The sequence below is a fragment of the Vicugna pacos genome, chromosome 7, assembly GCF_048564905.1.
Source record: "Vicugna pacos chromosome 7, VicPac4, whole genome shotgun sequence".
In the NCBI taxonomy this organism is placed as follows: Eukaryota; Metazoa; Chordata; class Mammalia; order Artiodactyla; family Camelidae; genus Vicugna; species Vicugna pacos.
This window is the reverse complement of record NC_132993.1, coordinates 83,366,591-83,488,486: the sequence shown is the minus strand read 5'-3', so window position 1 is coordinate 83,488,486 and position 121,896 is coordinate 83,366,591. Positions and strand designations below refer to the sequence as shown.

The window sequence follows — 121,896 nt, the reverse complement described above, 5'->3', positions numbered from 1 at the left end:
ACGCAAAAGCTGTCCCCCAGCCACAGGAGGGAAAAAAGAGGACCTTTTCTGCTGAATCTGTCTAGACACCACGCCGTCCCAGCTCAGCACAGCCCGGAGAGAAGGCTGACCGGTCCTGACCAGCCGTGGAGTCCAGCGATGCCCCTGCCCCAGCCACACCCAGCCTGACGAGGCCTGCGTGGGGAAGGGTCCCGACTGTGGCTCAGAAGAGAAGGCTCGCGGGCTTGCTGGAGAATGATGAAAAGGAGGAAGCTCTGTGATTGATCCTCCAGCCAGAAATCAGCCAGAAGCTGGATCGTATTCTCCCAGACGCCCGTAACCCTTGGTTGGGAGAAACCTGGGGATATTTCTGCCTTGGAAGCCTGTTGGGAAACGCTGAGGGGTCCCAGCTCCCACGGGCTGGCTGTGGTACAAATGCTGGATGACAGAGCCAGGATGGAGATCACCAAGAAGGAAAAGGTAACTCTTTGCCGCTTTTCGGTGTTCTAGAAGAGTTTCTTATACGTTCCCACATTCAATGGTTTGTTTAACTTGGACGAGTGTTTGCTTAGTATCTGATTGCACGCACAGGTGCTTTAGGGATGATCTGCTGGGAGTGAACTGTGGGGCACTGGCTTTGTTGAGCAGATCTGTTCCTCTCCCCGCTGCTCCAGACTCCGGCCCTGTGACTTGGAAGTCACAGGGTGCCAGGAGGCCTGGGAGGTGACCTCTGTTGGGTAGAGGGTCTGGAGAGTTTAGAGCCCCAGCTGGGGGGCTTGGGGGCCTGGGATCTTAGTGGCAGAACCTGCTGGCCAGCCACGAGGCAAGCAAGACTCAACAGACATCATGAAAGGTCTCAGGGGCCCTCCCTGCCTGGCAGGAATCTCTGTGTAAGGAGCCTGAGGGCCGTTACTCCTGCAGAGGAGCAGAGAACAGTTACCTTTTCCAAAAGAAAGGAAAATCCAGACATCCTCTGAGCCAGCCCTGTGCCCAAGCCATGAGCGAAGGAGCTGGAGCTGGTGGCAGGGCGGCGGACGGAGCCTGCCTGCTCTCCCAAGCCAGGCGGGGCGGGGGAGACGAGGGAGAGGGCCCAGATCCAGGTCCTCTGGCATGGTTTCCTCCTCACATGTCTTTTCTTCTCCTTCTTCTGTGAAATGACGAAGTCAGCATAAACACTGGGCTGGTTCTGCTCCTGGCAGAGCTAATGATGTTAGGAGAAAAACAACCACCCGGGGCAGGGCGCCGGCAGCTGCAGGCAGCAGGAAGCCGGGTGTGCCGGTCACTGGGGCCACGGCCGCGGCTCGGATGAGGAATCCTGCACAGAGGGGGCCGTGGGCGCAGCTGGGGAGCAGGGATGTGGTGTCTTTGGCACAAGCAGAGAGCCAGCGGGCGACAGAGAGCGGTGGGACCTGGGGTCTGCTGTGGGGAGCTCACCATTGCAGACTCGGACCCCCGCCTCTTCTCGTTTGTCCTGGGGACACAGTGATCCACGTGGTAAACCATTTCTGTTCCACGTGCCAGGGGGTGCTGGTCCCAGTTTGGGAGCCCAGCTGGCTCCTGAGGGCTGGAGTTGGGGTGGAGGGTGGGTCACCCACAGCCTTGTCAGGGCCAAGAGCAGAGGGAGGCATTGCTGCTTGGCATCTGCTTTAAGGAGCCACCCTAAGCATCCATCATCAAGGGAAAGAATATTTCAATGCAAATTCTAAAGAATCAAAATGAATGCAAAAAAAGTATGGTAAGCGGAATGCCAAAATTCTTTAGAAGGAGAATTGTTGGGGTATTACTGATTTATTTTCCTGTCTCAGGCCTGTGCTGGCCTCTTCCGCAGTGCCAGCCAGCCAGCCAGCCAGGTGCCAGGGCCAGACAAGGGGGGCGTGGGCTCTGACGTCCTCACCCCGCCTGCCCCGGCTGCCCTGGCTGCGCAGAGGACCCACCTCTTGTCTGGTGGGGGAGGTGGGGTGGGGGCTTCAGTTTGGTGTCAGGGCCAACGTAAGGATATGAGGTTTTGCTGCCAGGCCACCCAGATCCAGTCCCGTGTCCCCAGGAAGTGCTACCCCCACCCCAAGCCAGCATGTGACCTGAAGCAGTGAGCAGTGCCCTGTTCACACTTAACGAAAGTACCCCCAACAGGTCAGCTGCGGTGGTATCCACCGCAGGGTCCCAGGAGGAGAGCGTTCTGGGTGCTTTGGAGGGAACTGAGGTGCTGCTGGTTTTGCCCTTTCTGTTTCTCCAGTTCCTCCATCACCTGTGGTCATCTCGCTATGATCTGTGGCTTCCCCGTGTGAGTGTCAGCTTCTTGCGAGGTTTCTCTAGAGCTCCCCGGGGGCAGGCGCCCCTCCCCTCCAGCCTGCGGCTGTGGAACCCACCACCCTGATTCATTCCCTTGGCTTGGAACTCCATCCCTTGGCGGCTAGCACTTCTGGGTGGTCCTGGTTGGTCCTTCCCCCTTCCCTCATCTGTGCTGGTGGGCGGGAGGGATGGGGGCTCCACAGTGAGAAGAGTTAGCCTTGGGTGGTGGGTTTGGGGAGCACTTTTCAGGAAGAAAGCTGGGAGGGTGACATTCCGGGTGTCTTAGTCTGCCCAGCTGTCATAACAAAATACTGTGGACCGGGTGACTTCACCCACAGACGCGCTTTCTCATGGTTCTGGAGGCCAGAAGTCTGAGATCAGGGTGCCAGCATGGTCAGTGCTGGGGTGGGGCCCTCTTCCTGGCTTGCAGATAGCTGCTCTCCTGCTGTGTCCTCACATGGTGAGGGGAGAGGGAGAGAGAGAGAGACTCTAGTCTCTTCCTCTTGTGGGGTCTCCATCCTCATGATCTCATCTGACCCTAATCACATCCCAGAGGCCCCAGCGCCTAATACCACACACTGGGGGTTAGGGCTTCGACGTATGTATTTGTGGGAACCCAATTCACTTTTTAGCACTGGGGTGGGGGATGGGAGCAGCCTGGGAGGAACTGACCTCCCTCCATTCAGGCCCTCCAGCTGCCCCGGGCACTTTGCTGCTGAAGGGGAAGGGTCAGAGATGGGGTGAGATAGCGTCAGTTGGCAGTTTCCCCGACAGAACTTGTCCCAGCGGGTATGGGGACCCAACAGGAGAGATCCCCCCCCCCACCCCCTCCACCATGCTGCTGGGAGGCTGGGCTATTGCCAGATGCTCAGGATGCAAAGCTCCAGGTGGCCCCCAAGCAGCGTGCTGGGAGAGGGGCCAGTGCTGGCTTGAGCAGAGTGATGACAAGACCCTGAATTTGCGGGGGTGAGGCTCCCCGTGGCCCGCTCAGGCATGGATTCAGCAGTAGGGGGCAGGGACTGGGCCTGCCGGGGGCCCGGGCCGGGAGGCCGTGGAGCAGAGGCTGACCCAGGAGAGCTGAGCAAGCTGCCTGGGTCCCAGGCCTCCGGGTCGAGCGAGGGCCCTCAGAAAGAGCATTAAAATTCCCGGCATGTCCCTGGAGGAGGTGAGGCGGCGTCTGGGGCTGCAGAGCTGGGGGCAGACAGGCCACAGAGAGAGAGTGTCCTTGGCCTCCTTCCCGGGTCTCGGCAGAGCTGCCCTGAAGCCACCTCGAGGCAAGAGAGAGCAGAGCTGTGCTGAAGGGAGGCCCTCCGCGGAAGGGTCTGGTGCAAGGCAGGGCTGTAGCCTTTGGGGGCAGCCCAGACATGTTCCCCGTGTCCCCACATTCCTGTGACAGAAGGGCAGTCCTGGCCCGGGCCCTTCCCCCGACATTTATCTCCCTCCCCTTCTCAGGGCTGGACACTGATTCTTGCCCCAGTCTCAGAAGGCTGCAGCCCTCTGTGTCTCTGTCTCTCTGTCTCTCTCGGGCTGGGTGCATTGAGAACAGGCCCCTTTATCTCCCCCTCCAAGCCCTGCTCCACCCCACATCACCCTCTCAGGCCTGCCCAGGAACCTCCCAGAATAGAAGCCACCCCCCCCACCTCTGCCGCCACTGTGGCCCCTCCTCAGCCCCCTCCCACCCGGCTCCTGCCAGGTCCACACCCTCCTCTCCCAGTCTAGTTCCCTCCTCAGCCCTCTAGGGGCCTGAGGGTAATCTTCTTGGCATCCACCAAGGCCCCTGGTCTGATGACCACCGGCCACCTCCTCTCTTGCTCGATGTGTTCTATTCCTTCGTTTTCTAAAAGCGGAGCCGTTTACCCCCATAGCCAGTTCCCGAACAGGCCATCCAGCTGCTGAGATAAGCTGGGACTAGATTCCAACACGTCCACGTCCCTGGTGAGGATGCATTGTCCTGTCTGTTCATTTCTGCTCCAGGGAATCCCTCTGGGTACCACTCTTTTTGACACACGTCTGTGGTACCAGATCCCGCCTCACCTTCTCAGTGAGGTTTAGACCCATTGGTCAAGTTTCATAAAAAGCGCTGTGGGGGTTTTGACTCTGGGAGGGATGGACCTTCTACCTTGGAATACAGGCACTTCCCTGGATACAGTTCGTTTCTTTTGCCTTTTGGACAAGAGTTCTGGCTCTTGGACTCTCCTTTCCACAGGAGTTGAGTTCCTGGCCCAGGCTTCTCTTTGACCTCCTGAGAAAGTCAGTCTGGCTGGTCCTCTGTGGCCATCCATGCCAGAGGGTCCCGACTGCTGTCTCAAGAGTTGGGGCAGGCTAGGGAGTTCAGGCTCGGAGCCTCTCGAAGGCTCCCAGGGGTGCTGAGCTAGGCAAGGGGGTCCTACCAGCTACTTGGAACTGGCGGAAAGAGCGCCGTGCCAACAGCCCAGCCATGTGCCTACGCTTGAGGGTGTGCCCAGAGCAAGAGGTATCCTGTGGGGTAAGGGGACCAAGGGCCAGAGGTGTGGGGTTTACCCTGCCAGAGCATCCTTTCCTCCAGGTGGGCAGCCAGCTCCCCTGGGCCCCCAGCATCCTCAGGCCCCACTGCAGTCGTCCTGACCTGCTTTGAGCATCACCCTCCCCCTCTGCACGTGCTCTTCATGCGTCTCACTCAGTCCATCTCTGCTCTGCTCCCTCCGCTGCCCCACGCCAGGCCGCACCTGCCCAGCCAGGGGGGCTCCAAGTCTCCCCTCTGGTGCTGGGCCCGAGCAGGAATCCAACCGAGGGGAAGGGCGCCAGCCATGGGTCCTGGCTCCCAGGTCCCCTCTGGGTCAGATCTGCCTTCTGTTCGACCACGGGCTGTTCTCGGGGACTTTCTCAGAGGTTGTCCCTAATTTCACAGAGAAGCCGGGTGAGTGGCTGAAGTCACACGGGGTGAGTGGTGGAGACCTGGGCTCCGTGAGGGCACTCCTGAGGCAGCCGCTTTGTGAGCCCAGGGGTGGCCCCTGGGAGAGGGCAGCAGCCCAGCTCCCTTGAGGCCGGGTGAGAGCAGGATGGGCTAACAGCAGCATAGGATGGGCGTGGAGACCTTTGTGAGATGTGGCCAGAGGTGGATCAGAAGGGGACTCGGGGAGCCAGGAGCTCTTGAAACAGATGCCATCTGAGAAGCCCCAGGGCTCTGGGAAGAGGAGAGGCGGGCCCCCTCACTCCCTAACACCCCTGAGAAGGGAGGCCCTGCTCACTGCTCCAGGGTCAACACTGCCTCCTTTTCTCCCGCCCCCTAAGCCATCCTATCATCGCATGTTTGGGGAAGTGCACTCAGGACCATGGCCTTATATCCACCTGCTAACCCTCCGATAAGCCCCTGCCCCACACAGCTCGGCAGAGCCCTGAGCCCGGGGCAGTCCCCCGGGGTGCTGGCACGGGCCCTGGGCCCCCAGTGCTGGACCCACTGGGCTTGCCCACTCCTCCCGCCAAACTGGGCCCCCGGGGGCCCACTGTACTGGTCACCTTGCCCGGGCTGGCCCCCACAGGGCAGTGGTGACAGACCTGCTTGGATGTGCTTCCCGCCTGTAAGGACCCAGCAGATCCAGCCTTCACCCCCAGGGGAGGTGAGGGGTGGGAGAAGATAAGAAAACCCTTCGTTGGCACTCCCCAGAAGAGCAGAGCTGGTCTGCGCTCCCAGAGGGAAGAATGCCATGTCCACATCAAAGGGCTGCCCTCTGCTCCCAGCCAGTGTATGCGGATGTATACCTGGCTGGGCTGCCGGCTCAAACCCGCTCTTCCCTTCCCAGCAGGATGGCCTTTGGCAACTTTGAAATCCCTCCGGACCTCAGTTTCCCCTTCTGTACAGCGCGCCCCAGGGCTGCTGTGTGGATGGGAGCCCCTGAATAGTGAGGCCCTCATGCTACATACCCAAGCACAGAGCTGTCCAGAGCAGCTGCACTTCCACTGTGAGCAGAAGGGCAAAGAAGTCCTACACGTAGACAGCTGGGAGGAGGGACGCGATGCCACACACCCCTTCCAGAAGATACAGAATCCTCACCCTGTGTTAGGACATCATATACCCACAGACAGACTCACAAGAGACCCAAGTCATGTGTGTCACATGTGCTCTCTGGTTCCAGCCCATGTGGCTCCTGGACCTGGCCACCGGGTCCCCCATCCTCCAGAAGGTCCCAGAGTGGCATTGTCCCAGCTGGTGGGCTGCCAGGCCCCTTCACAAAGCACAGGAGGAGAAGCGGGTCCCACGAGTACATCAAGGCAGATGTGCCTGGGGGAACACCAGCCTACTTCCCCTGTTGCTGGCCTGTGCATCCCCCTTCACCTGCAGGCATGGTGTTTCTATGGAAAACACGAAAGTAGAAAGTTGTGAAGAAAAAGTCAGTGAAAATGGGTGATAGATGGCTTTAAAAACAGCCCACAAGAGAACCACAAATAGATAAATGATTTCAGTTAATTACAGAGAAGTGGCGTGTGTTTCCCTGTTCATACACACACACACACACACACACACACACAAAATCTTTTAATCACTGATGAATGCATCACTTGCAAAGTACGTAGAAATTATAATAATAGTGTGAAAAAAATAGTAGCAGACAGGACTCTTGTTTTCCCATAATTGAGCCTTTGATTCTGTCCTGGGGGAATTTGTGGACACGCAGCAGCGCTGCAGGGGGTGGGTGCCAGCCCCTCCCCTCCTGCCTGTCCAGCCTCAAATGTGCAGGGGACACTCACCACTTCTGCACCTGAGAGAGGCCACCTGCCTCCCTTGGTCCCAGCCTGGAACCTGCTAGGCCAGGTCTGTCACAGGCTCACCTCTCACATCCCGTGGGGCCAACAGGGCAGCAGGCACCCCTAAGCCACCAAGAGAACCTCAGGCAGGGAAAGATGGGGGGACCCGCGTGCACAGACACCATGGGCCCCCAGTGCCCGAAGCCCAAGGACTAATGCTGTGAATGCCTCCCCAGTGAGGGGTGGCCGCCACCCTCTCCCCAAGACCCCTTGAGCGCAGTGGGGTCCATGTGCAGAATCAGGGAGCTTCGCAAACAGCCTCCAGACCCTCACAGCCTCTCCTTTCTGCTGCAGGAGGCTCAGACAAACTTGACCTTTTTTGGGAATCAAGTCTAACAGACTCCGAAATACAGTCCAGCAGTCAGGAGACTAGCATGGGATGGAAGGGATGCCCACTGCAAGGAAGATGGGTTTTCTTCTATTCTTCTTTATTCTTTGATGTATATTTTTAATTCCCACCCCTCCTCCCCAAGAGAAACGCAAACATTATCAGCCTTCCTCGGAGCCCGCAGTCACCCGGGCCTCTGCTCCTGCCCTGGGCTCCTGGGTCTCTGGGAAGTGCCGGGGTTGGGGCGGGGGGTTGCTGTGGTCCATGGTGTGTCTCCGTGGGCTGGAACAGGACCCCACGACCTGGCCAAGGCCCACACAGAGAGGGTGGCCATCGACCCATGTCCCAGGGGAGCTTTGGCTGGATGACCTGTTCCCGAACTTTCCAGTTTATCCCCTACCCGGTTTGGCCTCTTAGTCTCCACTGCCCAATTCCTGTCTCCGTTGCTGTAGGCTGCCCGATGTTCAAATCCCTAGTTACTTTGGCCCCTCCCAGTGCCTTGTACCTCCCAGGCCCTGCCAGGTGGCGCCCGCTGCCCTCTCCATCCCTGCCCCGGCCAGGTCTGTGCCTCCAGGTCATCACAGCTCCCTGCTCCCACTGGGGCAGGTGAGCCCCCAGCCTCAGAGTGGACAGACAGGCCACTGCGAGTCCAGCCATGCCCCTCAGCCTCCTTGGGCCTCGATACTTGTCACCAACTGGGAATAATAATGATGTTCGCCTCCAAGGGCCACGGGGTGGAGGAGCGCCTTCCTGCGTGAGTGGTCAGCTATGAACCTGACCCGACCCTCAGTGATCTGATGGGGAGGGGAGCGGGGCTTAGAGGGGAGAGGCTGAGACTAGAGGGAGGTGGACAGGTCAGGGTGGACTCCAGGCTGACCCTTCACAGCACCAGGGGTTGCGCTCCCTCCAGACCCCTCCCAGCGCCAGAGGTCCAGCAGGTGCCAGTACCCTCTCCCGCCCAGGAGCCGTTTGAAGTCCCGCTGGTTTTTGCTCAGAGTGCTCTGCGGGGTGGAGTGAACATCTATGCCTGTGTTTGCTGACAATGAATCAGGAGCCGACGGAGGTCATGTCCAAGGTCACATGGGTGGGAAACAAAGATGAGGATCTGGGATTCTCTGCTCTCCTGGGCTGTGACCAAGAGGGCACAGCTGTGAGGCTGATCTCCAGTAAAGACCCTGTCTTTGGCATCCAGTGTCCTCTGCAGTCTGAACACTGCATGTTCGCTCTAATGACCGGGACAATTGTTTGCCCCCAATTCACTCCCCAGTTGGAAAATGGGTATAAAGAATTAGTGTGTAGGTTGCATCTGAGTCCTGGGAGAAGTTGTAAGTGTCCTGTTTCTACTGTTCTCCCGAGAGGGTCCCATATGTCGTGTGTCTCTGCCACCAGGCCTGGTGCTGTGTGAAAGGGAAAAAGCATGTGCATCCCTTTTGGGTCAGGTTCCTGAGACAGAGAGCCTGAGATTGGGATTCTTGGGAAAGTGGCTGACTGAGCGAGTGCTCTCAGAGGAACCCACAAGGAAGGGAGAGGAACAGAATAAGAGAGGGCAAGAAACCAGGCGAAAAAGTGGGTTCAGCCTGAGCAAAGCCTCAGCCTGATCCCGTAGGGGGCTCTGAAGTGTGGAGAGCTTCACGGAGCTGCCCATCCTTGAGGAAACAGGCCAGCCTTTCGTACGCCTGTAACAGAGTCACTGCCTGAGGTCTCGGGAGAAGGATGTGCTGTGAACAGGGAGCAGCCACCACTCAGGGCAGCTGGGGGCGGGGCGTGCCAGCTCGCTGTTGGGGGGCATCTGTGGTGTTCACCACGGTCCTCCCGTTGCAGGGCTTGGATCTATCAACCTCTCTCTCCCTCCGTGCACAGCTTCTCCAGGATTCTGGGGAGATGCACAATTGGATGCTGAGTGAGGTGAACCACAGTTTCCCTTCTGCTGGTGACTACCCAGAACTGCACACGATACTCTGCACCTGCCCCTCCCATTCTAGGGCTCCTCCTCCTCGGCTGACGTTGCGGGTCCAGGTGGCTCACCTTGAGGGGCGACCTGGACACTTAGCCCTGAAGAATCTGCACCCTGCCTCCCCTTATCCAGTTGTGTTTGTTGGGCGCTGTCTGTTTACAGTCACCGCGGGGCACATGAGTACCAGAGACACCCCGGTGGATCATCTGAGTGCAAAACCTATGCTGCTCTGCTCCGTCGTGTGACAGTACTGCTGCCTCCCTGTGATGGCAAGGGTCAGCCGCTGCCTGGTCACACTGGGCTCCTGGCGCCAGTACTGTCATATCTTTCTCTACCTGCCTGGTTACCGGCACAAGGAGCATGATGTGCCTGGGTGGCAATCGCAGCTTTAAATTTAGTGGAACTCTTCCTGCATCCCCTAGTGGAAGCATCTCTCCTCTGAGAACCAGGACCTCTAGGCTCAGAGAAAGAACAAATTCCCCAAATGGGTCACTGGGAGTGACAAGGAGCCCTTGGTTCCCAGACCCGTGTGTTTTATCCTCTAGAGACACAGCGTCACCCATTGGCCATCAGGGTGGTTATGGCAGCCTGGAGGACGCTGGCCCCTTTGATCGGGGATCATCTTCTCGCTGCCAGCTCAGCTGTGCCTTCAGGAGTCTGTCCCAGCACTCTGGCAGGCTGGCAGCTTCTTGGTGGTAGGACTAGCGGATCCTGCGGGTCGTGTGCTAACTTCCAAGCCTCCTTTGCCACGAAGTGGGTCCTTTGTCTGCGGTAACATTGTGTGGGATCTCCTGTCAGTAGATCAGACATTCCATGGCTCCCCAGTTAGTGGGACTGGCTGAGACACTGAAGGTGGGAAAGGTGAATGCATGCCTGGGTCATCAGATGAACTGCTGCCCCTTCCAGGGTGGGAAAGGGTTCAGCAGAGTCACCCTGTCACCAAGTAGTGGCTGTCGGTGACCGGGAGGAGCCGTGTCATACCAGGGCTTCAGGGTCGGTCTCTGATACTGGCAGGTCATACACTGAACAGCACAAGCTCGGTCAGCCTTGCCTGTGCTATTGGGCTCAGGCACGGCTTCCATCTCTGCCCCCGTGGTTATTTGTCCCTCAGGGCTGTGTGCAGGCTGAGCCGGATGAGGAGCTGTCTGTTTTGTTGCCTTTTCTCTAGCAGATGGTTTGTCAGAGGCATTAGCCCCTCAGACCTGCCCCCAGGCGCAGGGATTTATCTGCACACCTCCTCCCCCACCGCTCCCATCCCCAGTCTGCTAACCTCGCTCCTTCCCGCGAAGCTATTCAGCCCCGTCCATGGTCTACGTGTACCTTTACCTTGAGTCCCTTCTCTCTCCTCACAAACTGAGTGGCTGGCTGCCCTGCCCCAAACTCTGCCTACTGAGAGGAGTTCTCCTCTCCGCTGTCCTGCGGGGCCGCCCCTGCGTGGGACTGCGGTGCAGCAGAGGTCCCGCTCCAGTTTGTGCCACTTGCCCTGACTGGTCCACGGTCCGAGCATGGGGGGGCTTCTGCCCTCCTCCAGCAGCTACACAGAGGGAAGGCCAGATGTGTGAGCTGAGGGAGGGCCCAGGGGCACTGATGCAGGAGTGGAAGGTGACAGGCGGGTCGAGGCCACCTGCTCCCGCAGTTGCCCTGTGCCCTCCAGACCTGCCTGAGCCGGATTGCAGACGTGCCGCCTCATCCCCTGACGGACGGCTGCGGGCCCCGCCGGGTGCCTGACTCAGCGGCTCTGACAGCACCCAGCTCTTGACAGGCTGCTCTGGCCACGTGACCACTCGATGTCCCACGGTCAGATGCTCTGTCTCTCCTGGGGCCCAGTGACATGCCAGGGACTGCCTTTCAAGTGGTGTCTGGTTCTCTGCTGCAGATCGCAGGACCCGGGGTCCAGAGCCCAGGGTCTCCTCTGTGACTCTCCTCTTGGGGTTTGTCACCCTTCACGCAGGCTGACACCTCAAGTGTGAGGGCTGCCTGGCCACATGGCCTCAGGGTCAGGGCTGACTGTGGCACCTTCCCAACCAGCTGCAGGACCCTTGCTTTCTCTGGCTCCACTTAAACTATCAGCCTCCTGTTTCATCCAATAAATAGGTTGGCATGGTATTGCCAAGAACAGAATATGCTGCTTCCACAATCTGAAGAGGCCTGTCAAGCGCTGTGTACCTTTCTTAGCGATAAGAGGAACAGGGCACAGTCATTTGTTACCCACTATAAAGCAGTTGTCCTGGCCCGCCCTGGACCACTGGGCCCAACCACCACGACGTCGCCAAGACCATGAGCCCAATAATGTTCTGTGGTCTGGGCAGACCAGATGGTTTAGGTTTGGGGGACTCTACTGTGACAGAGAGTGGGTGAATTCACATCCTTTGGAGCAAGACTGTGACTGAATACTATTGTCCATCTCAAGTGCATGCAGACTGCTTCTGCTCTTCCCTCCTGAAGGTTATTGATTTAAAAAAAAAAAAAGGAATGTCTTGGCTCAGGCTGCCATCACAAAATGCCATAGACTGGGCAGTTTGAACAATAGACTTTGCTTTCCCAGGGCTCTGGATGCTGGAAGTCTGGGATTAGGGTGCCAGCAGGATTGGGGTCTGGTGAGGGCCCTCTTCCTGGCTTGTGGATGGCCACCTTCTCGCTATGTCCTCACATGATGGAGAGAGCTGGAACTCCCATCTCTTCCTCTTCTCACGAGGACACTAATCTCATCATGGGGCCCCACCCCCATGACCTCATCTCAACCCAATTACCTCCCAAGGAAAGGCCCCCACCTCCAAACGCCCATCACGCTGGGGATTCGAGCTTTAACATACGAACTTGGGGTGGGGGACACGCTCAGTCCATGACAATAAATTTGCCAGACCAACAGCTGCCTACTACGTACCTACTATAAACTGCGTCCATCTATTCTAGGAAAGATACTCTATCCAGCACACCAGCTGTAACTGGGCCTTCTGTGTAGCTGAATTTGTGGGAGTGAGTCTGCTGCCCTCTGTCCTGATCCACTTAGTTTTCAGGTATTGGACTGGAAAATTTAACGATCATATGATGTGACCCACACTCTGCCCCCTCTGAGTCATTGAGAATGGCAATCATTTCTGCCATTTTCCCAGGATTTGATGCTTTGCTTTTCGCTGAGGGGTGTGTGTGTGTGTGTGTGTGCGCGCGCACGCGTGTGAATTCCAAGGGCTTGCACTTGGCCTTTCCTATTATAGGTACTCTCATTCTATGGGTCAAGGAAGGGCTCTTCCAATAAATCCAAGTAAATCCACTCCAGTTATGTGTTCAGGATCCAGGGATGTGGCCCTTGAGTGAACCCATGGAGCTGGCAGGCTCCATGGGCCAGAACCCGATGTATCTCCTCACCCCAGTATGTCCCTATGCTAACAGAGGGGCCAGGACGGCACGCTGGGACCCTAGCTGTCATTGTCAGTTGCCATGAAATAGCCATCAAAAGATCTGGGGATTCCTCTTACCCCGTGTATTCAGGCCAATAGCCATAGATCCTCATTACATATATTTGCTATAGTGCTACAGGGTCCTTCCTTCCTTCCTCATGGAGACTGAGTCTCTCTTTCAATCAATGGGTTCTGGACCTGAGAATGGGCTCAAGTTTGGAAACTGTAACTTTCCGTCATAATTCTCCACTGGGGTGGCTGGTCTCAGTGTTCTGCCCATCCTTTCTTGGCCCTAAGGATACAACACTCTATCAGCCTTCTCTTTAGATCCCCGTAGGCTAACCCCCAAGGTTGTTAATCTTGCTGCTCAGTGTGGTAATTGTTCCTGCTTTGCTTCTGGTCTCTGCTATTAAGGGAACTGTCATCCCCACTGCTACTTAGGCGAGAAGTCCTGAAACAGCACCACCTCCCATCGGCCCTGGTCTATAGAGGACAGACCCCCTGAACCTCTCCACTGGTGTCCCCTCACTGACATGTCCCCTACAGTCTTGGCAAGCAGAGTGTCCCTCTACCTTTCCAAGGGGTATGGAGAGCCCATGGGTTTTCCAGTCTTACAGAGCAGATCAGCGTTATTATACCCATTTATCTTATCTTTTTGATCACTGCCTCCATGGTCTGCCGTAAAAACTCAAGAATCTCTACCGCCTTTAATGTGGGTCATCGCTTTCCCCAAGCTTTGAGAGCTACCCAGCACTGTATTGGAAGCCTCTCCTGGGACCCTTGCCAGGGTGTTCAATCCTGCATCACTGGAGCTAAGTTGCCCATCTCCTTGGAGTCTACCTGCCTTGGTCCAGCACCTTCAGGTCCAGTCTCTCACTTCTGGCCAGAACATATTGGCCAGGGCCTGAAGCAGCCTTGGCATACTCCCTCCCTCAGCCAGGGGCCAGGGCTGAGGGTTGACTTCAGTGGTTGGGACCAGCAGGAGAGGCAGAGGCAGGTTCTGAGAAGGACATGTGCTGTCTCTTTGAGACATCTGCTAGTCTTCAAGGGAGTCAAGCCCTCCTTCTCACACAAGTCTGTTCTGTAAGCCCAGAGGATGCACGGGAATTTGGGAATTCAAAATTCTCAGCGCAGCTCCCACACACTCAGAAAGCCAATCATGTGCATCTCTTTCCAACTCCTCTTTCAGTGATGTTATGTTGGTGGCTGGAAATTGGCCACGGAGGAAGGATTTGCACCATGAAAATCGAGAAAGGCCTCTGCCATCCCTAAGAGCCAGTTGTCAACCGCTTGCCAGCACACCCCTGCTCACGCTCCTCCCTCACTGGGCCCCGGCATGCCCTCGCTGAAGTTTTGTTTCTGCCCTGATGATTAAGTCCTGTATCTGGTTTCTAGCTCTGTCGGCCTCTGACTGCAGGAGAAAAATACTGCCCCGCGGACCCTCCTCCTTTCACACTTGGCTTTAAATCAAGAGATGCGAGCCTGGCATTTTTTGTGACACTTACCAACAGCCACTCAGTTGCACAGTCCTTAGGGCTGATGTCTCCCCATGAGCCCTCCATGCCAGACTGCACACAGTGCCTTGTCTTCCACCAGCACCCCTGCCCCTCCAGATGGAATCCGTGAGAGGCTGCCCCCCAGGCCAGGGGCCACCAGGACTGTGTCAACCCCCAGAGAAGCTCCTCTTGCATCCCACTGCAGGCAATCCACCTCCAGAGCCCTACCTGATTTCTCAGACCAGCCTGGCCACCAACTGACTTAGGTCTCAGAAGGAAGGTCCCAGGGACAAGGCTCCTGGGGCTCACCGATTAGTGAGGGAGTGAGCTCAGGGGAGGCCTGCCCCGGGGGTAGGGGGCGGGGTAAGATGGAGTGGAGGCAGATTTGGATTCCGCAAAAGGTGAGCCCCAGTCTGATCCCACGGGGGCTCTGGATCCTGAATGGCTTCGTGAGGTGTCCTTCTTTGCGGCCAAGGCAGCCTTTGCACTCCCGTATTGGTCAGTCATTGGCTGGGAGCCCCAGTGGGAGGGTTAGGGCTGCCACATTAAGCAAATAAAAATTCAGGTTGCCCAGTTACACTTGTATTTCAAAAAAACAACAAGTAAATGTTTAATGTATGTCCCAAATATTGTATGACATTTTGTATTTTCTCTGCCAATCCTGGGGATACACAACCTTCTGGGTATTTCTGGGTCGGGTGACTTCATAGATTGAAGAGGAGTCTTAGGAGAAAGGTCCAGCTGTGAGCTGGTGGCAGCCAGCCTGGGGCAGGGGCAGCGCCCAGCAAAGGGGCTCATGGCAGGTACCAACATCACCTATAACATGACAGGTGTTGACGTGAACAGGATCATTCTCGACTCCAGACAAATACAGCCACCACTGAGTTCTTTAGGAGTTAAATAATTAGGTAGTTGGCATTTTGCATGCCTTATATTGTGCAAGAGTTGTTAATGGATTCCTATATATGAAGAGGGTTTTAGTGATACTTGGAGAAGTAGATGGAGTTTTTGGAATGCAATCATTCCTTCTTTCTCATTTGAAACAAGGAATGCAGACGCTTGCTGTTGTGAATCATTTCTGCAACATGTCTTCAACGTGGCTGCAATAGTGATAAGTCCAGCTCAGCCAGCAGGAGCCCCACATGCGGGCAGTAGACCTAACCTGACCTGCGGCAGAGTTAACCCCGGAGGAAGTGAGAGGGTAGAACAGAGCAGACACAGCCCCCAGACTGTGTCTTTCAGACACAGCCCCCATCCCGCCTGCCATCAGTGGGGCCAAAGCGATGGGGCAACAGGTGGCAGAGTCCCTGGTGATGTTGTCACACGGCCTCTGCCAGAACCATGGCTTCCAGGAGGTGGTCCAGGTGGGACAGAGGCTCAGGTCCCAGGGAGGCCCGGGGAGGGGGGCGGGGACTGAGCTGGTCTCTGATTAATTCCTCCACTCAGGTCTTCTCCCCTGGAGAGCCAGTTGTTCCCCATTTTCCAGCAGTGCTGGGTTTCCATTGCCTCGAAGGCAGTAAAGTCCAGCTCCTGCCTCACCTCCTGGGGGCTTTCCTGAGCCACCCCACTGAAGATGACAGCCGATGTGTACCCCGCCGTCCTTTCCTTCCCCTTCTCTAGGGCTTGCTCCCGTGCAGCAGAACAGAATGGCATTAGTCCCCACTGTGGCAGTCAGGGTCTTTTAGGCTGTACCAGACACCCACCTAACACTGAATCACTGATAAGGCTCATAATCTCACATAATCAATAGCCCCGAGGTGGCTCCCAGCCCAATGTGGTGACACTCTGACACTGGGCTCTGGGTCCAATCTTCTGATCGTCTTGACCTCCCCATCATGGCTGCAAGATGCAGCCATAGCACAAGCGGTACCAACAGACCAGTGATGCTCCAAGTGCAAGAGGGATGGAGCTTCTGCCACATCTTCCCCAGGTGCCTCCCTTCTGCCATCTCCAGAAGGGGGTGGGGAATTAGACCAGGCATTTCCATCCCCCTGTGCTGGGTGTGTTGCCCCCTGATCCCCAAACAAAATGCAGACCCCATGAGCAAGAAAGAAGGGGAACTGGCTATGGGTGGCAAGAAACAGTGTTTGCCCCACCCTTCACACCCTTTCCCCACCACTGAGCATGCATGCATGCCCGGGCACAGCCCAGGAGTAGGCCCACCTACCTGGCCAGTGCCAAGTCTCATGCATGACACTGGGCTGGCGAGACCAGATCTGGTTACAGGGATTCCCCCAGGCTGCGCTGGCGTCTGGATTTGGAGCAGTTGCTGAGCAGTGAGAGCCCGCGCTAGGCCAGGGGGTCCTGGTACCAGGGCTCAGGATGGATGAAGTCCTGCTCTCCGGGGCGCTACATCTTAGGGGACAAAGACAAGTAGAATGCGGGATGGCTTCTGATGGTGACGCTCTCCAAGTGACATCTGACTGCTCTCCGAAGAAGAGGAAGCCAGGCACAGACAGATGATGACATGCTGAGTGACCCTGCTTTCATGGCACTTACTCCGCGATGTGTGGACATGGACGGCTCTGGCTTTGGTAAAGCTGAACTGGGAGGAACCTGAGGTCTGGGGCACTAAACAAGGCAGGGAGCCCTGGCTCCTGGAAATAAAAGAAAATCTCATTGTATGGCGGGCTTTCTCATGTATAGAGCTGCAGCTCTGTGAGAGAGGGCATCTCACCCCTGTTTTATAGGCGCAGTTTTGCAAAAATGGATTGTCCTTGTCCCCTAAGATGCAGTGCCCCAGGGAGCAGGAATTCATCTATCTTAAGCCTTGGTACCAGGATGCCCTGGCCTAGCGTGGGCTCTCACTACTCAGCAAAAAGAAAAAAAAAAGCATTTTGCAGGAATGAATCATGTGTCTAAGGTCAGGTAGATGGCAAGGTATCACCAGCTCCCATCTTCTGCTCAAGTGCCATCAGGGAGCTGGAACAGTGACTTCCAGGGTCCTGGGTCCTCCAGGGGAGAGATCCACTACAGAGGCAGGCTTGAGGAAGACAGCGGATCTCTGCGGGGGCCCCCCTGTATCTTTCTACCCCTAATTCGGACCCCTGACTCATTTCAACATCATCTGCTACTCGTCTTTTTTAAATGAGAATATAAAATGCAGGCAAGAAAATTCACCTTTTGAAGTCTACAGTCTGATAGGTTTTATCAAATATATATAGTTATAAAACTGCCATCGCCATCAAGGTGCAGGATCTTTCCATCACCCAGCAAATTCCCTTAGTCTCGCCTCTTGGTGTCAATCACCTCTTCCACTCCCCGACCCTGGAAACCACTGGTCTATTTTCTGTCCCTTTGGTTTTGCCTTTTGGATATAAATGGGATCACTGAGAATACAGTCTATCGTGTCTGTCTTCTTTGACTTAGCATAATGCCGTGCACGTATCAGCAGTAGGTCACTCTTTCTTACCTCTCCACTGCTGAGTGGTGTTCCACTGCAGGGATGTGCTCCGGTCTTTTTGTCCATTTACTCATTCACCAGCTAATAGACATTTGGCAGGGGGCAGGAGGAGGGTTTCCAGGTTTGGCTGCAATGAATAAAGCTGCTATGAACACTCAAGTACAGGTTTTTGTGTAGACTCAGCTTTAGAAGAAATGGCCAAACTGTTTTCCAAAGTGGGCTGTGCCATGCTGCATTCCCATGAGCAATGTTTGAGGACTCTGGTTGCTATATATCCTCCCCAACACTTGGTTTTGTCCATCTTTTAACTTTAAGTCATTCTGGTGAATATATGATGGCATGTTGTTGTGGTTTTAATTTGCATGTCACTGGTTGGCTAATGATGTACATATTTCATCTTCTTATTGGGCATTCTTTGGTGAGGTATTAAAAATTGGGTTATTATCTTCTTATTGAGTTGTAAGAACTCTTTATATATTCTGGATACAAGGCATTTTATCAGATATGGTTTTGCCAAGAGGTGAGAGTAACTCTACAAGGATCCCATCAGTAACCTGGAAACATGTTTCTACGAACTGGGTTCACAGCCCTCTGCTCCCACAGCCTACCCTCAGGCAACAGCCCCCACCCATCAGCTTACCCGTGATGTTAGCCCAGCTTGTCTGCACCTTCCTCCAGCTCCTCCAGAGGCAGGGTATCTCCGTGACTAAGAGTTACTGGAGACAGAATGCCTGAGTTTAAAATTCATATTTGCAGGGTGATGGGGTGAGTAACTTACCTTTCTGTCGCTCAGTGACTGCACCTGGCACAGTGAATACACAGTTGCTATTATTATTATTGTTGTTATTATTATTTGGGGGAGGTAATTAGGTTTATTAATTGATTGATTTTTTTATTTTGGGGGAAGGTAATTAGGTTTATTTATTTATTTATTTCGTGGAGGTACCGGGGATTGAACCCAGGACCTCGTGCATGCTAAGCACATGCTGTACCACTGAGCTATACCCTCCCCCTGATTATTATTTTTTCAATGGAGGTACCAGGGATTGAACCCAGGACTTCATGCATACTAAGCACTGCACTCTACCACTGAGCTATACCCTCCCCCAATGGTTGTTGTTGTTGTTGTTGTTATTATTATTATTATTATTATTATTATTTTCCCAGCCCCATCCATCCCACCACTGTTGCTCCTTTGCCCCTGCCCCTCTGCTGTCATAAATGATACAGCCTCACTGTCTGCAGGACTCAGCTGAACACTCAGCTCCAACTTTGGATCCCACATATATGATCTCTGTCTGCCACACAAGTCTTGTCTACTTATCATCTCATTAAATAAGCATGAATTAAGGCTTGTTATGGTCCAGGACTTGCCCTGGACATTTCCACAGCCATATTCTTTTAAAAACTAGCAAGATCTGATTTTTTTTTCTTTGACTTTTTTTTCATTTCTTTTTTTCTTCTTTGTTCAATTACTGATGTGTAGTCAGTTTACAATGTTGTGTCAATTTCTGGTGTACAACATAATTGTTCAGTCATACATACACATACATATATTTGTTTTCATATTCTTTTTCATTATAGGTTACAAAATATTGAATATAGTTCCCGTGCTATGCAGTATAAACTTGTTATTTATCTATTTTATATACAGTAGTTAGCATCTGCAAATCTCAAACTCCCGAATTTATCCCTTCCCACCCACTTCCCTCCCGCTAACCATAAGTTTGTTTTCTATGTCTGTGAGTCTATTTCTATTTTGTAAATAAGTTCATTTGTCTTTTTTTAGATTCCACATATGAGTGATATCATATGGTATTTTTCTTTTCTTTCTGGCTTATTTCACTTAGAATGACAGTCTCTAGGTCCATCCATGTTGCTGCAAATGGCATTATTTTATTCTTTTTCATGGTTGAGTAGTATTCCATTGTATATGTATACCACTACTTCTTTATCCAACAAGATCTGATATTCTTGTTAGGAGAAAGTTTTTGAAGTCTATTAACATTTCTTCTACTTTTATCCCTCTGGTCAGGTTTTTCTTGTTTTCCTGAGTCAACTTCGATAATTCATATTCTTTGGAAAATCACCTATTTTCTCTAGATTTAAAAAATGTATTGACGCAAGTCTTAGACAAAACTTTCATAAAACATTTCAAGTGTCTCTTTATCTGTGATTATGTCCCTTTCTTATCCCTGGAGTTATTCATTGGTGTCTTCTCTTATCCTTGATTAGAGTATCAGCTGTTTGCTACTTCATTGGTCTCTTTTTTTTAAAGATCTGGGTTTGGGATTTGTTAATTAATATGTTTAATTTTTTTTGTTTGCATGTTTCCTGTACAATTTTTTTCTGCTTTTATCATTATTGATTCTTTTATTCTTAGGTTTATTTTATCTCCTGTGTGTTGGGTTTTTTTTTTTAAAAAAACACCTTGAGAAGAATACTTTGCTCACTGATTTTCCATTTTTTTTTGTAAGTGTATATAAAGGTGTAAATGTTCCTTGAGTATTGCTTGCTTGTTATCCATCTTTTTAATATTCAGTACGTGGATGGTTGTTCATTTATAAAGGGTCTGTACTCCAACTCAGATTCCCTTTATAGCCCACATGCCACTTACAGCAGTCTAATTTCCTGGGCATGCCCTCTGTGCGAGTTAGTTCAAGCCGTTACAAATATCTGTTTCTCCAAGCATCTCTGACTTTGTCCTCTGGCCCTTCTATCTGGAATGTCTCCTGGCCACTTCTCACCCGTGCATCAGAGGCTGCAGGAAAGAGTCTTGAGAAACCCTGTGCTTCAGAAAACCCCCATCAGTCTTCCATTTCCCCCAAAGACTCTTCCGCTCTGCCAGTATTAGTTTGTATTAGTTATTTGCTTGTCCCTTCTGCTAGATTGTAAGCTTCTTGCAAACTAAAAGCTAGTTATTTTGTAACCTCAGACTGAGACCTAGCAAATGTTCCATAAGTGAGTGATTTAATCTCCTCTCCAACTTCTATTTTTGGTCATTGATGCTATGATTCTGAGTGATAATTAGGATAGGCTTAATTGCTGTCATTAACACAAAACAGGAAGTAAGTCTACAGAGCAGAATTGTATTTCTCACTCATGTGGTAGATAGTCAGTGCAGGTGGGAGCTGGCTGGGAGGATTTACTCTCCATCTATGAATCCCACCATCTTATGCTTCATGGCTCCACTGCTTCCAAAAGCCCCCTCCTCACCTACGTGGAAGCCCACAGAAAAGTGAGAAAGAATCTGGAAGAAACACTCTGTGCTTGAAAGCCTGGACCTGGAAATGGTGGGCATCATTGCTGCTCAGATTCCATGGTACATCTCACAGCAAGGGAGGCTGAGCGTATACAGACCAGGCGGCCGGCACCTGACACCTGGCGTGGTTATCACAGTGGACAAAGAGGACATGGATTTTGGCCCACAGCTGGCAATCTCTGCCACAGTCCACGCCTCTGGCCACCACATGTCCGTGCACATCTTTCTTCTTACACATAGACTGTATGGTCACCCCTCCGCAAAGGTGATGAGCCAAGATCTCACACGGTCCCTGTATCCAAGAGGAGATGTCAGCATCTCCACCAGGTGCAAGTAATCCTCAGTGTGATCCCATGGTCTGGAAACAAAAGTTGAGTCCCCTTACCCATCCGTCTTCACTCCTGGACCAGGGGAGCATGGGCAGGGTGTCTATAGCCCAAATTCCCACTGGGAAATGGGAAGAATGGAAAACAAAGAAGTGGCATCCATGGCGATGATGAAATCTCGCCAGGCAGGCACTGCGAGACCTCGCCCTGGTGAGGACAAGTTCCTCCGCAGGACTTGGGTTCTGCCCTCAGTGGGGAGACACTGCAGCTCCAGGCCCCACCCTTTGGGAGAGTCTCTTTTGACCACCACTCTCTGTGATGGAATATCTTTTCACAACCTATTTCTTTCTGATAAAGTTTGGGGGTGCCCGAGGGTTATTTTGTGGCTTGAACAATCAAAAGCTTTTTCAGGTCAAGCTCATGGGGTTTTTGGCAATACGATTCCTCAAAAGCTTAGTAAGCATTTCATCTATTTGCTCATAGGTAAGTAGTGACAGTAGCTCCAGCAGGAGCTCTCCTAGACATGGTATACATCAACTAACTTACTTTCTTTCTTTCTTTCTTTCTTTCTTTCTTTCTTTCTTTCTTTCTTTCTTTCTTTCTTTCTTTCTTTCTTTCTTTCTTATTTCTTTCTTTCTTTCTTTCTTTCTCTCTCTCTTTCTTTCTTTCTCTCTCTTTCTTTCTCTCTCTCTTTCTTTCTTTTTTTCTTTCTTTCTCTCTCTCTTTCTTTCTTCCTTCCTTCCTTCCTTCCTTTCTTTCTTTCTCTCTTTCTTTCTTTCTTTCTTTCTTTCTTTCTTTCTTTCTTTCTTTCTTTCTTTTTCTTTCTTTCTTTCTTTCTTTCTTTCTTTCTTTCTTTCTTTCTTTCTTTCTTTCTGTCTGTCTTTCTTTCTGTCTCTCTCTCTCTCTCTCTTTCTTTCTTCCTTCCTTCCTTTCTTTCTCTTTCTTTCTTTCTTTCTTTCTTTCTTTCTTTCTTTGTTTCTTTCTTTCTCTCTTTCTCTCTTTCTCTCTCTCTCTCTTTCTCTTTCTTCCTAGCTCCTATTCCCCTCTGAAACAACAGGTCCCAGTGAGAAGACTCCACCATTAAATAAATCTTTGCCACAGGGCTGAGTCCCTTTGTTTACTGTGAGGATTGAACAGGAGAAGTCCAACACTTCTTCAGGCTTATCCCCAATCTGGGAGGAATCCAAAGTAGTTGACTTCTCTAATCCTGTTCACAGGCCATATCACATTCATATAGTGTCTAGGCACCTGCTGGTAAATATCATAGGAAGAATGAATGAATGTGTAAGTGTGATTGAGTGGTGATTCCATTGAGGGAGATTAAAAAAAAACTTGCTTTTGCTATAAAAATAGACCAACTTGTTAGTCATTTTTTGTTTCTTTTCTTATTATGGTAAAACATGTAAAACATGAGATTTGCCATTTTAACCACTTTTTAAGTGTACAGTTCAGTGGAATTAATTACATCCATAATATTGTTGCAAATTTCATCACTTTTTCCAAAACTTTTTCATCATCCTAGTCAGAAAAATCATTAATTCCCCATTCCTCCCCACCATTCCTGGTAGCCACTATTCTAATTTCTGTCTCCATGAATTTGCCTGTTTTTCTATTTTATATGAGCAGAATCATACAATATTTGTCCTTTTGTGTCTGGTTTATTTCACTTAGCATAGTGTTTTCAGGGTCCATCTATGTTGTAGTATGCCATAACTTCATTCCTTTTCATGGCTGAATAATATTCCACTGTATATAATACATTTTTTTTTTCATCCATTCATCTGTTAATGGAAAGTTAGATTGTTTCTAACTTTTGGCTATGGTGATTAATGCTGCTATGAACTGGACACAATGTGAATGTGATACGGCCTGTAAATAGGATTAGAGAAGTCAACTACTTCTGGATTCCACCCACATTGGATGTAAGCCTAAAGAAGGTTTGGAGAAAGCCTATCTGTTCATACATTGATTTTATAATTTCCTTTAGTTCTCTATCCATGTTTTTTTTTAACTCATTGAGTATATTTAATTTAATATCTTTGGTAATTCTGATGTTGATTTAATGTCTTTGACTAGTAATTCCAATGTTCAGGCTGTCTCAGAGATACTTTCTATTGAATTCTTTTTTTTCCCTATGAATGAGCTATATTTTCCTGTTTCTTTGTATACTGTATAATTTTTTGTTGAATACTATATTGTGATAACTCTTGAAGTCAGATTCTCCCCCTCTGTAAAGACTGGTTTTGTTGCTTGTTGAGGACTGTATTGTCCATTTGTATAGTTACTTTTTCAAACTTTTTTTGTGCAAAATCTGTATTTCTTATTGTGTATGATCCATGAAGTTTCCGTTCTGATGTCTCTGCAGTCAGCCTGTGACCTGACAGAGAATTCCTTAAGTGTCTGGATCTGAAAAACAAAAATGCAAAGGAAATTTTAAACTAGCATGTATGTCTCTTTAAATCTACTAAATGCCACCAGGGAGGCTGCTGCAGCATGAGGAGGCTGAAATGAAGGCAAGCTCTGTGCTGAGCCCTCAGAGGACCAACAGATCAACTGAAATGCACAGCCCAAGGTCCTGACTGCCCCAGGAACATGGGTGCTGTCTCCATGCCCATGGTTGGGGGTGGGGGTGGCAGCTGGTTTGTGCCGACTGCTCACTCACAGGCCATCAGCAAGCTCCCCTGGTTGCTATACGTGTCCCATCAGGTTTATTTTGATCATTTTTTCTCCTAGTGTAACGGGTGTTTTGGTGGAGGGAGGTGGAGTTTCCTACGCCATCATTTTCTGTGACGTCATCCCCTAGTCATTCTCTTTACAGACAATAAGTTTCATTGATTTAGTGCAGAAGTGGCATCAAAGAGGCTGTGCCACCTCTCTGTGTCCTCAGAATGCTCTGAGATAATCGGCAGGTGTGGAGGTGGGAATTTGGCTTTACACCTGCTGTAGATCTTATAGCTTTGTGTTCTAAAAGGGGCTAAAGCATCCTTTGGTGGTGCTATGAATCACTGAACAGCTTGTATCGCTAAAAGTCTTTTCTGCATTATCCCATCGAATCCTCTCAATGGCCTTGTGAGGTAGGTAAATTGTCATCTTTACTTTACTAAGGAAGCTGAGGTCCAGAAAGTTAAGGAATTTATTCAAGTCCTACAGCCAGTGAATGGCAGTCTTCAGACTCAGGCTGTTGACCTCATGCTCTGTGTTACCCTAGAGTTATCCTGCCTCCCTTGGATGAGTCCTGGATGATCCTCCAGCCTGCCTCCCCCTCCCCAGCCAATGTGTAGGATACTCCACGTTCCTCATCCACACTCTGCCCCTATCACTCCCATCACCCCAATCTTTAGCCTCACCCCTGACTCCTGGCCCCAGATTTCCAGCCCCGCCTGCTGTCGGAGGCAAACCTTGGGCAGTGCAGACCTTGGCTGCTCCTGCCACTCCCACCCCCACCAGCTGAAGCCGAGTTTTCTGAACATCTCCAGCACGGAAGCAGCTCCAACGGCTAATTTCCTGAGCCCCACCTAGCAGGTGCTCAGCCCTGAAGGAGCCCCCTTATCTGGTCAAGAAGACTAAACTGTCAGCACACCTGGAGTCAGGCTGATCTGGGGGTAAATCTTGGCTAAGTCACTTACGGCTTGGAAGCCCCTGGACCCCCGTGGGCTTCAGTTTCCCCACGTTGAAAGTGACCCCTTCAAGCTTGCAGGCCAGTTGTAAAGCATTTAGCACAGCAGCCAGCACGTGGGAGCCACTGGGCACTCACTAGCTGTCATTTTCGGGACCCCAGCCCACTATGTGGTCTCTTGGCTCATGCCCCTCTTGCCTCTGTCCCTGATAAGGCCACATTGCCTGACACCGTCTCACCACCAGGCCCCTGGCCTGCCCTTACACAAGGGCACAGCCAGTCTGCAGTCAAACCTGCTGTAAGCAAACACTTACAACACCATGCTGACCTCCGGGCCCTGCTGCAGCAGCTCAGGGAGTGCCCACGCAGTTGCCCAGCTGGCGCTGAGGGCTGCCGGCCACTGGGGGCGGGGCTGGCATGCTGGGCTCTCTGGCTCCCAGTCCCACTTTCTCCCTGACCAGGATATGGGGTCTGGTCATTTGACCCATTTAAGTATGAGTCTCCATCCTTCAGAGCCTGGACCTCAGAGCCTCTGTGCAAAAAAAGCAGATAAGGCCAACATTTTTATTTTTCAACTTGAGTTTTAAATACTGCTCCATTAATACACATTCATTGCAGAAAAACATAGGAAATATAGATAAGCAAAGAGGAAAATAAAATCATCCATATTTTTACCATCAAGATGACTACCATTACCATTTTGCTGTGTTTACTCCCATGAGTATATTATACATAATATATGTGTATGAGAAAAGTGGATTGTACTGTATTTTATAACTGTTCTTCCTCTGTATTAGACATCTCTCGCTATGTAAAAAAATTACCTCAAAGCTTAGTAGCCTGAAACAGCAAATCTTTATTATCTCACACCGTTTCTGTGGGTCAGGTATCCAGGAGTGGCTCAGCTTGGGGGGGGGGTCTGGCTCTGTCTGGCTGCAAGTCTGGGGCTGTTGGCTGGGGCTGCATCTGAAGGCTCGACTGGGGCTACTGCATCTGCTCCCAAGGTGGCTTGCTCACCTGCCTGGCAAATCGGAACTGCCCATCGGCAGGGGAGCCTCAGTTTTTTGCAGTGGACCTCCCCTTAGAACCTGAGTGTCCTCATGGCCACTAGCTCGTGGGTGCTGGCTTCCCCAGAGCGAAGAATCCAATAGAGAGAAAATAGAAGCCTCAATGTCTTTGATGGCAAGCCTCAAAAGTCAGACTCCATCATTTCTGCACTAACCCATTAGTTACATAGGCCAGACCTATTCAGCATGGGTGGGGCTCATGGGAGGTCCTCTTGGAGGGTAACCATCACATTCTCTTTAAACAGGATGTCAAGAGCATCTTTCCATACCGAAAAAGGCAGATCAATCTTTCATTTTAAATGACTACATATAGATGGAGAATAATTTATTTAACCAACTTCCTAGAGCTGAATGTGTGGATTATGTCCCATTTTTTGATCCTAGAAAGAGTAACCTGAAATATCCATCACTGGACTTGTCAGATTATTTCCTAGAGATAAAGAGAAAATTAAACCATGTCAGTCCGCTCCTTGAGCAGCCAAGGGATGAGGCTACCAAATGGGACAGAGGTTCCTCTGATCCTGCTCTCTCAAACACCCCACATCTCTCTCTTTCCATTAAATGGGGAGCCCGCTACCTGCTGGAACAACCTAGCTCATTGTTGAGCATCTCTGTTTTTTTTTTTTTTTTGAGAAAGTCGAAGCAGAAACCACATGCATCCATCCTCCTCAGGACAGACCTTGAGATATTGAAGACTCTTAGTGTGTCCTGGGCATCCCTCAGGAGCCATTGTCTCTGAGGCCCTTGCTCTCCTGGCCCCTTTTTTCTGGACAAGCTGGTCCCTTGCTACACTGATCCTTAACTCCAGCCCAGTGCTCACCCTCTGGTGTTACCCCTTTACCAAAAGAGGCAGAAGCAGCGAGACTCAGCTCCTGCGGTGGGCGCACTGGAGGGCTGGCATGAGGCAGGAGAGTCTGGCTCTGGAGGATTAACTAGTGCGGGGAAGTGGGGGTGTTGGACTCCTTCCTGCCCCGACAAGTGCTGGGAAATGCAAGGAGGTGGCCCCAGGAAAGGGCTCTCGGGATGGATGCTTGCTGGTCAAAGTGCAAGCTGGAGAGGGCACTGGAAGTCTAGCAGACCAGAAGGGGGCCCACCTGATCTCTGCCTGGTCCGCTCCCACTTCCCAGAGGACAGAGCTGGAGGATTCTGCTCCTCTTCTCAGGTGCTATGTGCTTGGGCCAGGAGAAGGGCAGCTGCTTCTGGTCTTGGCTGCTCCAAGGGGGCCCCCTTTTCCAAACCTGGGGATGAGCCCTGTCCCTTACCCCACCCTTTCGTGCAAACAGTGGCTCAGTGTCAAGGACAGTGACGGGTCACATGCAGGACCAGTGAAGCCCTTTCTGTTCTATTTTGGGAAAGATCATGTCGATCATGTCAAGGGCTTCTCAGGGATGACCACACTGGCCATTGGCAGGAAAGCCTGGCATTCCGTCAAGCCGCCGTTCCCTGACCCTGCCCACTTGGAAGCACCTGATAATTTTAGCAGGGCTTGGCAGGTGCCGGCATCTCCAGGCAGGGAGCTGGGGCGAGGAGGGAGGGAGGCCCCCAAAGTGAGCTCTGGCCTGGACTTTGCAAGCCCCAAACCCAAGAATGACCTTCCCCACCTTCTAAGGCAGGTTTTAACAATTTACAGTTGAAGATCCCTGATGAAAACAAGCATTTTTTAACTTGGGGGGCCAGCCTCAGATCCTCTGAGGACAGCCTGGATCATTTCACAGAGCACGAGGGCCTTTCCAAGGCTGTGCCCTGTGAGGACAGCCTTAGGGTAGACTGACAGGCCCTGGACCCCTGGGGTGGGGGCAGTCATCCAGGTGGTACCCCACCTCCACTCCTTCCTGGGCCCCTCCCCTTCTCTACATCCTGTCCCCTCATTTCCCCCACCCTCTCCTACCTCTGCCCCAGGCCTGGTCCTGGCTCTCATTGACCCAAATGAGATCTATACATGACCTCCACTCTCTACCTCCCACCAATCCTGCGGCTTAATTTTCAGTGGGGCTGTGAGATCACAGGAGAAGAGGGAGGTTTAGGCATCTTGGCCTTACATCTCCGCACCCTGGTGTCCCGAGGGGTCTGCCTTGTTCGGTGCCTGAGGCCAGGCCTTCCTGCCACCAGCCTACCTCTCCCCGCCCAAGTGCAACACAGGCCCCAGGTGAAAATCAGCCAGGAATCTCCCAAGACCAAGCCAAGACTCTATCCTGCACAGGGCCACCCCCTCAGTGGCCCCTATCCGTCGGCTGCCTCCTCAACGTGCTCTCCTGACCCTGGGTAGCATGGCGACTGTCCACCCTGGCCTGTCCAGGGCAAGTGGTCCCCAGGGCCACGGCTGGGGCCGGTTCTTCCTGTGCATGCAGGACAATTATTTTGGCAGAGTAGAGGCTAGGGTGGGCTGGACCCCTTGGAAGGAGGCACTCAGGTTAAGAGACAGCTGGCCTCTCCTGACACCCACTGTCCAGCCTCTCCAGGATGGTCTCCAGGGACAACGTCTTCTGGGGAACTTGCTCCCGGGTCTGACAGGGCCAGACTGTCCCCTGAGCTCTGGCCTCATATATCCAATGGCTACCTGGCACCCATCTCCCCTTGGCTAACAGACATGCCGGCATGCTGAGACCAGGCTGATTTCCCCACTCAACCCACCCCATCTCAGGGTGTGGAACCACTCCTCCTAGTGTTCAGCCATCAGTATCTGGACAGTCCTTAAGGCCACCAGCCTGGACAAGGCCATCACCTGTACAGGTTGAAAACAAAGCTGAGGTGGCCAAGTTGGTTGGGCAGGAATGACCGGGGCTGGATCTGCAGGGCTCAGCTCCGGACACCTGCCCCTTTATGCCACACTCAGGGGGACTCCACTCCCAGGGCTCAGGAAGGAAGGCAGGACACCCAGTGATGCCTCCATCTGTGAGATGAGGAGGCTTAGGGGTGGGCCTGAAGGTGCTTCCCACCCCAGCACAGCACTGGGAGGGCCCCAGAGAGCCAGGGAGTGGGGCCCGTGGGCAAACGCTGGAGGGCACTTCTCTGTGCCCTGGAGGGCTGTGTCAGCCCTGCCGTGTGTCCAGCTGCAGCCTGGCCCCTGTGCTCCCAGGCCGTTAGGTGGCTGTGTACACAGAGTGGGTGACCCTGAGCCAGTTGCCCCCATCCTCCTGGGGAAGAGGATCCACCAGCTGTCAGCCCCAGATCTACCTCGAGAATCCCAGGACAGCCAAGATGGGAGTCCCTGAGAGCCAGAGGGCACTGGGCAGTCCGGCTCTCCTCCTGCAAACCAGGGTCCTGGGGGGCCGTGGCACTGTCAGATGGTGGCAGTGGCCCTGCCTGGAGTGTGGGAGAGTTGGTCGGGCAGGAGACACCCCCCCCCCCGTTTAGGCATCGCCCTGAGCCCTGATGATGTGTCCTGTGACCTCCTGGCGAGCAGAAAAGGCTGCAGCTGTCGGGGCAGGAATGGGAGGATGGGCTCTGTGCTTTGTTTGTTCTCCTGTGACCTGGGGGACAGGTGGCTTCTTGGGGGTCCTCTGGCAACATCCTGCATTTCCTAGGCTGTTTGGCAAGACCTTTAAGCCAGCTTCCACAGACACCCAGCATGAGACTTTTGCAGCCAGGATCTGGGTTCAGGGAAGGGCTGGGCAGCCCGGTAGGGGTGGGGAGGGAAAGCAGGTTCAGAGCTGGCACCTGGGTGCAAAGCCAGCTCTGAGCCTTCTGGCTCTGTAGCTTTGAAAAGTGCACCCCTGTGCTCAGTTTCTTCTTTGTAGGAAATGGAGATAATAAAAGTCTGTGTCCAAGGGGCATTAAGTTTAAGGGAGAACCAGGGATGCCCCCGAGCAGGGCCTGGCATGAAGTGCCTGCCCCTGGGGACATTCCCAGGGGTCAGCGAGGCTGGCTTCTGCCCTTAGGACTTGAACTCCACCCACACCTGCCCAGACACACAGCCTTGGGGACTGAGGGGACCCTGCAGCTCAGAATGCCCCTCCTCGGTGTTGCAGGCTGACTAAGTGTGGCATCTGGAGGCCGAGATGCACCCGAGGAAGGGGCTTACAACCATTGCTAAAGACACTCTCCAAGGGCAGATAGGAAGTCTGCTGGTGGCCCCCTGGAGTGTCAGGCTGCAGCCATGGAACCTTCTAGCATCCTTCCCAACCTGTGCCCACATGGGGCTGGACGAAGAGGGTGAAGCCATTAAATTACAGCTCCTCATGAGTCCAGGCCAACGGCCACTGGATGGGCCTCCATGACTGAGGAAGAGGGGATGGAGCCCAGCGGGGCCTGCGGACTGGACCTTTGCATGGTCAGCATCTGTTTTGTTAAGAGCCTGTGAAGAGGTGAGGGTATAGCTCAGTGGTAGAGTGTGTGTTTAGCATGCACAAGATCCTGGGTTCGATCCCCTGTACCTCCATTTAAAAAATAAAGAAATAAAAACCTAGTTACTTCCTCCGACAAAAAAAGTTTTCTGAAATCTGTTAAATAAAAGGCAGGAGACTTTCGGTGGGGAGGGTATATCTCAGTAGTACAGCGCTTGCTCGGCATACAAGAGGTCCTGGGTTCAATCCCCAGCACCTTCAATAAAATAAATTAAATTAATGAATAGTAAATAAATAAATAAACCCAATTATTCCTCCCCACCCCAAAAAAGGGATCGTCTCAGTTTCTTTAAAAAAATTAAAAAAAAAAAAAAAGCTCATTGTGTCTTACAGTTCTGTTTTGGGAGAGATGCCAGGCAGCTTCTTGGGGACGTCAGACTGCAGCCCTCATGTGCATGGCTGTGGGTGCTGGCCCTGGGCAGTGTGCTGGCTGCACGGGCCTGCACGAGTGACTTCTATAAGCCTTTGCTCATCTCGAAGATGGGCAATTGCTGGCACCGCCCCTTAGTGCCCTGCGACGAGGATGTGAGGCAACTTGTACGGGTGCGAGCAGCTCAGGGCCTGGCACATTGGAAGGACTCAGCAAATGCTACTGGAGCCGTTCGTTCCTGAGCCATTTTATGTTAGAAAGTGTCAGAAAGATAGAGGAGGCAAGGCTGTAGGCGTGGTCCTCTGAGGACAGCCTGGATCATTTCACAGAGCATGTTTGTCAGTCCCATCCATCCTTTGTGACTTTCCCTGGGTTTAAATTTTCAGTATGGAGTCTTGGTAAGAGAAGGGGTTCCTCAATAAAGATCTGTATCCATTAGGAATGCTTTGGGCTGCAGGAAATTCAAAACCTAACTGTAGCCTTACTTGGTTAGTATTTGCTCCCAAAACCAGCACAGAGAGGTGGATGGGTCCAGGGTTGGCTCAGCACATCAGTGATGTCTTCAGGGCTGGACCCACGCTGTCTCTACTCTGCCATCAGTAGTGTGCTAACAGCTTATCACACCTTATATGGCTGTGTTCACAAAGTTTGAGGGGACTGACCTTCCCAGAAGGTGCCCCCTCCTGCTAAAATCAGGCTTCCCTTCACCTGTCACTGGCCAGAACTGCGCCACATGCCGAGCTCTAAACCAGATTACCAACCAAAGGGGATAGGATGGCTGTCCCCTGGGCCTGGGGAGGAGCTGCCTTCCTTTAATGTGATACCCCCCAACCCACCCCGCAATAAACCGTGGGCTCTAAAAACCGAGGAAGAAGGAGCAAGTAGCTGTGTTGCCTCCCGCTTGGAATTCAGAGCATCTCCACCCCCGAGCTTACATGGAAGACTGCCAGCAAGAGAGAGTGAGATTTTGGGAAGAGTGGACCCACGGCTTTTATCTGGGTATTTTTCCCTTCTTTTTTGGTCCAAATAGCTGGTGAATCAAAATGGCCTTTTCTCCATGGAGACGTGGTATTGTGCAAAGGTCAGGGCTGGGTCCCCACTTCCTGGAGATGTCATGCCACCATGGAGGGGTGAGCGGGTGGCCACTCCTCCAGAAGGTGCGGGAGGAGATCCCCACCCAGGCCATCCGTACCCACGAGAATGGTGGTATTGAAACGGAGCTTTGTGCCACCGGCCTCTCTCCTTCACTGCATAGGGACCTGTCCTCTCTCTGATGGGCTCAGCGCCTTCCAGGCTGTGGACCGCCATGCCTTAGTCAAACAGACACCTCTGACTAACTGGTTTCACCTCGAACTAGTGTGTCTTGACTATCACTTACGAACATTTGTGACACAGGCCCACTGACTCCCTTAGCATAAATTCCTAGATATAGTGTTGTTGGTGGATGCGACCGTGTTCTAGGTTCTGGTCCCGTCCCAGAAAGAATTCAGAGACAAGATGTAGTGGCTAAAAAAGTAAAGTGAGGGTTTATTAAGGGATGGATAGGACACTTGCAAGGGGAGAGCGGGCAGGCTCAGGTGAGCGGCTGCCCTGTGTTTCTTTGGCAAGTTGGTTACATAGGATATAAAAATGAATGGACAGAATATTCACTGGGGAGGGGCTGGGGTCGTATTCCCTGATTATCACCCCAACTCCACCTTCCTGAAGGGAGGAGGGATTTTTGTCCTTATTTGGTCTGGATCGGAAGTGTCACAGCGTTGGTGCCTGATGGGTGGTACTTCTAATCTGCAAGGCTAATTTTATTGAAATGAGGGCATAATGAGCAAAAGGTTACATTCAGACACTGGAAATTCCTGCCTTTTCTCATCTTTCTTTGTTGGGGTCTCCAGGCCACTCATCACCCCAAAAGGTGTGACCCCTTATCAGCCCAAAGGTTCCTGCTTTCCTTTCTCTGCCCAGGGACCCTTGGTGCTTCCATGATGTGTGGTTTCCTGCATTTGGCCTGTGCCCCTCTTTTCTGCCCAGTTCCTGCCATTTGGTCTGTGTCCCCCTTTCTCTGCTCATATCTAGCTGTCTGCCTGCTCTAACAGTAGAATGACCAGATCTTTCAGACAGTAATGCCAGCTGCACGTCACCCTCCAGACAGGCTCTTCTGGCCCGTGTCTCACCCAGTCCCCTGGTTAGTGCCTTCCGCCTCGCTCAGCAGGGATCTGAGGTTCAAAGGGAGGTGCTACAGCTGTGCTCTGACCCTCACCTATCGACACACCCCAGGCCAAGTTTGTTTAAAAGCTGGTGTTGGAAACTGCTCTCCTAATTTTTCAACTAGTTTTAACTGTGGTGGTTTGAAATGACGGGTCGTCCTGGACCCAGGATCGGGGGCAAAAGGAAACCCTTGGGGGGTGTGTGTGTGTGTGTGAAACATCCACTCTGCGGTTTCCCCCTCCCCCGCGGTGCACAGCCCCTCCCCCACCCAGCGGCTCCCCCTCCCCCTCCCTGTGCAGGCGGAACACATCCTGGCGGAGTTCCAGCTGCAGGAGGAGGACTTGAAGAAGGTGATGAGGCGGATGCAGAAGGAGATGGACCGAGGCCTGCGGCTGGAGACCCATGAGGAGGCCAGTGTGAAGATGCTGCCCACCTACGTGCGCTCCACCCCGGAAGGCTCAGGTACCGCGGTGGGATCCCCACCCAGGGAACCAGCATGGGAACCAGCAGCTCCTCATCCAGCGGTCATGTCCCCAAACCCCAGCAGGGAGAAGTGCCCCAGGCCGTTCCTAATGGCTTTGACTGTCCCCAGCAGCCTCGAGACAAGTCCCCAGTATGCTGGGCCCCGGACACTGGCCCGTTCTCACCCTCCACTCCGCTGGCCCAGCCCTCAGGCCTTCAGACCCACCCTGGCTTCAGACAAACAGCCTTGTAAAAAAATCTCACAATGAGAAAATGATTCCTCATGGTCATTTGAGAGATCCCCTCACCCAGTCCTGAGTCTGGGCCATTTCACTAGGTCTTCATCTGAGCCCTGGGCTGGGGGAGATTTCAGTCCAAGGCAAAGGATCTCTGCTGACTACCCCAGTTCACCTTTGACCCTTTCCACAGTTTACTCTGGGTTCCCCCAGCAGTTCAGCATCAGCAGCCGCTCATCCAGCTCTTCCGGTCCCCCCCACCATGCCTTCCCCTCCTCTTCTGCCTGGTCTTGGGGGTCCCTCTGGGCAGTGCCCATGAGACTGGTGTGCTTCTCCCTGTGGCTGCAGAAGTCGGGGACTTCCTCTCCCTGGACCTGGGCGGCACCAACTTCCGGGTGATGCTGGTGAAGGTGGGGGAAGGCGAGGAGGGACAGTGGAGTGTGAAAACCAAACACCAGATGTACTCCATCCCCGAGGATGCCATGACGGGCACCGCTGAGATGGTGAGTAGCTCAGGCAACCAGGACCAGAGGGGCCAGGGAGGCCAGGGGCTGGGGTCAAGACTGTCACTGAACCAAACCTGGGTCCACTCACCCCTATGCGCTAAAGCCAATCTACTGACTCTGGGTTGTGGTGAAGGAAGGTACAGCGTTTATTGCAGGGCGCCAAGCAAGGAGTCCAGGCAGCTAGTCCTTAAAAGGCCCGAACTCCCTGAAGGCTTACAGGGAAAGGATTTTAAAGACAAGATGAGGGAGGCGGGTTGAAGGATGTGTGATCAGCTCATGAATATTCTTCTCATTGGTTGGTGGTCATCAGGAGTCAACATCATCTACCTTCTGGTTCCAACTCGGCTTGGAATGTTATCTATAGCCCTTGAGGAGGAACTAAACGTCCCTGACTTTGTTTAATGGCTAAACAATTAGTATTTTGTCTTGCTTATCTCTTTTCTTTCTTTCTGCATTGTCTTACTTCTTTGATTAAATGTACTCTTTGGAACTTGGGGAAGCCTAGAAGACTAAAGTTTTTCTACAGACAAGAGGCAGGCTGAGGACATGGTAGTAGGGGAGTGGAGGGTGTCTGTTCTGGGAAGGCCCCATAGGGTCCTGCTTGGGTTACAAGACCACCCAGGATCTCAGAGCTTGGCTAGTCCCAGCAGGAAGGCCCACCTGTCCTCAGGGGGTCCTGCTGCAGGAGGAGGAGGCAGTTGAGAGGCCTAGGGGGTCGGCCACCAGGCATGGTCCCAGCAGGTCATGCCCAGGCCAGTTTCTCAGAAGGATCAGAAACTTGGCAGGGAAGCTGAGAGAACACACTGGGTTCTGCCACCTTCCCACGTGTCACCCCTCACTCTCCATCAGAATGGATACCAGATGGCATGATATCACAGCATCTGCCCAGGCAGCGAGGCACCCTGACCATGGGGAGGACTCAGGAAAGAGCACAGAAGTAGAATGAGCCCTAGGGGGAAGGCGGGCAGAGCCAGAGCCTGGGGGAGCAGGGTTTCAAGGTAGGAGGCTCATTGCAGCCAGGTCCTCACTCATGAATCAAGGCAGCAGGGGTGACCATGAGTGCCTCACTTGGCCCCAGAACCATCAGGGAGTGAGTCAATCGGCAGGGCACTCAGTAATGCCCAGTTCTGTGGACATGTCCATATGAGTGGGGTGGCAGCTGGTCCTTGCTGGGCCATGGTGTGGCAGCCAGGACACTTGGAGGCAGCAAAGAACATTCTGGGTGCTGGAGACAGAAATTGGAGTTATAGTCAGGGATGTGCCTCTGTCCAAAGCCTGAGGCCGGATGCCACTGGGTCCAGCTGGGAGGGCCAGCCTGACAGAGCACAGCTGGGCTGTGGACCAACCCCATCCTGGTATTGCCCTGTCCCGAGGGCTGCTGTCAGCAGGACTCAGGCATTAGGGGAGGCTCAGGGTCTGAGTCCTGACAAGCAGTGGTGATTAGGTGAGGGGAACTGAGGTCAGGCCCAGAAGCTGTGCTTTTACGGGGCTGAGGAGTACCTTGAGTATGAGACCTCGGGGGAGGAGTGCTGTAGCTGGCCCACCCTCTGCAGCTGACGGCCAGCTCGGTGTGCATCTTCCAGCTCTTTGACTACATCTCTGAGTGCATCTCCGACTTCCTGGACAAGCATCAGATGAAGCACAAGAAGCTGCCCTTGGGCTTCACCTTCTCCTTTCCCGTGAGGCACGAAGACATCGACAAGGTAGGGCCAGGTGGAGGGGCAGGAGGGAGAGGAGGGGGATGGATGGATGGACATGCATCCCAGAGAAAGGCCCCCCTTGAACTCTGCCCTGCGCTGCCTTCAAACTCAGCTCCTCATGCTGGGGAAGAGCCTTGGGTTCAAACTGTGGTTCTGTCACTTACCTTCCGTTAGACTTCGGGAAATAATCATAATAGTAGCTGACTCTTACTATTGGCCTTAAGCCTCCCCGCAACCTTACGAGGCATGCATATCATCACCCCCATTCCAGATTAGGAACCTGAAGTGTAGCAACTTGTCCTCGGTGGGAAGTGGCAGTGCTGGGGCTGGTGGGGGGGTGCCGGGCTCCAGCACACCTGCATGTCATCACTACGTGGTACAACCTGTGGCCAAGGCAGAACTGTGTAGGGGCTTAGGCTTCACCCCGCTTTTGAGCTGCAAGTTAGCTTGCCACGGTTACACACACACGTAAATTATACGTATATACACAGACAAATGATAGGCGCACACATATCCATGTGTAACTTACACATCTGTATGCACATAAATTACACTTGTGAATCACACACATGTAAATTATACATGCACACACGTACACCTATGTAAATTATACATATGTATACACATGTGAATTATACATACATATAACCACACAAATTGTACATGCACATTTTTTCTTTTTTTAATCTTTTTTAAAATTGAAGTACAGTCAGTTACAATGTGTCAATTTCTAGTGTACAGCATAACGTCCCAGTCATGCATATACATACATATATTCATTTCCATATTCTTTTTTTATTAAAGGTTGTTATAAGATATTGAATATAGTTCCCTGTGCTATACAGAAGAAATCTTTTAAAATCTATTTTTATATATAGTGGTTAACATTTACATGCATATTTTTATACATACATAAATTACACATGCATATATACACACAAGTTACACTGTTTTATTCTTAGATGCTCACAGTGGCTTGGCTTGTACATGGAAGAACTCAATACATATGTGCTTAATATTGGTATCGGGGGCTTTTTTTCTAAACAGTAAGCTAATAAGCACATCCAAGTCTTAGATTTTTTCACAACAGCAGCTTTTCTTCACTAATCATTTGGAGTCACATATTCGTATATATCTACACATGTCAATTATACATATAGACGCATGTACATTATACATATCAGTATACATGCATATATACATACATACTATACATGTATATTTACAAATGTCAATTTTACATGCATGCATATATGCACATGTCAGTTATACCTGCATATATATAAACGTTCACAGGTCAATGATACATGCACACCCACACACGCTGATTATCCATGCATGTGTAAATTATATATACGTTCACACATATATAAATAACATCAACAATTATACATAATTCATGAGATCTCTGGGTCAGAGAGAAAGCCAGTTCAGGACTCCCGGCAGAAGCAGCAGCGGGAGTAACATCTCCCCTTGGTTTTCCAAGCTCCAGTCCCTCCAGTGCACTGAGTGCCAGATGGAACCTTCACACACAGAGGGTGCAAATGGGAGAGGAGCCCCAGTTTTATACAGGCTGCTCCCTGCAGACTCATCCTCACTCTGGATGATGACTCTGGGCTTAACCATACAAACACTCTTAAATTGGCTGGGACCCAGCCCTGCAGAAATAGGGGATGTTGGTAGAGAATTGGCTCCAACACTTCTCAAAGTTATGTGACTGCTTTGAGCCTTAGTAGGCTCAGCTGCAAAGTGGGCGCATGTCCCTGTGATCTGAGTTAGCTCCTGTCCTGTCCCGGCATTCAGCAGCCACTGAGGCCCTCCTCTTCTCCTAGGGCATCCTTCTCAACTGGACCAAGGGCTTCAAGGCCTCTGGAGCAGAAGGGAACAACATCGTGGGGCTCCTGCGGGATGCCATCAAACGGAGAGGGGTGAGTGGTACCTGCCATCGCGACCTCCCTGGGTTCCCTTCCACCTCCCTGTAGGCTAAAATGCCAGGGAAGGGGTCTCTGCCTCCTGTGCCTGGCTGGACCAGACCAGAGCAGGCTGAGCTGAGAATCATCACCACTGCCTCTCTGCCCCTTGGCAGGACTTTGAGATGGACGTGGTGGCGATGGTGAACGACACTGTGGCCACAATGATCTCCTGCTACTATGAAGACCGCCGGTGTGAGGTTGGCATGATTGTGGGTAAGGACCTGTGCCCTGCCCTATCCAGGGGCCTCGGCCACCACAAAAGACAGGGCCGAGGCTTCCCTGTCTACAGCAGGCTGCCCAGGAGCTCTGCGCCAGGCACGGATCCCAGAGGTGCTGGAGCCTGGGGCGGCCTTGGGGAGCAGCAGGGGTGTCCTGAACGCAGGTGCTATTTATCAGTAGGAAACATTTCAACACTTGCGAGTCATTGCATCAGATGGTTCAGCAGCTGCACATCCACCTGGCCCATCAGGATTTAATGAAATCACCTTATCTGGTAAATTGACCAACCTGGACAGATCTGTCCAAGCGGAAGAGGAAAAACCAGAGTGGCGTCATCCCTTCCTGGACAGTCTTACTACACCCCAGGGCAGCCATCTGCCTCACCCGAAGCGAAGGCAGGTGCCAGGAAAGGAGGCAGCGCTGGCCCCAGTGGGCCTGTCACACTCACCGCGGGCTTTTCCCAGAAGTTCCCCAGACCTTACAATGAGTGTTTACAGAGGAGTGTTTACTGGACGTCCAGGCGTGTGGGTATTTCCCTGGACTTTCTGGGCGCTAGTTACCCAGAAAGTCAGTGTTAAAGTTTTTTTGCTTTGATGGCCCCTTCAGAACCAGCCCTGAGGGGTTCTGAGCCCTGACGGGTCCCCCACTCTCTCCCCTAGAGCTGCCTGGGGCGGTTCCCCAAGACACCTCCACCTGAGCCACTTGTCGCGGAGCAGAGATGCAAGAGTGGTGTGTGGTCACATCTGTCTTGAAACACTCGCAGTGCTTAAAAACATGTGTATGATCATTACCAAGAGCTAAATATGGACCACATCAAAGTCTGGGTTTCTGTGTTTTTTTTTCCCACAAAAACTTGGAATCCCCGATTCCAGGCAGCTCCCTGGCCAGCAGGGGAGCTGCTGTCGCCGATGGCTCGAGGGGTGTGCAGTCACCTTCAGATTGATGCCCTGCTATCAGACTTTTGAAACTCTTAATTTATGAACAAAGGACCCCATGTTTTCACTTTGCATGGCACCCTGCAAATTACAAGTTCCAGAGCCAGTCCCACCTGAAATCAGTTGCCCATGTGCTGCTCCCAAGTGCCCGTACTGTGCTCTACTCACCTCTGGGTGCCCCCTGAAAGCAAAGCCTGGGATAGAGAAGCTCAAACACGTGCTTGGAAAATGCCCAAGAACAGGTGGTGTGTAGGCAAGATAAAATCATAACATCCCCACCCATCTCCAATTGGCAAAGCACTCTGACACATGTTCTTTCCCTCACTCCTCCCAAGGACGCAGGTAATAGGAGGAGGAGGCGTTACCAACCCCTGTTGGGGAAGAGGAACAGCCCAGAGAGGTGGGCTTATCTACCTGAAGTCACACAGCAAACCCAGGTCACCTAGCCCCGCAGAGAGCCAGTTTTCCTTTGCTCCAAGAGGTGCAGGGAGACCCTTCACACGGTGATGGGGGTGGAGGGCTCAAGGAAGCCAGAGCCACACGGGCTTCCTGCAGAGGGGACGCAGCCAGGAAAGGGGACATCTCAGGAAGCACAGCTCTTGCCCTGCCCCGCCCCAGGAGCCCCTGGTGGGGCCTGACGCTGCCTCCTCCCCGGCAGGCACGGGCTGCAACGCCTGCTACATGGAGGAGATGCAGAACGTGGAGCTGGTGGAAGGGGACGAGGGCCGCATGTGTGTCAACACCGAGTGGGGCGCCTTCGGGGACTCGGGCGAGCTGGACGAGTTCCTGCTGGAGTACGACCGCGTGGTGGACGAGAACTCCCTGAACCCCGGCCAGCAGCTGTAAGGGCCGCCCCTCCCCCGGCCCCGCTCCCGCGGCAGATGGGCCGGCCCGCAGATAATGGGCTTGTTTTTAAACAGCTCTGGGGAAAAGCAAACTGACAATCCCTTCGTAAGCTGGCTCGTCTCTTCCTCCAGCTCACAAGCATGTGAACAGGGGACAGTGAGAAATGCGAAGGATTAGTCCTCAAAAACACGGTCTGTGGCTAGATAGGCCAGGACCGCCCCTCCCCCTCCTTCTGACAGATGACCGCTGGCATAGGAAGGGTCTGAGATGCCCGCAGCAACGTCTACTGGGTTTAACCCACAATTCCCCAGAACACAGATCTGAACACGTTCGCAGAATGAATGCCAGTGTTTTGTGGAATGCTGCGGGCTCCCAGACAGCTAGAGAAACAGCCCTCACGGCACTTGTCATGAGTCAGGGCTCTCCTTTATGAACCGCCTACTGCGTGCCAGGCGCGTGCTGACTCCTTCATGAGCGTCCTCTCTGGCCCTCATAGACCTCTACTAGTATTCAATGGACCACAGCATGAACATATGGAGGCTTACAGACTAGCACGAGCCATCGTGCCAGCTCCGTGGATTCCAGGAGCACAGGGCCTAGGAACCCTGGGGTAGAGGGCACCCCAGGCTGGTCACTAGCCCCTCTGAGCCTTAGTTTCCCCAACTGTCACTGGGTGATGAGAACAGCACCCATCACACGGCTGTGGGAAAACCGCAGTGGGCTCAGCGCTGGGCCCCTCACGAGCAAGGTCTCAGAGGGACTGGGCTGAGGCCCGGCAGTACAGCCAGCCGTGCTCCCACCGCCGCAAAGCCTCGCTTGATGAATGAGGGAACGGGCATAAACCCAGTTTTGCCGAGGTGTGGGTCACAGCCTCCCATATGTCCTCTTCGTGGGTGCGGTGAGGGGCGGTGGTGCCAGCTCCTGGCCTCCACCTGCGCGTGGGGAGCTCCCTGCTGGGGATGACCCCGCTGCCCCCTGTCCAGGTACGAGAAGCTCATCGGCGGCAAGTACATGGGCGAGCTGGTGCGACTCGTGCTGCTGAAGCTTGTGGACGAGGACCTGCTCTTCCACGGGGAGGCCTCGGAGCAGCTGCGCACGCGCGGCGCCTTTGAGACACGCTTCGTGTCGCAGGTGGAGAGGTGCGCGGGGCGCGCGGGGCAAGGGGTGGGTTACAGCTGTCAGTGAGCATCAGGAGGGGTCCTGGACCAGGACGCCCTGGGACGTGGGGGCGGGGTTCCAAATGTGGGCGGGACCTGGGCGGGGCTCGGGGGTCAGGGCTGAGGGCCGGGGGCCCGGACCAGGGTGAGATTCCCTGGGTAGGAGTGTGGTCCAGGGGCGCAGTGCCAGGGCCCCGGCTCAGGAGTTTACGCGGCGGGACTCAGGGGGCAGGGGTCTAGGGCGGGCGTAAGGTCCCGGGTTGGGGCGCCGGGCAGTCGATGGAGTCCGTGAGTCTCCCTAGTGGCTCCCTACTCGCTATGGACCTAGTCTCAATTCACACAACAGCTGCAAGGCGCGGCAGCGTCACCCACCTTAGGGCGGAGAACCCGGGCTTAGAGAGAGGAGTAATGACAGGTTACTGCTGGTCCCTGGCGGAGCCCGACCTGCCCCACTCCGGAGCCTGAGCCCCAAGCGCTTTGCCTGGGAGAGGCGGTCAGGGGGAGGGAAGAGGCGGCCGCTATATGGGAGTCAGGCTGGCCAGGAGCGAAGCGACCCTTCGGCGACGCCCTCCCGCCCCCGCCCCGCAGCGACTCGGGCGACCGCAAGCAGATCTACAACATTCTGAGCACGCTGGGGCTGAGGCCGTCGGCCACCGACTGCGACATCGTGCGCCGCGCCTGCGAGAGCGTGTCCACGCGCGCCGCGCGCATGTGCGCCGCGGGGCTGGCGGGCGTCATCAACCGCATGCGCGAGAGCCGCAGCGAGGACGTGATGCGCATCACCGTGGGCGTGGACGGCTCGGTGTACAAGCTGCACCCGAGGTGAGCCCGCACGGCCATCTGCCCCTCCCCGCCGCGCCCAGCTTCCGCCTCCGAATTCGCGCCGGGAGGGCAGAGCCCTGGAGTCAGTCTATATGTGCCATACACAGGCCGAAACACACACTCTCTGAGGTCCCAGGGATCCTTATCTCATCCCCATGCCCCTTGACACAGGAGAAGGGTCCCCTTGGCTTAGCCCCTGCCCTGCATTCAGCGCGTGGTGACAGCAGCCCTGCTTCCCCTCTGCTCAGCTTCAAGGAGCGGTTCCACACCAGCGTGCGCAGGCTGACGCCCAGCTGTGAAATCACCTTCATCGAGTCGGAGGAGGGCAGCGGCCGGGGCGCGGCCTTGATCTCCGCGGTGGCCTGTAAGAAGGCCTGCATGCTGGGCCAGTGAGGACAGAGGCTGCACAAGCAAGGAGGCTGTGGCCGGCCGCTGGACGTGGGCTCCAGGGAGCGCGCTCCCTGCCGGTGCTCCCAACCCGGCCCAGTCAAGAGGCTTCTCCGTGTAAGGACCCTGGACGCCTCCCATCCCCACTGTGATCCCCAGAAGTTGGGGAAAGCCCGTCGAGGGGAGTGCGTGGCTTGGAGCAGGCCTCTTCGCTCAGGGTCAGTGGACAGGACAGCCCTAGGGCTCTGACTGGGTTGGGGGCTGAGATGAGCAGGGATGGAGACCCCCCCCCAAAGTACCTCACCTTTCTTGCTGGAATCAAGGACCCAGAAGGGAGTCACTCACTCAGGATTTTGTTGCATTTGTGCACTGCTTGGAACTTTCAGCCTGGCTCAGCCAACCTTGGGCCCTGGCTCTGGGAAGGAGATGCCCCTTGGACCCTGCTATGGCCTGCCTTCCCTGGGAACTTGGCACACATAGGGAGACAGCCCTTGTCACCTGGCCAGACCTAGACCTGGGTTCCATAGGGTGATTTGAGGCGGGTGCTGCTGATCACCCAGGCCTGGCTGTTTTCTTGCTTGGGAAATGGGGGGACCAGCTCCACGGGGGAGGCTGCAGGTACCACGCACGAGGCCTGGAGATGGCAGCCTTTTCCCCCTCATACTGCCATCCGTGAGTGGTTTGTGGTTCTGGGATGGACCCTCACAGGAGGCCCAGAGGGCCCCAGGAAGAGGAGGCATCCCGCTACCCACAGGGAGTCTTAGGAGCACCTCCAGGATGGAGTCCTTGGCTCCCCCAGTGCTGGCTGGGAGAGAAACCCCAGGCAGCACTCAGCACACCCCCAAGGGACAACCCAGGCCTCCTTCTTCTCATCAGACCTCCATGCACCACGCCAACCTCTTCATGCCCAACCTGGGACCGTGTGGGGTTTTTTTTAATTAAAAGTTTTAAAAGTTTAGAACGTGACCTTGTCCACCATTCTTTGACCTGTGTGTAAGGGCTGTGGGACAACATGTATAAAGATGTGGTCACATGAACACAGACACTCTGCAGGCCTAGGCATGTCTTGGAATTTGTCATTGTCTCCGACCAGCTACGCCGGGGAGCATAGCGTAGAGTGACAGACCAGGCTGCAGAAACAGGAATGGGGTGGCATGGGGGGTCAGTGTGATCTGTGGTTCTGGACTTCTGGGGTGTGGTTCCACCTGACCCTAATCACACAGCCACTCTGAGGTTTCCAAGAGCTCCAAGGGTGTGTCCAGGAAGGAGTGGGGCTGCTCTGGGAAGGGGGCAGGCAGGGCTGGTCTCTAGGACTGGTCCTGCTGCAGGTTGTCTCAGCAGGGGGTCCCTCGGAGCCACTTGCGTTGTGGCAGTGATGGGGGGACCAGGAGTTGAAGAAGTTACTTGATTTCTGAGGTGCTTCCAGATGCTCCTGGATGAAATGCCTAGCCTGGAGCCTAAGACCATCTTCCACGTAAACCCAGTTACAAACGAACACATATTTGTAAGATTTTAACATACACTTATTTTTTAATAAGAGAAGCTATCCAGCAAATCAGGAATGACTGTGCTGTTTCGTTCAGGACTTGACCCAAAGTTGTGATTTTGCATAATCACATCCTCACTGAGATGTTCTCTCGTTTTCTGGTGTGTCTCATGTGCAATTACTTCTGATTTTTTTAGTTCTCTCGAGTCAAAATTTTGCATCAAATTATGTTTGTGCAAGCATCACTTCTTTATCAGGACGAATGTACTCATGTTTAGCGTTCACGCACAGTATAGAATCTCATTTTGTCCTGGGGTGGCAGGGGGCCCTCTCCTGTTCCAGGTTCAAGGGGGCAGCCAGTGGCCCACTCCTTCTGGTCTGGAAGGTCCCCAGCCCCGCAGCCCTTCTCTTCCCTGGGCCAGCAAGGGGCCGGTGAGGCAGCTGCTCTGGCACCACGGTGAGAGTCCGGGCCCCTCATTTTGGGGTTGAGCCCCACATGAAGGGCTAATGACCTGCTTTCACGGGGGTCCCAGTGGACTCGGGGTCCAGGCAGTGCTCCACACTCCAAAAGCATCACACTCAGGTTCTTTTGGGGGTCGCAGCCAACTCAGGGCTGCCTTCTCCCCTTGGTCAGAGGGGCCAGAGCCAAGCGTCTTCACCAAAACCTCTGGGAATCTCTGGGGGGAGTGGGGGCGACTCGGGCCAGAGACCATCCTCAGACCCGCCCAGTGCCTTCCCACGCCCAGTGGGGGCTCTGGGCCTGCCCTCCCCACGCTGTCCTCTTGGCCTGTGCAGATTCTGGGCTGGAACTGCAGGAAGGACAGTCAGGTGGGGGCAGCAGGGCCCCGCATTCAGCACTAGAAGGGGGAGAGCGGCAAGCCTGGTGCTGCCAGGATGGGTGGACACCCGGATGTGACATGTTGGGGGCCTGAAGGTCACCAGGAATGTGGCTGGAATCTGCTTGGGGCCCTGTCCTCCCCCAGCCCAGGCACAGGCTGCCAAGTTTGGGCCTGTCCTCTCCTCCTGTCCTTATTTGGCGCTCCAGGTGATAAGGCTGAGACATAAAGGGGGCTGTGGGCCCCTCACAGCGACCAGGCTGCAGCACAGAGAGGATGGTGAGTGCCCAGTGGGGGGGACTCCAGGCCAGTGGCTCCCAGCTGCTGTCCTTTGGGCTGGGGGAACAGAGCCGGTGACTTCTGTGCCTATGTTGGGCCTGGAGAGGTGGTCCCCAGAGATAGGAAGAGGACCCTGACCCCGGCTGTCCTGGGAACGCTGTGGGGGTGTCCATGGTGGGGAGTCTTTAGGGAGCTGGGGAGAGGACCCCTCTCCACCCATGGGGGTTGCAGGCCAGCAGGAAGGCGGGGACCCGGAGCAAGGCGGCAGCCACCAAGCAGGCCCAGCGAGGCTCTTCCAACGTCTTCTCCATGTTCGAGCAAGCCCAGATCCAGGAGTTCAAGGAAGTGAGTGCCCCACCGCCAACAGCCTGGGACCCATCGGGGCACCCTGTCCCGCATACACTCCCTCTTCTCTGTAGGCCAGTGGTCCTGGCCCCTGTCCCTGCTCCTCCTACCACCCAGGACTCCCCGACTTCCCACTTCCCCTAGGGTGGGGGCTGCTCCCATCTGGAGACTGTGACCCCTTGCCTCGCAGGCCTTCAGCTGCATCGACCAGAACCGTGATGGCATCATCTGCAAGTCGGACCTCCGAGAGACCTACTCCCAGCTGGGTGAGGCGAGCCCATCTCCACCCAGCCGTGCCCTGCTCGGGCCAGGGACTCAGCTCAGAGCTGCTGGGCTGGTGGGAGGGGACAGGCCTCCTGTCAGTCAGTGGCCCTGCCTGTTCTTGCTGCTCACGCCTCCCTTCCCCTCACACTGCCCCGACTGTCTCCTCACACACCCCTCATCGCGCCTTCCTTCCACTTCACCTCCCCACCCAGAGCTGCCTCTGACTCTCTACCTCTCTACCCTCCGTGGTTGGGAAGGAGGGAAGGGCAGCCTGGGCCCTACTCACAGACACTCAAGGTCTCCGTGTCCATCTCACGCCCCTCTCCGCCCCACCAGGGAAGGTGAATGTCCCGGAAGAGGAGTTGGACGCCATGCTGCAGGAAGGGAAGGGGCCCATCAACTTCACCGTATTCCTCACACTCTTTGGGGAGAAGCTCAATGGTGAGCCTGGGGCAGGTCTGGCTCCTCCCGGCAGGGCAGCAAGCCTGAACCCCACCCAGACCCCACCAGGCCCTTGCCCACCCAGAGGCTGTGGGGCACCCCCCTGCCTCCCAGACCCATGGGCACTGATTGCCTCGAGCCCCGACTTAATTTGGGAGCCTCTACTCCCAAATCCCTAATTGCAATCTCCTGCCCATCTCAGAAGACAGCTGATCTTGGCTTCTCTGACCCCAAGAGACATTTTGTATTGGAACACCCACCCACCTCTCTGGGACATGGAAGTTTCCCCTTGCACCCTGGGGTCCTCCTAAGTGGGGGCTGGAGGCTGGGGGAGTGGGTGCTCACCTGGCTCCTTTGGCCTCCCAGGGACAGACCCCGAGGAAGCCATCCTGAGTGCCTTCCGCCTGTTTGACCCCAGTGGCAAGGGCGTGGTGAACAAGGATGAGTAAGTGTGAGTGGTGGGGCGAGGGGTGAGCGGTGAGGGGCACCATTTGGGAAGCAGGGAGGGAGGTGGGTCCTACTGTGAGGGTAGCCACCTGTACTTGGGAGCCTCTGTGCTCTTGAGGGGTGGCCACCTGGGCCGTGGGAGCCTTTGTACCCGCTTCCAGTGTGACTACCCACCCAAGGCTCTCCCCACTGCTCCCCACTCCTCCAGGTTCAAGCAGCTCCTCCTGACCCAGGCAGACAAGTTCTCTCTGGCTGAGGTGAGAATCCAGGCTTCAACACCTCTCCCCAACCCCTCTGCAGGGCTGTCACCCTGTGGGGCCCTGGGGAGACCTCAGTGGCCCACTGCCCTCGTGGGGGCTCTCTGGAGGGTGAAGGATGTGGACTCAGAAAGGGATGAGGTGTGTGGGATGAGTGAGCTGGGTGTGCAAAGGCCCTGGGGCCAGAGAGCACAGTGCGCCTTGACATCTGGAAGAGATTCCGGACACACAGGGCTGCGGAGCAGAGGGGCAGCCCAGTGACCAGGGTGAGCCCTTTAACCCACAGCCCCTTTCCGGCCCCCTTCTCAGGCTGCTCAAAGTCGGACAACAGAAAAGCAGTAACTCAGAGTTTGAGGTTTGGGGCTGAAAAAGCTCAGGAGCAGTGCACAGCCCCAAGGGGCAGGATGAAGGGTCACAGCCCTCCCCCAGGTCACAGCCACCGCCCCCAGGCCTCCCTGGCTGGGCTGCCTCTCACCAGTGCCTTCCCAGGTGGAGCAGATGTTCGAGCTGACGCCCATGGACCTGGCGGGGAACATCGACTACAAGTCCCTGTGCTACATCATCACCCACGGGGACGAGAAAGAGGAGTGAGCTTGGCGCTGGTGGCTGTGACTCAGGGCCAGTCTCCGAGGATGCCCCAATAAAAGCTGTTTCTAAATCAGAACCGGAGTGGTGGCCTGTCTGTGACAGATGGGTGGGGGTGCCAAGGGGATCCGAGGGGCCTGATGCAGAGATGGCTGTGAGTGGGGGTGAGCTGTGTGACAGAGGTGACTTCTGGCCCCTCGCTCAGGACTGGCTTCCATTTCTCTGGAGAACACAGGCAGATGCGTTGAGCTGGCTGTGAAAAGGGCAAGACTTCTTGCTTTTCCATCTCCGTGATGAGCACGGGGTTCCAGCTTAGCGCTTATTCCATAACACATCTGCCTTCTTTCTCTTGACTTTGGTGGAGAGGTTCTTTTCTGGGTTGGCAGGAGATTTTGTTTTACTTATCTCCCCAGCTTGGCCTGAAGCTCCATCCCACCAGAGCCTCGGCCTCGCTAGATGGGGTGCGTGTGGGATGTGGGGTGTGGGGGCAGGTGGCCTCACTGGGTTGGCAAGGTGTGCAGCCCACGGTCAGTGAGGATCCTGGCCCCTGTTCTTTGCGTTTTCTGATTTTATCCTGAGTCCTCCGCAGTCCCCAGCCCGGGCCGCAGTCCCTGCCCTGCCCCCACCCCATCTCAGAGGCAGGGCGCACACTTTTTCTCCAGCCTTGTTAACTCCTGCTGATAAAGTTAAAGACAGGCTCTTTTATCAGCCCCGCCCTGCCAGGAGAAATCTTGGAATTGCATCCTTCCCCAGGAGGTGTGGCCTGTCCTGAGGTTTAGCGGACAAGGTCTGATGGTCTTCGCTGTCCCAGTGCCCCACCTCGCCCACCTTCTGGTCCAATCCCTCTCCCAGCAGGCAGAGAGCTCCAGTTTCCTGGTTTGGGTAGGAGGGTCTGAGAGATTGCAGTACATGTGGATTGCTGGTACACATACAATGTTAGGGCTAAGAGTCAGGCTGCCTTGGTGTGAATCCTAGCTGTTACTCACTAGGCATGTGACCTCTCTGTGCCTCAGTTTCCTCATCTTCAAAGGGTTATATGAGGATTAGTGAATTAGTATATGTCAAGCATCTAGAACAGTGTCAGGTCCATAGCAAGAGCTTTGATGTGTTATCCGTTATTATTACCTACTTGTAGTTGAGACAAGACCGGGACTTGGGAACAGACTCAGAGCGAATGAGCAGAACAGCATGTGCTAAAGGGCGCGTGAGACAGAATCCCGGGGCTGGTGGGAGTGGAGAGGAAGCTTCATGGGGAAGGGGCACTTGGGCTCGCTTAGGAAGTCTGTGGATAATGGAGATGTGGAATCCCCCACCCCCGCCCCGAAGTCGGGGACGGCAAAGGGAAAACCTTGGTAGGTAGGAAGCAGCGTGGATGATGAAGGACAGAGGACAGCAGAGACTGGGGAGTGTTGGGTGAAGACTGGCAGGGCTGTGGCCCTGTGCGGAGGGCCTTAGGCAGCCGGTCGGCTTCCTTAACCTAACCCTGACCCTAAGTCCTCCCCCGCTGTCCTGGATCCCAGTCCCTGGCCCTGTCCTCGGACCTGAGGAGGAGTAATATTTCCCCTTGGGCGGCGCAGCCATCGGCCTCAGTCCTCCCACACTGGCGTCAGCACTGGAGTCTACCTCAGAGGCACCCGGCAGGGTCCTGGGGTGGCGCGATGGGTGCCAAATCTCGGGAAAGGAAGGCTAGGGGACTTCAGGGACAGACAGGACTCAGGGGAGCGCCTGGGCTGATGCGTCCCACACGCGTGCGCACAGGTCCCTAGGCGCCAACCCCGCCTCGAGTTACCCGGGGAACCGGCGGCGTGGCTCCGCGCACGCGCAGCGCCCAGGGGCGGGGCGTGCGGCAATGAATGGGGCGGGGAGCGCGAGGATTCGTGGGAGCCCCCGCGGTGATGGACGGAGCAGGGAGCGCGGCGATTGGCGGGATGCAGCATGGGCGGGGCGGGGCGCGCGGGTCAGCGGGAGGCGGAGCGCGGCGGTAGGCGGGTCCCGCGGGGATGAGCAAGGAGGACTGCGCGGCGATTGGTGGGATGCAGCGGTGGGCGGGGCGGGGCGCGCAGAATGGCGGGAGACGGCGCGCGGCAGAGGGCGGGCGGTGGTGCGCGGAAAGGTAAGTGGGGTCTGGTGTTGCCCCAGCCGCGTGGGGCCGGAGGCTTGGGGCTTCTGGTGTCCACTCTTGGTGGCGGGTTAAGTTGTGTCTCGCGAGGACTGAGCAGCGTCTCTGCTGTACCCCCAAGACCTCCTCGGAGTGCCGGCCGGGGACTGGGGGCTGGGGCCGCGGGGTTCCTACGGAAACTGCAGCTTGGGTGCCATCCGCACTCAGCACTTTGAGGCGGAAAGTGAATTCAGATTCCGTCCCAGCCCAGAGCTGTTCGATAGGAACAGAATACAGGCCACGTAATAGCTGTGATAAAAGGGTTTAAAAAAAAAAAGGGAGAAATCGGTTTTAGTGCCACATCTTATTCAACTCATTACGTGCAAACTATTAAAAATCCCAGCACGCATGCAAAGAAATGACAGCCACTCCTCGCACTGATCTGGGAACCTGCTGTGGATTTGATGCCTGCATCACATCTCGGTGGGGCTCTTGGCTGCTTCTGGAAAGTGGGCTCAGGTGCTGATACTTCTGCTCTCCTGAAGCTTTTGTTCTAGTCAGAGGAGGCAGACAGTAAACTTGAAATGTATTGTTTGTTGGAAGGTAATTGCCATGAAAAACAATAAACATTGGAGAAGCAGAAGTGCCAGGGGAGGGCTGCAGTTGCAGAAAGTGAGATTTGAGCAGACTTGAGGGAGAGAAGCCAGTGAGCCACACGTGTATGGGGGAGGAGCTGGCCTCCTGGTGGGGAGACAGGAGGACAGGACCAGTGGGGCAGATCTCATAGGCCACAGTAGGCACTTGGGGTTTTAGTCTATGAAATGGGGAACCTTTGGAGGGTTTTGAGCAGAGAAGTGCCTGATTCAGGTTTTACTTTATTTATAACATTTAATAATAGGCTAATTATCTTATGGTAATAATAAGGCTGGCCTCATGCCCTGAGGTGGGGCAGGTCCTGGGGAGCTGGATGGAAGCAGACGAGGAATTCTTTCTGGAGTGTGTGAAACTTAAGTCCGTGATGGTTGTCGAGGTGAAGGTGTGGAGTAGGCAGTGCATGCCTGAGACAGGTTTGGAGAGCTCCAGGTGGGAGAAGCATTTCCTAGCATCCCTCATCTCCATCTTTGGATGCAAGATACAGGGTGAGACATTGGTATCCAACACAGTCGATTTCTAGGTGCCGTTCTGACCGAAGTCTGGTGGGCACTACAAGTCCTCCCAGCGCCTGGTGGGTGCAGTGGAGACACACCAGGAACTCAGCTGCCTTTGAGGTGGGCCAGGGTTGCAGGAATGTGTTTGTGTTCTCCCAGGGACCACCTCCTCCTTGGCCTGGGCACTGCGGGCCTGACACATCCAGCACGGCCATGTTTGCTGAGCAGGCCGCCCAGAGGGCGCACACTCTGCTGTCCCCACCGTCAGCCAGCAACGCCACCTTTTCCCGGGTGCCCGTGGTGACTTACACCAACTCCTCGCAGCCCTTCCGGCTGGGGGAACGCAGCTTTAGCAGGCAGTATGCCCACATCTATGCCACCCGCCTCATCCAGATGAGGCCTTTCCTGGTGAGCCGGGCCCAGCAGCGGTGGGGTAAGTGACCAGCTTGGGGACGTGCTTCCGTGTTTGTTGGGCACAAATCTCCTGTCCCTTGGGGTCTTTGTCTTTCTAATCACATGGCCTGGGCAGCGCACATCTTTTTCTTTTTTCCCCTTTTCTTCCGTGGTGATCTCTCCTGTTTGAAGTTATTCTTGGTGACCCCCATGACTTTCAACTTTTGGGTGATACTCCATTACCCCATTCTTAACTATTTGTGAGAATGGCTTGCTGTGTAGTTTTCAATTCAGCTGCGAGGTCTGTAAACTGAAATTTTGTGGGTGAGACCATGTCTTACTCATTTTTACTGCCCCCAGCACTAGGCTCACTGGGTCTCAGCCCAGGTTGTGCATCAGAACCGCTTGGAAACCTTTTGGGAAGCACCGGTGCTCAGGTCCATCCCTTCCCACCAGGTCCACTGGATGGACTCAGGTTTATTACAGGCGGCAGGAGAACACTAGCTAGGTGGTCGCATTGGAGATGTCTTCTGTTTTCTTTACTACAGGCCGGAGTGTTATTCACCTTCTCTCCATCACATAACAAGGGTCTCCTTCCTCTGGCTCCCAGTGGCCTTTTGTTCACTTTCCTTGAAACCCTCAGAGACACCAAGGTCAATGCCACCTTTTAGATTCTTGAGATTCATCTGCTCTGGTTCCACCAAAGCGTCTCAGTAACGGAAAACAGGCATTTTATTCTGTTCGCAGACTGGGATCAGGAGTTCAGACAGGGGCCCACAATGAATGGGGTCTTGGCTGGGTGACAGGCAGTGGGCAGCAGCGTTCACTGACCAGCCCAGGACACCTCCACGTCTGGCTTCTCCGTCTGGCGGGGCTTCCACATCAGAGCTCAGCCGTCTCAGAATTCGTTTCTCTTCACTCACGAGTTTCCTGAACACCTCCAGCCCTTTCTTGCCCTTGGCTTTCCCCGCACCTGGCACGCTTTTTCCCCAGGCCTCCTTCACGACCTCGACTTAAACGTCACGTGCTTCCCGAGGGGGCCTCGGCCACCAGGGCCTCCTCCATATCTCCTGCCTTGGCTCCCGTTTGTTCATGGCACTTGTCACAGCGGCAGACCCTCGGTCACTGCTGCCACCGCTCCCCCTGGACCGGAAGCCTCCGTGTTCACTCCCGGTGCTGGTGCCTGGCCTGGTGTCCACGCTCCGCCCAACGGACTGGTGTCCTGCCCTCCGCACAGGGGTGTGTGGTTCTGCCTGGTGCTCAGGCACACACTGGATCCCAGCTATGTCACCTTGGACATGTTACTTAGTCTCTCTGTGCCTCAGTTTCCTGAGCCATGTGGTCGGGTGATAATATGTGCAGTGGTGTGTTGTCGGGGGTACAGGAGTTCCGTGCGCCGGGCTCGACACAGCCACCTGGGGCCGAGTGAGAGCTCAGGAGACATCGGGGCTTTGGAATCTGTTATTTCTGTTGGTACCCGGCATTTCTGTCCAGTGCTGGTGCCCTCCTGATCTTGTTTTGAATTACTCCCCTCTACTTCCTCAGGGTTAGATCTGTGGAATGTTCTTGGTTATTCCAGGGCAGGAGGGGCTCATGCTGAGGTCAGCCGGGCTAAGGAAGGGGCTGGGCCTGAGTCCACATTATCCTTTCACCTCTGATAGCATTTTCTCCAGGCTTGGAGTCTGTACCAACAAACCCACAGGCCTTCTGGGACTTCACTCCTCCCTCCTCCCACCCGAGTGACCCCTGCATACCACGCCAGTCTTCCTTTCCCCCCTAGTGCTTCCCGCATGCTGTTCTCCGGGACCCCAGGCTGCCCAGCTCCACGGGGAGCAGGATGGGGTGGGTGGAGATATGAAGTTTGAATTTGGGGTATCTCTGTTTTCAGCAGACAAGCCGTTTGTGGGGCGGATGGAAAAATCCAAACTCTCAAAGGAATCTACTATTTTTAGGGCAGGGCTGGGTTGAGACTTGGCATACCTCTTTCTAAGAATCAGCGTTCTGATTTAGGTCTAAGTGAGGTAATCCTCTGCGTTGGTTTCCTGTGGCTGCTGTAATAAACAGCAAGCTACAAATTCGGTGACTTCAAACAACAGAAGTGTATTCTCTCTCACTCCTGGAGGCCGGAAGTCTGAGATCCCGGTGGCGAGAGGGCCGTGCTCCCTCCAGTCCTTCCCTGCCTCTTCCAGCCTCTGGCGGCTGCCCCATCATTGCTGGGCCACTGGTCACATCCCTCCAGTCTCTGCCCCGTCTTCATATGGCCTTCGCTGCACGTCTGCTTCTCTTGTGAGGATGCTTGGCATCCAGGGCCCAGCCACATCCAGAGTCCTTCTGTCCTCCTGGGACCAAGTGACCCTTTAGATCCAAGGGGTTCTTACATTTGACGTTCTCTCCCTCCTGATGGAGGCCAGGGCTCCGGGGCCACAGTGCATGCTGAAGGCTGTTCAGTGCTCCTTGCTGGGCTGGGAGGGCTGCCTGATCTCTGAACTCATGCCCCTTGTACCCCAGGCAGCGGAGTCCGAGTAAAGAAGCTGTGTGAGCTGCAGCCTGGGGAGAAGTGCTGTGTCGTGGGGACCCTCTTCAAGGCCATGCCGCTCCAGCCCTCCATCCTGCGGGAGATCAGTGAAGAGGTGAGGGTGGCCGGCTCACCAGGCCTTCCCCAGAACACTTCTCTGGGGGCACCGGTGGGGTCACCTGCCTTGGACCCAGGGAATCGGGGCTGGGCCTCTGCCCGCGGCAGGGCGGGGGCTGCAGGGCCATACTGGAGCCTTGGTGGGCTCTGGCCCTAAGACCACTCCCATCTTCGAATTCCAGCACAACCTGCTCCCCCAGCCTCCTCGGAGTAAATACATCCACCCAGACGATGAACTGATATTGGAAGATGAATTGCAACGGATCAAACTGGAGGGCACCATTGATGTGTCAAAGCTGGTCACAGGTGGGGGTGGGGGGTGGCCAAGCACCAGGGTGCTGGCACAGCTGCATTCCTGGAGTGATTTGGGTTCAGGCAGTGGGCGACATCTAGGTAGGGGGTCAGTTCCTCCCACCTCCACCCTAAGGCAGTGACCCCAGGAAGCATATGCTCTCTTGAGCATCTGGCTTTGCCGTTTGGGTGCCTGGAAGGAGGTGGTGGCCCCTCGGGCCATGCTCCCGGGCCTGACCCTGCTGCTCCCCAGGGACAGTCTTGGCCGTGCTGGGCTCTACGGGAGATGACGGGAAGTTCCTGGTGGAGGACCACTGCTTTGCCGGGCTTGCCCCTCAGAAGTCCCCGTGGCCTCTCGACACAGACAGGTGAGGAGCAGCCACCCGGGGCTGGGTCAGTGGTCCCATCTCCCCTTCTCACCCATGACGGTGATGGAGCCCCACCAGCAGCTCCCCACGCCCTCCTGGGGGCCCCTTGCTTTCCCAGCACCCAGGGGGACCCCATCTTCTCCTGCAGGTTTGTGCTGCTGGTGTCCGGTCTGGGCTTGGGTGGAGGCGGGGGTGAGAGCCTGCTGGGCACCCAGCTGCTGGTGGATGTAGTGACGGGGCAGCTTGGGGACGAAGGGGAGCAGTGCAGTGCAGCCCACGTCTCCCGGGTCATCCTCGCGGGGAACCTCCTCAGCCACAACACCCAGAACAGAGACTCCATCAACAAGGTATGTCGCCACTCGCCCACATCCAAGCCCCTCCCTCCCCAAAACGGGTCTTGCAGGTGTAACAGGAAGTGCCCTGCAGTGACCCTGGGACTGCCCGTGCTTGGGGGCCTGACCTTGTGCTCAGGCCCTGCTTTCTGAGGACAGTAGGGAGGGTCATTGCCAAGAACTCTTACTGTCCCCCTGTGGGTGGGGCTCTGCTCTGCTCTGCTCTCAGCCCTCCTGGCAGGGACTCTGGGCATCCTTTCGATCTAAGTCTCCCTTGGAGCCCGACAGCCTACGTATGGGCTTCTCCTCCCAGGCCAAGTACCTAACCAAGAAAACACAGGCAGCCAGCGTGGAGGCCGTCAAGATGCTGGATGAGATCCTTCTGCAGCTGAGTGTGAGTGAGCTGGGGGCCGGCCTGGGCTCGAGATCAGAGTCTTTGACACTGCAGTGGGAAGGCAGGTTGGGGAAGGAGGACCCCAGTAGGGTGCATGTGGAGGATGCTGGGCCCTGCTAACTCCTCTGCCCTGTGCCCTCCAGGCCTCCGTGCCCGTGGACGTGATGCCTGGCGAATTTGACCCAACCAACTACACGCTCCCCCAGCAGCCCCTGCACCCCTGCATGTTCCCACTGGCCACTGCCTACTCCACGCTCCAGCTGGTCACCAACCCCTACCAGGCCACCATCGATGGAGTCAGGTAGCCGCACACCAGCCTGACCCCTGGCCTTTTGCTTCAGTGGCACCAGGAGGGAAGGGTTGGGCCCAGGGCTGCAGGGGGGCCCACCTGGAACTGGGCTTTTTCTTGAGGTTGGCTTGAGAACCCTGCCATGAGGGCACCAGGGGAGCTCTGGGCTGGCCGCTGTGGGAGGAGCACAGATGGCGGCCCCCCAGGATGGGGTCAGCCGAGCCTTGCCTTGCAGATTCTTGGGGACATCGGGGCAGAACGTGAGTGACATTTTCCGGTACAGCAGCATGGAGGATCACTTGGAGATCCTGGAGTGGACCCTGCAAGTCCGTCACATCAGCCCCACGGCTCCTGACACCCTAGGTAATGGGACTCAGATATGTGGGGTGGGGGCAGAGGGCCAGAGAAGGCCTAAAAGGGCTCCCGTGATGCTCAGAGGGCTCCCAGCGTGGATTTGCACCCACCAGCCTTGTCGGGACCTGTCTAAGGAAAAACGCCCCAAAGCTTGATGTTCGTTTTGGGAGCTACTCTGGAATCTTATCTCTGTTTCTGGCCAAGGCCCTGCTTATGGCCGAAGGCAATGGGAGCACAGTGGGAGCTTGGGCTGGTCAGAGCACTGTCCCCTGCCCCTGGGCCCACCCAAAGGGGCGAAGGCGGCAGCAGCAGGGCGCACTGGCTCTGAGGTCATGTGGCAAAGTCTAGAGGCGTTTTCGTCATGACATCATGCTGCCAGGGTCACGCGTGCGAGATGGCGCCCCACGTCCTACATGGGACAGCCTCACCTAAACGTGCAGATGTCCCCTGTGCTGAGGCTGAGAAGTCCCCCTCTCAGCTGTGGGTCCTTCTTGTCCAGGTTGTTACCCTTTCTACAAAACGGACCCGTTCATCTTTCTGGAGTGCCCCCACGTCTACTTTTGTGGCAACACCCCCAGTTTTGGCTCCAAAGTCATCCGAGGTAAGTTTCGTCTCCTGGGGGCCCCAGGCCTGAGCTGTCATGAGATGTGCTCTCAACCGGGGCCAAGGCTCACAGAGTAAGTATCTGTTGGCGTGCCCAGGCCCCATTAGGGTGGATGCCCCCCGGCTCTGCCTGGTGGTGGCTGAGTGAGCGTGCCAGGCCTGGGCTGACATTGCCAAGCCAGAGCTCATTCTGGTCAGCGTGGCTTAAGCCTTGGACCTTTATGGTGTCCTTGGCCCTTTTCATTTCTGGTCCAAAGGAGCTTCTGGGGTCAGCGGTCCCATGATGCTGATGGGGAACTCCTGCTTAATTCTGGTGACTTCCTTTCAAGGAGGGCTCACGCAGAATCTAAGCTGGGCTCCCACGTGGCTTCCTTCCAGGCCCTGAGGACCAGACAGTGTTGTTGGTGGCTGTCCCGGACTTCAGCACCACACAGACCGCCTGCCTCGTGAATCTGCGCAGCCTGGCCTGCCAGCCCATCAGCTTCTCCGGCTTCGGGGCAGAGGAAGAGGACCTGGGAGGCCTGGGTCTGGGCCCCTGACTCTCAAAGGCTGCCTTGTCCAGGGAGGCCCCGACCATCCCTTCCCTGTGGCGTCAGCGCTGTGGCAGCTCTTGCTTTGTAAATAAAGCCTGGCTGTCTGCTGGTGTTGAGCTGTGCAGAGCTGGTGCCGGGCTGGGCACTCCTGTGGACGAAGCCTGTGGGGAATGGGAGCCTCCCTCCTCCCTCCTCCTCCTCCTCTTCCCCTCTCCCCGCTGGTCAGAATGGCAAGCGGTCAGGACACATCTGCCATGAGCTTGGTTTATTGGTGTGGCCTGGGCAGGTGGTAGAGAAGTCGGCTCCCAGGCTCGCTCAGCCTGCCCCATCCCAGCCCTGCAGTGGCCCATGCGGCCTGCAGGCGGAGCAGGCGCCTGCCGCAGACTCTGGCTCTTTCTTGGTCACATTCACGCCCACCCTGGCTGGGCCACACCAGGGGGCCCTCCATGTGCTGATGGCGGCTGAGCTGGCCGAGACGACGACGTGACTACTAGTGCAAGCTCGCGTGTTGGCAGACCTGTTCTCAGAAGTCCCCGAAGTTCACTGTGTAGGTCTCGGCCGTGGTAAAGGGGAACTCTGGGCCTGTGACCGTGTCCCCCTCATCCTCCCCCTCCTCCTCGGGCCCCAGCTCTGTCCCAAATTCCGTCCCAAATTCCGTCACCACCTCCGTGTAAGTCTCAGTCTCTGACTGCTCCCAGTCAACTGTGGTCTCGGATGGAAAGTGCCAGGGCCCCAGGGTGGAACTTGGGGCGGGGGAGGGGGCAAGGGAGGTGGTGGGGAGCAGCGTGGGGGAGGTAGGGGGCGCCGTGGGGGTGGTGGCCGGGCCTGCAGTGGCATTGAGGCGGCGGAGCCGCATCTGTTCACGCATGCGCAGCCGGTACATCAGGCGGCGGCGCTGCATACGCCGCTGCTGGGGGGTCATGGGGCGCGATGGGTCAATGTGTGGGATGGGCCGGTTCCCGTTCATGGCCATGATCTCCCGGATGCGCTTCCAGTTGGAGCGAGCCAAGATGAAGTTGCACTGGGTGGCCCCGATGTCGTAATCCACATTGCAGGTCTTAGAGCTTGGGGTGTAGCCCTCCGCGTGGGCTGTCACACGGTACTCACCCGGATTCAGGATGCGCCAGTAATCGCCACCACTTGCTGCAGAGGGAGGGTGGGTCTGGCTGCATAGGAGTCCCCCCTCCCCAGCCCCAGTCCCCCAGCCCTCCCTCTGTCAGGGGTAGACCCTCTCTGGTGGGGGTCCAGAGGAGCAGGGACATGCTGGGTAGGCCTGGCTTCCCTTGCCAAGACCATGCACAAATTTGGTCCCCCACCTTGGGAAGCGGGGTGGAGACATGCACTTGTGTACCTGTCTTCACACCGTGGTTTATGCCACTCACGGAGATGGTGGCATTGGCGATAGGGATGCCCTGCTCGTCCGTCACAACCCCCTTGATGCCGCGGTGAACCTGCAGGATAGAGGCAGGGCTGATGTCCTCATGGAGACCCCACACGGCTTGCTGCTTCCCTGTCTGGTCCCCCAACCCTTCAACCTCTCCCCCGGCGCTGCCCCACCGCTCTGCCTGGCCCCCCTGCGGCCCCCACACCTGCTCCATGAAGGTGAGCAGGGCTTCCTTGTTGTTCTCCCACTCTCGGGGCAGCTCGCTCTCGTGAGGGAACTTGTCGCAGCCCAGGTAGATGGAGAGCTCCAGGCAGTTGGTGTGCAGGTAACTGAAGTCATTGATGGCTGGGCAGGGGCAGACACAGAGCTGCAGTTACCCCCGCCCCTCGCCAAACACCCCACTGCAGACACCCACCCCCCAGGCCGACTCACTCCCAGATCGAGGTTTCCACTTGGCCCCGTTGACGATGCCCATGCCGCCAGTGTAGTCCTGTGCTTGGCACCCTCCCCGGTAGGGCTCGGTCATGGTGAGATGAGCGGAGGCGAAGGAGATGGCCAGCCAGCGGAAGATGGCATGGTCTGGAGTCTCCTGGGCCTCTGATACCTCTTCCTCGTCCTCTCCGCGGGCGGCCGCCATGGCCGCGGCCAGCAGCTGCTCCTGGCTGGGCGTGCGGGCCATGTCGTAGGGGTAGGACACGAGCCGCTCGCCGCCATTCAGGTTTGCCCCCAGCACAAAGGGGTTCTTCTCCATCCAGGTGATGATGGCCCGGACCTCTGTGGACACCTGGGGTGGCCAGTGTGTGAGGTCTGGACTGCAGCCTCCACTGCCCTCCATGCAGACCCCATACGGGTATTTGTGCCCCCTCTTCCCCTCTGAGCCCCTGCAGTCTCAGCACCTGGGCTCTGTCACCCCCAGCCCACCCCCAAGTCCAGTGGACCACAGGGTCTGGGCTGCTCGTCACCCCAGGCTCTGCTGGCCAGGCCGCGTCCTCACCGTGGCCTCCGGAGAGAGGTAACGTTCAGGGATGGGCAGGTTATTGTTGGGGACCCGGAAGGGGACCCATTTCCTCTCCTCGGCTCCCCAGAGCACTGAGTTGAGATCCGGGAAGTCCTCAAAGATGTCAAAGCCCTCCTCGGTCCACAGTCCCAGCGCCCAGTTCCCAAATTCTGAGCCCTGGGGGAGCCAGCGGGGTCAGCGTCAGCGGCCAGCCCACAGGCCTGCCCCTCCCACCCCGGCCTCGCCCCAACCCCCTTCCCTCCACCCACCATCTGCGCTGCCACTTCGTAGCCATCAGGGTTCAGCGAGGGCACCAGGTGGATGCGTGTGTCGTGCACCAGGCTGCGCACACGGGGGTTCCCGTCGCGGTACTCCCGGCACAGGTACTGCATGAGCAACAGCAGCAGCTCTCGGCCCAGCACCTCGTTGCCGTGGATCCCAGCCGTGTAGCGGAACTCGGGCTCCCCTGCAAGGGCAGCAGCCTCAGCAATCAACCAGCCTCCCGAGGCCTGAGGCTCAGGGGCTCTGAGGAGGGGCTTAAACTGGCCTTACTCCCAGGGCGCTAGGGGGTGTGGGGCTGAGGCTTGTAGAGCCCCCATAAGGCAGACTGGGACCCCCTGAAGAGCTGGAAGGCCGGGCGGGAATTGGCGAGCTGGGAACATCAACAGCGCAGGCCCAGCTGCAGTGCCAGGGCCTTGCCTCATCTGCTGGGCAGGGGGAGGGCCAGGCCTCCAGGGGGCTGTGGGGACGCTCACCCAGCTCGTGATCCCCGGGGTTGTCTGAGATCTCCATGGCGTAGATCTTGAGTCCACGCGAGCTCTTTCCCAGGCTGTATGTGCGGGTGATAGTGGGGCACTGCTCGTTCACCACCTTCATCAGCTGTGTACCGCAGGAGACACAGAGTTACACAGCCCCCCCCACCCCGGGTGACCACGCCTCTCCCACTGCCCCAGTCTTCTATGGGGAAGCTGCCCTGTTGGCCCTGAGCCCATATGCTGGATAGGACACCCCTGGCCTCAGGACCAGCACCCTACCTGGGGACAAACACCCCACCTGGGGACAAGCACCCTACCTGGCGCATGTCCTTGTAGCTGTGGTGCCGGAAGTCCAGGTCGTCGGTGGTCACCACCTCGTTCTGTGTGTAGTAGCTGTGGACAGCTGCAGAAGGTATGCAGGAGGGGCCTCAAGCTGGTCACCTGCCAGCCCAGCCGGGGTGGCCCCAGCTGCCCATCCGCGCCCTTGCCAGCCCCCGGCACTCACGGGACACGGGGCACCCCAGCACCTCCAGGCGCATGCACAGGCTGCCATTCCAGGTGAGTGGGTAGATGCGAATGAAACGGGCCACCACCGGCTCCGGGAGCTCACTCAGCACGGGCGTGTCCTTGTCCACGTTCCCGTGGAAGGTCTGGGAAGAGGCAGGCCTCAGAGCAGCCCCCAACCCTGGCCAAAAGCCCACCTGTGGCCCAGACGAGGAGGGCAGAGCCGAGCCCGGGCGCCCACCATTTCCTCGTAGCCATTGGTGTACATCGTCCACGTCTGGCTGTCGTTGCTGAAGCCCACGAAGAAGGAGGTCACAAAGTCGTCACTGTGGAGTGGATGGTGGTCAGGGCAAGATTGGTCTCCCAGCCCCAGATCCAGGCCCTCAGGTAGCCTGAGCCCCTCCTCTGGGCCCAAGAACTTAAGAGCTAGCCGGTGTGTGGTGCTCGGCCCAAGTGTCAGGAGATGCTGCCACACCCACTCTGTGGCTGTGGGTGATTGGTTTGCTTATCTGGACCCAGGAAGCTGACTGGCCATGACCTTGGAGTGGGGGTGGGGGCCCTGGAGGGTCCACTGGAAGGTCCTGAAGGAGACTCAGCCATGCCTGGAGCCACTCGCCCCCACCAAGTGCCTGTGAGCATGGCCAACGTACTGGATGCTGGAGTCACGGCCCTGGGTGATGACGCCGGTGAATTTGGTGGTCCTTCTGGTGTCCACCTCGATCCACTGGGTCTGAGAGTCATCCTCAGCACACCATGCCCCGTCAAAGTAGTCGTCCTCATTGGTACCAGCCTGTGAGGGACGGCAGGGAAGCTGAGCAGGCAAGGCGCCCCCTCCTCGGCTGGGAGATGGGTCCCTCCCGACACCTACCTGCATGTTAAGCCGGCCCCGCTGTGCGCCCAGGCCATGGCGCAGTATGGAGGAGGACCGGATCTGGTTGTCCTCGATGCGGTGCGACTCCATCCCAATGGGGGGACACTCTGGGGACATGGCATCCCAGGCTGGTGGCCCACGGGCTCCATCCCTCCCTCAGTGCCTCCCTTCCCCCAAACCCAGAACCGAGAAGCCCAGAGCCCACTTCCCTCACATCAGCAGGTGCCAGTCAGGGCAGCTCTGCCCCAGCCTGTGCTTCCCCTCCTTGGGCCTCAGCTTCCCCCTCTGGAGAATGGGCTGATGATGGCAGCCTCCAGGAGGCCATGGGGTTCACAGGACATCACAGGGGCAGCCACCCAGCCCCAGCCAGTCACAGGCATCATCAGCTTTGGGGCCATCTGCATACCTGCGTGTGCCCCGAGCTCTGTTCCCTGGGGTCAGGCCCAGGGCAGACACTCCAGGGCCTCTCCCTTTTGGGCCACAAGGCTTTAAGAGCAGGAAAGAGTTCTGGAGGCCTGGAGCGCCATCAAGAAATCCAGGTTCTGGACCCAGGTGTGGCCTTGGCTGGGTCACTTGCCTGTCACCCTTACCCTGCTCCTCTCGCATGGCCCCACAGCCCTCATATCCAGCTTACAGCACCCCCACACCACACCCCCAGCCCCACACCCCCCAGAACTCCCACATACCCCCAGCCCTCACACCACACCCCAGCTTCCACATACATCTCCAGCCATCAGACCCACCTCCCAGCCCCCGCATCCCCAGCCCCCACATCCCTGGCCCCTCACTCACTGACTTTCTCTGCTGGAGCCCACTCCTCCTCCACCTCCTCACCCTTCCGGGGCCCTGCGGGCAACAAAGGGAGGAGATGGTGCTGAGAGTCCCAGAGCATCTGGGAATCTGGCTGCTCTCCCACAGGGATCCAGGCTGTGTGCGCACAGCCCCCAGCCCCCGGCCCCCAGAGACACACCTTTGTGGTCCTTGCTCTTCTCTACAGTCCATTTGTCATCCGTTTCTTCCTCCTTGGGGCTGCTGCCTTCTTTTTTGGGTTTCTCTGAAGGGTGGAAGGTGGGAGGGACCTGTCAGCCTAGCCCCGGGCTTCAGGGGGCAGATGGGGTGGGGGTCAGGCCTGCACCAGGGGCTGGGCCGGTGGTGGGAAGTCTGTTTCCACTCACTCAGCTCCTCCTTCTCTTCATCTGTTTCCACCTCAGTGTCAGGCTTCTGGGGCCGGGGAGGCCGGAAGTAATAGTCCACTGCGGAGAGAGAGCCCTGATGAGATGCCCCAGTGCTGGTCCCAGGGCCCCAAACCAAAAGCTAGAGCGCTAGGTTCACAGAAGCCCAGGGGGCAGGACTGGGGAGCCTGGGGGTTGCAAGGCAAGAAGGTGAGATCAGGGTGGGCTTTGAAGAGGAGACAAGGAGGGAGGGTCCTCCTAGAGAGGGAGGCTGCCTGGGCACAGGTGGGGTGAGTAAGACCCCCGAGGAAGTGACCAGCCTGGCCCCCAGGAGGGCTCTGTCCAGGGAAAGGTGAGAAAAGGCTGGGCAGGGAGTGGGACATGGGCACTGGACACACCTCAAGTGACAACTGGCACCTGTGACAGAGAAGGGGGCGTCTTGAGGGCGGAGCTGGGGCCAAAGGTCAGAGGGGTTGATGGGGACCTGGGGCCAGGGAAAGGGCAAGGACCTGCCGAGGCCCCACAGCCCGGGAAGAGGGGCATGGATCGGATCCGAAGGGACTGGGAGTGGAAGGCAGCAGCTCTGAACAGGAGCTAGTCCTGAGAGGTGGAGGTGAGGGGTGGGCAGGACTGGAGCTCAGGAGGGACAGAGACTGAAGCCCAGTGGGGCTCGGACTGAAAGAGAGGGTGACAGGAGGAAGACTGCAGCCTGAGTGGGGAGAAGAGACGAGGGCGGCGAGGTGGCTGCCACCAAGCTGGACGCGCAGGCGGCCGGGACCCTGGGGTGCGGTGGGCACTCACTGTCGCCGTAGTCGGGGATCACGTAGCCGTCCCCATAGTCGGGGGGCAGCGGGGGCGGCAGCGGCTTCAGAGGCGGCTCTGTAGAGGCGGGAGGCAGGCGTGAGTCAGAGCCCCCTCGCCTGGCGCCCCTCACCCCCAGTCTGCCTCCATCCTACCGATTTTCTCCTCTGGGGTCTCGAACCCCCGGCTGGGTGGCTCGGCCTTCTCCTCGGGGCGCTTGGGCCAGAGCCTCTCCGGCCTCCTCCTGCTGGGGGGCCGCCTGTGTTGCTTCTGGCGCCGGATGTACTCAACTAGGGGAGAGGGTGGACCCTGAGCCGGGCCACCCCGGGGAGGGTGGGGCTTCTGGGTGGACCCTCATGAAACCCCTGGACCAGGGGTCGGGATCCAGACAGGGGAGGTGGAGCCGGGAGGAGCCTCCCAGGCAGCAGAGCCCTACTCACAGTCCTCATAGTCCTCCCGCTCTATCTGGTCGTTGTAGTCCAGTGTGGGCTGCTCGGCTTCCTCTTCCAGCTCTGGGGGGAGATTACTCACTGAAGGTACTCACCAGTGGCCCCCACCCAGGCCCACCCTGGAAACCCAGCAAGCCAGGGCGGATGGTCCCCTGAACCCAAGTGGCTGGTATCCACTCACCAGGCTGGTGCTCCACGCTAGTCTCCCCTCCTGGACCCTGCCACGGATTTGGGAAGGACCCGTCTGCAACACAAACCCCAGAAGTAGGAGGATGGGAGGCCTGCCCTGACCCCTGGCTACATCGCGAGCCTCCACAAGACCTGGGTCCTGCTGATGCCCCTTGAACAGCTCACTCCCAGGAGGCCTGGGCTGCTCCGGCCCTCAGCACCCTGCTGGCAATTCCAGGGCCAAAGAGCTGGATGACTTTTGGGGGAGCCCAGGCCTGGTGTTCGAGAGGATCTGTTGCAAACTGCCCCCAGCAGGAGGGCACCTTGTGGGCTCAGAGCCCAGTGACACACGGGCAGATGGTGATGGGGCGCAGGGGACAGACCCTAGGACAGTGGAGGGCAAGCCCTACTCATGAGGCTGCCAAGCACTCCCTCCCACCCAGGGGAGGCAGCAGCACTGAGGGAGCGGCAGCTGAGTTGCTGGGTTCACGACAACAACTAGGCCCCAGCGCCCATCCAGCCTGGGGGCCCCGAGGGTCTGGCCACCCAGCGGGTCAAGCCCCGCAGCCGGAGCCCGGCACACACCTCCCTCCCGGGGCAGCTCCTCGAGGCGGGGGCTGGGGAGCGGGGGCAGCGGCCACACGGGGCTTTCTGAGGGGGCTGGGGCGGGGGGCCTCTTCCCAGCCGGGGGCTTCTTGGTGGCCTTGGGCAGCTTCTCTTTGGGCTTCTTGGTGGCCTTGGGTGGCTTCTCTTTGGGCTTCTTGGTGGCCTTGGGCGGCTTTTCCTTGGGTGGCTTTTCCTTGGGTGGCTTTTCCTTGGGCTTCTTGGTGGCCTTGGGTGGCTTTTCCTTGGGCGGCTTTTCCTTGGGCGGCTTTTCCTTGGGTGGCCTGGGGGACCCCTCTGGGGGCTGCTTGGTCGCCTTGGGGCCTTTGTCCTTCTTCCCTTTCTTCGCTTTGTCTTTGGCCTTTCCTGGAGGTGCTGTCCAGGACACAGACTCAGGTCAAATCGATGCAGAGCCCGCACAATGCCCCCTGAGCCTCCCCCCTGCAAGGCACCCACAGCCTGGGCAAAGGCGCTGCTGTTAGTCCTGCATCTCCCAGATCGGGGAACTGAGAGGTTAAGTCACTTGGGATCGTGGCAGAGCTGGGACTGGAACCCAGACTTTCTGTCTGCAAGACTATGCCATCACCACCACACTGTGGCCTGGGTGGCTCAGCTTCCTGGCAGTAGACCCTCAACCTCCTACCTGCCGAAACCTTAAGAGGGGCACCTCACAATCCATTCCTTTCCCGCACAGCCGGCCGGCCACTCCTCTGTGCTGGGCATGGAAAAGCAGACAGGGGACTAAGCTGTCCAGGGCTGGGGAGCATCCAGTCTAAAGGGGGAGGCCGTCCCATCCCTGCCAACTGCCACACAAAGTAAAGGGCCCAGAGCCTCCCTGAAGCAAGAAAAGCTTCAACAAAAAGGGACACTCGTGGGCGATCTCCTATCCAGGAGTAAGAAGTCTAGGGTGGACTGGAAACCATAATCAATAGGAAGTCCTGGGGCCACACAGAGGACAGAGGGATGGGCAGGACCTGCAGCTGCTCACTGACCTCAGAGACTGGGGGAGGAAGCAGGGGCAGGGGCTGGGGGCTGCCTGTAGGAATCCTCCAGAACCCTGAGCGAGTGCTGTTGAGAATGTAATGGGGGGTTGGGGCCATAAGACAGAAACACAGTAAAATTTACAGAATGCGGACAGCCAAGAGTCACAGAGCTGCCCTAGCAGCATGTAAGAGGCCGGGACAGCAACCCCAAAATAGGGGGAGGCCGAGGTGGGTCCTAGGACCCATCCCCCAGGGGTGGGGGAGGAGCCAAGAAAGATCTAGAGTAGGACGAAGGGGAGGGGCTGCTGACCTCAGGAATGGTGGGCGGTGCTCTGGAGTCTCCTGGGAGAGAGATCAGCAAGACCCCTGCCACCCTCCAGAAAGTCACAATAAACAGCTAAGATTTATTCACCACTGATTATATAAGAGGCACTGGGCTAGATACTTTGGTGATGTATCACCTTGTTTAATTCTCACAATAACTGGGGACTACTGCCCACTGCTCCTGGAGGCCTTGGGGAGAGGAGGGTCTTCTGCAACCCCCTCCCCTGCCTCTGTGCTCCTGGAACAGGAGGCCAGGCAACAGGGGGCTAGGGGTCCTTTCCAGGAATGGCGGGAGGCTGGGACTCCGGCAGTGGTGTGGGCACGGCCAGTGTGTGCCACAGTCAGACTGAGCGGCCCCATTAGGACAACAGGGCAGTTCATAGCCCAGACCTGGGGAGGGGGCAGCAAAGTCCCCTATTAGCTCGAGCCTAGTCCCTCTGGGGGCTTGGGGGCTGTGGATGACGGACTGGGAGGACCTAAGGCACTGGGCAGCGGACCTGTTGGATGTGTCTCCAAACCCGAAGGGCTACAAGCCAGCACTGACCTCTGCCTGGCACAGTGTCCTGCCAGACATCTGGGCTCTCTGGTGCCTTACAGAGCCATTCCTCACGCTGGGCTGACTGGACATCAGCCAAACCCTACGGAGGCCCGCCATTCTCACCTGAGGTGCAGGGGTCCCTGAGGCCCCCCGTCACGCCGAGGACCACCCCTACCTGGTGCTCTTACCCTCTTTGGCCACCCCCGGACGCGCCCCCGACTTGCCCCCAGTCTGGGCTTTGCGGACGCGAAGGGTGGGTTCAGGGGGCGGTGGGGCCTCCACGTCGTCCTCCCGGGGCTCGGGCTCCAGCTCGGACAGGAAGCCCTCGAGGAACTCCTCGATCTCGTCGTCGGTCATCACCGTCTGCGGGCGCCCCCCGGGGCACAGCGCCAGCAGCGCCAGGAGACAGCCGAGCAGGGGCGCCCCGCGCACGGCCATGGCGGCCGCAGCCCGCGCTGGGGGCTCCTGGAAGAGGGTGCCGGGGAGGGGGGGGCGATCCGGGGAGGGGCGGGCTGGGGGCCCCGGGGAGGGGCGGCGGGGGATCCGGAGTCGGCAGGGGACTCCGGGGTTGGGGGCAGGGGGCTTCGGACAGGGCAGTGGCTCAGGGGTCGGTGGGGCTCGGGGGTTCCGAGGCACCCGCGGCGGCTGGGAGCTCAGGTCCCGCGTGGCGCGCTCCCGCGCGGACCGCCCTCTCCAGTGCCGGCCGGGGCGGGGGCGCCGGGGCTTCCGGAGCCGGCTCCCCCCACCCCGGGGGGAGGAGGAGGAGGAGGAGGAGCCGGGCGTGGACGGAGGGGCTGCGGGGGGGCTGAGCAGTCCCCGCGCCTCGCGCGCTTGGCACTTCCCGAAGTGGGAACCGCCGGCGGTGGCCCGGGCCGGGGGTCTGCGCCTAGGCAGGAAGGCCTGGAGGAGGGAGGGTCAGAGGGGATGCGAGGTCCTGAGGGTGCGGGTCGGAGCGCGCCGGCGCCCCAGTCCCGCTCCGTCTGCGGAACCGCCCCCAAGCCAGACGGGAACTGGAGGCAAGATGCCACAGAGCCCGCTGGAGGTGACCGGGAACCCTGAGAGCAGATCCAAACCACAGCCTCTGGCTTCAGGGACCCTCCCCATCTCGGGACCCGCAGAAGGGTCTTGAGGGCCAACCCAGGCTTCCCTTTCTCTGAGCCTTGGCCTGGCAGCTCTGCGAACTGTCACCAGCCTTCATTCAGACATCCAGCTAACCTCCCAGAACCATGAAGAGCCCAGCCCTGGGCCGGTCCCAGGGGAGGGACCACACTTTGGGAATTCACTCTGTTGAGAAAATTGCCCTCGGGGCAGGCTAACTGCTCTGCTGCGGGTAGGAGCCCCCATGTAAGGTTATCCGGCCCCTCCCAAGGTCCTGACACACGCACAGCCAAATTTGGGTCAGAGAGGGAGCAGGGAGGGAGGAGATTCCTTCAAATTTTATTAAATTGTATGTATAATTCATAGGAATGGGCTATTAGGGGTGTGGAGCGACTCAGCACTTACACAGCAATTTCCACACAACAGGGGGTTCTTGCCCTCCCCTGCACTCCCAGCATCAGAGGGAGGGATCCCAGATTAAGAACCCTCAGGACGTGGGAGGCAGCAGTTTATCGAGCTTCTCTCTAGCAGGTGGTGCAGCCGCAGGTGAAGCCAGGTCGGATCAATGGGACACTTCAGGGGCAGTGCCTGTGAGCCCAGCTCCATGTGGAAGATGTAGGGGCCACAAAGGCATAGGACAACAGTTACCACCCCTGAGGACATGGACCAGCTGGGGAGAGAGGATGTGTGCCTTCAACACATTGAAGCTGTGTTCTGGGATCTGCCTTGGGAATGGTTCATTCGCCACCTAAATAGGAGCCATAGATATTTGGGGTCAGGCTCCCTTCCCTAGAATTTCTTTTACTATTTCCCACAATGAACATGGCTTCACCTCTACGGATACGCTGCTCTCCCACCAGCTGAGATCCCAACAAGGACAAACAGCCATTCCTCTCCTTCCTCTTACCAGAATCCAGTTTTTTAAAACTGTATTTACAAAGGCTCCAGCTACCACGTGGACCCCAGGGAGATAGGGGAGTCAGAGAATTCCATGATCGATTAGTAATGTCTGTCATGGGTGCTGGCATAAGGAGTTATGATATGTGTGCCTGATATTTCCCTAAGGCTTCTTGAAGGGCAAATGTTGGCTGCCTCAAATGGGCATGACACCCAAGGCCAGAGCTCCCAGAACATTGCTCCTTGAAGGAATGAAGAAGCAAGAAAAAGCACACCTGAGCCCATGGGTCAAATTTAGCAGCCGTCAACCCTGAGACACCGTCGTCTGCAAGGATTTGGCCTGGTTGAGAAAACCCAGGAGCCCCTGGGATGCTGCACAGATGGCAGGCAGGGAGAGCTGTGGGGGCAGCTGGCTTAGCTCTGGTTGGGGGACAGGGCCCTGGGGGCCTCTGCCTCCCCTCACCTCTTCCTTTCAAAACCCTTCCTTTGCTTTTCACTGGCTCACTTGTTCATACTTAAAAAGGCAATGGGACTGTGTCAATAGCTGGTCCCCAGAGTCAAATCCCATCTCCTCCCTCCTGGCCATCCATCTGATCACAGCAAGGAACCTCATGGTTCCCCGTGCCCTCACTGTGCAGACCGAACGGGGACTGTGCACGTGCTGGGCCGAGCATGTCAGCACTCACAGCCCAGCTCCCAGCTCTTGTCACTTCCCTTAGGAGACCAAGTCCACCCACCTAGGCTTTTGGTGCATCCCCCCCATCCCCCCCTCGGTCAGGCCTCCTTGTCTCTGTGCTGTCCTCACCCTGCCATGTGTCCCCGGGGTTGGTCCTGGCAGCAGTAGGATGAAGCAAGCTCTTACCCATAAATGTCCTCGGCGGGCCTGTGAATCATTGTTCTCGAAATTTCGTCTTGGAATTTGCTCTGTTGCCCCCAGCTGAATGTGTCAAAAAGGGAGGCCCAAGGCTGGGGTGGTGATGGGGGGTGTGGTGGGCGGCTGTGGCGCGTCACTTCCCTGGGAACAGCTCCCGAGTTCAGCTGGCTCACACATGGATCAGATTTGGGTTCGACGTTCTCTGCCAGGGAAAATAGAAGCCATGAAAAAATTGAAAAGAAATAGAAAGAACCTTTTCCTCAGCCACAGTGAGTCACCAACAAGAACATGAGCAGAGGCCTTGTGGGGAGCTGGGCCCCGGGGGTGGAGTAGGCAGGGAGTGGGGGGCCCTCCCCGCCTCTCCCCCTCCCCCTGAGGGTGTGGGCAGGCGGAGCAGTGGGGTACTGCTCTCTGTGCTGGGCTAGTATCTCCCCACAGAGGGCAAGGCTGGGACTCCTCTCAGCTTTCTGATCTGCACCCAGGAAGTCCGGCAGACCTGGGCCCATCAGGGGACTCCCATGTGCTGAGGACCCCTGTCCTCTAAACCAAACTCCCCACGGGTGGCAGCCCAGGCCAGGAAGAGGCAGGCCAAAGGGTGGGAGGCTTGTGGTCTTTTGGGCTACCACTCACCCTTCCAGAGTCCAGTGTCCTCTGCCAGCCGGTGGGGCATCTGGATCCATGTCGCAGGGCTCTCCTGAGCTAGTTGGGAGTCTGCGGGACAACCTGGGGCTCCTCACCCCACCTCTAACCCCCACCTCCAGCTTCTTAAGAAAAGGCTGGGCCTTTCCGGCCCAGGCCCTCGCAGTGAGGTCTGCCCTCCAAGCCATAGCGGGACTGGGCTTGACAAGCAGAGGCAAGGCAGCATCTCACCCTGGTGGACCTACCTCCCCTCGCTGCTTCCGGAGTGGGGAAGGGGAGTTCCTGGGGGAGATGACTTGGGCTGAAGAGGGTGCATGGGGCTCTCCTGCAGCCTTGTCAGGGTCAGGCTGGTGGAGCCCACTGACGGGCGAGAAGGGGGCGTGGCATGGCGAGAAGGGGGCGTGGCATGGCGAGAAGGGGGTGTGGCCTGCACCCTGACCCCTGATTGGACTGGGGTGAGTGCTGTTTAGCTTAATGGCCAAGAGCTCATCTCTGAGGGCCGTTGAGAAAGAATCATGCCAGGAGGGCAGCCTGCCAGGGTGGGCGGTCCCCAGGAGAGAGAGCTGGAGGGGTTGCCCCCACTTGGGGACAGAAGCAGGGGTTGCAATGAGGCCCATCTGGCAGGAATAGGTGCAGTGAAGGGTGACGTGGGGGTGAGGGGACAGGTAGGCAAAGCTATCACATGGGGGCACCAAAGCCACTTTGCTCCTTCCAATAATGCCCTGGCGCAGCGGGGTGGGGGGCCAGAAGCTCCCATATTGGGACGGGGGTGAGCAGGTGGAGCAGAAATGGGAAGGAATGGAACCCACCCTCTTCCCACTGTAGAGGGGTCAGTCCCACAGGAGGGGGAGGGAAGACATTTAAAACTGTGACCTTAAATAACTTGGTTTTCTCAGGCTGTAAGTGGTGGGGGGTAGGGGGTGGCTCTAGGACTACTGGTGGCTCCCCCACCCCTGATAGGGAGCCCTCTCATTCAGCCAGTCCAGTCAGGCAAGGTTACTTTCTGTCTTTGCAAATCTGACAGTTTGGGTCTCCGGGCAACTCTGGCCAGAGCCTTGGGAGATATGAGGGTCAGTCCCATCCCTGGGTGGTCCCCAGGTGACTGTGGCCCCCTTCCCTCTCCAGACCTCAGGGTTCCGGTCCTACAAATGTAATTACCACATCTCCCCATGAGATGGAGAGACAGAGATGAACAGGCCCCATCCAAGCACTCGATCTGCACGTCCAGGGGATGCAGGGGTCCCTCGGGGAGGATGCCCCGAATCCTAGGTGGCCTCTCCTTAAATACAGCCCCGAAAGGGAAGAGCCACGCTCTGGGCTTCACAGGGAACTCATCCTTCTAAAGGTTTCAGCCAAATCTCTGCACCCAGGGGCATCACATCTCAGCTTCCCAAGTGCCTAAAAAGATGTCCCCAGCTGTCCTGCCAGGACTGCCTGCCATGTCAGCAAGAGGCTGTCTCATCCCAGGTCCCTGAGTCCCAAAAGTCCGTGATGTCATCGCTCTCCACCTCCCAGTCCCCACCCTGCCACAGCTTCAGTCCCCTCACCTCCTGGGTCCCCCTCGTGTACACACATCTGTGAGTTTGTGACTCTGCAGCTCGTTTGCTCACTGGCAGGTCTCCATGGAGCTTTCAACAAGGTCCAGGCCTTCCTGGGGTGGCCTTCCTCCGAAGACATTCAGGCCAGGGCAAACAGGAAGTTAGCAACTGGACGCCCTGGAGCAGAGGGCACAAGGGAGGGCAATGGCCTCCCACCAGGAAGTAGAGTCCTGCCCTATGGGAGAAAGGGAAAGAGGGGGTCCCAGGGGGGAGACTCTGCCCCCCCAGGCTAAGTGTCCTCATGTCAGTTGCCCTTGACTCAGGTCCCGGCATGTGGGCAGTAGGCTGGGCAGTGATGGTGATTAATGCTTGTTGAGTGCAGGCACCATCTTTCCCCATTTTCCAGGGAGGAATCTGAGGCCCAGGGAGAAGTGACATGCCCAGGTCACAGCATGTCAGTGATGGCATGTCTGTGTGGCCAGACTGAATGCTCTTCCCATCCCTGTTACACAGCCTCTGGTATCAGGCCATGGGGGCACCAGCTCCTCCTGCTGAGGCCTGGGCATTACCAGGAGCCACCCTGGTGTCTCAGCCAGCATGTCCCAGTTCTAACTGGGGCAGCCACAGAGCACTGGGACTGGAGCAGCAGAACCCGGGAGGCTTGGAAGAGACCCTCCCAGTCTCCTGGAGTCCTGAGTCTGCCTCCAGGGACCAAAGAAGAAGGACCCAGGTCCATCCCGTCCCTCCACTCCTCCTTCTCAGGAGAGGCCCTCTTCTGCCTGCAGTCTGGATGTTACCCGGGGATAAGGCTGCTCAGCTCACAAGGTGGGCGGCTCCCAGAGCCACGGGACCTGGGGTCTCCCAGACAGCGTCTAGCCATCCGCTCAACTGGCAGAATGATTTTCTTGGTTTCTGACAACTTGAAAACCACATGTGATTTTCCACAGTCCGGTGCCCCCGCCCAACTCCCCCAGGCCTGGACTGCTGAGTGAGCAGAGTTCACCCGAATTCCTTCCACTCACCGCAGGACCCAGCCCCTGGGGAGACTGAGGGGGGTGGTCACTGCAGCCACAGGGGGGCTGATGGGCTGAGGGGGCGGGAGGCGGGCTTCCAGCGTCTGAGTAATTCTGCAGCCCGCAGACAGGGATGAGGGCAAGGGTGTGTGGCAGCGTCATGTGACAATCAGCCAGTGTTAGAAGAAGGGTTGTTCGATTCCAAACAGGCTCTAGTGGAAAAGGAATGTTGAGTGTTCCTCCCACCTTCATCTAAATTGACTCCCGATGGATTAAAGATGTAGATGTTAACAGAGAAACCATCGAAATAGTAAAAGAAAACGTAGGAATAGGAATCTGTGCTTATTTGGGGGGGGTATGTAAGTAGGTTTATTTATTTGTTTTAACGGAGGTACTTAGAGATTGAACATTGTGTGCACTAGGCATGCGCGCTACCACTGAGCTATACCCACCTGAAGAATCTGGGCTTATTATCTTCATGGGGGAAGTCTTTCGGGCAGAAACTGCAGAAGGATGGAGAATTTTGGTCGCACAAAAGCTCTAGCTTTCTGTTCAAAATATCCTGAAAGTGAAATTAAAAAGCAAACAAAACACTGGAAACAGATCTGCATACCTAGGTCAGAAAGCAAACATGTTAGGAGCTGGCTGTGGCCTCAAATCCTCTCTCTGAACCTCAGTTTCTCTCCTCTGTACAATGGGTTCATAATGACACCATCACTCTCTCATGGAAAGAGTACAAGGATTTATTGAGATAAATCTAGAAAACTGTGCCTGAAAAATAGTAATTTCTCAATAAAGGGAAACTATTAAATTAAGTTCTTTACATTTTTAAAGGGCATTTGACCTTGTTTCCACTTTTTAAAGTGAGCCACGAGACATAGTCAGGCAATTCACAAAAGAAGAAATGTTAAGTGGCCAATAAACATATGCAAAAATGGTGACCTTACTAAAAATTATGCAAATGCAAATTAAAATACACTGAGTACTACTCTTCCAATATCAAATTCACGAAGATTAACCTATAATGAAAAAGCATGTGAAAACAAATATGTGTATGTACATGCATGACTGAAACATTATGCTGTACACCAGAAATTGACACACTGTAACTGACTATACTTCAGTTTAAAAAAAAAATTCTCAAAGACTAAAACCCTCCTGGTGGAGGTGGTACCAGGAATACTGTCATTAAGGATCACTTGACTACAAAGAACAGAAACCCACTGGGATAGCTAATTTTGTGAGCCCTCTAACTGGGTTAAGGGATGCCCAGATAGCTGGTGAAAAATTATTTCTGGGTGTGTCTGTGAGGGCGTTCCCAAAAGAGAATCACTGGTCTGAATCAGTGGACTGAGAAAAGCCAACGGGCCTCCCCAGGGAGGGTGACCCCAATCTCTGCTTGAGTTGGGATGTCCATCTCCCACCCTCAGACACCAGCACTCCTGGTTCTCAGGCCTTTAGGTTTGGACTGAACTGACCAACAGTTCTCCTGGGCCTCCAGCTTGCAGAAGGCAGATGGCAGGACTTCTCAGCTTCCATCATCACATGGGCCAATCCGTAATAAATCCCTCTCTATGTGGATATGTTCTGCTTTGCTGGGGAACCCTGATCAATGCAGCTGCTAAAGCAGCTGATCCCCAGGGGGCCACCCCATAGGTGCCTGGTAGGAGAGAGGGCCTCGGTGCTCCTGTGTACCCCAACCTTCGCTGTCCACCCAGACTAATACAACACGTTCCTGATTTAGGGCAGCCCTTCCCTATGTCTGCCAGAACAACCCATCCCACTCCCCTACTTTGCTTTTGACATATGGACCCATTGGGCTATACTGACGGCATTAATGGCTACAATGAAGTGGCCTTCCTGTGCCCATGCCCTTCGCCCTGTGCTCTGTGACCGTGTAAGCCCCTCCCACTCTGACTACAGGCTTGGCCATGGGATTGCTTTAGCCAGTCAGACACGGACAGGTGGGGTCCAAGGAGAGGCTTGAAATAACGCTTGCAGCATCCCCACTCCTCTTCCCCCCAGTCTTCCAGAAATGTGAGAGCACACTCGGGCTAGCCTACGGGAGGACAAGACCAGAGGAGGACAGAGCCGAGGTCAGGCAACACGGGACATCCCGGCCAGCGGCATGCACGAGGGAAACCAGCGAGCCCGGCCAAGCCAGGCTCGGATGGGCAGAGCTGTCCGACAGCTGGCAGGCGGGTGAGCTAATAAATGTGATTGTTGTAATCTGCTGAGCTGGGTGGTTGGTTACTCAGCAATCACTAACACTTATTTCAGGTGTTTATCATCTGTCTCCCCCACCAGCAATGCCTGCTTCACAAGACCAAGGATTGGGGGCTGTGATATTTACTACCACATCCCCCTTGGCACACAGAAGTCCTGAGTAAATATTGGTTAAATGGCTAAATGCAGGATAATACCTTAACAGGGTCTTGTGAGACAGACAACAGTCCGGGAACTAGTTGGAACTGAATAGAGGAAAAAGCATGGCACTAGTATTGGTGAGGAGCATGGCAGACGGTGAGCACCAAGTGGATCTCAGGAATTGAGGCTGGTCCTGCCTGTGAGCTTCAAGACGAAGACCGGCCCGGGGTCTCCTTCCTTTTATTTTGTTGCTTCTCCGTTCTCAACATCTGCCTTCCAGTTCATGATGCAAAACAGCTGCTTGAGATCCAGCCATTATTGCATCATCCCAGCTCAGTCTTTTTCTTTCTTTAAAGGCTGTTTCTAGAAGCTCACACAAATCTCCAAGTTCATTCCGTTGGCCTTGGCCGGAACTCAGTCACGGGTCACACCCAGCTGTAGGGAAGCAGAGAAGTATAGCGTTTTTCCTGACAGCCTTGCATCTGCTAAATGTCAGGAGTTCCATTACTAAAGGAGAATGAGATACTAGATACTGAGGAATAATAGTCTGCTACAGAGGATGTTATTCCCACATCTCGTAAGATCACTAAGATCTTAGGAAGGTGTGAAAACAACGAAAACCCTGGTATTGGGCAGAGGAAGGTGTGAGAGCTGACATGCCAGGGAAGTATAAGAATTAAAAACACATTGTGGTATCAGCAATTTTATAAATCAGTCCATGTGTCAGGTATTCACATTCTTGCATGTTTGTCTGCAGACCTGAGCCAGAAGCCCAGCCAGCAAAAACAGCGAGCAGTGACCAGCTCTGCAGGAGGACGGGGACCCCAGCAGGGCTGCATTCCCAGCTCCACAGCTCCTGCCTTCTGAGAGGCACGCACAGGATGTCCCCGAGGCCCCTGCGGTGCCCAGAGTTCCCAGCGCTGAAACCTGCACCTGCCCTCTCTAACCCAATCCTCCTCTTAATAGCCAAGCTTCTCCAAGTTGTTCACACTCATTTTTCCACTTTCTCAGTCCCAGGCAGCTGCTCCTTCCTGCACCTGGCACTCTCACCGGCCTCCCGGGATTTCTCAGGGTCACCACAGCCCCCTTTGTGACCTCCTGCCAGGCTGATGCCTCTTTCTTCTCTCCTAGTTCCCTGCTGGGGGCCTTTGAAATGCGTTCTCCCTTCCAGTTCATACCACGAAAGCCTTTATCCACCCTAGGGCTGGAACCCTGACCCCCTTTTAAATCACCCTCTGATAGTCCCTTGTACTAACATCATCCCAAAGAGAGAAGGGGTCAGACTCAAAGTCTAGAGCCCCAAAGACCTGGATTCTGGGAGATCGCCATCCTATGAGCATCCAAAGCTGGCCCTTAGGGTATCCTGTGGGGATGTGAGCTCGGTCGGGCCAGCCCCAGGCTGCACGGGCGCACCACGGGCATCTCTTGGGAAGAAGCCCTTGCTGATGGCAGTAACAATCAGACGCATGCATGTAGTGCCAGGCCGACTTGCCCAGTGAGAAAGCATTCATAAACTGACTCCTTGTGCGGGCATGGCCACCCCGAGTCCACACAGGGGGAGGCCGTGCCCTGGGAGCTTTCTCTCCAGCAGAAGAGACAGATGCTACAGCCCAGTGGGCTGGGGGACCTGCAGGGGACCCACCCTGGACTTGGGGACTTCTGGAGGAAAGAGGAAGTGGAATGAGCCAGGCAAGTCACTGCAGGGAAAGAGGATTGCACGTGCCAAGAAGGAAGATCCTGTTGCAGAGGAGCAGCCGGAGACAAGCACGTTGTGGGCAGTGGGGCTTCGTGCAGCTGAGCGGGGAGGGCAGAGGGGCCGTAGGATGCAGGGATGCCAAATGGGGATGATGCTAGGGCTGGACCTACAAGACCTGGGACCTGGTGGATGACGAGGGAGGAGCCTGTGAGGCTACTGGTTAGGAACTGATTGCTGGGGATCCAAGTGGGGTCCATGGGAGAGTAGTTACAGCAGGAGCCTGGGTGGACCAGTGTGGGGGTCCTGCCCTGTGGACAGCTGGTCACACATTCCTGAAACCAGGGCCACGAACAAGGCCGTATGGATGTGGGAGTGACCGAGGGGTGAGGGGAAGGGGAGAAGCACCCAGGGAGAGTGACCCCACCCCCTCCAGGTTTGATGAAAGATCAGATGTGATGCGGTGGGGACCACTTTGCCCTACCCTCTCTTGAGATGCCACATCCCCCAAAGTGAATCTTTGCTTCTTCTGGGGATTTCAGATACCTGTGCCTGGTCCCAAGTGCCCATGCTGGGCTGGACACTCAGCAGCCTTGCCAGCCTCACTGCCTGACAGCTGTGGCCCACTGGAAACAGAAGTGTGTGTGTGTCCGAGGAAGGATAAAGCTCACCGGCAGAGCACATGCCTAGCATGCATAAAGTCCTTGGTTCAGTCCCCAGTACCTCCATTAAAATAAACAAATAAACCTAATTACCCCCACCTCCAACAACAACAACAAAAAACAGAGGTGGGGTCTGGGAAGTCTCAGGGTGACTCCCACCCATCCCTGCACCCCAGCACCCCCACTGGTCTCACTGCTGCTGGTTCTGGATTTAGGGAAAACTCTTCTTTTTACAGAGCTCTTCATTATGCCCATGGTGTGTGCTCATTGTAGATAAATTAGAAGACACAAGTAGGCAGAGTAACAAAATGATGATGGTAAGTTTTCACTGAATTTCAGACCCTCCGACCTGCCAGAGGGAACAAGTAGCAGTTTGTTACATAATCAGTGGGGAGTTTTGGAAGCACTTAGACCAGGAGGTCTGTGATAGAGCTGGGCTCCCTGGTTCACATCTGTGAAATTACAGAAAAAAAAAAATGCATTGGTCTCTGCCCTGGGTTCCTGGCATAGAGCCCCTAAATCCCCTGGAATTTCCTAAGTGATTTGAGCACTAGGAACATTTTCTGTTCCAATATTTGGTATTTGAACCAGGGTCCTGACACAGAGCTTCTAAATCCCCTGGAATTTCCTGGGTCAAAGGAGAAACTTTTGTTCTAATTCTGTGAGTCTGAGTGGGCTCCTGATGGCTTCAGGATTTGGCGCTGGTTACCAGAAAGTTCAAGTCATGATTAGGAGCTTGGAACTTTCAGCCCTGCCACCCCCCGCCCCCCGCATCCTCTGGGACAAGGAGCAGGGGCTGGAGATGGAGCTAATGATGGATCAACTGGATTCGGAGAGCTTCCGGTTGGTGCACACATCCACGTGAGGGGGGCTCACCCCAGCTCCCCGGGGCCAGAATCTCCTGTGCTCAGGACTCCTCCGGACCGCACCCTGGGTGTCTCTTCATCTAGCTGTTCATTTATATCCTCAATATCCTTTGTAACAAGCTGGTAATCTATTAGGGAAACTGTTGTCCTGAGTCCTATGAAATGTTCTAACAAATTATCAAATTGGGTGGGTGGGGGGGTTAATGGGAACCTCAACTTACAGCTGATGTGTCAGAAGCACAGGCAGAAACTCAGACTTGAGGTTGGCATCTGAAGTGGGGCTGGGGAGGGAGGGAACTGAACCCCGTGCTAACTCCAGTCCGTGTCAGAGTTGAGTTGAACTTAGATCACCCAGCTGGGTGTGGAAACCCACACATTGGGTATCAGAAGTATAGTGTGATAGGAAAGGAAAATGCAGGGGTGTTTTTCCATGAAAGCATCCCAACACCGCTGTTCACCAGCTGTGCAACCTCGGGCAAGTCACTCGACCTCTCTGTGCCTCTTCTCTCCTCTGCAGCAAGATGGGAAGAAGGGTGTCCTCCACTGACAGGAATGTCCCGGGCATCAATGAGCTGACACGTGTAAAGTGCTTAGAACTGCTCTTGGCAGACAGCACTGTTCTCATTGTGTGTACACGCACACATGCTTAAAAAACATTTTATTATTGAAATCTCCAACATATGCAGGCGTGGAGAGGTGATACACCGAATGTCTCCGGCACTGAAGCTATCAACTCCAGGCCCATCTTGTTTTATCTGTGTCTCACTCTTTCCTCCACCTCAACATATTTTTGAAGCAAATCCCAGACATCATATGATTTTACCAGGAAATAGTTCACTGTGTATTTTTCAAAAGAAAGGACTCCCTCTGCCTGCCTCTCGCTCTTGCTCTAACAGAACCTATTATAACTCTCAGCCATGATTCTTTTAATATTCAATATTAACATCCATCAGGGTGCCCACTTCTCCAGTTGCACCATACATTTTCGCTTTTTACATTTATTTGTTTGAATCAGGGTCCGGCTAAGGCTTAGGTGCTGTGATCGACCGGTGTGTTTCTTAAATGTCAGTTCTCACTGAGTTTGCGCATCAGCCCTGTGGAGCGCGGCTTAGCACTCCTGCTTACAAATGAGGAGACTGGGGCTGAGGTCAGGTAAGTGACTTAAATAACTGGCAACAGAAGCCCTGCATCACCTTGAAGAAGATGGATGTTGAAGGGCATCTGGAGGAGACGAAGAGAGGACCAACCTGCAGCCACCGCCAGAACTCGGTCAACCCCAGCGACCCAGTTGCCCCTCGGTCCTCATCTTAAGTGACCTGTCAGGCATCTGATATAATGGCTCAAGTCTTCCTCTTTGAAAGCCTTCCCACTTGGACCCCGTCCTGCCCAGTCTCCCCTCTGCCCAGGGGACAGTCTCCAGCCTCTCATGTCGGGGAGCCCCAGGCTCAGTGCTTGTACGTCTTCTGCATCTGTGCACTCTCCTGGGTGATCTGCTTGCCATTGGCAGTCCCCTACTTGTAGCTGTAGACCGTGCCCCTCCCAGGGTGCTGGCCGCAGCTGTCAGGCTGGATTCTCACCTTGGTTTCTATGGCATCTCAGGGGACCTGTTTGCAGCCCCACTCCTGGGCTCCCCGCAGGCTGCCCCATCTCAAGGCATGGCAATCGCAGCCTTCCTGTGGCTGGAGCAAATCCCTCCTCTTTCTCTCGGGCAGCCAGATCTGGCCCGCTAACAAGTCTGGTCTGTTCTACTCACACACTTCACCCTGGTCCAGTCACCATCTACTCCGCCAGGCTCAGAGGGGTCTCCTGGCTTCTGCCCTTGCCCCTCCATCTGCTCTCCAGACAACAGCGGGGCGGCAGTGGGGGGTCTTGTGAAAGCTGAGTGGGATCACATCCTCCCTCTGTTCAAAGTTCTGGGTAAAAGTCAAAGTCCTTTCAGTGGCCGACGGGTATCCCGTCCTGCCGCCCCCCCCCCCGCCCACTCCACACCAGCCACACAGCTTCTTGTTCTTACTTGCAAGAGCCTGATACTGCCTCATTGCTCCCTCTGCAAGACACTTCACCCAGATCCCAAGTGGGCTCACCTTACCCCAGCGAGGTCATCATTCAGATGTCCCCTTCCCCTAGAATTGCAGCCCCCTCAGAACCCCCACCCCAGCCTCCCTCTGCCTTGGGCATTCCTTCTCCCCTCCCTGACTTTGGTTCTCTCTGTGGCACTGTGCCCTTCTCCCATTGTCTCAGTTACCCATGGCTGTGTATCAAATTGCCCCAAAGCAGCAGTGATGGATCATTGCTTACGATTCTGTTAGCCATCGCATGGGGGACTCTAGCTGATGCCACGTGGAGCACTCAGCTCACAGAATCATGAGGAATGATCTGTCACTGCTGCTCTAAGACATCGGTGGGAAGCTCGCATCCCGCGGGCATCTTGGTTCTCTGTTCACATGACTCTCATCACCCACAGTCCAGCCCAGACTTCTTTCTGTGGCAGCTGTCTTCCAAGAGGGCAGAATGGAAGCTGCAGGCCCTCATCAGGCTAAGCCCACAGGTCCCACAGTGTTGCTTCAGCTGCATCCTGTTGGTCAGAGCATGTCCCAGGGCCATGAATTAAGAGGAGGGGACTAGACCCCACCTCTTGCCGGGGAGAGCATCAGAGGCATGATTGGAAAAGGGTGTGCACGTGGGAGGGATTCGTGCAGCCATGCCTGCTACACCCCGTGGCACCGCCGGGCACAGTGTGCATCCTCTTTATTGGTCTGTCTGTCTTGCCTCTACAAAAATTTCAGCGGAGGCAGGGGTTTCTGTATGTCTGGTACACTCTAATCCCTGCACTTAGAGCAGAGCTAGGCACACAACACGATTGTGTTGAATTAATGGTTGAGAGACAGACAGTCGGTATTTAAATCAGAGTTGTGACTCTGTGTGTGCTGTAAACTTGGAAAGAGTACTTAGGTGCTAAGTCTCAGTTTTTCCATCTGTGAAATGGGGGAAATAAGGTAAGAGAATATAAACGTAACAGAACAAATGCCAAGCCTTGTACCAAGCCCTCCATAAACGTCAGTGGTTGTACTGACCGGGCCTCCCCCTCCCCCTGCAGTCAGGTCCCATCCCTTTCCATCCACGCAGGGCCCTGACCATGGACACCCTCCTGAGCTGCTATCACAATCCCCATCCCACCTTCCTCCAGGGAAGGATGGACTCTGACCTTGACCTGCCCCGTGTCCTGGGGCAGCCTGCTGCTTCCCTATCTGACCCCTCAGCACCCTTCACCCTCTGGACCACCGTCCAGGACAACCTTGGGCATTCAGCCAAACTTTCCAGCCCAGGGTCCTCCTTGAAGCCAATAAACTGGACCTCCTTATGGTCATATCTATGTTTTCTTTCAATGATAATGGTAGCAAATGGGAAAATACCTAATGACATTGGGTCTGTTCATTCAAGGTTGTGATAATGTTATATTCTGCATTAATATCAATGGAATTACTGGTGGTGGAAAGAGTAGACAATTGATAGCGTTTGGGCCAGCAGTCATCCCTCTTGTACTTCTTCCAGACCCCTGACCCCGCCTCCCCTACCCTGTCTATTGCCAGCCATGTTGAGTCAGGGCTGGTTGGACAAATGAACGCAAAGAGCCCTCATTTTAAGGACACATCTCTTCTTCATCATTCTCTGGCCAAGTCCCCATGGCAAGAGGGAGTCAGGGATCTTCTCCGCCCCTTGGCCCGGTCTTCCCACTCCAGATCCTGCCCCAGGCCTCCAATTCCCCCACCTCCGTCTTACACAGAGCTCATCTGTGCACTCCTGAGTTCCCACGTTGGAACCCTGATGGCCCAGGTGCTGGTGTTAGGAGGTGGGGGCTTAAGGGGGTGATTGGGCTATGAGGGTGGAGCCCTCCGATGTGGGATTAGTGCCCTTATAAAAGAGGTGCCAGGTCTCACCCCTCGGACATATGAGGACACAGCAAGAAGTCTGCAACTTGGAAGAGCGCCCTCACCCGCCCTGGATCTGCCAGCGCCCTGATCTGACACTTCCAGCATCCAGAACTGTAAGAAAGAAAGGCCTGTTCTTTTACAAGTCACCCAGCTCTGGTATGTGTTCCAGTGGCCCGAATGGACATAGACACCACCCAACAATCAGAGGGACCCACCTCCTCCTGAAAAGGCAGCATGGTTTCTCAAAAATACAGCATCTCTTTTTGTTACGTAACCTGCCAGGCCCATGGCAAGCCACAGTCCCCAACACTAGCACATCTGCTCCTGTCCTAAACTGAACACTGCGGCTTTGGCGGATCTTTGCAGACCAGGGAAGTTTGGCCTCCCGGCCCCGGTCATGGAGACCACCAGCAGAGTTCAGAGCTGAGCCTGGGTCAGAGTGATGGACTCAGGGTAGTGGGTTGAATGATGCTCCCTGGCCCCCCCCCCATTTATGCCCATCTGGAGTCTCAGACTGTGACCATATTTGCCGTAAGGGTCTTTGCAGGTGTGATTAAGATAAGAATTTCAAGATGAGGTCATCCTGAATAAAAGGTGGGCTTTCAACCCAATGACTGGTGACCCCTTCCTAAGAAAAGGGGAAGGACAAAGAGAAGGCAGCCACTGGAGGTGGGACAGAGATCGGAGGGACGCATCCACAAGCCCACGGATGCCAGGAGCCACTTGCAGCAGGAACAGATGGGAAGGCTCCTCCCCTAGAGCTTTCCAGAAGGAGCACAGCCCTGCCCACCCCTGGAACTTAGACTTCTGGCCTTCAGAACTGGGAGAGGATAGATTTCCATTGTTTTAAGCCACCCAGTTTGTGGTAATTTGTTACAGCAGCCATGGGACCAAATATACCAAATATATCGTGGACTGAATTGTGTTCCCCTAAATTCATATGTTGAAGCCCTAACCCCCAATGTGACTGTCTTTGGAGAAAGGGTTTTTAGGAGGTAATAAAGTTAAATGAGGTTGTAAGAGTGGGGTCCTAATCCACAGGACTGGTGGCCTTATAAGAAGAGGAAGGTCTCTCTCTCGGTCCCTCTCCCTCCTTCCTGCCTCCCCCTCCCCCGCCTTTCTCTGGTAGCACACAAAGAGGTTGTGCAGGCATGCAGAGAGATGGCGCCACCTACAAGCCAACAGAGAAAGCCTTCAAACAAAACCTGCCTTGCTAGGACCATGAGCCTGGATTTCCGGCCTCTAGAACAATGAGAAAGCAGCTTCTGTTGTTTAAGTTGTCCTGTCTGTGGTGTTTTGTTGTGTCCACCCGAGCTGACAATACACCAGGTATAGCCCAAACCCACGGTGAGGGGGTGGATGGCTCAGAAAGGCCCAGGGCCAGCACGAGAGGCCAGAGCTTTGGGCCAGTGGCCCTCAGGAGCTGCAGACCAGCAGCATCCAAGGTCTGACCACACACTCTCCGGAATGCTGCTGGCAAGTAGCTCGCAGGAGACAGGAACTAGCGGGGGGTGCTGGGCCCCAGAGCCAGGGCTGAGTCCTGGCCCCACAGGCCAAGGACAGGCACCAACAGCACTGAAGCGAACTTCAAAGAAGATGCTCCACGGGGAGGTTTGGCGAAGGTCACGAGGACTGAAAAATCAGCCCCAGGGGCCTTTCTGAACTGGAAGTGGGAACAGGAAATGGCCAGATGAGATTCATCTTGGAAAAATGCAAGCTCATACATCTGGGTAAAACAAATCCAAAACCCAGTATGAGATAGCCACAGTGCGGAACACGGGGGCGGACTGCAACCCTCAGGCCAGCCGAAAGGGCCCAGCCAGGGGGTCATCTGCACAGCCTCTGATCTCTCACTTCCCCACAAAATAATTCTTTTTTGGCTGTGGTCTCACATGTGCAGCAGGAGGCTGGGGACTTAGATCCCTGAGAACCCCAAGCCAGGTTTATCGGCAATAGAGAGCTTCCCAGCTGGCTGGACGGTGATCAGGTGGTCCAGTGAGGAGAGGAGAGGGGCATGCCACCCATCAGTGCAGTGGCCTTGCCCACTGCTCAGTGGGCACTGAAGGTCACCCTCCCCTCACAAAACCTCCCTCGGCTTGTGGAAAGCCCTGTGTTCCTCATTTTTGCAAGTTGCACAGTGTTTGTTTATTTATTTATTTTTTTGATTGAAGTATAGTTAGTTTACAACGTGTCAATTTCTGGTGCGCAGTGTAATGTTTCAGTCTCAATCATCCATAAACATACATATATTCATTTTCATATTATTTTTCATTAAAGGTTACTACAAGATATTGAATATAATTCCATGTGCTGTACAAAAGAAACTTATATATCTATTTTATATATAGCAGTTAGTATCTGGCAGTCTCAAACTCCCAATTTATCCCTTTCCACCCCCTTTCCCCTGTGGTAATCATAAATTCTTTTTCTATGTCTGTGAGTCTATTTCTGTTTTGTAAATAAGTTCATTTGTGTCTTTTTTTTTAGCTTCCACATATAAATGATATCATATGTTATTTTTCTTTCTTCTTCTGGTTTACTTCACTTAGAATGATGATCTCCAGGTCCATCCATGTTGCTGTAAATGGCATTATTTTATTCTTTTTTATGGCTGAGTAGTATTCCATCATATAAACATACCACAACTTCTTTATCCAGTCATCTGTTGATGGACATTTAGGTTGCTTCCATGTCCTGGCTATTGTAAATAGTGCTGCTGTGAATATTGGGGTGCATGTATCTTTTCAAATTAGAGTTCCCTCTGGATATATGCCCAGGAGTGTGATTGCTGGATCATATTAAGTCTATTTTTAGTTTTTTGAGGAATCTCCATATTGTCTTCCATAATGGCTGCACCAAACTACAGTCCCACCAACAGCGGAGGAGGGTTGCCCAGTGTTTTAAGTATTCAGGGGTAATGGGTCATTAAGAGAACCCAGGTGCCCGAGATGGAGACAGAGTACACTAAGAGGAATGGAAATGGTTTCAGGGAATAGACTGCTCTGAGGAGAGGCAGAACCCACAGACGGGGAATTAAGCTCCAACCCCTTACAGAGACCCTGAGAGCTCCCCCTTCCCTGCTGGTAGGAGGAGAAATGAGCATGGGGAATGAGAAAGGGGCCACAATCCAAGCCCAGGCCTCCGGTCTTCCAAGCGTGTGTCCAGGGCCCAGGAGGGCAGGCTGGGAGCTGGTGTAGTTGCCGAGAGGAGGCCTGGGCTGAGGCATCTGCCTCCCACAGCCCTGTGCCCACTGACAGAAGGGCTGCCAGGGCAGAAGACTGAAGAGAGTGATGGGAGCAGAGGCCACAGGGTGTAACAGAGACTCCAAAATATAGTGCCTGAAATAGGTGAGACACACAAGGACACTCAATATTGTCAAGATGTCAGCTTTCCCAACCTGATCTAGGGGTTCAAGGCAATACCATTCTTGGAAAAGCCATTGCTGGGTGTGATTTTTGTTGTCATTTTGTCGGATATGGTTGCCAAACTGGCTTCCAAGAAGTCCCTCTACAAACTGCCAATTCCCACACACCTTTGACAGGTGTGATCAATTTTGTAAACATTGGCTAAGTGACAGGTGAAGACACCTTTTAAATTTGCTCTTCCCTAACGATTGACAGGTCAGGCGATCTGCTATGTTTATTGAGTAGTATTTCTTCTGTAAATTGCTTACTGGTGTTCTTGCCAATCTTTCCACTAGTTCATTGTCTTTTTCTTATTTCTCTGTGGACAATTTCTTAATTACAGGAATTAGGTTTAATTTCAAAATGTGTCACATTCCCCCCCGGTTTGCTTTTTAATTTAAAATTTCCAACACATTTGAAATTTGTACGTAGTCAAGTTTCTCATTCGTTTCCTTCAGTGTTTCCAGGTTTATTGTGATGCTTAAGGCTATAAAAGCATTCATCGACTCCCCAGTACATTTTTTGTTTCTTTTTTATATTTGAATGTTTGATCCATCTGGATTTTATTTTGGTGTCAAGCAGTGAGAGAGGGAGCCAATTTCTATTTTTCCAAGTGGTCGGCCAGTCGTCCCAACGCCATCCGGCTGAAAACCCTTTCCTTGGGTTTGAAGCGGCCGCTGCGCCAGCACGTTCCAAGCTCGCGCGTCTGCCCAACGCGGGCGGTCCAGGGACCCCGCGCCGCCAGATATCGGCAGGCCACCAGCCCGACGGCCCTGGTGCCGCCCGACCGAGTCAGACGAGGCGAGTAGCAGGGGCTGGGGCCGATACGCCCCTCCTGCTGATAACCGATCCCCTCCCATCCGCCAAGGACCGACGACCCCCATCCCCGCTGAGGACTGATCCCCTGACACCACCCACTGCGACTCCCAACTCCCACGTCCTCTGAGGACGGAGCCCCCAAGCCTGCGCCGAGGAGGTTTCCGCAACATCCCACCTCCTCCCTCCCAGGTCCCACTCTCAGCCCTTTTACCCCCGACCCCGACTCCGGTCTCTCCTCCCCGGTGGTCCCAAGAACGGAACGGGATCGCGAGAGTAATTTAAATAAAAGGCGTGGACTCTGACTCTATTTGCATAGGGGCGGGGCCTCGGGCGCCGGGACCGCCAACCGGCTGGGAGCGGCCCAGGGGCGGAGATCCACCCAGAGACCTAATTTGCATGGGGCGGGGCCTGACTCTTCAAGTGGAGCCTGGCGCCACTTCCCCCGTCAGTGGGCTTCCTGCAGCTTCCTTCCGCCTTCCGCCCAGTTCCCCGCTGCCTTCGCGGGCCGCCGCCGGGATGCTACCGAAACGGCGGCGGGCGAGGGTCGGGTCCCCTGACGCCGCCCCCTGCCCCGCAGGGCGCTTTCCCGGGGTCGCTATCCACCTGGTCGAGCCGCACATGGGCCGCAGCCGCCGGGCCTTCCTCACACGCCTGGCGCTCTCCAAGGGCTTCCGGGTCCTGGACGCCTACAGGTGCGCGGTCCAGGCGAACCTCCCCAGCCGGCGCCCGCCTGCCCGGGGGCCACGTCCCCGGGGCCGCCTTTCCACGGGGGCGCGCGGCGCGTGCGGCGCCCGCCGCCTCGCCCTGCGGGGAAACGCGGCACGTCTGTATCGGTGTCATCAGGCCATCGCATCCGGTGCACCGGGGGACCCTGCTGCTGGCGTGGTGGCCTGAGCACGAAATGCCCGTGCTCTAAACTCTGCAGCTGACAAGCCGCTTTCATATATGGCGTTTCTTTACAGCTGAGGATCTTGAGATCCGAAACGACTCGCACGCAGCTGACCCCGGGGCAGAGGGGCGCCTGAGGTTTTCGGATTCCACGTTAGCCCTGGCACTTCATAGTCACAGGGCCTTTCTGTCAGTTTCCCTTTCCGTAAAAGGGTGCTAGCAAGTAGGGCCAGGAGTGTTCTTAGGACGGGGTGAGAATGTAAGCCAGAGGTTTTGTAAAAGTCCACATGGGTGTAGCTATAGTTAACAGTCTCATTAGTTGACAGTCCCTCTGCCTTAGGTGAATTCATCTTGCCCTGTTAGGTAAACTGACTTCTCTCCTCAGGGCTGAGCAGGTGGACTTGAGTGAGGCTCCAAGAGTAGAAAACAAAATAAAGCAGCGGCTGCAGAAGCAATGGTGAGAGTAGGGAGGCAGGTTCCCATGGTTTTGAAGATGAAAGAGCAAGTGAATCAGGGGCCAGTCCCTCTGAAGCTTTTAAAAAAAAACTTAGTTAAGCATTCCCAGGAGTGTGGCAGACCCACTCAGGAGAGAATGATGATGGCAGCTTGGTGTGTACTGGGCACTAAGCCTCTTTGCCTATTAGCTCTTTAAACCTTTACAGTAGCCCTACAAAGTATGTATGTTATCCTCTCTGCCTGGCAGAGGAGGAAATTGAAGTACAGAGATAAATGATGTGCCTAAGGGCACACAGTAAGGATGAGGCAGAGCTGAGGTTCTTGCCCAAGCAGCCTGTCTGCAGCATTTAGATGAAGACCTCCCGGGTCCTGGCTCCCACGGAGCTCCTTTGGCGAGGGGTTGGGGGGTGGGAACATAGGCTAATCAACACGAAAAAGGGTTGGGTTTGTAGCTGTAGCTGGAACAGAGAACCACAGCATTTCGGGTGCCGGATCTGCCAGGAGGAGGGGCTGGGGAGGTGACGTTTGAAGGCAGAGGGGGGACAGTAAGAGCAGAGGCTTGGAGATATGGAGTGATGAGCAGAAAGAATGGCAGCCCTGGGAAAGGGCCCTGGACCTCACTCCTTCCTCTTCCCTCTGCCTAGCCCTGAGGTGACACACGTGGTGATGGAGGGGACCTCAGCAGAGGAGGCCACCTGCTGGCAGGAGCACAAGACAGCATCTCTTCCCCCAGGTGGCAGCCACCCAGCACTGTTAGACATAAGCTGGTTCACAGAGAGCATGGAAGCTGGGCAGCCTGTCCCTGTGGAGGGCAGACACCGCCTGGAGGTGAGCTGGGTGGAGGGTCGAGGGGGGCCACAGAGAAACCCCAGTGCAGGCCAGAACTCAGCTGGGACAGATGACACGGCAGCAGTGCACTCGTGTCCTTCAGATGAGGTAGACAGTGAGGGCTCTGCCCCAATCGCCAGGCCATCCCTGCTTCTGCTCTCCCCAATGGTGCAAACTCTCTTGAGATCCACATATTTTTATTTTTAGCATCTTTAGGCCTTTCTTACCACCAAGTGGATGAGACTGTGGCTCCAAGTGAGATGACCCGAGGGCCAGCAGGAGGTCATCCTCAGGGCCCTGGGAGGTTCATGGCCTCTGCCCCACTTGAGTGTTTACCGGGCCAGCACAGCTGGGGGGCTCAGGTGTGGCCTCGGAGCTGGACTGCCCACACTCAAATCCTGGCTCTGCTGTGAGCCGTGAGACCTCGGTGTCCCCATCTGTGAGGTGGGGATGACAGGCACTCCTAGCCCATTTGATTGGGAGGATTTCGGGAGGTGGAGCACGTGCAGCATGTGTAGCAGCAGGAAAAATGCCCCGCGGGGGAGGCTGGTCATGCCACCACTGCTGCTATGGCCGGAGGAGCCTAGCCTTGGCCGGCTGTGCAGGGCAGCGCCACCTCTGCCCCAGGCCTCTGCTGGCTTTGCCCTCTCAGAGGCTTCTCCTTCTGTCCTGGGAGCCCTAGGTGACCACCCAGGAGAGGCAGGGCTCTGGGGGCTGCCAGATCCCCTGCCAACCCTGCGGCCTGTCCCTTGCCCATCCCAGGTGGCTGTGCCCAGGAAGGCGCTGCCAAGCCCAGCATGGATGCCGCCCTATGCCTGCCAGCGCCCCACTCCCCTCGCACACCACAACACCAGCCTCTCGGTGAGCCGCGGGTCCCCCGCCTCTGTGGAACGGGGCCAGGCCCTCCTCTGTCCCAGCCTTGGAGGGTCCCTGCCCTTCACCACGGGCCCCTCCCTGCAGGATGCTCTGGAGACACTGGCGGAGGCAGCGGGCTTTGACCGCAGTGAGGGCCGGCAACTCGCCTTCTGCAGGGCAGCCTCGGTGCTCAAGGCCCTTCCCGGCCCGGTCACAGCCTTGAGCCAGCTGCAGGGGCTGCCCCACTTCGGAGAACACTCTCGCAGGGTCGTCCAGGTGGGTGCTCACCCCCCCCCAAGCAGGGCGGAGTCACGAACACAAGTGGGTGGGTGAGGAGGCCTCCGAGGCTGGTGAGAGCAGGTGGCTGGGTGGGTCACAGCCCAGCTGTGGGGGCAGACAGCACCCCAGGGTGCGGCCAGCCACCCTCTTCACTCAGGTTCCTCAGGTGTAAACTGGGGCCACACCACCTGCCTCAGGGCCCCTGAGAGGACTCAGCCAAGGGAGCTGCCCAGAGCCCAATGCCGGTCGGAAGCTGGCATTGTTGGCATCAGCCCAGACTGTCCAGGATGGTGGAAGAGAGCCCCTGAGCACGAGGACGTCTTTTTCAAAGTGTTTGAGAACCCAGAATGTTGAGTTGTGCTTTTGTACCCTTACCATGCAGTGAATACATCATGACGAAAAGATGCTTCTGAATTCACTTATGCTTTGAAATGAAGTCGCGTTGAATCCATCACCTAGACTTTAAAAGCAATAGTTTCCACATCCTGAGACTTGTTATTTATCCCAGAGATGGCCCATGCTCCCTGCCCCTTGGAAGCTCCCTGGGCACAGTCTTCCATTTCCAAGTCCCCCAGGATCCTGGTACCCCTAAGCCCGCCTGCTGGCTGTTGGGGGCTCTGCCTGGTCCTTGGGCAGAGGGAGTTGCTTTGTCTCCTCCCACAGGAGCTGCTGGAGCACGGAGTGTGTGAGGAGGTGGAGAGGGTCCGGCTGTCAGAGAGGTACCAGACCATGAAGGTACGTGCAGGGCAGACACCCCACCCTGGGCAGGGGCGCCCAGCTCCTCGGTCCTCCCCCCGAGCGACAGCACAGTTCATGCCATGAAGCAGGCAGGGGTCAGAGAAGGTCTCCCTGGGGAGCTGGCAGCTAAGCCGACACTCGAGATGCGCGAGGCTGCCAAACGGAGGTCGGCCAGGAGACGCTTGCTTTGAGCACAGGGAATTTTCTAGATCACTCAGCACCGTCTGTTCTCCTTGGACTATCAATGGGACATTCTCAAGTAGGTTCCATGCTCTGGCATGTTAAACAGAGTACACTGAACAAAACAGAACCTTTTCCTGGAGCCTGGGGCGACCGAGTGTGTGTGGCTTCTCCCTTGCACTGTCTCTGCCTTTATGATCTCACGGACTTCTCAGTGTCACCCTGCCTGTGTCCACAGTGCACCTTCCCACGGCTTCTGCTCACTTCTGGGCTCAAATGGAGCTGCTGGGGCTCTCCTGGATGCCTCGGTTGTGCTGTTGACACCCTGGTTTTGTGGCTGGAGGCCGTCAGATCAGTGATCATTTGGTGAAGTGGGGCTTCGCCGCAGGGTGGGTCACAGGTGCCATGGGAAGTCACCCAGAACATAAGGGTCAGTGAGGCGGTGAGAAGGGGGGCTTCTAGGGGAGGGCAGAGCCATCTGCCCTCTCTTGGGTGCTCCGAGGTCCAGAAAGAGAGAAGTACGTTAACAATTAGAAGTGTGTTGTTATATGCGGTATGATTAGGTTATCCGTCAGGAGGCTGATGGTGACAGTGACCCAGCTTATGCTCCTGGTTCAGGGGATCTAGGGAAAGGTGGCCTGCACAGCCCCAAAAGAGCAGGGCCACAGCTGGTCTGCAGGGCTAGGGGATGCCCGGCCGTTCCTCCTTCTCTCTGCATTTTGGTTGAGACGGGGCCACAGAAGGTGCCTCTGCCATGCATGACAGCCTCCATCACTTCCTGGGACTGGCTGCCCTTCTATTTCAATTCCCAAAACTCCTGAGGCGGGGCTCTGAGGGACTGGCCTGGGGCAGGTGCCCGCCCCAACCAACAACCTATAGTCAGGGAAGAAACAGGTGACTTGCTAGGGCTGGGGTCAGGAACCACCCCCCCTCCCCCCTCCCCAGGCAAGGGCAGGCGGCCACCCCACGAGAGGTTGGCCCCAGCAGCATAGTTCCCACGGCCCTGGATGTCTGGGCTGGCCTGTGGCCACACAGTGGCACTGGCTGTGTGTGAGCCTGGAGCAGAGCCCTCCCAGCCGCCCCACACTGTTCCTTCCAAATCCTGCTAAGACAACCCCCAGTTGTTAATTGCCCATCATTTTCTCTGTTTCTTAAGAAGCAGATCCATGGTAATACGTTCCAGCTGCTGGTAAGTGGGAGCCGCGTGGTTTTCGTAGTGAATGGACAGACTGTCAGGATGACTGGAGGATGGAATCACCAGCTAGAACTGTGCGAGTTCTGGGGAGAGACCCTCCTAGAAGAGGAGACCGAGGCCGGGAGAGGGGAGGGAGCACGTGGGGTCCTCCCTGCCCTCCCCTGCGAGGGTGCGCTGAGTCCTCGCCTGTGCACTCACTGTGGGATCTTGAGCAGTTTGCTTAAACTTGAAAATGTGAGTGGGCATGATGCCTGCCAGGCCACGCGATGACTTGATGAGGCCACCCATGAGAAGCTGCAGTGGTGCCAGCCAGGGACACGCCCTTCCCAGGTCAGTGCCGCCATCGGCATCTTGTTACCAGCTTTGCTCCTCACCACGCTGTGCTCATCCTCCGAACAGCTCTTCACCCAGATCTTTGGGGTCGGGGTAAAGACGGCTGACCGCTGGTACCGGGAAGGGCTGCGGACCCTGGACGACCTCCAAGAGCAGCCCCAGAGACTGACCCAGCAGCAGAAAGCAGGTGAGCCCTCTGACAGAGGGCTGGGGCCTGGGCTTCCTCAAAGCACCTGGGCCTGAAAGCTTCCTACGCCTTGGAGCCCTGAGCTCTGATGCACGGCCCGGGCTGATGGCTGCCTGTGTGGCAGGGAATGGGGTGAGAGGGAAGGGGTTCCAGTGTCAGGCAGAAAGGCAGGCATCTTTGTTTTGGTGGGCTTACCGACCCAGGGGAGTCAGGACCCATCGCAGGCCCCTCTCAGTGAGTGATCATGGTCACGGGAGCTGCCGTGACATTCAGGGCCTCCTGGCTAGACTTGGACTTGAACCAGGCATGGACCCCTTACTCCTGATTCCATGGAGGGGAGGGCATGTCAGCACAGCCCAAGCCCTGGGCATACTTGCCAGCATGGTGCTTGGCGCCCCGGCCTGCTGGCTGATGGTGTGGGGACCTGTGCTCATCAGGAGAGGCCCAGGTAGGAGGGGGCACCATGCAGTGGAAAGAACGTGAACTTGAGAGTTTATTAGGCCTGGATTTGGGTTCTGTCTTTGCCACCCACTAGGTAGGAGACTGTGGCCCCGAGTCCTGACTTCTCTGAGCCTCAGTTATGTTCTCTGTAAAGCACGGGATTCCTCGGTGTGAGGACAGCAGGTGGCTCGTTCTCGGCCTCTTAGAACATCTTCCCAGGGGCTGGGGGAGGGGAGGCCACCTGGGGGGCCTGGGAGAGTGGCCTGGTCAGTCAGCAGGAAGTGAGGCACACAGAGCTGTGTGTCCAGTGGAGCGTTACGCGGTGACGTCCGTGGGTTCCACTCTGTCACCCCTCCCTGAGCGTGGCAAAGACAGGAATGGCCAGCAGCGCTTACTGAGAGCACCCTCTGCCGGGTGCTGACTCCCACACTTAAGCCTCCCCTAACCGTGTGTGAAAGGTGCTGTGATTCCTCTGACAGGTGAGGGACGGACTTGGGCTGAAGTGAGGTGTTCTAAATAGCAGAGCCATCTCCTTCACATCTCCTTTATCACCCCCTGGTCCCATTTTATGGATGGGGAAACTGAGGCATTAAAAGGGACCATCTGTGCCTTGACTGTGTCAGCATCAGTATTCGGCTGTGATGGATAATAAGTCTGCAAGATGTTATCTTGCAGGGAACCGGGCAGAGGGCACGGCGAACCTCTGTTATTTCCTTCAACTGCATGTGAATCTACAGTTATTTTAAAATAAAAGTTTACAATGTAAAAGGGAGGAGAGGAGAGTGGGAGACAGCTGGGTCAGGAGGGCTGGCTGTGCTGCCCACAGGCCTGCAGCACCACCAGGACCTAAGCGCCCTGATCCAGCGGTCGGACGCCGAGGCCCTGCATCAGGTGGTGGAGGCAGCCGTGGGGCAGGCCCTTCCTGGGGCCACCGTCACGCTGGCCGGCGGCTTCCGGAGGTAAGGGGGCTCGACGTGCCTTCCGGCTCAGCTCCAGGCCTTTCCCGGGGAAGGGATCTGGGGTGGGCCTCCCCTCGCTGAAGGGAGTGGGGAGAACACGCAGGCTGTGAGTCAGACTGGCCCCCACAGGGGGAAGTTGCAGGGCCACGACGTGGACTTCCTCATCACCCACCCCCAGGAGGGCCGGGAGGCAGGGCTGCTGCCCAGAGTGATGTGCTGCCTGAAGAAACAGGTGAGGGGCTCCCCGGTCCCCCTGCTGGGGGTACTGCTGGGATCCGGGCCCCACCCGGCAGTGCCCGGCCATGCCTCCTCTCCCCCCAGGGCCTTGTCCTCTACCACCAGCATCAGCACAGCCAACAGCGAGACCCCGCCCACCCGACCCGGCAGAACCACACCATGGACGCCTTTGAGAGGAGTTTCTGCATTTTCCGCCTGCCGCGACCCCCGGGGGCTGATGTCGAGGGATGCCAGGAGCCCTGCCCCACCTGGAAGGCGGTGCGCGTGGACCTGGTGGTCGCCCCCAGCAGCCAGTTCCCCTTTGCCCTACTCGGCTGGACCGGCTCCAAGGTAGGGAGTGTGCTGCTGGGGGCCAGGCCTGGGGCTGGCGGCCGGGTGACAAGGTCACTTTTCCCCCAGCATTTTGAGCGGGAGCTGCGCCGCTTCAGCAGGAAGGAGAGGGGACTCTGGCTGAACAACCACGGTCTGTTTGATACGGAGCAGGTGTGTTGCTGGGATGGGAGGCCTGGGGGCAGAAAACGGCTTTCTCCCTGACTCACGGTCTGAATTGGCCCCCCCACCCCGAAGATGCACCCCACTGTGGGGCTGGCCTCTGCCTGCCCTTCCAGCCGCCTCCCCACACCTTCCTCAGGGAAGCCACCGTGGTGGTGGGGATGGCTCCAGGGCACTGAAGCCCCTACTCTGTTGCAGAAGATGATTTTCCACGTGACTTCAGAGGAAGACATCTTCAGATACCTGGCCCTTGAGTACCTTCCCCCAGAGCAGAGGAATGCCTGACCCTGTCAGTCGGCCCCTACTTCCACTCCTTGGAGATGGGGGTGCTGTTCAAGCCATACCCTATGGATGTCCTTGGTCCCTGGACGTTTTCAGGTGGAAGACGCCCTCCTGCCCCCAGTCCCCACTCCAAGTGGGAGCCCTGTCTGTGCGGACCAGCACTCCCCCACCCACACCCGGTTCAAGATGTAATGAAATGAGCACATGGGACAAACTCAGCTCTATTTTCTGAATGTGCTGCTGGCGTGGGGTGTCTTCCAGTTGTTTCTCCAGCAAGAATGGGTTTATTCGGGATCAACAGAGAATTACAATTCAGGGTCTGCAACCATGGTGAGCCATGTGCAAGTCCCCAGCAAAAACTGAGAGGAAAGCTCTTTTTTAGAGGGGAAGAGGAATTTGGGAGGCCTGTAATAAACAAGGGTCCGTGGCTTTTCATTGGCAGAGTGGCTGCCAGGAGAGAGGAGGAGGCTGTGCTATCATTACAGGGCATGGGAGCGCCCCCTTCTGATCTCCCAACTCTAATTGAGGTTTCTGTTTATTATTATTATTACTTTTTGCATTTCCCCTTTTTGATCAAGATCGTTCTCGGAAAGCATCACTGATCTGAGTCAGGTTTCCCAGTTTCAGGGCCTTTTTGTCCCTCCATGCCAGGAAGGACCTTTTCTGGGTGTAGTATCCTATGTCAGAGGGAAGGTGCACAGATATTGAGGTCACATTTAAGTAACAGGAGGGGTAGAAGGGAGAACTCTCAGGCAGTTTTTAGCTAAAGACCCTAGATGTTAGAGATCACCTGAAGTGTTATGTCATCAAAGGTTTGGTGACAACCTTCCAACAGGCCTGGTCCAGCTGTCGTTGGAAAGCTGTCTCTTTAGATGTCATCTTCTTCAGTTCAGGGGAATTTCTGCTTTGAGGTCGCCAGATGATCTGCAGGTCCAGCCAGACAGGGTTTGAAGCTTTCTTTAGGTGTGTCATGTGACTCCAAGAATTGCTTTGCTTGGAGTTTTGTGGCACAAGGGTTGGTTAGCAGTACTTGATAACCTTTCCCAGCAAGGTTGAAGAGAGTCCAGCTGGAGGTGTCTTTTCCAGTAGATGAAATCTCCAGGTTACAAGATGTCATGCTCAAGGTCTTCAGCCCCCAAGAGTGCACTGCAAAAGGTTGCTCTACCAAAACATGGTTATTTTTCATGGAAGCGGTTAGGCCTTTGCAGCACTGCAGTAACTCTCTTGTTATCAGTTATGGGTCAAAAGAGGCAGGAGCTAACTGCATTGGGCATCCTTTGTCTCAAAGGGTGAAAGTTTGTAAGTTCCAAAAGAGGTGGATCTAAAATTTAGGAAGACCAACAACAATGCTTTTGACCAAGGTAGGTGAAGGGCCTCTGTTGAGTTTTGCCAACTGAATCTTAATGACGCTGTTAGTGTGTTTGACCAAACCAGAGAACTGATGGTGGTAAGCAAAGTGAAGAATTTTTGTCAAACTGGCCAAACAGCACAAACTTATTGAAGCAGCTAGCTTCAAGTGAAGCGGATTCCTTGATCATGATGAAGTTTGAGAGGAGTTCCCCAGGGAGGGATCATCTTTTCCAAAAGGACTTTAGTCACAGAAGAGGTAGTACCCTATCTGCAAGGGAGAACTTCAGTCCAGTGTGAAAACATGCAAACCGCGACTAAAACATTTCTATCCACGCAATAGACGAAGTTGTATGAAATCCATTTGCCTGACCTCAAATGACCCATCGGGCAATTTTAAGTTTCCAGGAGCAGTTTCAACCAGCTTCCCTGGGTTGTACTTCAGACAAGTGGAACAGTGATGTAGATACTTTTTGCGGCCTTGTTAATGTTTCCCCACCAACATTGACTTGTGAAGGCTATCATTTGGTCAGTAGACCAATGGTTTAATGCATGCACAGTGGTGAGGAGTGGGAATTTAAGAGTCTCCGGTGGGCCTGGGGAGTTATTTGGTCTGAACTAGAGCTTTTTCTTTCTTCTTCTTTTTTTATCAAATTTTTTTAATGAAGGTACTGGGGATTGACCCCATGCATGCTAGGCATGTGCTCTACCACTGAGCTATACCCACCCCCACCCCCCAGACCTTTTTGTTTTTATCAAACCAACAATTGTTGAATTTCCAGTCTTGTTTTTCCTTTCTGGAGGCCAATTTGGGGGCTTCTCTAGCCAGTTGTTTTAAATTATCATTTGGAGAAATATCCCTTTGGACCATGACATTAGTTTAGCTGCTGTTGGTTCCTTTAAGGGCAGCATCCCTGCAGAATTGTCAGCAAGGTGATTTACCTTAGCTTCCTGAGAGTCAAGTTTAGGATGCTCTGGAATCTTAGTAATAACTCAAGGTCAGGGAGAAGGGCGATCGGTGAATATGAGAAGTCTATGTTAGCCAACGGAATCTCCTATAGATAATTATGAGGAGTCAGGAGGTGGTCCATCAAGGTTAAACAGTTGGGAGGGACTTCACTGGTGACAAGACGGAAGAGTAGGAGGGTTAAGGTTATTACGATGTGAAAGAGTTATGTGAAGGGCAACTAACAAAAGGGTTTCATAGGAGGTGAGGCGGCTGACTGAGAAAGGTTGAGTGTGATGAGTGTGATGAGAATTCATGAAGTACAAAATGATTAAAGGAGACCCCACAATGACTTCCTTGGTGGTCTTAACCAAAAGGGCAGTGGCGGCGATGTCAGGGGTATTCCTGCGCTCCAGGCCCCGATGCTGGCTATCATGCCCTCTGGGTTGATTGATGGTGATCCCTGTGTTTTGGGGTGAGATTCCCACGGGCATTCTCTTCCTTTTCATGTACAAAAAGGAAATCTGATCATTGGGCTGCCCAAGGGCAGGTGGGTTCAACAAACTTTCTTTTGAAGTCCTTAAACGCTATGTCATCGGTTCCTCCCATAAAATTGGATTGGGGTCGTTCTTCAGCAAAACATGCTGAAGTTTGGCCATCAGAGAAATTTGGAACCCAGTTTTGGCAACAACCAACGAGTCCAAGAAAACCTCACAGCTGGTGCTTCGTTTTTGGGGGGTTTTGAGGAACTTAGGCCACCATGAAGTCTCTCTGAATATAGGGGTAGCCCTTGTCCTGATGTCAGACCCCCTAAATATCAAACCTGGGTTCGAGGCAAACTGCGATTTATCCTTGCTACCTAATGTCCCTTTGAGGCTAAAACTTTTAGCAAGTGGTTGATGGCTTCCTGTGAGGAGGTTTAAGAAGGGAAGCAAAGAAACAGATCAGCCGCATACTGCAACAAAGCAGAACCTCTAGGGGACTTTGTTAGCATCCAAATCAGCCTTCAGGATTTGTGAGAAATAAGGACTCTGGGAAAACCCGGAGGCATTATTGTCCAGATTATGAATAATTTTCCCTTTCAAATAAAGGCAAAAATTATTGGCTAGCTTCATCCACTGGAATACTAAAGAATGTGCTACATAAATCAACCATAGTAAAGAATTTACCTCCTGTGGGAATGGCCATTAGTGAGGTATGAAAGTTAGAAGCAACAGGGTGTCAAGGGGTAACAATGTTGTTTATCGCTCGGAGGTCCAGAACAAACCTACCTCCTCAGCCTTTTGGTTTTCTCACCTGTTAAATGGGAGGATTACACGGGCTAGCACAAGGGATAATGAGGCCTTGAGCCTTCTAATCTTACCATTATGGGCTCTGTGCCTTGAATGGCTTCTTTTCTTTCCTTTTGTAGTTGAAGTATAGTCAGTTACAATGTGTCAATTTCTGGTGTGCAGCATAATGTCCCAGTCATGCATATATATATATATATATATATATATACATATATTCATTTTTTATTAAAGGTTGTTGCAAGATAGTGAATATAGTTCCCTGTGCTATACAGAAGAAAGTTTTTTAAAAATCTATTTTTGTATATAGTGGTTAACATTTGCAAATCTCAAACTTTCAGAATTCTCCCTTCCCACCCCGTTTCCGCTGGTAACCATAAGATTATTTGTATGCCTGTGAGTCTGTTTCTGTTTTGTAGATGAGTTCATTAGTGTCTTCTTTTTTTAGATTTTACATATGAGTGGTATCATGTGGTATTTTTCTTTCTCTTTCTGGCCTACTTCACTTAGAATGATGATCTCCAGGTCCATCCATGTTGCTGCAAATGGCATTATTTTATTATGTTTTATGGCTGAGTAGTACTCCATTGCATAAATATACCATAGCTTCTTTATCCATCATCTGTTGATGGACATTTAGGCTGTTTCCATGTCTTGGCTATTGTATATAGTGCTGCTATGAACACTGGGGTGCCTGTAACTTTTTGAATTAGAGTTCCTTCAGGATATATGCCCCAGAGTGGGGTTGCTGTACCATATGGTAAGTGTATTTTTAGTTTTTTTGAGGAATCTCCATACTGTTTTCCATAATGGCTACACCAAACTGCATTCCCACCAGCAGTGTAGGAGGGTTCCCTTTTCTCCACAGCCTCTCCAGCATTTATCATTTGTGGACTTTTTAAATGATGGCCATTGAATGGCTTCTTTACCCATATATTGATTAATTCTGGGAAGAGATTTTGTGGGATCTGTTTGTATCTTGGTGGGAGGTGTGCTGTAAGTTTTGCCAATATCAGCTGGTGATATTTCTTATAAGGAGGATGGTAGCTGATTCAGTAGAGACAAATGATCTGTTCACTGAATCAGCTGTAGTACCATCAGAGGTGGAGCAAACAATGTTATGAAAGCATCATTCAATTCACTTGCTGAGTTACCTTGATGATTCTGTCAAATTCTGGAATTGTTTCTCCCTTTTGGGAGAAAAGAATTCTGACACGATACTTTTCTAGGAAGTCTCGGCCTAATATATAGGTAGGAACTAAAGAGAAGAGAGTGTGTATCTCTCAAAGAGGCTAAACAAAATGGAATAGGCTGAGAGCGAGGAACCTCTTGAGGGTCACTGGAGATGCCCAGTATCGGAACCATTTACTCCGATTCAGAGGCTGCTTTATAGAGGTGGGGCTGAGCCCTGAGAATGTGGCTCCAGTGTCATTTAGAACTGAAAGAGGTTCACCCACTGGAGACAGGTTTCTCTAAGCCAGTTAAGAGGGAATTTTGGAAGAACCCCGTAGTTCCTCGGAGACCCATCATTAAGAGTTGGGAGGACACTGGAAAGGCTGTTTAGGAAAGTAAAAGTGCCTGAAGCACTGAAATTTGAAACAACCTCTTTTTTGATGTCCGGGCTCTTTGCTATAATAGCAGGGTTTTGGTTTCATTTAAGTTCATTTATTCATAAAGAATAAATAAAGAATTTTATGGGGAGGGCTTTGTGTGAACTCTCTGTATTTTCTGCTCAATTCTGCTGTGAACCTGAAACAGCTCTTAAAAAATAAAGTCTATTAATACAAGAAAGAAAGAAAGAAAGAAAGAAAGGAAGAAAGGAAGAGAGGAAGGAAGAGAGGAAGGAAGGAAGAAGGAAAGAAAGAGAGAGAAAGAAAAGGAAAGAGAGAAAGAAAAGAGAATGGAAGGAAGAAAGAAAGAAAGAAAAAGGAAGAGAGGAAGGAAGGAAGAAGGAAAGAAAGAGAGAAAGAAAAGGAAAGAGAGAAAGAAAAGAGAAAGGAAGGAAGGAAGAAAGAAAGAAAGAGAGAAAGAGGAAGAGGAAGAGAGAAAGGAAGGAAGGAAGAGAAAGAAAGAGAGAGAAAGAAAGAAAAAGAAAGAGAAAGGAAGAGAGGAAGGAAGGAAGGAAGAAGGAAAGAAAGAAAAGGAAAGAGAGAAAAGAGAAAGGAAGGAAGGAAGAGAAAGAGAAAGAGAGAAAGAAAGACAAAGAAAGAAAAAGAAAGAAAGAAAAGAAAGAAAGAAAGAAAAGAAAGAAAGAAAGAAAAGAAAAGAAAAGAAAAAAAGAAAGAAAGAAAAAGAAATTTTATTTGTCTCCCTTTTAGGTGACTCATCTGGAGTGAGAGAGAGAGAGTTGTTTTTCCTGATGAATTAAATGTGGAGTGGTCAGAGTTTCCCATTCCATCCTAGTCCTTTTTGCTAGAAGGAATGGGTCCTGCTTCAGCCTGTTAATAAACACAGAGTTAAAAGCTGCCTCTGTAGAATTAACATCTGAAAGAAGACCAGAGTCTTCTTTAAAAACAACTGAAGTCCGTTGCAATAGTCATGAATAGATTTTTGTGTTGTAAGCCTGCATTTTGTTCCAATCAACAGGCTTCAGGAAAGCTGTAGGAATTGCCCCTTGACGTTGCGTCCCCATTGCCTGAGTCTGGTCATATAAGTTAGCAGGCTGGTCTCCTGGTTGTAATTCTCAAGACCTATCGGGAGTTTCCCAATTAGTCATTTTCACCTAATGCTGGGCCTGGCCTTTACCGACAAGCATAGGAACCAGCTGATCCAAGTCAAAGAAACCAGGTTGCTGACTTTGAATGACTGTATTAAATTCCTCAGGCAGTCTCTGGTTACTTGGGAAAAATCTTTGTTTATGGCTCCCAGCTCAGCTTTAGCCCAGGGGATATAAGAAATGAAGGGTTTAGTCTCTGGATCCTCAGAAGGCTTAATGTTTAAAGGGACAGGTTATGATCAGTTCAGAGGAAAAGAGAAGGGGGAGAGATTTAGAGAAAAGGGGAAGCTCAGCGAGAGAATTAGCGTGGAGGACCGAGGGTGTGGCACAGGTGTAGATGACGTAGAAGAGAAGCAGGAAGATGGCGTGTGCACCAGGAGGGGAGGGGGACAGCCAGGATGGCGCTGGAGGAAGCCTGAGGCTTTGGAAGCCATTTCATCTTTTTAACATTCCTTTGCCCCAGGGCAAGTCTTATTTTTGCAGAAAGTCAATTTTAGGCTGCTGAGAACATTTGGAAGCCTCAAAATACACATCAGAATAAGCATTCCATTCAGGATTGGAAATTTTAGGGCTCTGGCTGGGGATTTCAAAAGTTCCCCAAAATGGCCATTGATGTTCCAAATTGCCTTTGGTTAGGTTGGTCCATTTAGTTAGACATTCTTAAGAGGAAGGGCCGCAGTTTTTAAACATAAAATCAGCCAGAGTCCCTGTAGGAGGTGCCCTCAAAATATTTGGATACCCGGGTTCCATTTCTCAGAGGTTTTTCTCTAGAGTAAGAGAATACTTTTTAAAAAGCTCAAGCAGCCTACAGCTTAAACAGCTTGCAGCCCAAACAGTTCAAATGTCTCAAACAGCCTGCGGCCTGATACCAGCCAGTTCTAAAGGAATAGGTTGGTCCTAGAGGAACTATGCCGAAGGCTTCTCAGCAGAGTTCCAATAGAACAACCGCTATTCCAAAGGAACAGCCTGAAGGCTGAACTGGCACAGTTCCAATGCAATAGCCTCCGTTCCCAAAGGAACAGGCTGAAGCCTAGCCAGTTCCAGTTGGAAGAGTCTGATTTCAAAATCAGACTGAAGTGCCAAATGAGTACTCGAGTGCGGAACAAGGCCTTAACCAGAAAGGACAGAACCTTAAAATAGATCCCAGGTAAGGCCTAGAGAGCTTTAAAACACAGAGCGCGGAGGCTCAGATCTGGGAGAAATAAGCACCTTCAAACTCCAGGGTCGCTGAGAAAATCAGTGAGCAAAACTGGGCTCACGTGGGCCCTGCACCTGTTTACTTACCAGCCCACCAGGGGTCTTCTCTGGGTCTCTGTACAAGTCACCAAAATGTTGACCTAAAACAAATAGACTGACAGTAGACTGGGCTTATTTGGGATCAGCAGAGAATTACCAGTTCAGGGTCTGCATCCAGGGTGAGCTGCATGCAAATCCCCACGTGGCAAAGGAAGGAGGACTTTTTTATGAGGGAAAGGAAGTTGGGGGTGTCCTAGCAAACAGTCCATTGTTTTTAATTGGCTGCGTTGTTGCCAGGATGGAATCTTCCTTCGCCTGGGCTCTGCTATTGCAGGGTGTGAGAGCTCCCCCTTCTGGTGTCCCAGCTCCATTTAATTGAGGTTTCTGTACTAATTTTTTACAGGCACATCATATCTGGGTGACCCTAGGCCAGAGGCCTCAGGCTCCTTCCCTGTAGTGGGGACCTGAATGGGGCTTTGTTTGTGGGGTTTTTACAGAACCTAAGTAGTGAATGGAAGTTCTTTGCACAATGCCTGCTTCAGCAGCTAGCCTCAGAGCCTCTGAGCTGAGAGGTGGAAGCTGGGTCTCCAGCCTGCGAGGGGTCTACTCTGGGGGCACTAAAGGGTGTGCTATGGGCATCTGGAGAAAGGGCCCAGGGGTAGCAAGGTGGGAGGCAGAGAACTTCCAACACTGATCCACTGCCTCCTGTGTCTCCCAACCAGGCTTCCTGTCTCTACCTTTCCTCCTTTAAGATCTGTTCCCAAGTATTAAAAACAGTCCTGTGGTATCACACCTCGCTCAATGCCCTCCCGTGGGTTGCCACCACTTTCAGTAAAGCCAAAGTCCTCACAGTGGCCCTCAGGGCCCTAGGCTTTCTGCCTCCACCCCCGCCCCACTGGCCTTATCTCCTGCACCGTCCGTCTCTCAAGCCCCACTGCCCTGTGACTGGCCAGGTGCATAGTTTCCCACTTGAATTGCTCCAGACACCCACAAGGCCAGTGGGCATCTCACTCTCTCACCACGGGGGGCTGGCTACCTGGTGACCTCTGTGCCTCAAATCCCCAGGCATGCTATCACCTCAGGGCCTTTGCCCTAGCTGTACCACCCACTTAGAATCACCCTTCCAACCCAAGTCTCTTGGTCAGGTGAGGACTTCCCTAGCCAATCACCACATTTAAAAAATATATATATATATGTGTGTGTGTGTGTGTGTATGTATACATATATATATACATACACACACACACATATATTTAAATTAAGATGCAGTAAAATTGACTCTTTTGGTGTAAAGTTTTCTGAGTTTTAACGTACGTTTAGACCCATTCACCTCCACCAAAATCAAGACACTCCCTCATTCTGTTCCATTGTTGTCACATTCTCTCCTACTCCAAATCCACTCATCTGGTTTTTCTGTGCCCCTGTAGTTTTGCTTTTTCCAGAATGTTATGTAAGTGGAACCAGATTATATGTGACTTTTGAGACTGATCTCTCTGATTTGGCATAATGCCTTTGAGAGTCATTTAAGTTAATGCTACTCTTCTTCCTTGCCGCATAATATTCCACACCATGAATATTCCACAGCTGACTCATTCACCTGCTGCAGAACATTTGAGTTGTTTCCAGGTTTTGATGATTATGAATAGAACTCCTATAGGCATTCATATACAGGTTTTTGTGTGAACATAGGTTTTCATTTCTCTTAGGCAATAATAAGACTAGGACTGCTGGGGCATATGATAAGTGTATGTTTAACTTTATAAGAAAGTGCCAAATTGCTTTCCATAGTGCCTGTATCATTTTCTGCCTCTCTGGCTAGTGAGGAGAGCCACACATGTAAGTTAAACATGTTCCAGTCATCAGGTGCTTTGTATCCTTGTCAGCACTTAGTATTTTCAGGATCTGTTTAACTGCTCTAGTAGGTATGTAACAGTAGCTCAGTGTGGTTTTAATTTGCATTCTTCTGATGTCAACAATGTCAATCATCTTTTCATTGACTTATTTACCATCTCTATATTTTCTCTGGAGAAGTATCTGTTCAAGTTTTTTTTTGTCCTCATTAAAAAGAAAACTAAATTGTTCATGTTCTTACTGTTGAATCTTGAAAGCCTTTTGTGTGTTCTTCACATAGTTTCTTGGCTCATTACGTGATTTGTAAATATTTTCTCCCAGTGTGTAGATTATCTTTTCATTCTCTTACCACCGGTGTATTTTTCAGAGCAGATGTTTTAAATTTTGATGAAGTCTAGTTTGCCAGTTTATCAGTTTACCAGTTTTGTTTTTTCTTATGCTGTTTGGTCATGTATCTGCCTCTGTGACCCCAATTTACAAACATTTTCTGCATTTTCTTCTACAGTTTCACAGTTTACACTTGGATCAATAATTTGAGTTAATTTTTGTTTTAAGTGTTAGGTTTTAGCTGAGGTTTATTTATTTGCACATGCCCAATTTTTCTGGCACCAATCCTGTCTCTACTGAATTTCCTTTGAATCCTTGTAAAAATCATTTAGCTATTTTTATGTGGTGCTATTTCTGGACTTTATTCTGTTCCACTTATCTCTGTGTCTATCCTTTCAAAAATACCATTTAAACTTGATTAACTTGAGTTTTAGAGTAATGCTTAATATCAGAAAGTGTCAGTTTTCTAACTTTGTTTTTTTTTAAATTGTTTTGGCTATTCTATTTCCTTTGACCTTCCAAAGAAATTTCAGATTAGCTTATCTGTGTCTATAAAATAATCTTTTGGGATTTTGATTGAAATTGCACCAAACCTATAGGACAATATGGGGAAACAACTATACTGAATCTTTCAATTAATGAACACACTATGTCTCTCCACTTATTTTGGCCTTTGATTTCTTTCATGAATGTTCTGTAGTTTTTCTGGATACAGACCAAGTACATGTTTTGTTAGATTTATGTATGTTTCATTCTCTTGGAACTATTATAAAATAGTATTTGTTTCAGTTTCCAATTGTTCATTGCTAGTACATAGAAATTGATTGATTTTCATGTGTTGATTTTGTATCCCGAAACCTTACAAAACTCGCTTTTAGTTTTAACAGATTTTTGGTGGATTCCATTTGACTTTCTACATAAACAATCATGTTGTCTGTGAATAGGAACAATTGCCCCTTTTCCAGTTTAGATGGCTTTTTCTCCCCCTTTTTCTTGCTTTATTATAGCACTGGCTAGGGCTTCTAGTACTATGTTGAATAGGAGTAGTGAGAGTAGATGAAGACATGCTTTGTTCTCAACCTCAGGTTTCAATGTCTCACCATTAAGCATAATGTTAAATGTAGAGTTCTTGCAGGTGCCTTTTATCAGATAAGGGAAGTTCACTTTTATTACTAGTTTTCTGAAAGTTTTTATAATGAACGAGTGTTGTTTTGTCAGATGCTTTTTTCTGCATCACATGATATGGTCGTGGTTATTTTCTTCTTTAATTGTTAACACTGGTTGGTTTTTGGAATATTGAGCCAGCTTTGCATTCCTGTGATAAATCCCACTTAGTCTTTTTTATATGTTACTGGGTTTGATTTGCTAGTATTTAATTGAGGCTTTTGGTGTCTATGTTAGTGAAGGATATTGCTCTCTGGTTTTCTAGTACTGCCTTTGTCTGGTTTTGGTATTGTTATGGCTGACTTCATAAACTTTGTTGGGAAGTATTCCCTCCTTTTTATTTTTGGAATTTTTTTTTCTGTAAATGCTTAATAGAATTTACCAGTGAAATCTTCTGGGCCTGGAGAGTTCTTTTTCTTTAATAGATACAAACTACTTAGATTATCTACTTCTCTTGGGTGAGTTTTGGGAGTGTGTGACTTTCAAGGAAATCAGTCCATTTTATCTAAGCTACTGAATTTATGTATATGGAGTTCTTCATAGTGTTGTATTTCTTTAAGTGTCTGTTGTCTGTAATGACTTGTAATAAGACATTTCTTACAAGTCAGTTTCAAGTGTTCTTTCAGTGAATGGACGTGTTTACACACATTATGTAATGCAAGGAGTGAAGTGTTTAAAAATACTTGTAATAAACGTGTTTCTTACAACACTACTTTCAAGTTGCATTCAGACCAGTGTTACTTCAGTGAATGGTAGTGATCCCCATTCTGTAATGCGTGTAGTTGAAGTGTTTAAAGCCACTTATAATAAAGATGTTTCTAAAACAGTACATGCAAACTGTTGAGAACAATGTTACTTCAGTGACTGCAAGTCCTCTCCATTTTGTAATGCATGTAGGGAAGCGGTTAAGAACACTTGAAATGAAGGGTTTTGAAAAATGCTATTTGTAAAATGCAATCAGACCAGTGTTATTCAGTGAAATCAGTAACACATTCTGTAATGTTTTGAGTGAAGTGTCTAAGAACACATGTAATAAAGGTGTTTCTAAGAATGCTACCTGAAAGCTGTGCTCCAATCAGCATTATTTCAGTGAGTGGAATAAATAACCATGAGTAATACAAATACTGAAATCTTAAGAATATTTGTAATTAAGATTTTTCTAAGAGCTCTACTTGCAAGCTGCTATCAGAACAGTGTTATTTCAGTGAGAGGAAATGATCCAGTGAAGGTTTATGAACCCTTGTGTTCTCAGCTAAGCTATGTACATGTTCATTCTGAACAGTATTTTTTTTAAAGAATGGTAGTGATACTCATTCTGTAATGCAAGTAGTAAAATGTGTAAGAATTTGTAATGTTTCTGCAAATAATACTTACAATCTCTATTGAGAACAGTGTTATTGGAGGAAAGTGATACACATTCCGTAACGCATATAGTGAATTATTTAAGAACACAAGTATAAACAAGTTTCTAAGAATGTTATTTGCAAGCTCCAATGAGAACAGTGTTACATGGGTGACGGGGGGTCGGGGGGGTGGGGAGGAAGTGACGTCAGCATCACAGCAGCATTAGTCATCCTTTTCCCCCCTCACCATTGATTTGTAAGTAATCTTACGTGCTCAGTACCTTTGCACAATACACCAGGACACCAGGAGGGTTTTATTCACCTGTACATTTGAAAGTGGGCAGATAGGACCTTCACTGGGGCTGCGGATCCAAGGGATTTGAATGAGCCTGCCCCATCTCCACTCACTGGTATGGATAAAGGGGACCTGGAAAGTGCAGAATTGGGTGGATACCCATGTGAGATAAAGAATTTGTGAAGGTCAGGCCTGCCTGAGGGGAGAACCCAACACACCATTGGAGTGGGTTAGATGGTTTTGGAGGCAGAGTAGAGGGAGGAACTTGCCAAGGCTGCCCTCCCCGACCCCCGCGAGGTGACAGTGCAAATCACCAGGCTTTTGGGGGCATCAGAGGTGACCTCTCTGGCAGAGGAGGTAGAAAATAAGGGCAGTGAATGGTTGACTACCCAGCTTGCCTCAGGGATTCAGGTTGTAGCTGGAGGGACCTCAGTGCTTGGGGAAAGGAGAGAGAAGGGAAGAAGCCACACAGTATCAAAGGGCGCTGAAGTAGCACGTTTCCTGCTGTCTGCTTTGGGACTTCAGCCGGCTCACGCATGGACTTCTGTGAGTGGCCACTCCAGGACTGCCCCAAACAGGATTTGGGGGTGCCCACAGGGGTCCCGATGGACATCCCCATGGGCACCAGCAAAGCCTCAGATGCTAAGCTTACATTTCCTCCCACTCTGCTGCCAGCTCCTTGAGCGCACACCTCCTGAGTGCTTCCAGCCCAGGTAGGACAAACCACAAACTTGAGCTAAGCACCACCTTCTGGAATACAAAAGAAAAGTTTGTAATCGCAAGACTTAAATTTAAGAACTAAAGCAAACCTAAAACCTTACTGAAGAAGGTGTCTGCTTCTCAAATTCAACAGCAGGAGTGAATATCATCAAACACTATGAAAAATTTTAAAAACAGATTTCACAAAAATAAAATTATAATTTTCCATCAACCAAAGTCAAAGACTCAGAATCTAACTGATAAAGAAATCAAAATAATTGTTATGAAGAAATTTAACAAGCTACAAGGAATCTCAGAAGGCAGGTCAATGAACTTGGGGATATAATTAATGAGCAGAAGGAATTCTTTATCATAGAGATTGAAATTATATATATATATATATATATAAAAAGGACCAAATAGAAATTCTGGAATTGAAGAATTCAATGAAGAAGATGAAGAATGTAACAGAGGGCATCAGTAACAGGGCAGGTCAGATGGAGGAAAAAAAATAAGACTTGGAGGATAGGAATATTGAGATGATTCAGTCAGAAGAAAAATTAAGATTTTTTTTTAAATGAAGAAGCACTATGACAGCTAAATTTGATCAGAAAGGCAAATAAAGAATAATTGGATTGCCAGAGGGAGAAGACAGGAAGAAAGAGGCAGAGAGTTCATTCAAGGAAATAATAACTGAGAACTTCCCAAACTGGGGAACAATTTGGACATAAAAGTCCACAAAGCTAATAGAACAATTCTTCTCTAAAACACAGTCTCATGAAACTGTCATGAAAAAAAAAATCAATGATAGAGAAAGAATCTTAAAGGCATTCAGGGGCAAGAAAGAAAGAAATTTACAGAGAAATCCCCATTAGGATATCAGAAGATTTCTCAGCAGAAACTCTACAGACTAGGAGAGAACAGAATGACACATTCAAAGTGTTGAAAGACAAAACTTACTGGCCAAGAATATTTTATCCAACAAAGTTGTCCCTCAGATGTGAAAGAGAAATAAAGGCTTTTCCAAGCAAACAAAACCAGAGGAAGTTCACCACCACTAGATTGGAATAATTAATATTATTTAAAATGTTGATATACTAAAACCCATCATTAGAGTCAATGCAATCCCTATCAGGATTCCAATGGCATTTTTTTTTACAGAAATAGAAAAACGGTCTGAAAATGTATATGGAACCACAAAAGATCCAAATAGCCAAAGAAATGCTGAGAAAGAATAACAAAGCAGGAGGCATCGCACTTCCTGACTTCAGGCTATACTATAAAGCTATAGTCATCAAAACAGTATGGCACTGACATAAAAACAGCCAAATACACCAAGGGAACATAACCGAGAGCCCAGAAATAAACCCAAGCATATTCAGTGAGCTAATAATTGACCAAGGGGCAAAAATACTCCATACGGAAAAGACAGTCTTTTCAACAAATGGTGCTGGGAATATTGGATATTCACATGTAATAAAATGAAAACTGATCCCTGATTTATACCACTCACAAATACTTACTTGAAAGGATCAAAGACTTAAATGTAAGTCTTCAAGCCATGAAACTCCTAGAAGAAAACAGGAAAAAACTCCTGGACATTGGCTTTTACACAGCAAAATAAACCATCGACAAAGCGAACACAACCTACTGAGTGGGGCAAAATGTTTGCAGACAATGTATCTGATAAGAGGTTAATATCCAACATATATGTCAAACTTCCAGTAATAAGATAGATAAGTACTTGGGATGTAATGCACAACACACTAACAGTGGTTACAGGAAAGTTGATTGAAAGAGTGGAGCCTAACAGTTCTCAGCACAAGGAGAAAATTTAGTTTTTCTCATTGAGAAAAAATAATACGAGATGGTATATGCTATATGAGATGATGGATGTTAGCTAAATCTACGTTGGTCCTCTTTTCACAATCTATGTAAATCAAACCATCATGCTGTACACCTTGAACTTATACAGTGATGCGTGTCAATAACTTCTCAATAAAACTGGACACAAGATTAGCAAATGGATCTCTTTCATATATGTATATAGTCTGGGTGCTTTTCAAACTGCTGCTTCTGTGCTGGGTCCTGAGGTGACAGTCTACACGTAACACATATAAGAACAGTTTCTCAGCTCACTACAGCTCTTTGGGTCTCAGGGATATAAGCCCCAATGGTTTTCAAAGCCAGATGTTTGGGGGGGGGCTCATCTCTCAGATGCAGGTCCTAAGAGTTGGGGTGCCTGATATGAGGCTCCTCAGGGAGAAGCTCCGGATTTGTGGGTTCCCTCCAGATTGTGGATCATGCTGCGGGGAAGCGTTTATGGAGACACGGTGTCTCAGTCGCTCCTACCTGTCCCATTGTGACCCTTTTCTCATTCAGTTTGTAGGAGCTGTTCAGCTAGATTTCAGGTCTTTTCCCAAAGGAATTGTTCCATTTGCAGCTGTGGATTAGAGTTGGTGTGTCTGTGGGAGGAGGTGAGTTCAGGGTCTTCCTGTATCTCCATCTTGGAACACCTCCCTGCCTGTGATCATCAAATCTCCTCAGAGACTAGATCTTCATTATTCCAGCCACCCCAAGAAATGATAATTATGGTGCATGATAAAGGTGCTAATTATCACTGCGATGGCAGTATATAATATACAATACACATAGTATAGAATACAAATGTATCAAATCAACATGTTATACACCTTAAGTATACACAATGTTATGCGTAAAATATATTTCTTTTTCTTATTCTTATTTCTTAATTGAAGTGTAGTCAATTTACAGTGTTAGTTTCAGGTGTACTGCAAAGCGATTCACTTATATGTGTATGTATATATCTCACTTTCTTTTCCATTATGGTTCATTCCAAGAAATTGAATATAGTTGCCTGTGCTAGACAGTAGGTCCTTGTGGTTCATCTATTTTATATATAGTAATGTGTATCTGTTAATCCCAAACTCCTAATCTATCCCCCTCCCCCAAAATATATTTCGATTACAAAAACTCTATGTTCTGCTGACAGTATTCAGCTAGTGAGGATCAGCAGACAAACTCATCAAAGCAATGCTGTTTATCTACTCGCTGAATCTTGGGTTTGGAAGGGAGCTTGGGGAATAGCCAGGATTAATTGGCATTTGATTTCTGATACAACATACAGCTGTCTGATCACTGCTCACACTGAATAACCTTGCTCTGCGTCTTACTGTGCAGTTTGTCAGTTTACATCTGTTAGTCCCTTCCACAGGACCATGGAATTTCAGGGTTAGAAGAAGACCTGATAAGTAGGTAATTTCCACTCAAACTTCACCCCGCTACTTGAACCCTCTCTCGCATGAATCCATTGTCGTCTCTTCTATGATGTGCACCCGGGTGGTGAGCAATAGATAGCAATGGTTGCAAGTTTTTTTTTAATTTGGCTAATCTTTCTCTCATCATTTTATATAGAAAAAAATAAGCCTTTTAGCAGGCCCCAAACCATACTTTTGTTAAATAATAGATGCCAATATTATAAATTAATGTAGTAATAGTTTTTCTTTAAAAATGCTTACTCCTAAAAAAAAAAATACATGTACCCCAATGCTCATAGCAACACTATTTACAACAGCCAAGAAGTGGAACAACCTAAATGTCCATCGACAGATGACTGGATAAAGAAGCTGTGGTAAGGAGTTTAGGTTTTTTGAGCTCCAGCTGCCCATTCTCCTTGGTCCTTGTAATAAAGCTTTCTCTGTTCTAAAAAAAGAAGAAGAAAGGAGAAGAAGGAGAAGGAGGAGAAGGAGGAGGAGGAGGAGAAGAAGAAGAAGAAGAAGAAAAGAAAAAAGAAGCTGTAGTATATTTATACAATGGGATACTACTCAGCCATAAAAAAGAATAAAATACTGCCATTTGCAGCAATATGGGTGGACCTGGAGATTGTCATTCTAAGTGAAGTAAGCCAGAAAGAGAAAGAAAAATACTATATGATATCACTCGCATGTGGAATCTAAAAAAAAAGAAGGAAAAAGAAGACACTAATGAACTTACCTACAAAACAGAAACAGACTGACACACATAGAAAACAAACTAGTGGCTACTGAAGGGAAAGAAGGTGGGAAGGGATACATGGGGAGTTCCAGATTTGCAGACACACACTACTATATATAAAATAGATAAATAAGTTTCTACTGTATAGCACAGGGAATGATATTCAATATTTTGTAGTCACCTATAATGAAAAAGAATATGAAAACAAATATATGTATGTACATGTATGACTGAAACATTATGATGTACACCAGAAATTGACACAACATTGTAAACTGACTGTATACTACTTCAATTTTAAAAAAAAGCAGAAAAAGAATAGAGAAACAGGGTGGTCTGAGGCGTGGGGAGCGTGGGGGAAAGGTGAATGGAAAAAGATGTGGTCGTGATCACTCTGCACAGTCGTAACTAAACTACAGGTCTCTGCACGTTCAAAACAGAGCTGCTTCGCACGATCTGAGGGTGGGGTTTTCAGCCCTCTGGTGTCAAAGGGTCGCTGAGCGGACACTCATGTAGGTGTAGTTGAAGAGTTGGTGGTCCTATCCAGTCTTTTTTTTTTGGTTTGGAACACAAGATCCTTTTTTTTTTTTTTTTTTTTAGTATAGTCAGTTTACAGTGTTACGTCAATTTCTGGTGTACTTAACCAGCTCAGCTTGAACGAGACAGAGCTGACTCCAAGGTTCTGGAAAACAACTCAGGCAGACATATTGTTTAGGCTGCGTGCCGTTTGGAGGACACGTCTCAAAACAACCTTGATTAATGAAGGCAGGTGAAATGGATTTGACTCAGGACCCGTGGTTTCGGATCCTGCCTCCTCCCTTATCTCTTCAGAGCAGTTCCTCACAGCTACCTGAGAGGCTGTCTCCGGGCTGCAGTCTCTGTAAGGTTTCTGAATAAAACTCATTTCACAGCTTTTATCTCATGCATTTTTCTTTCAGTCGACATTGGGCACATCACATTCAACAGTGCTTGAAACACAGAAAGCTACTAGCATCCTTAGAAATAATTTTATTACAAGTGTTGTGTTTTTTTTTTTTAACACTTCCATACACCATTACAGAATGACATCCATTTACTGGTATAACATGGTTCTCAACGCAGAGAGCAAGTAAGTAATGTTCTAGGGAACATCTTTGTTACAAATGTTCTTAAACACTTTCACATTCGTGTTGTAGCTGAGTATAACTTCCCATCACCCGCAGAACACTGTTCTGAACAGAGCGTGCAAGCAATGGTCAGAAACATTTTTTTTAACATTTTTTATTGATTTATAATCATTTTACAATGTGTCAAATAGAGACTCTTTTGATAACATTTTTTATTGAGTTACAGTCATTTTACAATGTTGTGTCAAATTCCAGTGTAGAGCACAATATTTCAGTTATACGTGAACATACATATATTCATTGTCACATGTTTTTTTCTCTGTGAGCTACCACAAGATCTTGTATATATTTCCCTGGGCTACACAGTATAATCTTGTTTATCTGTTCTGCAGAGACAACTTTATTAGTTTGTTCTCACATGCTTGTCTACATGCACTGCAGAATGTGTGCCATTTCCACTCACTAACATATCCCTATGCTTAGTGTGGCAGGTAAGTAAGCAGCGTTCTTAGAAACAACTTTCTAACTAGCGTTCTTAAACACTTCTCTACATAATTTGCAGAAATGAAGTCCCTTCAAGTTAATGTTATAACTATCAACGTACTAAGCAAATAGCATTCTTAGAAATATCTTTTTTTAAACAGGTGTTCTTAAACATCTCTGTACATCCTTTGCAGAAATGGTAAAACGTCCATTAAATGACATACCTGTTTTGTGCTGGTCTCAGCCTGTCAATAACTAATGTTAAAGTTAGATCAGTTCTTGCGGTTTCTTATGATAACAAGATGCCATTCAGCAACAACCATCAGGAACCTTTGAAAAAAATACAAGTTTATTACTTACAAGACCTGGAAATTACATAGCACGCCTGGAACCACGGGGCGAGGTCACAGGTAGAGAGACGGCACACGGGCCCGGGTTCTGCTTTTATTGGGGTTGACGGTTTTGTGGGCTCACTGCTGGTGAATTTAGGACGTAAGAGTGGACATTTAAAGCATGGGAAGAGAGAAAACCAAAAACAAAAAAACAAGTAGCCCAAATGATCAGTTACTGAAATCAACCAAGATCTTTAAAACAAGGGAGCCTCGGCGGCGGGGAAGGGAGCCTGGCTGTATGCCCAGTGTGTGGCTGGGCATGTGTTTATTGGAGGAGACAGCCGCCTTTGGACACCTCATTAATTAAAGCTTAAGTCAGGCACTTGCATTACACAAAAAGGGGAAAAATCGTCAGGGTTGACACTCCAGTAACACAGCTCAATGCATCAAGCAAGTATTGTGTTTACAAATATCTTTAATATAAGTTCTTTTAACACATCTATATGTGCACTGCATATTAGCTAAAACTTACAAGCATTGATACAACACTATTCTCAATGAAGTATGTAACTATCATTCTTAAAAATCCACTTTTATTGCAAGTATTCTTAACACTCTGGATGTGCTTGGCAGAATGGCTGTAACTTCCCTCAGTGATATAGTACTGTTCTCATAGCAAAAGACAAACCAACCAAATCAAAAACAACAACAAATACCCACTGTTCTCAGTGCAGCCTGCAAGCAGCATTCTTAGAAACATGTTCATTCCAAGTGTTCTTAGACACGCCGATCCATTCTTTGCAGAATGAGTATAACATCCATGAAATGACCAGAGCTTTTCTCGTTGCGGCAGTAAGTGACATTCTTAGAAACATCTGTATTACAAGTTGTCTTAAATGCTTCTCTATGTGAATTACAGATGGTTATAATTTCCAGTCAGTGCGGCAAGTGGGTAGCATTCTCGGAGACAGCTTTGCAACAAGCGTCTTAAAACACTTCTCTAGATGCATTGCAGATGGGTGACAGTTCCATTCGCTTGTAAACAAAGAACACATCGTTTCTGCTCACCAGCCAGTTCTCCCGGGATTAAGTGCCCTGACTGACAGACGGTGCACTCTGAGAAGAAATTAAGATGGCTTAACAGGACTCTCTGTGCTCTGCACAAGCAGGCAGACCTCTTACATAATTAGATCTCGGGGAGAATTTTAATGACCCCAGATTCTTGCACCTTCCCATATATAGAAAAGCGCTAAAATCATTAACTTGAGATGTCTGTTCTTTGTCACTGACAGCAATCTTTTATCAAGATGTATGCCAGACTGTAAGTATTCCCTAGCTCAAAGTCATGTATAAACAAGCTTCCTTCCCTCCCTCCCTCTTCAGAGCAGCCTCCTTAGAGCTACTGAGAGGCTGTCTCCTGGGGTACTGTCCCAGGAGTAAACTCACAACTTTTATGTTGTACATTTTTCTTAAAGTCGACGCACTGATAACACAGTGTGGTAGGTCAGCATGCCAGTAGGAGTCTTAGGACCATCTTTTAAAAAATTTATATGTTTTTATTTGTGTGTGTGTGTGTGTGTGATCATTAACTGTATTTACTCACTTATTATTATTATTATTATTTTTAAATGGAGATACTGGGGATTGAACCCAGGACCTAGGCATGCTAAGCACGCGTTCTACCACTTTGGTCACACCCTCTTCTCTTAGGACCATCTTGTTTAAAAAAAATTTTTTTTTAAAGTAAAGTATAGTCAGTTACAATGTGTCAAGTCATCTACAAAACAGAAACAGACCCGCAGACATAGTAAACAATTTTATGGTTATAGAGGAAAGGGGCTGGAGGGACAAATTTGGGAGTCTGAGATTTGCAAAGAACCATCTTTTTAATAGATGTTCAGAAAGACTTCCGGACTACCTTTGAGAATGGGCACAAGGTCTCTTCATTGGCAGTACTCCGTTCTCAAGACAGCATGCAACAGTGTTCTCAGAAACATCTTTATAACAAGTGTTCCTAAAAACTTCTATTCATGCATTGCAGAATGCGTGTAACATCCATTAACTGGTAAGACACAGTCGTCAATGCAGAAGGCAAGTCGTGTTCTTAGAAGAATGTCTATAAAATTATTCTTAAACAATTCTATACATGCTTTGATGAATGGGCGTAACTTCAAATCACTAATTTAACGCTGCTCTCCGATATTGTGTTAGTTTCAAGTGTACAACAAAGTGATTCAGTTATACACGTGTATGTTTTCAGATTGTTTTCCATTATAGGTTATTACAAGATATTGAATATACTTCCCTGTGCCATACGGTAGATCCTTGCTGCTTATCTATTTTATATATAGTAGTGTGTATCTATTAACCCCACACTCCTAATTTATCCCTCCCCAACACCTTTCCACACCTGTTTGTTTTCTGTGTCTGAGTCTATTTCTGTTTTGCATGTACATTTGTTTATACTAGTTTTTAGATTCCACGTGTAAATGATATCATTTAATATTTGTTTTTCTCTATCTGACTTACTTTATTCAGTATGATAATTTCTAGGTCCATCCATGTTGCTGCAAATGGCAGTATTTCCTTCTTTTTTCATGGCTGAGTAGTACTCCATTGTATAGATATACCACAACTTCTTTATCCAGTCATCTGTCAATGGACATTTAGGTTGTTTCCATGTCTTGGCTATTGTAAATAGTGCTGCTGTGAACATTGGAGTGCATGTATCTTCAAATTAGAGTTTTCATCTGTTCTGGATATACCAAGCATTGCTTTTAGACATATCTTTATTATAAATATTTTTTAACACTTCTTGGCATGCATTGTAGATCGGGTGCCACTTCCAGTCACTGAAGGAACTCTGTTCTCAGTGTGGCAAGCAAGTAGCATTCTTAGAAACACCTTTATTACAAGTGATCACAAACAACTCTCTACAGCCTTTGCAAAATAAGTGTCCCTTCCAGCCACCGATGTGTCACTTTTCTCAATGCAGAGTGTGAGTAGCATTTCAGGAACAATCTTGTGGCGTTTTAAACACTTCCAGACATGAATTACAGAATGAGTGACAGTTCTTTTCTTTCATAGAACAGTGTTCTCTATGCAGCGTCAAGTAGCATCCTTAGAAATCTCTTGTAATCAGTATTCTTTCACTTCTAACATGCGTGACAGCACAGCTGCCTCTTCCATTCACTGATACAATACAGTTCTCCACGCAGCCAGGAAATAGCATTTGTAGTAACAGCTATTTACTTTATTATAGTTGTTAAACACTTTTAACCTGATTGTCGGAATAGGTATAAATTCCATTAAATGATATAATACTGTTCTCAGCATAGCAAATAAGTAGTGTTATTAGAAACAGCTTTATTGTAAGAATCCTTTTACATTTCTCTACACGCCTTGCCAGATAGGGTCCATTACCGTTCACTTTTGTAACACTGTTTCTCAGTGCAGCATGCAAGTAGCTTTCTTTAAAAATAAAATCCATATTGCAATGACCATCAACAACTCTCTGATGCGTTGTAGAAGCGGGGCCGCTTCCATTCACGGATATAGCGCTGGTCTCAGCCCAGCAGGCAAGCAGTGTTCTTAGACACACCTTTAGGGCACGTTTTCCTAAACACTTCCATACACGTTTTGCATAATGAGTGCCACTAATGCAAATGTAACTGATGTAACCTGGTTGTCAATGCAGCCAGGAAGTAGCACTCTTAGGAACATCTTTTTTTAAAAAATATTTATTTATTTAATCAAAATTTTTTAATTTGTTTGGGGGAGGGGTGCTTAGGTTTATTTATTTATTTTAATGGAGGCACTGGGGATCGAACCCAGGACCTTGTGCATGCTAAGCACGCGCTCTACCACGGAGCTGTACCTACCCCCTTAGAAACATCTTTATTACAAGTGTTCTTAAATGCCTCTCTAGATGCATTGCAGATGGTGCCACTTCCATTCACTGATGTACACTGTTCTCAATAAAGAAAGCAAATATCATTCTTAGAAACATGTTTTTCTTTTTCTTTTTTTTTTTTACAAGCATTCTCAAATACATCTCTCAATGCACGGAGAAATGTGGGCCACTTCCAGTGACTGATGTAACTCTGTTGTCCAAGCAACCCCGTCAATGTACTTAGAAACATCTATATTACGAGTGTTCTGACAGCTTCACATGCCTTGCAAAATATGTCCTCCTTCCATTCATAGATGAAACACTGTACTCAACACAGCAAGCAAGTAGTTTTGGAAAAATCCTTATTACAAGTATTCCCAAACACTTCGGTACACACCCTGCAAAACAGGTGTAACATCCATTCACTGAGATAACATTGTTCTCAATGCCGCAAGCACTCGTGTTCTGAGAAATTTCTTTACAACAAGTGTATTTAAACCCTTCTGTCCATGCGTTGTTGAGTGGAGCTGGTCCACTGCTATAAGCCTAGAATCCCCAGAGAAGCAACACTAAGGAACAGTACCTCGTCAAAGATAACCAGTAAAGATATTTCAAATGCTAAGGCAGCAATTCAGAAATACAAAGGACTTCCAAAATCAAGGAAATACGCCATCACCCAAAGATAGCAACGGTTCTCCAGCAACTGAGACCTAAGTCCCAGAATACTGCAATCTAGCTGATAAAGAATTCAAAATAGTGGTACTGAGGAAACTGAACAAGCTATAAGAAAAACTGAGAACAGTTCAGTGATACTAGGAAATGGGTACATGGACAAAATGAGTCACTTATAAAAGAGATGGAAAATATAAAGAAGATATCCAGAAATTCTGGAGCTGAGGAATTCAATGAATGAGATAAAGGATGCAATAGAGATTGTCTGGAGCAGAGTAATGCAGATGGAAGACAGGATAAGTGAGTTAGAAGAGAAGAATTTTGAAATAAAGAGTTACAACAGACCAAAGACAAAGAATAAAAATGAGGAAAGAAAATCTACATACTCTCTGGTACTCGATCAAAACGGAAAACATTGAAATAATCAGGGATCCAGAAGCAGAAGAGAGGGAGAAGGGTGCAGAAATTTTAACTAAAGAAATAATAGCTGAAAACCTCCCAAGCTTGGGAGAAGACTGGATATCCAAGTTCAAGAGGTTTATTACCTCAATGCCAAAAACATTCTCCAAGACACATTATAATGAGATGATCAAAAGTCAAAGATTAAAAAAAAATACTAAAAGCAGCCGGGGAGAAAAAGAATGTAACCTACAAAGGAACCCCCCTCTCCACCAGCAGGCTATCAGTGGATTTCTCAGCAGAAACACTAAAGGCCAGGAGAGAGCGGAATGATTTATTCAAAGGGCTGAGAATGAAAACTGACAGCCAAGAACATTGTCTGGCAAAGGAAAAAGACTTTCTCAGACAAACAAAACTGAGGGAGTTTATCACCACTACACCTGTGATGCAAGAAATGCTAAAAGGAGTTCTTCAAGCTGAAAAGAAAAGATGATAATCAGCAATATGAAAACATACTGAAGTATATGATACACTGGTAAAGCTGAAAAATAGTCACATTTAGAAAACTCCATTCTATAATATAATGGAGCCTTAAACACAACTATCGTATAAAGGTTAAAGGAGAAATATATTGAAATTACTATGTGAGATATGATATCATTTGTATGTGGAATCTAAAAAAAGAAAAAAGAGGACACTAATGAACTCATCTACAAAATAGAAACAGACTTGCAGACTTAGTGAACAGTCTTATGGTTACTGGAGGAAAGGCAGTGGGAAGGGATAAATTGGGAGCTTGAGATTTGCAAATGTTAGCCACTATACATAAAAATAGATTTAAAAAAACCCAAATATCTTCTGTATAGCACAGGAAACTACATTCAATATCTTGTAACAGCCTTTAATGAAAAAGAATATGGAAATGAATATATGTATGTATCTGCATGACTGGGACATTGTGCTGTACACCAGAAACTGACACATTGTAACTGTAAATTAAAAAAAATTACTATGTGAGAAAGAAACCAGTCTGAAAAGGCTACATTCTTTACGATTCCAATATTAACATGAACCTAAAACTGCTTTAAAAAAATGAAATCTTTTCTAAAAGAATGTGCTGCCAAAATATATAAGAAAGAAATATTACGGATATGTTTTAGAAAGTTATTTAATAAAAATGGTATTTTTTTTCAGGATCTTCTGTTAGTATGAAATTTCACAAAATTTGTGGTTTGTGTTTTTTTTTAACCATTCTTAATAAATATTCACTTCTATACCTAATTTTTCGTAAGTTTATATTCCTTTCCTTAAAGGATCACCTTCCACAAAATGGATAAACTGGAGGTTCCCCCAAAATACTGGACCCATCTCCTGGGCTGCAACTTCAACCACCCTTTGTAAATACTACCATTCTCCAGATTAACTGTCCTCAACAGTTAATCTGCCTCCAGAAACATCCCGGAAATACCAACAATCGGCATCTCTTTTTTATTTATCGTCTATGTTTTTCCATCGCCCCAGCTCGCCCGCGTACCCCATGATGTCACCCATTCACCTAGTTATTTGTGCACTGAAGAAACGTGCCTTGGATCTGTCATCCATCATTCCTAGATTGGCCCACATTCCCATAGTCCAAGGTTACTGGCTGCCTAGGAGCTGCCTGCCTGCTCTTTGATAATGACAGTGATGATACTCACCTGGGCTTTTAAAAAAGCTCCCCTTCCCCCAGTTCTATGACTTTATTTTTTTAATGGCAGTACTGGGGACTGAAGCCGGGACCTTGTGCATGCTAAGCACGTGCTCTACCATTGAGCTCTACCCTGCCTCCTCCAAACTCACATCTGATGTCTCAAACTCGTCTGTCGGGCGTCTATCGAGAACTTAAGAGTGGTCACCCCTCCCCACACCTGCTGGGTGTTAATGATCAGTGAAACTGGCCTCTACAATGCATTGAATCAAGAAACCGTTGCTAAGGAGATGTGAGTCAGAGCCAAAACACTGTTCTTGACTTGGAATCTTCTCCCACTCCAAGTAAACTCTTCTTTCAACACAGAGGAGCCCAGAGGAAGTGTCCCCCCCCCCACCCCAGTTCTTCGAGCCTTGGGAGGTCAGCCCTGTATGTGCTCAGGGAGAGATGGAGCCTCTAGGACCCGGGATGAACCCACAGGGGGCGGGGCTGTGGTTCTGCAGTCTCATTGGGCAGTAGGACAACCGACCCCAGCCGCCTGGCCCAATCAGAGGGCGGGCAGGGTGCCTCGTGCCAGCGGCTGATTCAACAGAAGGGCTCAGTCTGCGCCCGGAGGCCCGTGTCATTCTGGGAACACGAAGCCACCACGGGATTCTGAAGTAGGTGGGCCAGCTCCCGTCACACAGAACCCAGTAACAATTCCCCAGCCGGTATAAACAGTAGGCCACCACTTCTGTGTATTTGTAAAGGACGGAGGAAGAAGAGATGCCAGAACTCATCTTTGTTTGAATATAGTTGGACACAGAAGAAATTAATTTAAATGTCATGCTACGTGAAAGAAGGGCCACCAAAAGGCCACATATTGTATGATTCCATTTATATGCAATGTTAAGAGTAGGCAAGTCCACAGAGAAAGAACGGATTGGTGGTTGCCAGGTGTGTGGTCAGGCCACACAAGACGGCGGCGCTCTTGCTCTTGGATCATCCATCCCCTGCTCCACCTGCCCCGCTTCACCCACGTGACTATCCAATCCTCTTAATTACAGGGCTTAATCAGGAACTGACTCTGTCCCCGCCCCTGGCCCCAGCCACCGGTTTCCTTGGTAACTGATGAGCCAACCGGATGTCACCTCCCTCTATAAATGGTAGCCCCCCTCCCCCCTGAGTAGCAGAGTTTGCCGCCATGTCTGGCCTGTCGTTGGCCGTCCACGGTGGGGTGTCGCTCCAGGACCCTTTGCTTCGGACGGTAAGATCCCCTGTCCAACCAACCATTGATGTCTCTGTCTCTGGGCTCTTTCTTTAGTCCAGAGGCTGGGCGATGACACGATTTGCAGGCTGGTGGGGTGCAGCCCACCACCAGGGGGCCTGGAAAGGAGGAATGGAGAGCGACTGTCTGATGGTTATGGAGTTTCTTATAGGGATGATTTGGACCTGGATACAGGTGATGGTTGCACAACGTGGCCAGTGTACTTAATGCCACTGAACTGTACGCTTCAAAGTGGTTAAGATGGTAGAGAAGGGGCGAACTGAAACATCAGTCACCTTCATGACAGCAGACAGGAGACAGGAGGTGGATGGGGACAGGGGTGGAAGGGAGGCTTTTCACTATATAACCTCTTACACTCCTGATTTCTGCAACTTCAAAGCAAAACCCGACCCATCCTTAACCTGCCTCTCCCTTCCCCGGCATCCTTCCCGGACAGAGCTACCCACCCATCCCCCCTTGCCTCCTTGCCACGTGTTTTTCATTAATTGCTTGTGATTAATTCCAGCTTTTCCCACATGCAATGTAGCTAGCCCAAGCAGTCTGCTCTTGACTTGCTAATGCATCCCTGCCCCCTCCCTCCAACCCTGACCCCAGCCTCCATGAAGGGCACGTCTCCAGGTGGGGACACCACGTGTATGTAGCTGCTGGCAGGTTGCCCTGCCCTGTCCTTTGCTCACCTTGGACTTTGAGAAGTTTG

General features: G+C 52.4%; 5 protein-coding genes and 1 long non-coding RNA gene across 15 annotated transcripts; 4 read left to right on the top strand and 2 right to left on the bottom strand.

Annotated features, from left to right (window-relative positions):
* Positions 1-247: 247 nt before the first annotated feature.
* On the top strand, positions 248-42,912 carry GCK (glucokinase). The gene is made up of 10 exons (XM_031679813.2): positions 248-459; positions 33,115-33,277; positions 33,862-34,016; positions 35,603-35,722; positions 37,552-37,647; positions 37,806-37,905; positions 39,505-39,688; positions 40,676-40,831; positions 41,438-41,671; positions 41,920-42,912. The coding sequence occupies exons 1-10, from the start codon at positions 415-417 to the stop codon at positions 42,062-42,064; spliced, it is 1,398 nt and encodes a 465-aa protein (XP_031535673.2). The 5' UTR covers positions 248-414; the 3' UTR covers positions 42,065-42,912.
* A 1,659-nt stretch (positions 42,913-44,571) lies between these two features.
* On the top strand, positions 44,572-47,072 carry MYL7 (myosin light chain 7). The gene is made up of 7 exons (XM_006217124.4): positions 44,572-44,659; positions 44,891-45,004; positions 45,195-45,270; positions 45,605-45,709; positions 46,076-46,154; positions 46,365-46,413; positions 46,903-47,072. The coding sequence occupies exons 1-7, from the start codon at positions 44,657-44,659 to the stop codon at positions 47,002-47,004; spliced, it is 528 nt and encodes a 175-aa protein (XP_006217186.1). The 5' UTR covers positions 44,572-44,656; the 3' UTR covers positions 47,005-47,072.
* Positions 47,073-49,044: 1,972 nt separating this feature from the next.
* Positions 49,045-56,544, top strand: POLD2 (DNA polymerase delta 2, accessory subunit). The gene is made up of 11 exons (XM_072965271.1): positions 49,045-49,111; positions 50,404-50,677; positions 53,146-53,267; positions 53,452-53,575; positions 53,814-53,928; positions 54,077-54,275; positions 54,574-54,654; positions 54,798-54,955; positions 55,179-55,306; positions 55,797-55,898; positions 56,279-56,544. Exons 2-11 carry the CDS (start codon positions 50,458-50,460, stop codon positions 56,437-56,439), a joined length of 1,410 nt encoding a protein of 469 aa, XP_072821372.1. The 5' UTR covers positions 49,045-49,111; positions 50,404-50,457; the 3' UTR covers positions 56,440-56,544.
* Positions 56,545-56,677: 133 nt separating this feature from the next.
* AEBP1 (AE binding protein 1) lies at positions 56,678-66,463 on the bottom strand. Of its 2 annotated transcripts, none has more exons than XM_031679604.2 (21): positions 66,171-66,463; positions 64,120-64,512; positions 63,548-63,610; positions 63,358-63,429; positions 63,073-63,207; positions 62,918-62,995; positions 62,120-62,197; positions 61,915-61,998; positions 61,737-61,790; positions 60,942-61,051; positions 60,724-60,863; positions 60,315-60,399; positions 60,075-60,219; positions 59,887-59,972; positions 59,570-59,693; positions 59,084-59,280; positions 58,812-58,991; positions 58,250-58,601; positions 58,023-58,162; positions 57,785-57,884; positions 56,678-57,576 (listed from the first exon to the last, which is right to left on the bottom strand). In XM_031679604.2, exons 1-21 carry the CDS (start codon positions 66,418-66,420, stop codon positions 56,957-56,959), a joined length of 3,486 nt encoding a protein of 1,161 aa, XP_031535464.2. In that variant the 5' UTR covers positions 66,421-66,463; the 3' UTR covers positions 56,678-56,956. The 2 variants fall into 2 exon arrangements, with proteins under 2 accessions (XP_031535464.2, XP_072821369.1); XM_072965268.1 differs by having other exon boundaries at positions 66,207-66,463.
* A 23-nt stretch (positions 66,464-66,486) lies between these two features.
* Positions 66,487-69,851, bottom strand: LOC140697469 (uncharacterized). Of its 2 annotated transcripts, none has more exons than XR_012074608.1 (3): positions 69,736-69,851; positions 68,840-69,053; positions 66,487-66,882 (listed from the first exon to the last, which is right to left on the bottom strand). It is a non-coding gene; the product is annotated as an uncharacterized lncRNA (long non-coding RNA). The 2 variants fall into 2 exon arrangements; XR_012074609.1 differs by lacking the exon at positions 69,736-69,851 and adding an exon at positions 69,482-69,590.
* Positions 69,852-86,242: 16,391 nt separating this feature from the next.
* POLM (DNA polymerase mu) lies at positions 86,243-94,444 on the top strand. Of its 8 annotated transcripts, XM_072965263.1 has the most exons (11): positions 86,243-86,476; positions 87,773-87,956; positions 88,719-88,817; positions 88,917-89,087; positions 89,754-89,825; positions 91,603-91,723; positions 92,991-93,123; positions 93,253-93,355; positions 93,445-93,690; positions 93,760-93,843; positions 94,051-94,444. In XM_072965263.1, the coding sequence occupies exons 1-11, from the start codon at positions 86,301-86,303 to the stop codon at positions 94,135-94,137; spliced, it is 1,476 nt and encodes a 491-aa protein (XP_072821364.1). In that variant the 5' UTR covers positions 86,243-86,300; the 3' UTR covers positions 94,138-94,444. The 8 variants fall into 8 exon arrangements, with proteins under 8 accessions (XP_072821364.1, XP_072821365.1, XP_072821358.1 ...); XM_072965264.1 differs by lacking the exon at positions 93,253-93,355 and having other exon boundaries at positions 92,999-93,123; XM_072965257.1 differs by lacking the exon at positions 93,760-93,843.
* Positions 94,445-121,896: the final 27,452 nt, after the last annotated feature.

Excerpts from the sequence above, each read along its gene's own strand:
- POLD2 (XM_072965271.1), top strand. The coding sequence starts at position 50,458 with ATGTTTGCTGAGCAGGCCGCCCAGAGGGCGCACACTCTGCTGTCCCCA. Across the intron at positions 55,307-55,796 it reads CACGGCTCCTGACACCCTAG|GTTGTTACCCTTTCTACAAA; the intron begins GTAATGGGACTC and ends CTTCTTGTCCAG. Across the intron at positions 55,899-56,278 it reads TGGCTCCAAAGTCATCCGAG|GCCCTGAGGACCAGACAGTG; the intron begins GTAAGTTTCGTC and ends GCTTCCTTCCAG.
- MYL7 (XM_006217124.4), top strand. Across the intron at positions 45,005-45,194 it reads AGATCCAGGAGTTCAAGGAA|GCCTTCAGCTGCATCGACCA; the intron begins GTGAGTGCCCCA and ends CTTGCCTCGCAG. Across the intron at positions 45,710-46,075 it reads CTTTGGGGAGAAGCTCAATG|GGACAGACCCCGAGGAAGCC; the intron begins GTGAGCCTGGGG and ends TTGGCCTCCCAG.
- POLM (XM_072965263.1), top strand. The coding sequence starts at position 86,301 with ATGCTACCGAAACGGCGGCGGGCGAGGGTCGGGTCCCCTGACGCCGCC. Across the intron at positions 89,826-91,602 it reads AGAGGTACCAGACCATGAAG|CTCTTCACCCAGATCTTTGG; the intron begins GTACGTGCAGGG and ends TCCTCCGAACAG. Across the intron at positions 93,124-93,252 it reads CTGGCCGGCGGCTTCCGGAG|GGGGAAGTTGCAGGGCCACG; the intron begins GTAAGGGGGCTC and ends TGGCCCCCACAG.
- AEBP1 (XM_031679604.2), bottom strand. The coding sequence starts at position 66,420 with ATGGCCGTGCGCGGGGCGCCCCTGCTCGGCTGTCTCCTGGCGCTGCTG. Across the intron at positions 60,400-60,723 it reads GGCCGTGACTCCAGCATCCA|TGACGACTTTGTGACCTCCT; the intron begins GTACGTTGGCCA and ends TCCACTCCACAG. Across the intron at positions 60,220-60,314 it reads CCAATGGCTACGAGGAAATG|ACCTTCCACGGGAACGTGGA; the intron begins GTGGGCGCCCGG and ends GCCTCTTCCCAG.
- GCK (XM_031679813.2), top strand. The coding sequence starts at position 415 with ATGCTGGATGACAGAGCCAGGATGGAGATCACCAAGAAGGAAAAG. Across the intron at positions 34,017-35,602 it reads TGACGGGCACCGCTGAGATG|CTCTTTGACTACATCTCTGA; the intron begins GTGAGTAGCTCA and ends TGCATCTTCCAG. Across the intron at positions 40,832-41,437 it reads TTCGTGTCGCAGGTGGAGAG|CGACTCGGGCGACCGCAAGC; the intron begins GTGCGCGGGGCG and ends CCCGCCCCGCAG.